The 144179-nt window shown below is 45.5% G+C and overlaps 2 protein-coding genes across 4 annotated transcripts; both read left to right on the forward strand.

The window, feature by feature from the left end:
• Window positions 1-30174: 30174 nt before the first annotated feature.
• LOC137346182 (CD276 antigen homolog) lies at window positions 30175-74143 on the forward strand. Of its 3 annotated transcripts, none has more exons than XM_068009570.1 (11): window positions 30175-30241; window positions 31167-31437; window positions 39097-39402; window positions 41131-41394; window positions 41946-42056; window positions 42500-42601; window positions 49664-49789; window positions 53487-53582; window positions 55090-55179; window positions 61351-61430; window positions 68666-74143. In XM_068009570.1, exons 2-11 carry the CDS (start codon window positions 31371-31373, stop codon window positions 68783-68785), a joined length of 1362 nt encoding a protein of 453 aa, XP_067865671.1. In that variant the 5' UTR covers window positions 30175-30241; window positions 31167-31370; the 3' UTR covers window positions 68786-74143. The 3 variants fall into 3 exon arrangements, with proteins under 3 accessions (XP_067865671.1, XP_067865674.1, XP_067865673.1); XM_068009572.1 differs by lacking the exon at window positions 30175-30241 and adding an exon at window positions 30709-30821; XM_068009573.1 differs by lacking the exon at window positions 42500-42601.
• Window positions 74144-75152: 1009 nt separating this feature from the next.
• Window positions 75153-119879, forward strand: LOC137345973 (uncharacterized). Its single transcript, XM_068009236.1, has 12 exons — window positions 75153-75237; window positions 82094-82159; window positions 90687-90812; window positions 93277-93603; window positions 94782-95042; window positions 101695-101811; window positions 104739-104843; window positions 105907-106032; window positions 106122-106208; window positions 108151-108249; window positions 109720-109769; window positions 114912-119879. The coding sequence occupies exons 3-12, from the start codon at window positions 90755-90757 to the stop codon at window positions 114987-114989; spliced, it is 1308 nt and encodes a 435-aa protein (XP_067865337.1). The 5' UTR covers window positions 75153-75237; window positions 82094-82159; window positions 90687-90754; the 3' UTR covers window positions 114990-119879.
• Window positions 119880-144179: the final 24300 nt, after the last annotated feature.

Raw genomic sequence — 144179 nt, forward strand, 5'->3', positions numbered from 1 at the left:
CTGGAGGGAGTGAAGGGGAGGGTGAGTGTCCTGGAGGGTCTGAAGGGGAGGGTGAGTGTCCTGGAGGGGGTGAAGGGGAGGGTGACTGGTTTGTGTCCTGGAGGGGGTGAAGGGGAGGGTGACTGGTTTGTGTCCTGGAGGGGGTGAAGGGGAGGGTGACTGGTTTGTGTCCTGAAGGGAGTGAAGGGGAGGGTGACTGGTTTGTATTGGAGGGGGTGAAGGGGAGGGTGACTGGTTTGTGTCCTGGAGGGAGTGAAGGGGAGGGTAACTGGTTTGTGTCCTGGAGGGGGTGAAGGGGAGGGTGACTGGTTTGTGTCCTGGAAGGGGTGAAGGGGAGGGTGACTGGTTTGTGTCCTGGAGGGGGTGAAGGGGAGGGTGAATGGTTTGTGTCCTGGAGTGGGTGAAGGTGAGGGTGACTGGTTTGTGTCCTGGAGGGGGTGAAGGGGAGGGTGAATGGTTTGTGTCCTGGAGGGGGTGAAGGGGAGGGTGACTGGTTTGTGTCCTGGAGGGGGTGAAGGGGAGGGTGACTGGTTTGTGTCCTGGAAGGGGTGAAGGGGAGGGTGACTGGTTTGTGTCCTGGAGTGGGTGAAGGGGAGGGTGAATGGTTTGTGTCCTGGTGGGAGTGAAGGGGAGGGTGAGTGTCCTGGAGTGGGTGAAGGTGAGGGTGACTGGTTTGTGTCCTGGAGGGAGTGAAGGGGAGGGTGACTGGTTTGTGTCCTGGAGGGGGTGAAGGGGAGGGTGACTGGTTTGTGTCCTGGAGGGAGTGAAGGGGAGGGTGACTGGTTTGTGTCCTGGAGGGGGGTGAAGGGGAGGGTGACTGGTTTGTGTCCTGGTGGGAGTGAAGGGGAGGGTGACTGGTTTGTGTCCTGGAGGGGGTGAAGGGGAGGGTGACTGGTTTGTGTCCTGGAGGGAGTGAAGGGGAGGGTGACTGGTTTGTGTCCTGGAGGGGGTGAAGGGGAGGGTGACTGGTTTGTGTCCTGGAGGGGGGTGAAGGGGAGGGTGACTGGTTTGTGTCCTGGTGGGAGTGAAGGGGAGGGTGACTGGTTTGTGTCCTGGTGGGAGTGAAGGGGAGGGTGAGTGTCCTGGAGGGTGTGAAGGGGAGGGTGACTGGTTTGTGTCCTGGAGGGGGGTGAAGGGGAGGGTGACTGGTTTGTGTCCTGGAGGGGGGTGAAGGGGAGGGTGACTGGTTTGTGTCCTGGTGGGAGTGAAGGGGAGGGTGACTGGTTTGTATCCTGGAGGGGGTGAAGGGGAGGGTGACTGGTTTGTGTCCTGGAGGGGGTGAAGGGGAGGGTGACTGGTTTGTGTCCTGGAGGGAGTGAAGGGGAGGGTGACTGGTTTGTGTCCTGGAGGGGGGTGAAGGGGAGGGTGACTGGTTTGTATTGGAGGGGGTGAAGGGGAGGGTAACTGGTTTGTGTCCTGGAAGGAGTGAAGGGGAGGGTGACTGGTTTGTGTCCTGGAGGGGGGTGAAGGGGAGGGTGACTGGTTTGTATTGGAGGGGGTGAAGGGGAGGGTAACTGGTTTGTGTCCTGGAGGGAGTGAAGGGGAGGGTGACTGGTTTGTGTCCTGGAGGGGGGTGAAGGGGAGGGTGACTGGTTTGTATTGGAGGGGGTGAAGGGGAGGGTAACTGGTTTGTGTCCTGGAGGGAGTGAAGGGGAGGGTGACTGGTTTGTGTCCTGGTGGGAGTGAAGGGGAGGGTGACTGGTTTGTATTGGAGGGGGTGAAGGGGAGGGTAACTGGTTTGTGTCCTGGAAGGAGTGAAGGGGAGGGTGACTGGTTTGTATTGGAGGGGGTGAAGGGGAGGGTGACTGGTTTGTATTGGAGGGGGTGAAGGGGAGGGTAACTGGTTTGTGTCCTGGAAGGAGTGAAGGGGAGGGTGACTGGTTTGTGTCCTGGAGGGAGTGAAGGGGAGGGTGACTGGTTTGTGTCCTGGAGGGGGTGAAGGGGAGGGTGACTGGTTTGTGTCCTGGAGGGGGTGAAGGGGAGGGTGACTGGTTTGTGTCCTGGAGGGGGTGAAGGGGAGGGTGACTGGTTTGTGTCCTGGAGGGAGTGAAGGGGAGGGTGACTGGTTTGTGTCCTGGAGGGGGTGAAGGGGAGGGTGACTGGTTTGTGTCCTGGAGGGGGTGAAGGGGAGGGTGACTGGTTTGTGTCCTGGAGGGAGTGAAGGGGAGGGTAACTGGTTTGTGTCCTGGAGGGAGTGAAGGGGAGGGTGACTGGTTTGTATTGGAGGGGGTGAAGGGGAGGGTGACTGGTTTGTGTCCTGGAGGGAGTGAAGGGGAGGGTGACTGGTTTGTATTGGAGGGGGTGAAGGGGAGGGTGACTGGTTTGTGTCCTGGAGGGAGTGAAGGGGAGGGTGACTGGTTTGTGTCCTGGAGGGGGTGAAGGGGAGGGTAACTGGTTTGTGTCCTGGAAGGGGTGAAGGGGAGGGTGACTGGTTTGTGTCCTGGAAGGGGTGAAGGGGAGGGTGACTGGTTTGTGTCCTGGAAGGGGTGAAGGGGAGGGTGACTGGTTTGTGTCCTGGAAGGGGTGAAGGGGAGGGTGACTGGTTTGTGTCCTGGAAGGGGTGAAGGGGAGGGTGACTGGTTTGTGTCCTGGAGTGGGTGAAGGGGAGGGTAACTGGTTTGTGTCCTGGAAGGGGTGAAGGGGAGGGTGACTGGTTTGTGTCCTGGAAGGGGTGAAGGGGAGGGTGACTGGTTTGTGTCCTGGAAGGGGTGAAGGGGAGGGTGACTGGTTTGTGTCCTGGAGTGGGTGAAGGGGAGGGTAACTGGTTTGTGTCCTGGTGGGAGTGAAGGGGAGGGTGAGTGTCCTGGAGGGTGTGAAGGGGAGGGTAACTGGTTTGTGTCCTGGTGGGAGTGAAGGGGAGGGTGAGTGTCCTGGAGGGGGTGAAGGGGAGGGTGACTGGTTTGTGTCCTGGAGTGGGTGAAGGGGAGGGTAACTGGTTTGTGTCCTGGTGGGAGTGAAGGGGAGGGTGAGTGTCCTGGAGGGTGTGAAGGGGAGGGTGACTGGTTTGTGTCCTGGAGGGGGTGAAGGGGAGGGTGACTGGTTTGTGTCCTGGAGTGGGTGAAGGGGAGGGTAACTGGTTTGTGTCCTGGTGGGAGTGAAGGGGAGGGTGAGTGTCCTGGAGGGTGTGAAGGGGAGGGTGACTGGTTTGTGTCCTGGAGGGGGGTGAAGGGGAGGGTGACTGGTTTGTGTCCTGGAAGGGGTGAAGGGGAGGGTGACTGGTTTGTGTCCTGGAGTGGGTGAAGGGGAGGGTAACTGGTTTGTGTCCTGGTGGGAGTGAAGGGGAGGGTGAGTGTCCTGGAGGGTGTGAAGGGGAGGGTGACTGGTTTGTGTCCTGGAGGGGGGTGAAGGGGAGGGTGACTGGTTTGTATCCTGGAGGGGGTGAAGGGGAGGGTGACTGGTTTGTTGCCTGGAGGGAGTAAAGGGGAGGGTGACTGGTTTGTGGCCTGGAGGGGGTGAAGGGGAGGGTGACTGGTTTGTGTCCTGGAGGGGGTGAAGGGGAGGGTGACTGGTTTGTGTCCTGAAGGGAGTGAAGGGGAGGGTGACTGGTTTGTGTCCTGGAGGGGGTGAAGGGGAGGGTGACTGGTTTGTGTCCTGAAGGGAGTGAAGGGGAGGGTGACTGGTTTGTGTCCTGGAGGGAGTGAAGGGGAGGGTAACTGGTTTGTGTCCTGAAGGGAGTGAAGGGGAGGGTGACTGGTTTGTGTCCTGGAGGGGGTGAAGGGGAGGGTGACTGGTTTGTGTCCTGAAGGGAGTGAAGGGGAGGGTGACTGGTTTGTGTCCTGGAGGGAGTGAAGGGGAGGGTGTCTGGTTTGTGTCCTGGAGGGAGAGAAGGGGAGGGTGACTGGTTTGTGACCTGGAGGGAGTGAAGGGGAGGGTGAGTGTCCTGGAGGGTCTGAAGGGGAGGGTGAGTGTCCTGGAGGGGGTGAAGGGGAGGGTGACTGGTTTGTGTCCTGAAGGGAGTGAAGGGGAGGGTGTCTGGTTTGTGTCCTGGAGGGAGAGAAGGGGAGGGTGACTGGTTTGTGACCTGGAGGGAGTGAAGGGGAGGGTGAGTGTCCTGGAGGGTCTGAAGGGGAGGGTGAGTGTCCTGGAGGGGGTGAAGGGGAGGGTGACTGGTTTGTGTCCTGAAGGGAGTGAAGGGGAGGGTGACTGGTTTGTGTCCTGGAGGGAGTGAAAGGGAGGGTGAGTGTCCTGGAGGGTCTGAAGGGGAGGGTGAGTGTCCTGGAGGGGGTGAAGGGGAGGGTGACTGGTTTGTGTCCTGAAGGGAGTGAAGGGGAGGGTGACTGGTTTGTGACCTGGAGGGAGTGAAGGGGAGGGTGAGTGTCCTGGAGGGTCTGAAGGGGAGGGTGAGTGTCCTGGAGGGGGTGAAGGGGAGGGTGACTGGTTTGTGTCCTGGAAGGGAGTGAAGGGGAGGGTGAGTGTCCTGGAGGGTCTGAAGGGGAGGGTGAGTGTCCTGGAGGGGGTGAAGGGGAGGGTAACTGGTTTGTGACCTGGAGGGAGTGAAGGGGAGGGTGAGTGTCCTGGAGGGTCTGAAGGGGAGGGTGAGTGTCCTGGAGGGGGTGAAGGGGAGGGTAACTGGTTTGTGTCCTGGAGGGAGTGAAGGGGAGGGTGACTGGTTTGTGTCCTGGAGGGAGTGAAGGGGAGGGTGACTGGTTTGTGTCCTGGAGGGAGTGAAGGGGAGGGTAACTGGTTTGTGTCCTGGAGGGAGTGAAGGGGAGGGTGAGTGTCCTGGAGGGGGTGAAGGGGAGGGTGACTGGTTTGTGTCCTGGAAGGGGTGAAGGGGAGGGTGACTGGTTTGTGTCCTGGAGTGGATGAAGGGGAGGGTGACTGGTTTGTGTCCTGGAGGGGGTGAAGGGGAGGTTGACTGGTTTGTGTCCTGGAGGGGGTGAAGGGGAGGGTAATTGGTTTGTGTCCTGGAAGGGGTAAAGGGGAGGGTAACTGGTTTGTGTCCTGGAGGGAGTGAAGGGGAGGGTGAGTGTCCTGGAGGGGGTGAAGGGGAGGGTGACTGGTTTGTGTCCTGGAGGCAGTGAAGGGGAGGGTAACTGGTTTGTGTCCTGGAGGGTGTGAAGGGGAGGGTGAGTGTCCTGGAGGGTGTGAAGGGGAGTGTGAGTGTCCTGGAGGGGGTGAAGGGGAGGGTGAGTGTCCTGGAGGGAGTGAAGGGGAGGGTGACTGGTTTGTGTCCTGGAAGGGGTGAAGGGGAGGGTGAGTGTCTTGGAGGGTGTGAAGGGGAGGGTGAGTGTCCTGGAGGGGGTGAAGGGGAGGATCACTGGTTTGTGTCCTGGAAGGGGTGAAGGGGAGGGTGAGTGTCCTGGAGGGGGTGAGGGGGAGGGTGAGTGTCCTGGCGGGTGTGAAGGGGAGGGTGAGTGTCCTGGCGGGGGTGAAGGGGAGGGTGAGTGTCCTGGAGGGGGTGAAGGGGAGGGTGAGTGTCCTGGAGGGGGTGAAGGGGAAATGTTGGGTAATGAAATCAATGGGAATGTAAATTGTTCAGTCTCTCTAATGAATGATCAATCAGTACACGGGTTCAATGCCCTGATGCAGGCCCCACTGTTTCTGGAACAGCTTCTCTCTATTTACTCTGTCTGGACCCCTCATGATTGTGAACACCTCTATCAAATGTCCCCTTAATCGTCTCCTCCAAGGAGAACAGCCCCAGCTTCCCCAATCTATCCACCTAACTGAATCTTTTCTGCAAGCTATTGCTTTTCTATCTTTCCTGAAGTATGGTGCCCAGAACTACAGTTGAGGCTGAACCAGTGTTTTATACAGGGTTATCATAACTTCCTTGCTTTTGTCCCAATTTATCAAGTCCTGATCCCATATTTATTAACTGTTTTCTCAGTCTGCCCTGCCCCCTTCAATGATTTTTGCTCATATACCCCAGGTCCCTCTGTTCCTGTACCCTCTTTAGAATTATACCCATTATCTTCTGATGCAAGTTCATCGATTTGAAGCATTAGCTCTGTTCTCTCTCTGCAGATGCTGCCTGACCCCCTGAGTATTTCCAGCACTTTGTGTTTTAGTTTCAGATTTCCAGATTTTCTTTAATATTACACATTATTTTATCTTGCCTCTCCTTGTTCTTCCCACCAAAATGAATTACCTCACATTTCTCTGTATTAAATTTCATCTGCCACTTTTTCAGTCATTCCACCAGCCTGTTTATGTCCTCTTGAGGTTTATCACTATCCTCCTCACAGTTCACAATACTTCCAAGTTTTGTGTCATCCACAAATTTTGAAATTCTGCCCTGTTATACCCAAGCCAAGGTCATTAATATATATCAGGAAAAGCAGGGGTCCTAACATCAACTCCTGGGGAACCCCACTATATACCTTCCTCCAGTCTGAAAAAAAAGCATTCACCATCACTCTCACTTTCCTGTCACTCAGCCAATTTTGTAAGCATGTGGCCACTGTCCCTTTTATTCCATAGGCTCTAACCTTGCTGACAAGCCTTATCAAATACCTTTTGGAAGTCCATGTACACCACATCCACCACATTGTCATTATCAACCCTCTCTGTTACCTTAACAAAAAGCTCAATCAAGTTAGTTAAGCACAGTTTGCCCTTAACAAATCTGTGCTGGATTTCCTTAATTAATCCACATTTTTCCAAGTGACTGTTAACTTTGTCTGAAATTATCATCTCTAAAAGCTTTCCCACCACCAAGGTTAAACTGACCGACCTGTAATTGCTGGGCTTATCCTTACACCCTTTTTTGAACAAGGGTGAATTTTGCAATTCTCCAGTCATCTGGGATTACAGCATTACAACAGTGACTGCAGGTCAAAGGTACTTCGTGAACTGCTTAGTGATCTATGAGGTTGTGAAAGGCGCTATATAAATGCTAGTTTTTTTTTACTGAGTGACCTGCTCCACTCAAGCCTGACCTTGACATCCTGCAACATTGCAGATCCCACTAAAATAATTTACAGAGGAATGTTATAGCAAAGATGGAGCATTCGCCCACTTGTACTGACAACGTTCACTTTTAGGCTTGTAAAAAGCACATGAAAATCCTAAATTAAAAAAAATAACTTTGCACCAATACTCACACTCAGCATCTGTTAACCCACAAATCTGCAGAGACAAATATCTGGGATGATTGCTCCAATTCCAAGCATTCCCTGTTCAGGGTCGGCGACGTGTCCATACAGAGAGAGAGAGAGAGAGGCTGGCGGCCGAGGAGAGAGTAGGAAGTGGGCCAGCTCATAGCCAGAGGTGTGGGGCAGAGGGAGCACGCTCAGAGTCAGGCAGCCCTTTAAACAAGCACCAGCTCAGTGAGCAGAGGAGGAAGAAGATGGACTCAGAGAGGGGGGAGAGGGGGATGGACTCAGAGAGGGGGGATAGGGGGATGGACTCAGAGAGGGGGCAGAGGGGAATGGGCACAGAGAGGAGGGATAGGGCGATGGACACAGAGAGGAGGGATAGGGCGATGGACACAGAGAGGGGGGAGAGGGGCAGGGACACAGAAGGAAGAGGGGAATGGACATGGAGAGGCGGTGGGCACAGGGGGGTGGGGGATGGACACACAGAGAGGGGAAAGGGAGATGGACACAGATGGGAAGGGGGGATGGACAGAGTGAGGGGAGATAGGAGAGGGAGATGGATACATAGAGAGGAAAAGGGGAATGGACACAGGGGAGCAGAGGTTGGACAGAGAGAGGGGAGGGGGCAGGGACAGATTGGGGAAAGGTAGATGGACATATAAAGGGGAGGGGGGATGTACAGAGAGAGGGGAGAGGGTATGGACAGAGAGGGGAGAGGTAATGGACACATTGAGTGGAACAGGGGGATGGAAGCAGGGAAGAGGGGCTGGACACAGAGTGGAGAGAGGGATGGTCAGAGAGAGAGAGATCACGATCACCCCTGACAGATGGACATCTATCCTAATTCACGGCATCGCTACATCTAGCGTGCGGGCAGACATTGACTACTTGTGCAAGCAAAAACAATGCCAGGTACGTTACTAAATAGGGAGAAATGTGTTTTAAATTGGACTGTGTTTTGATTGCATTAGGTTGACGATACAGATTATATACAAATTAATTGCCCTCATGTCTGTGGCTGAGCCAATAATTTTGTCAAATACTGTGGTGCAACATGTTGGTGCCTATTCCCGTCCCTGTTCCGCACGTACATCAAAGGCACTGGTTGTTCCCCAGATCGGGAATGGGAATTTAACATAAAGGACTCTTCTGTGCAGAAGGTGATCACACAAGAAAGCTAATAATTAATTCAGAACAAGCTCAGTATCTCGACCTGCACACCCTGCACTCTGGACTGTCTATGGGGCAGCACAGTGGCGCAGTGGTTAGCACCGCAGCCTCACAGCTCCAGGGACCCGGGTTCGATGCCGGGTACTGCCTGTGTGGAGTTTGCAAGTTCTCCCTGTGTCTGCGTGGATTTTCTCCGGGTGCTCCGGTTTCCTCCCACAAGCCAAAAGATAGGTAAATTGGCCATTATAAATTGTCACTAGTATAGGTAGGTGGTAAGGAAATATAGGGACAGGTGGAGATGTTTGGTGGGAATGTGGGATTGCTGTAGGATTAGTATAAATGGGTGGTTGATGTTCGGCACATCCTTGGTGGGCCGAAGGGCCAGTTTCAGTGCTGTATCTCTAATCTAATAATCTAATCTAGATTAAGTTATAGTGTTCAAGTCAACTTGGTGTGATAAATGAGAGTTGGTTCTATCCAGTTCTCAGATTTGAGTCACTGGGTTCATTAAACATTCCTTTTGCTGTCAGTTTGAGATATAACTGCTGTCTCCTGATTGGCTTAAAATGTGTGGCGTTCAGTTGTTCGGTAGGTACCCCAGTGTTTTTGTTTCAAATTCCAGCCTCTATTCAATATCAGCCCTTCAAAGGAAGACCAACCCGAGCTGAATCATTTGTATTTAAAGATATCTCATTACATACCCTGCAGCAAAGGTTGGAAATTTTCCTTTGAAACTGGTTGTTGATGTGGCCATTAAATTGCTATGAAAAGTTTACACTCTGTAGTCGATATACAGTAAGTGATAATTGTCACCTGATATGATGATGTCCAAGTGGGTGATTGTGAAGCACTGCAGAGATATCACATTGATGCTCTGTGCTCTCCCATCACCCCTGCAACCCTTCCTCAAACCCCCAACCCTGCCTCAGCAAACACAAAGAAACTGGTGTGTTCACAGGAAATTGTTTGACATGTTTCTCTGTAATACCCTCAGTTATGCTGTAAAGTGAATGATTATTGAGAATGAGTTGTACTTAAAGCTGTTCCAGTGACTCACTTTGCCACAACATGGAAACCCCCCCAGGATAATTTCCCCGGGATGTGGTGCATGATAATTTTTTTCTTTTTCTCTTCAATAAGGAGTCAGCAAACGTGCTGGAACCAGTTTTTGTAAATCATAACTTAGTTTAATTGATGTTAATATTTTCAGACTTGTGCAAAGTCACACTTATAAGCCCAGAATAATCCAAATATAAAGGGTGAAGGGACAAAAAACAATTGGGGGCAGTTCCTGTAACTTATATGAATAGTGAAAGGGGGAGTTGGATTGGATGCAGTGTCTGTGTGAAAGGGGGAGTTGAATGGGGTGCTGTGTCTGTGTGAAAGGGGGAGTTGGATGGGGTGCAGTGCCTGTGTGAAAGGGGGAGTTGAATGGGGTGTAGTGTCTGTGTGAAAGGGGGAGTTGGATGGGGTGCAGTGCCTGTGTGAAAGGGGGAGTTGGATGGGGTGCAGTGTCTGTGTGAAAGGGGGAGTTGGATGGGGTGCAGTGTCTGTGTGAAAGGGGGAGTTGGATGGGGTGCAGTGTCTGTGTGAAAAGGGGAGTTGGATGGGGTGCAGTGCCTGTGTGAAAGGGGGAGTTGGATGGGGTGCAGTGTCTGTGTGAAAGGGGGAGTTGGATGGGGTGCAGTGTCTGTGTGAAAGGGGGAGTTGGATGGGGTGCAGTGTCTGTGTGAAAGGGGGAGTTGGATGGGGTGCAGTGTCTGTGTGAAAGGGGGTGTTCGATAGGGTGCAGTGTCTGTGTGAAGGGGGGAGTTGGATGGGGTGCAGTGTCTGTGTGAAAGGGGGAGTTGGATGGGGTGCAGTGTCTGTGTGAAAGGGAGAGTTGGATGGGGTGCAGTGTCTGTGTGAAAGGGGGAGTTGGATGGGGTGCAGTGTCTGTGTGAAGGGGGGAGTTAGATGGGGTGCAGTGTCTGTGTGAAAGGGGGAGTTGGATGGGGTGCAGTGTCTGTGTGAAGGGGGGAGTTAGATGGGGTGCAGTGTCTGTGTGAAAGGGGGAGTTGGATGGGGTGCAGTGTCTGTGTGAAAGGAGGTGTTCGATAGGGTGCAGTGTCTGTGTGAAGGGGGGAGTTAGATGGGGTGCAGTGTCTGTGTGAAAGGGGGAGTTGGATGGGGTGCAGTGTCTGTGTGAAAGGGGGAGTTAGATGGGGTGCAGTGTCTGTGTGAAAGGGAGAGTTGGATGGGGTGCAGTGTCTGTGTGAAAGGGTGAGTTAGATGGGGTGCAGTGTCTGTGTGAAAGGGGGAGTTGGATGGGGTGCAGTGTCTGTGTGAAAGGGGGAGTTGGATGGGGTGCAGTGTCTGTGTGAAAGGGGGAGTTGGATGGGGTGCAGTGTCTGTGTGAAAGGGGGAGTTAGATGGGGTGCAGTGTCTGTGTGAAAGGGGGAGTTGGATGGGGTGCAGTGTCTGTGTGAAAGGGGGAGTTGTCTGGGGTACAGTGTCTGTGTGAAAGGGGGAGTTGGATAGGGTGCAGTGTCTGTGTGAAAGGGGGAGTTGGACGGGGTGCAGGGTCTGTGTGAAAGGGGGAGTTGGATGGGGTGCAGTGTCTGTGTGAAAGGGGGAGTTGGACGGGGTGCAGTGTCTGTGTGAAAGGGGGAGTTGGATAGGGTGCAGTGTCTGTGTGAAAGGGGGAGTTGGACGGGGTGCAGGGTCTGTGTGAAAGGGGGAGTTGGATGGGGTGCAGTGTCTGTGTGAAAGGGGGAGTTGGATGGGGTGCAGTGTCTGTGTGAAAGGGGGAGTTGGATGGGGTGCAGTGTCTGTGTGAAAGGGGGAGTTGGATGGGGTGCAGTGTCTGTGTGAAAGGGGGAGTTGGATGGGGTGCAGTGCCTGTGTGAAAGGGGGAGTTGGATGGGGTGCAGTGTCTGTGTGAAAGGGGGAGTTGGATGGGGTGCAGTGTCTGTGTGAAAGGGGGAGTTGGATGGGGTGCAGTGTCTGTGTGAAAGGGGGAGTTGGATGGGGTGCAGTGTCTGTGTGAAAGGGGGTGTTCGATAGGGTGCAGTGTCTGTGTGAAGGGGGGAGTTGGATGGGGTGCAGTGTCTGTGTGAAAGGGGGAGTTGGATGGGGTGCAGTGTCTGTGTGAAAGGGAGAGTTGGATGGGGTGCAGTGTCTGTGTGAAAGGGGGAGTTGGATGGGGTGCAGTGTCTGTGTGAAGGGGGGAGTTAGATGGGGTGCAGTGTCTGTGTGAAAGGGGGAGTTGGATGGGGTGCAGTGTCTGTGTGAAGGGGGGAGTTAGATGGGGTGCAGTGTCTGTGTGAAAGGGGGAGTTGGATGGGGTGCAGTGTCTGTGTGAAAGGAGGTGTTCGATAGGGTGCAGTGTCTGTGTGAAGGGGGAGTTAGATGGGGTGCAGTGTCTGTGTGAAAGGGGGAGTTGGATGGGGTGCAGTGTCTGTGTGAAAGGGGGAGTTAGATGGGGTGCAGTGTCTGTGTGAAAGGGAGAGTTGGATGGGGTGCAGTGTCTGTGTGAAAGGGTGCGTTAGATGGGGTGCAGTGTCTGTGTGAAAGGGGGAGTTGGATGGGGTGCAGTGTCTGTGTGAAAGGGGGAGTTGGATGGGGTGCAGTGTCTGTGTGAAAGGGGGAGTTGGATGGGGTGCAGTGTCTGTGTGAAAGGGGGAGTTAGATGGGGTGCAGTGTCTGTGTGAAAGGGGGAGTTGGATGGGGTGCAGTGTCTGTGTGAAAGGGGGAGTTGTCTGGGGTACAGTGTCTGTGTGAAAGGGGGAGTTGGATAGGGTGCAGTGTCTGTGTGAAAGGGGGAGTTGGACGGGGTGCAGGGTCTGTGTGAAAGGGGGAGTTGGATGGGGTGCAGTGTCTGTGTGAAAGGGGGAGTTGGACGGGGTGCAGTGTCTGTGTGAAAGGGGGAGTTGGATAGGGTGCAGTGTCTGTGTGAAAGGGGGAGTTGGACGGGGTGCAGGGTCTGTGTGAAAGGGGGAGTTGGATGGGGTGCAGTGTCTGTGTGAAAGGGGGAGTTGGATGGGGTGCAGTGTCTGTGTGAAAGGGGGAGTTGGATGGGGTGCAGTGTCTGTGTGAAAGGGGGAGTTGGATGGGGTGCAGTGTCTGTGTGAAAGGGGGAGTTGGATGGGGTGCAGTGTCTGTGTGAAAGGGGGAGTTGGACGGGGTGCAGTGTCTGTGTGAAAGGGGGAGTTCTTTAGGGTGCAGTGTCTGTGTGAAAGGGAGAGTTGGATGGGGTGCAGTGTCTGTGTGAAAGGGGGAGTTGGATGGGGTGCAGTATCTGTGTGAAAGGGGGAGTTGGATGGGGTGCAGTGTCTGTGTGAAAGGGGGAGTTGGATGGGGTGCAGTGTCTGTGTGAAAGGGGGAGTTGGATGGGGTGCAGTGTCTGTGTGAAAGGGGGAGTTGGATGGGGTGCAGTGTCTGTGTGAAAGGGGGAGTTGGATGGGGTGCAGTGTCTGTGTGAAAGGGGGAGTTGGATGGGGTGCAGTGTCTGTGTGAAAGGGGGAGTTGGATGGGGTGCAGTATCTGTGTGAAAGGGGGAGTTGGATGGGGTGCAGTATCTGTGTGAAAGGGGGAGTTGGATGGGGTGCAGTGTCTGTGTGAAAGGGGGAGTTGGATGGGGTGCAGTGTCTGTGTGAAAGGGGGAGTTGGATGGGGTGCAGTGTCTGTGTGAAAGGGGGAGTTGGATGGGGTGCAGTGTCTGTGTGAAAGGGGGAGTTGGATGGGGTGCAGTATCTGTGTGAAAGGGGGAGTTGGATGGGGTGCAGTATCTGTGTGAAAGGGGGAGTTGGATGGGGTGCAGTGTCTGTGTGAAAGGGGGAGTTCGATAGGGTGCAATGCAGCAGTAAACTATATCTGTAGGTTTAAAATGCACTGAGGAAATGGTGGTTAGATGCACGGATTTGTCATGTGAGGCAACTTGTGCAGAAGTTATTTTTCCTGTTGGAAACGGTAATTCTTTTCCATTTTGTGAAATAGGATAGTCCTGAAATTTAAACAATTAAGCATCTTGTATGTAAAGATACAGGACTTTCCAGAAAGCATGTGCCTTTACCATTTAGATTTCTGCTTCGTGCTTTCATGTTGTTATGTTTTTCTTCCTTTGATATAAGTGAATGATGTTGTGCCGTCCCTGCAGCTTAAAGTCCAAAACCTGTTGAGCTACTGACTTTCATGCCTCTGCAGATTCTTGACGTTTCAGCTTTCCTGGCACTGTGTCAGCTTTATATTTTGATGTAGGTTTGCGACTGTTCTCGAATAGTTTGTGTGCGGATCTATCATTAGATCATGTGATCAGAGTTCCGTTAGGTACGATAGGTAATAATGCAACCAGACGAGTGCAGTCCCACCCAACTAGATGATGGTAGAGAGGCGTTGGAAGAGGAGGGTGTAGTCAACTATGTCAAAGGTTGCACACAGTTCGAGAAGGATAAGGAAGGATAATTTACTTTTGTCACAGCCACACTCACAGAGGGTGTCACTTGGGACTTTGATAAAAAGAAGTTTCAGTACTGTGGCAGGGCCCGATACCTGATTGGGGGATTCAAACATGGAGTTGCAGGAAAGATAGACATGGATTTGGGAGGTGACAACACTTTTAAAGACTTTGGAGAGGAAAAGGAAATTAGAGGTGGGGCAGTAGTTTGCAAGAATGGTGTGATTAAGAGTTGGTTTTTGAGCGGAGTGGTGATGGTGGCGGTTTTGAGGGAGAGAGGGACAAAATCTAAGAGAGAGAACCACTAATAATATCGGCTAACACGGGGACCAGGAAGGGAAGTTGGGTGGTCAGCAGTTTAGTGGTAATAGAGTCAATGGAGAAGGAAGTGGGTCTCATGGACAAGATGAGCTCAGATAAATACAGGAGGCTTTGCAAATGCACAAAATAGCACAAAGTCCAGCTCAACTGAATACTGCGAGACTGAGTGTTTAACCTAGGAATTTGGTGAGTGAGGGAATTCAGTGCTATTCTGGTCTTTTACAGAACAAGAAGTGATCCAAGAGAGGGAGCCGGAGACAGTGAGACCTGAGAGCTGAAGCCGACTGGCAGTAATTACGTGAGCAGTTAGGTGATTGGTTGGTGAGTTTTAAGGCTTTTATCTCTCTAAATTGGGGAAGAAGTTTAAACTGGTACTAGGGAGGTGTATGTATTGTAATAAATTTATAGCTTAACTGGTTAAACTACTTAATATAACTGCAAGTTATCACTGAGTGATATTTCTCAACTGGAAACCTAATTAATTAAATAAAACACAATAAAGAAGGCAGGGCAGGTGACGTGTTGCAGCTGTAGCATGTGGAAGCTGATGGACACCAGTGTGAGCTGCAGTGAGTGTCTGCGGCTCGAGGAACTTTAGCTCAGAGCTGATGAACTGGAGTCTGAGCTTTGGACACTGCGATGCATCAGGGAGGGCGAAAGTTACCTGGACATTTTGTTCCAGGAGGCAGTCACACCCCTTAGCCTAGGTGCTTCTGCTTTGGTTTGTGTGCAGGGACAGGGGTGACTTTGAGTGAGGCAGGTATGGAATCCAGAAGGTAGCAATGGAGGAACTTCAGCCCTTGTACTTGTACAACAGTTTTGAAGATCTTGCAGCTTATGTGGTTAAGAGCGTGGACTGCAGGGAGGTTGAGCAAACTGACCACAGTATTGTGGTGCAGGGGGCCATTCAAGTGGGGGCAGTAAAAAAGGAATGTAGTAGTAGGGGACAGTATAGTTAGGGGAATAGATACTGTTCTCTGTAGCCATGAGCATAAGTACCAAAGGCTGTGTTGTCTGCCCGATGCCAGGGTTAAGGACATCTCCTCAGGGATGGAGAGGGACTTGGAGTGGGTAGGGAAGGATCCAGTTGTCATGGTCCATATGGATACCAACATCATAGGTAGGACTAAGAAAGAGGTTCTGCTGAGGGCAAATGAGCAGCTAGGGGCGAAATTAAAAAGCAGAACAACAAAAGTAATCATCTCTGAATTACTACTGAACCATGAGAAAATTGGCATAGGATAAATAAGATCAGAGAGTTGAATGCATGGCTCAGAGATTGGTGTGGGAGAAATGGGTTTTAATTCTTGGGGCACTGGCACCAGTACTGGGGAAAGAAAGAGCTGTACTGTTGGGACAGCCTTCACCTGAACTGTGATGGGACCAGTGTCCTGGCAAATTGTATAACCGGGATTGTAGAGAGGGCTTTAAACTAAATAGTCTGGGGGAATGTTCAGGTGAGGGGAAATTTACAATGTTAACAATAAAGGACAAGGCAATTGTATAGGTTTGTGATATGTATAATATTACCAGAGTGTGACAGGAGGGGACAGAGTGTGCAAACATAAGAATACACCTGCAAATAAGGTCAGAGTAGGGAAAAATGCTAAAGAGACAGAATTAAAGACTCTTTATCTGAATGAACACAGCATTCGTAACAAGATGGATGAACTGATGGCACAAATAGAAATAAATGAGTATGATATGATAGCCATTACAGAGACATGGTTGCAAGGTGACCAAGGCTGGGAACTAAATATTCAAGGGTATCTGACAGTTCGGAATGATAGGGAGAAAGGAAAAGGAGGTGGGGTAGCATTGTTAATAAAGGATGAGATCAGTACAGTAGTGAGAAATGAGCTTGGCTCGGAAGATCGAGATGTAGAATCGATTTGGATAGAGATAAGAAATAGCAAAGGAAAGAAGTCACTGGTGGGAGTAGTTTATAGACCACCTAATAGTAGCTGCACTGTGGGACAGAGTATAAATCAAGGAATAATGGGGGCTTGTAGAAAAGGTACAACAATAATTGTTGACAATTTCAATTTTCATATAGTTTGGATGAATCAAATTGGCAAAGGTATCCTGGAGGATGAGTTCATAGTGTATTCCGGACAGTTTCTTAGAACAGTTTCTGGAACCAACTAGGAAGCAGGCTATTAGAGACCTGGTAATGTGTAGTGAGACAGGATGAATGAATAACATCATAGTAAAGGATCTTCCAGGCAAGAATGACTGAAATATGATGATAAAAACAAAATACTTTGGAAGCTAGAAATACTCAACAAGTCTGGCAGCATCTGTGAAGAGAGATCAACAAGTGCAAATTGACCACAGTGGTGCAGGAGGCCTGTTCTGATGACAGGTCACAGAACTGAAGCATTAACTCTGTTCCTGTCTCCACAGATGCTGCCAGACCTGCTGAGTATTTACAGCACATTCTGTGATCATAACATGATAGAATTTCACATTCAGTTTGAGGGGGATAAACCTGGGTCTCAAACGTAAATAAAGACAATAATAAGGATATGAAGACAGAGTTGGCTAAAGTGGACTGGAAAAATAAGATAAAGGCAAAATGGGAGAGAAGTAGTGGCAGATATTTAAGGAGATACTTCATAACTCTCAGCAAAGAAAGGGGAGAGTTTTATGCAGTCCGCTGCCGGGGATTTGGTGGTATGCGGGTGATATAATTAGGTGGGAGGTTTTCTTTCGGATTTTAAACGGCGAGATATTTTAGAGGAATTAAGTCGGCGGTGGGTTTGCAACATCTCGGGGTTCCCCCAGTGTGGTGACGGATTGCATCTTTGCATTAATTTAAATAACATGAATACTCATTACCCTGTGCACAGTTATGATTTAGTCCTACCTGCCAGATTAAGTGAATGGCGAGTAATATTCCCATGTCACCCAGTTCATGAAAGTTTCAACATGGTGTGCAGCAGTCAGATTTGTGCAGTTGAGTCTCAGTCTGTGCTCTTCCCTCTTTAACTCAGTTGCTAAACTAATTCCAGTATTGGAATGGATGTTTGCCTCCTGGCTCAGCACCAGGAAGGGTGAATCATTTCATGGGATAGTGGGGAAGGCATGGGCGGGAGGGGGGTCAGGGAGGGAAGGGTAGGGTTGATCGCGCACATGGAGGAGCAGGGGAGGGTGGAGTATTGTTGAATACTTAATGTTGATGGTGACGATACACGTTGTCGGCTGCGAGGGCGGTGGGTGGATTAGATCAGTACTGTGTGAAGATTTTTGGCAAGGCCCTAAGTGGAGGGATGAGTGCTGTCAATGTCGGGGAGCTGTGGGGTAAATTGAGGGTTCTGGCTAGCAGAGGGAACAGTCACAGTCAATGAGGGCAAATAGATTATGCGAGGGGGGAGGTCAAGACTGTGTATTTGACAGCTTCATATGGAGAGGAACGGGACTCAGCAACAATGGTCATTTCGATGTGAGGAGCATCAAGGGTAAGAGTCGGCATGCTTATAGGAACGGGAGTAGGAACAGTGGGGAGGGATGGCATGACTACATTGATGAATACACTGTGCACGGTAATGGGGGGAGGCTCAATGGTAACAGAAGGAAGGATAACAGTAACATTGGGTGGGTCAGAAGTAATGGGTTGAAGCTGGAAGCTTGCAGGAGTAGGTTGGAAGGTGGGGAGACTTGCCCTGAATTCCATGTGCACCATTTTCTCCAACGATAATGGAAATTACGTGGACACACAAGGAGAGCAAGGAGAGTGGGAGGAGGTAAACGACAGTGGATGTGTCTTCTACCTGGCTGAAATTCGAAGGCAGATATAAGGGCGCTGTTCATTGCCTCAATGTTTCAGCTCAGTGTCAACAGAAGGCTTAATTGCCATGCTTTGCTTATTTATTGTTCGAAAAGCCAGAGTGACATGGGTCTCATACACCCAATTTGTCTAGAACCACGGGAAGGAGAGCAAAGGGAGAGACTAAGGAGGGCTCTTTCCCTCAACCCTGCACACCAGCAACAGGCAGAACAAGAAGGTGAGGATCCTCCAAATGATAACATCCAGGAACGACCTTATCGAAGCTGGGCACTGGCACCTCATCACATCCTCAGGACAAGGACAAATTACCTTCAAATGTCAGAGGTACAATGCCAGAGATGCTGAAGGATGTCATGTAAAATGGTTACAGAAATTTGTAGTATCCTGTCGCATGACCTGTAGCTGTTTGGCTTCGATGTAAATCCCATGCCAGTTGCCCTCAAGGTGACTTCTGCACTCAATTTTTTTTTCAGTGGCTGCTTCCAAGGATATTAGGGTGACTTACATCTGCCTACAAGCATCAAAGAGGTGACCAATGCCCTTTCTCGACTTGCCAATGATCTCATCTACTTACCTGTAATCGAGGACAACCAGCCTTTGGCGCCATCGCTGGCTTCCCTGGAGTACAAGGGCTGATCAACTGTAGTTATGTGGCTATCAGAGCTCCCTGGGACCAGCCTGCCGTATTTGTTAATCACAAAGGCTTCCACTCTTTAAATGTGCAGCTGGTTTGCGACCACAGGAGAAGAATTACGCATGTTTGCACAGATTTCCCAGAGAGCTGTCATGACTCCCACATTTTGAGGAACTCCTAGTTGCCAGCAGTTTTTTGAGGAACCAGCCAAAGTGGGCAGATGAATACTGGGTGACAAGGGTCACCCACTTTGTACATGGTTGATGACACCAGCACATCATCCCCAAAGTGCTACTGAAAGGAGGTACAATGCTGCACACACATCCACCAGAGCTATGATTGAACACGCCACTAGCATGCTGAAAATGCGATTCTGTTGCCTCGACCAGTCTGGAGGGGCTCTTCAATACAGGCCACAGAGGGTGTCATAAATAATTGTTGTCTGCTGTAATGAAAAACAGAAAGTGCTGGAAATACTTAGCAGTATCTGGCGGTATCTGTGGAGAAAGAAGCAGAGTTAACGTTTCAGGTCAATGACCCTTCATCAGAACGGTCACAGAACTGTCTTATTCTTCACTGCAATCTTGATGAAGCATTGCTGCACTTTCATGTGATTTCACACATGACCTCAGGCATCTCTGACATATTTTCCGCATGGCTTTTCTGCACATCTAGCAGACAACAGAGGATCATCATGAGCTTTGGGTTGAGCAGGGGCCTGGTTCCCAGCAATCCTCCAATTGTCAGGGACCCAGCTGTCACATTCTCGCTCAGCTGCTGGGATGCATCTGTGTCATGCACACCAGCCAGTGACCCAGATTCTAATCTTAAAATGCCCTGCCCATGGACCGCGTGGATGTGAGTGGGCAAAGACCTATTATCTAAATGGTGAGAGATTGCTGAGCTCTGAGATACAGAGGGATCTGGGTGTCCTTGTGCATGAATCGCAAAAGGTTAGTATGCAGGTACGGCATGTAATTAGAATAGCTAATAGAATGTTATTGTCTATCATGAGGGGAATTGAATACAAAAGTAGGGAGGTTATGCTTCAGCTATACAGGGCATCGGTGAGAACACATCTGGAGTACTGTGTACTGTACTGGTGTCCTTATTTAAGGAAGAATGTAAATATGTTGGAGGCAGTACAGAGAAGGTTTACTAGACTAATAGCCTGAAATGGACATGCTGTGTTACAAGGAAAGATTGGCTAGGCTTGTATCCGCTGGAACTTAGAAGAGTAAAAGGCGACTTGATTGAAACATATAAGATCCTGAGGGTCTTGACAGGGTGGATGTGGAAAGGATGTTTCCTCTTGTGGGAGAATCTAGAAATAGGGGTCACTGTTTAAAAATAAGAGATCGCCCATTTAAGACAGATGAGGAGAAATTTTTTCTGTGAGAGTCGTGAGTCTTTGGAACTCTCTTCCTCAAAAGGTGGCGGAAGTAGAGTCTGAATATTTTTAAGGCAGCGGTAGATAGATTCTTGATAAGCAAGGGGGTGGAAGGTTATCGGGGGGAGGTGGAAATGTGGAGTAATCAGTTCAGCCATGAACTTCTTGAATGGTGGAGCAGGCTCAAAGGACCGAGCAGCCTACTCCTGCTCCTAATTCATATGTATCTGCGCCAGTGGAGGTGGAAGAAGAGGCAGGTGACGGTGTACCCTCTGGGACATTGACTTATTCCTGGGCCACGCGGCATTCTGCTACACGAGTGCGGGCACCTGGAATGGAGACACAAACAGAGGCACTTTAACTATCTGATGCACGTGAGTTCACACAATTTCCTTCAGTTTCCACACATGGCTCCACGAGCAGAAGATGCCACATCATCCTTACACATTGTGGCTCCTGCCTCGCCTTCTCCACTTGCCCTGCCTCCCTCTTCTCTTGTGGTCCTTGACGCCTGCTCCTCAGCTGTGGTCAGCAGCCTTATGTCAGGGACCCTTCCTCCCGTTCTATCACATTCATGCTGGTTGTGTCTTCGTCTACCCTGGAGCAGACATTGCAGATTTAATGACATGTAAATGATGCAGGATAACCATTGCATACTTTCATCAACATCACTTATCTGCATTTGTTTTCACATGGCATATCCAGTCACATAAACAATGCCAGCCTTCATCTTGGCGCAACATCATTTAGTGAATGGTACCAAGGCTGTTCACACATTCCATTGCATTCTTTGTGTACCCTCTGCCTTAAAGAAACGGAGCCATGGAAGAAAACAATGGAGCAGCTTCGCCAGAACCACTTACCCTCGCCGATCTGAACAAGTCATTGATTCGCTTACAACACTGCACCCATGTTCTATGAGTGACCCCCACGGTACGAGATCTCCACTGCTAAATCCACCCAGGCCGCCTTGGTGAGGCAGGAGGGTCTTCGCACTCCACCTGCAGGGAGAAGGCAGGGGAATGGAACTGAGGGAATTGCTCTTTCAGAGACCCAGTGCAGACACAATGGGCCGCATTCTGTGACCTCCCACCTTTCCCTGAGGACCTGGAGGAGAACCTGCAGTGAGGAATCACTGAACCATGCTGGGGGACACTGCCTGCTGGCTGCCTTGTGATACACTGTGGCTGTAGGTAAAATAAATGAGCTGAAGTTGGTGGTAACTTTCACAAGATAGGGGAGGCAAAAACATTTTGATTTAAGTAAGAGCTTCAATTTAAGTTAGTCTGAAGATACTTACATGAAAGGAAGGCTGTTGATCCTCAATGGGTGCAAGGACAGAATGTTTTATATCTGGGGCGGTGGTGCTTGGGACAGAGATGACTGCCAGGGTGAGAGAGTAATGGTTTTAGTGGGGATTGTGAAAGGTGTTGGTGAGGGTGCAGTGAAGCAAATCAGTAGCTGTAAAAATATAATGGTGAACGGAGGGCCAAAGCCTCGACAGTTGGGATTTTGAAAGTTAAATTGTGTGAATTGGGGGATAGTTTTTTTTTCTAGGGGAGGATACAGAAGGAAATAGGGTTGGGACGTGGAAGGGGGCAAGGGTGGAGAGTGAAACAAGAAAGTGATCAGAGACGGCCTTATCTGTGATTGATACAATGGGAATAACAAGAGCACATGAGATAGGAAGGTTAGTGGAGTGACTGTGAATATGGGTTGAGGAGTTTATATAAAGGGAGAGATTACAGGAGGATCGGAGTGCAGCGAACTCAGAGGAGAGAGAGCATACTGAATTGAGATGGAGGTTGAAAGCGCTGGGGATGAGAAGTCACTCGGTGCAGAGGCTGAGGGAGGAAAGCTGTGAAGATATCTCAGTGAGAACATTTTTATCATGCTTAGGTGGGCAGTAGACGATGAGGATTTCGAATGAGGTGCAAGGGGTAGAACAAGGTGAGATTCTCAAAGGAGGAGAAAGTACCAGAGGAGTAAAGGGTCAGGCCAAAGTGTGATTTGGTGATAAGAGCCACACAGCCACTGTGACGGCCTTGGCAGGGCAATTGGTGAAAGGTGTAGCCAAGCGTGGAGGCTGCATTAAGGGGGAAGGTATCATCACCACTCAGACAGGAGAGCGGGATGGGGCAGTTGGGGTTGCTTCTGATAATGAGCCAGTGCCGAATGCCTCAGTCGATCCTTCGGAGGATGCCAAGAGAGGCACGCAGTGAAGTTGTAGGCTTTTCTAAAAAGGAGTCAAAATTGGGATGGCGGCAGGAGAGTAAGAAAGTCGATGAGTATTGAAGGGTTAAGGTAGGGATTTGGGAGAGCAGAGTACCTGAGAGAAATGACTTGAAAAAAGAAGGACTTGCATTTTTCTATGGCTTTTCAAGACCACCAGATATCTCAAAGCACTTTAACAGCAAATGGAGTAGTTTTGAAGTTTAGTCACTGTTGTGACAAATAAAACACAGCGGCAATTTGCATACAGTAAATTCCCATAAACAGCAACATGATAATGACCAGATAATCTGTCTTTGCCATGTTGATTCAGGGATAACTGTTGACCATGAAACCAGGGATAACTGCCCTGCTCTTTGGGATCTTTTACATCCACAAAAAGAGGCAATTTGGGCCTTGGTTTAACATCACATCTGAGACTGTAACATTCCCAGTACTGCACTGTTAAACTTGATTAATGTCCTCACATGGGACTTGAACCTGAATGTTGTGACTCAGACTGCTACTAATTGAGCCACAGCTAACATTCAAGGGCAATGAAAAAGGGCATGACAACAGGAGAGAGGTGTCTAGGAGGGGTCAAGAGGTTAGGGTATCAAAGGATGTGGAGCAAAGGTGATAAATCAAGTTGAGGTACAAATCAGCCAGGAGCATTAAAAAATAAATTATTGGAACTTGTTACAAAGGCAATGTAATCATTGTGGGGGACTTTAATCCTCATATAGACTGGACCAATCAAATTGACAAGGGTAGTCTAGAAGATGAGTTTGTGGAATGTTTTCCTGACAGTTTCCTGGAGCAATGCATTGTGGAACCTAAAAGGGATAAAGCAATTTTGGATATAGTATTGTGTAATGAGGTAGGGTTAATTATTAATCTCGTAGTAAAAGATCTCATCTCACACTGAAGAATGCCTGCAGAGTCTCATCGACAGGTTTGCGTCTGCCTGCAATGAATTTGGCCTAACCATCAGCCTCAAGAAAACGAACATCATGGGGCAGGATGTCAGAAATGCTCCATCCATCAATATTGGCGACCACGCTCTGGAAGTGGTTCAAGAGTTCACCTACCTAGGCTCAACTATCACCAGTAACCTGTCTCTAGATGCAGAAATCAACAAGCGCATGGGTAAGGCTTCCACTGCTATGTTCAGACTGGCCAAGAGAGTGTGGGAAAATGGCGCACTGACACGGAACACAAAAGTCCGAGTGTATCAGGCCTGTGTCCTCAGTACCTTGCTCTACGGCAGCGAGGCCTGGACAACGTATGCCAGCCAAGAGCGACGTCTCAATTCATTCCATCTTCGCTGCCTTCGGAGAATACTTGGCATCAGGTGGCAGGACTATATCTCCAACACAGAAGTCCTTGAAGCGGCCAACATCCCCAGCTTATACACACTACTGAGTCAGCGGCGCTTGAGATGGCTTGGCCATGTGAGCCGCATGGAAGATGGCAGGATCCCCAAAGACACATTGTACAGCGAGCTCGCCACTGGTATCAGACCCACCGGCCGTCCATGTCTCCGTTATAAAGACGTCTGCAAACGCGACATGAAATCGTGTGACATTGATCACAAGTCGTGGGAGTCAGTTGCCAGCATTCGCCAGAGCTGGCGGGCAGCCATAAAGACAGGGCTAAATTGTGGCGAGTCGAAGAGACTTAGTAGTTGGCAGGAAAAAAGACAGAGGCGCAAGGGGAGAGCCAACTGTGCAACAGCCCCAACAAACAAATTTCTCTGCAGCACCTGTGGAAGAGCCTGTCACTCCAGAATTGGCCTTTATAGCCACTCCAGGCGCTGCTTCACAAACCACTGACCACCTCCAGGCGCGTATCCATTGTCTCTCGAGATAAGGAGGCCCAAAAGAAAGAAAAGATCCACTGGGAAATAGTGATCATAATACAATTAAATTCGATGCTAAGTTTGAAAGTAACTTCACAAACAAGAGTTTTAAACATAGACAAAGCCAATTACATAAGTATGAGGAGAGAGCTGGCTGAAGTTCTATGATCCTAGGGATCTAAAGGAGACAGCTGCAGAGATAGTGAATGCACTGGATATGATTTTCCAAAATTACCTGGATTCTGGAAAAGCCCCGGCAGATTGGAACGTAGGAGCAGGAATAGGCCATTCAGCTCTTCGAGCCTGTCAGCCATTCTAGATCATGGCTGATCATCTACTTCAATGCCGTATTCCCGCACTATCCCCATATCCCTTAATGTCATTCGCAACTGGATATCTATCGCTCTCTGGCTTGAACTTACTCAGTGATTGAGCTTCCACCACCTTCTGGGGCAGAAAATTCCAAAGATTTACCACCCTCTGAGTGAAAGTGCTAAATGCATTTAGTGGCCCTGAGTGTTAGAGAAGAGTTGTTATTAAGTGTTCTCTCTTGTCAGAGATGGTCATTGCCTGGCACTGGTTTGAATTTTACTTGCCACTTATCAGCCCAAGATAGGAGACAATAGGAAGGAGTCCAGAGTTAAAGTCAGAGGTCCCATGGTGGGATATTGTTGACGTAGGTAGGGTGGAGTCAGCAGGAAACATCGACGAAGTGGTGTCCAGGTTTGGAGATAGATGTGGGGAGTGAAGTCCAGAAGCTAATGTGAGGGCTGCTTGAGCTGTCTTACATTGGAGACTTTCTCAGGATCAACATCCCACTCAGGATGTCATAATCAGGGCTCTCCAAACAGCACCCGAAGATCATGTGCTGCTCCCGAGCACTTTAAATGTGGCCCTCATAGCCCAGGTAAGTCCGTCCATTTTCATTTCTACCTCTTATTCCCTGCTTTGCCCTGTTTGCACTTAGTGGCCCTGAGTGTTAGAGAAGAGTTGTTATTAAGTGTTATTGCCCTATTCAAAAGATCACATCTCTGCATGTCTGACAGCGTTAACCCTGCACCAGAGTGTCGAGTAAGCTACGGAAGGGGGAAGGTGCCAACCATCAAAGTCAGACACAGACCCATCCTGACTTGCAGAAGGTGCAACTTTCAAAAGATTGCAATGCAGCCGTTAAACACTTGTCTTTAAAAGATTAATGGGTGATTTGATCGAGGTGTTTAGGATGGTTGAAGAATTCGATAGTGTATGTTCGGAGAAATTACCAGTGCTGCGCTGGAGTGTTAACCATGATATAGAGAAGCTTTCCAGTCTCCTCCTAACTGCAGCCTGTTTGTGCATCCCATTGAGATGTCTATAGGAGCCTCTCTCTCTGCATAAAACAGCCCGGGTAAGAACTCAACAAGTCTGAACCTGCAAAGATCTTTGTTTTTCTCTCTCTCTGCTTCTGGAAGACTATCAGTGCCTGGGGCCAACATCAACATTCTTCACAGCTGGCACCAAGTCACCAGAACAACTTCAGCCCATGTGATCATATATGTGTTTAAGGGGAAGCCATATAAGGAAAAGAAGGATAATATAAAAGCAAAATACTGCAGGTGCTTGAAATCTGAAATAAAAACAAGAAATGCTGGAAATACTCAGCAGGCCTGGCAGCATCTGTGGAGAGAGAAGCAGAGTTAACGTTTCAGATCTGTGACCTTTCATCAGAACTGGCAAAGGTTAGAAATGTAAACGGTTTTAAGCAAATAAAGTAGGGGTGGGGCAAGAGATAATAAAAGGGAAGGTGTTGATAGGACAGAGGGTCACAGAGAATAACTGACCAGAAGGTCATGGAGCAAAGGCCAATGGTATGTTAATGGTGTGGTGAAAGACAAAGCGTTAGTGCAGAGAGGGTGTTAATGGACAGAAAAATGAACAGCCCTGGCCCAAAGCACAAACATGAAAAAAAGCAATGGGCAGGCACATGGTTAAAAAAAAATGATAAAACAAACTAAAACAAAGTAAAAAGAAAAAAGAAAAAATAACTACACATAAAAAGGGGAGCCTGTCATGCTCTGATATTATTGAAATCAATGTTCAGTCTAGCAGGCTGTAGTATGCCTAATTGGTAAATGAGACGCTGTTCCTCGAGCTTGCGTTGATGTTCACTGGAAACCGCAGCAATCCCAGGACAGAGATATGAGCATGAGAGCAGGGGGAGTGTTGAAATGGCAAGCAACCGGAAGCTCAGGGAATTACTTGCGGACTGAGCGGAGGTGTTCCGCAAAACGATCACCCAGTCAGCGTTTGGTCTCCCCAGTGTAGAGGAGACCACATTGAGAGCAGCAAATACAGTATACTACATTGTAAGAAGTACAAGTAAATCGCTGCTTCACCTGAAAGGAGTGTTTGAGGCCTGGGATAGTGAGGAGAGAGGAGGTAAAAGGGCAGGTATTACACCTCCTGCGATTGCATGGGAAGGTGCCGTGGGAAGGGGACGAGGTTTTGGGGGTAATGGGGATGTCACAGAGGGAACGATCCCTTTGGAATGCTGGGAGAGAAGGAAGGGGAAGATGCGTTTGGTAGTGGCATCGCGCTGGAGGCGGCGGAAATGGCGGAGGATGATCCTTTGGATGTGGAGGCTGGTGGGGTGGAAAGTGAGAACAAGGGGAACCCGGTCGCAGTTCTGGGAGGGAGGGTAAGGGTTCAGGGTAGAGGTGCGGGAAATGGGCCGGACACGGTTGAGGGTCTGTCACCCACAGTGGGGGGGAATCCTCGGTTGAGGAAAAAAGAAGAGGTACCAGAAGCGCTGTCGTGGAAGGTTGCATCATCAGAGCAGATGCGTCGGAGACGGAGAAACTGGGGAAAATGGAATGGAGTCCTTACAGGAGGCAGGGTGTGAAGTAGTGTAGTCGAGGTAGCTGTGAGAGTCGGTGGGCTTATAATGGATATTAGTCGGCAGCCTATCCCCAGAGATGGAGAGAGAGAAGTTGAGGAAGGGAAGGGAAGTGTCGGAGATGGACCATGTAAAGGTGAGAGAAGGGTGGAAATTAGAAGCAAAGTTAATAAAGTTTTCCAGTTCCGGATGGGAGCAGGAAACGGCACTGATACAGTCATCAATGTACCGGAAGAAGAGTTTGGGGAGGGGGCCTAACTAGGACTGGAACAAGGAATGTTCGACATATCCCACAAAAAGATAGTCATAACTAGGACCCATGCGGGTACCCATAACAACACCTTTCCCTTGAAGGATGTGAGTGGAGTTGAAGGAGAAGTTGTTCAATGTGAGAACAAGTTCAGCCAGGCGGAGGAGGGTGGTGGTGGATGGGGACTGGTTGGGCCTCTGTTCAAGGAAGAAGCGGAGAGCCCTCAAACCATCCTGGTGGGGGATGGAGGTGTAGAGCGATTGGATGTCCATAGTGAAGAGGAGGCGGTTGGGACCAGGAAACTGGAAATTGTCAAAATGACGTTGGGCGTCAAAAGAGTCACGGATGTAGATGGGAAGAGACTGGACCAGCGGATGAAAGGTAGTCCAGATAGGAAGAAATAAGTTCAGTGGGACAGGAGCAGTCTGACACAATGGGTCTGCTGGGACAGTTCTGTTTGTGGATTTTGGGAAGGAGGTAGAAGCGGGCTGTCTGGGGTTGCAGCACTATGAGGTTGGAAGCTGTAGAGGGAAGATCTCCAGAGGAGATGAGGTCAGTGACAGTCCTGTGGACAGTAGCTTGATTTTTGGTGGTGGGCTCATGGTCCAGGGGGGAGTAGGAAGAAGTGTCTGAGAGTCGGTGCTGAACCTTTACAAGGTAGAGGTCGGTACGCCAGACAACAACAGCACCACCTTGTCTGCAGGTTTGATCACAACGTTGGATTAGACCTGAAAGAACAAAGTGCGGCAAGTTCAGAGGGAGACAGGTTAGAGTGAGTGAGGGGGGCAGAGAAATTAAGACGGCTGATGTCTTATAGTCATAGAGTCATACTGAGGGATAGGATCTATTCCCATTTGGAAGAAAATGGGCTTATCAGTGATAGTCAACATGGTTTTGTGCAGGGAAGGTCATATCTTACCAACTTAATAGAATTCTTTGAGGAAGTGACAAAGTTGATTGATGAGGGAAGGGCTGTAGATGTCATATACATGGACTTCAGTCAGGCGTTTGATAAGGTTCCCCATGGTAGGCTGATGGAGAAAGTGAAGTCGCATGGGGTCCAGGGTGTACTAGCTAGATGGATAAAGAACTGGCTGGGCAACAGGAGACAGAGAGTAGCAGTGGAAGGGAGTTTCTCAAAATGGAGACGTGTGACCAGTGGTGTTCCACAGGGATCCGTGCTGGGACCACTGTTGTTTGTGATATACATAAATGATTTGGAGGAAAGTATAGGAGGTCTGATTAGCAAGTTTGCAGACGACACTAAGATTGGTGGAGTAGCAGATAGTGAAGGGGACTGTCAGAGAATACAGCAGAATATAGATAGATTGGAGAGTTGGGCAGAGAAATGGCAGATGGAGTTCAATCAGGGCAAATGCGAGGTGATGCATTTTGGAAGATCCAATTCAAGAGTGAATTATACAGTAAATGGAAAAGTCCTGGGGAAAATTGATGTACAGAGAGATTTGGGTGTTCAGGTCCATTGTTCCCTGTAGGTGGCAACACAGGTCAATAGAGTGGTCAAGAAGGCATACGGCATGCTTTCCTTCATCGGACGGGGTATTGAGTACAAGAGTTGGCAGGTCATATTACAGTTGCATAAGACTTTGGTTCGGCCACATTTGGAATACTGCGTGCAGTTCTGGTCACCACATTACCAAAAGGATGTAGATGCTTTGGAGAGGGTGCAGAGGAGGTTCACCAGGATGTTGCCTGGTATGGAGGGCGCTAGCTATGAAGAGAGGTTGAGCAGATTAGGATTATTTTCATGAGAAAGACGGAGGTTGAGGGGGGACCTGATTGAGTTGTACAAAATCATGAGAGGTATAGACAGGGTGGATAGCAAGAAGCTTTTTCCCAGAGTGGGGGATTCAATTACTAGGGGTCACGAGTTCAAAGTGAGAGGGGTAAAGTTTAGGGGGGATATGCGTGGAAAGTTCTTTAGGCAGAGGGTGGTGGGTGCCTGGAACGCGTTGCCAGCGGAGGTGGTAGACGCGGGCATGATAGTGTCTTTTAAGATGTATCTAGACAGATACATGAATGGGCAGGAAGCAAAGAGATACAGACCCTTAGAAAATAGGCGACATGTTTAGATAGAGGATCTGGATCGGCGCAGGCTTGGAGGGCCGAAGGGCCTGTTCCTGTGCTGTAATTTTCTTTGTTCTTTGTTCTTTGAGTTATACAGTACAGAAACAGGCCCTTCGGCCCATCGTGTCTTGCCAGCCATCCAGCACCTAACTATTCTGATCCCATTTTCCTGCACTTGGTCCATAGCCTTGTTTGCTAAGGGGTTTCAAGTGCTCATCAAAATACTTGTTAAATGCTGTGAGGGTTCCTGCCTCTACCATCCCTTCAGGCAGTGCGTTCCAGATTCCAACCACCCGCTGGGTGAAATTTTTTTCCCTCAAATCCCCTCTAAACCTCCTGCCCCTTACCCTAAATCTATGTCGCCTGGTTCTTGACAGTTTTCAATGAAAAGATCAAGGAAAAGAAGGATATACTGATGGGGGTTAGGTGAAGAAGGGCAAGAGGAAGCCCCTATCGAGCATGAACCTGTTGGGCCGAATGGCCTGTTCCTGTGCTGTAAATACTTTGTGATTAGTTTAACCCTCAAAGTGCCAGTGATACAGTCACAATTCACCAGGCACTGACACGGAAGACTAAGGACAGCAGCTCACATAACCCCTGCTGCTTCACGGAAACAGTCACCTGGCTTCAATCACAGCCCAGTCACTCAGTAAGGGTCACTGTCACTACATACCGTGTGCAGACATGTACATCTCACTATGTACACTGCAAACCATATATTGGAAAGTGTATCAGTGAAATATGAAGGATCAGTAATTGTAATAAGGCAATAAATGAAGGTGTTGAGATTGAACGGAAGGAAGACAGACCATTACATTTATTTAGAACTGAATGGGTCCTGGGGCTGTTGGATGGAACTGAATCTACCAAACAGATTAAACAGTGACATTTCCAAGTCTGAGACTGATGGATTTTTTTTACTGAGGTTAGGGTATCAAAGGATGTGGAGCAAAGGTGGTAAATATCGCGGTCCAGATCAGCCAGGATCTAATTGAATGAAGCAACGGGCTCCTGTTACAATGTACTTTGTGCGGCTGGACATGTGCAACCTCACTGGTTCGTTAGTTTCAACTGCAGGCGGAGCTAAATGTTGTCACTGGCTACACACACGTGACAGCTCAGCTCAGCGCTGCACCAGTCGGTCCCAGCTTCACAAACTCCAGGTTTACTCCGGGTGAGTAAAGAGTCCTTTTAAATAGTGAACATTGACGACAGATCTGAGAGCTGGTGTCTCTGTCACAGACTGGCTCAGCATTCAACTCCGTGCAGCCGGTTCGAGCGGCGGGGTTTAATGATATTTATACTGTTGTGCAACCGAGTGAAGGAATCTGTTTGAGGAGGCACTCGCTTCACTTAGTTGAAAATCATTAAATAAACGTGTGCATTTATGTATGAATTGTATTTCACTGCGTTGTTTACAGGGTACGGAAAACTGAGACAAATCTCTGGAAATTAATTGTCGGATCATTTAAAACAAAAGGCAAATCAAATAATTTACACCGTAACTGGTGACACCGATTGAAAATCTTATTTGACATCAACAGAACGGTGTCAGGAAATCGGCCCCCTCATGTTGTGATGTCATTAGGTGCAGTCCTCCCTAGTAGGGACTGAGAGCCGGGAAGTTCAAGCACAAGCAAACTTTCAGCTGACTTTATTCAAGGGTTCGGTTTCCGTTCTGTGCAGACTTTGCAAGTTCTCCCTGTTTTCGCCAGGTGCTCCGGTTTCCACAGCCAAGACGTGCAGGTTGATAGGTAAATGACCGTTGTAAATTGCCCCTAGTGTTGGTAGGAATGTGGGATTTGTATAAATGGATGGTCGTTGATCGGCACAGACTACAGTGGGGCCAAAGGGCCTGTTTCAGTGCTGTATGGGTCTATGACTCGATAAAAACAGGAAGTTTAAAAGCCAGCTGCTGCTTCCGTTGCCTTGGCTGAAATTCTTTATTCATCTTTCTGCACTGGCCCTGGGCTATTGGGAACTCTTCAGTCCATCGGAAAATTACAGAAGGTGCTGCCAAAAAAAAATTGCATGAGTTTTCTGAATTTATTGTGGAGATGTGACCAGTAAGAGTGTGTGTGTGTGTGTGTGTGTTACAGCGAACCCACCCTCTGATGATTGAGCAACTCTGGACAAAAGAACATTTCGCCCGACTGGAGATTTCCATACTTTTATCAAGTGGATGTAAAGAGGCAGTTTGACACTCGCTCTGCACAATGTGCTTGGATTTGAGAATTTGAAGCACCTGCCGCCGTGTCCCGGTTAACTTTTGTTTCCAGTTCTGGCGGATTTTGTTTGGCTGGATGGTGTATCACTTCACCCTTACGACGGTGCTGCTGCTCCTGCGTCTCTGGCTGATCGATGCAGAAGGTGAGGATCTTCCTGGGGAAATGGGGTTCAAATGTGCAGCGGAAATACCCTGGGAAAGGGGGTCAGGAATGTGGCCAGGGTCCCGCTCACATCCCCCCCGAGGAACATCAGAGCAGCTCAGCACCGCAATCTCTGCTGTGATATTCCGGACTCTCAGCTACTGCTGTTGGATTTACAGTAAGGGGTTGCTGGCAAGAGTTCTTTGCACAAATGTTGCTGCTGCATTTATCTTGGGTTCCAGCCTTTGCTCCTGGCTTATCTGAAAACCGTGTTAGTTTTTGCATCGCCCTCACCATCGCCTCCCCTGACCCCCTCCACTGTGTTTAAATGATCAGACTGCTAATCCAACATGAGCAGAAATTTCCTCCAGTTAAATATTGGGGAGACTGATGTCATTGGGCTGAATTTTACAACCCCGCCGTCAGTTCCTGAGTCAAATTGGTGCGGGTGGGCGGCATTCCCACGCCTTTGGATCCCGATCCGAGGCGGAACACTGGTGGGGAGAGGGGGAACAGGTGAATATTTTTTTCAGTTGGGGGGGGGGGGGGTGATGGAGTGTGGCATCAGTCATTTCATTGGTCTAGGGGATGGTGGGAAAGGTGAAGAGTAAAGGTTATGAACTTTGCCAGGTTGGGGGGGGCAGGGCAGGTGCACAAGGTAAGTATTTTTTTTGGGGGGGGGGGAGGGTAAGACATTAATCTATGCTTGCTGGAGGGGTGAGAGAAGGGAAAGATCAATTAATTTAATATTTAAAAACAATTCTCTAAATATTTAAATGGCACGATTAGGTGCGAAACCCTTTAACAATGGCGTCAGTGCCTGCACGAAGGCAGCTAATCGCCATTTCCGGGGATGGATCGCCCGTCCCCTCCATATCATTGGGAGGGGGAGGGGGAAGAGGAGGGGACGGTCTGCCCTGGCCAATTAAATGAGTCTCCGCGTTTAATATCACAGCGACTGTGCGAAGCCTGGTCCGTGCCTGCAGGCTGCCGTTGTTTACGTCAAATTTCAGCCCATTGTCTTTGGACCTCACGACAAACCCGCAAGTTTACTGACTCTATCCCATTCCCTGGCAACTATCTGAGGCTGACCCAGACTGGACACAACCTTGGTGTCATATCCGATCTCAATGAGCTCCCGACCGCATACCAGTACCATCGCTAAGACTGCCTATTTCCACCTCCACCCGACTAAACCCCTGCTTCAGCTCATCTGCTGCTGAAACCCTTATTCTTGCCTTTGTTATCTCTAGACTTGGACTATTCCAATGCACTTTTGCCCAGCCTCCCAGATTCCAACCTCTGCAAAAATAAGATCATCCAGACTCTGCTGTGTCCTCAGGTGCGGCAAGTTTTGTTCACTTATCCTCCGTTATCGCTGACCTGCTTTGACTCCCAACCAAGCAAAGCCTCGATTTTTAAAATGCTCATCCTTGTCCCTCCATGACCTCGCCCCTCCCTATCTCTGTATGCTCCTCCGGCCCTACAACCCTCCGAGATATCTGCCTCCTCTAATTCTGTCCTCTTGTGCATCCCTGATTTTAATCACTCCACCATCAGTGGTCATGCCTTCAGTTGCCAATTAATTTAATATTTAAAAACAATTCTCCTTTTAAATATTTAAATGGCACAATCGGGCTCAAAGCCCTTTAAAAATGGCTCTGGGATTCTGTCCCTGAACCCCTCTGCCTCTCTATCTTGCTTTCCTCCTTTAAAACACTCCTTAAAACCTACATCTTTAACCAGGTTTTTGTTCATGTGCCCTAATATCTCTTTATGTAGTTTGGTATGAACTTATGATTTATAACTGTACTGTGAAGGACCTTAGAACATTTTAGTGCATTAAAGGTGCTATATCAGTTGATAAGTTGTCAACCACTCCCTTTCAAGGAGGCTTCCCCTGAACAGGCAAGAAAGGGAAACTGTTGGCGAGGAAGCTGATGGAGGAGGGGGTAGCTAGAGGGTTGGCCAGAGGTGAATTGTTGGTGATGGTGGGAGGATGAATGATGGTTGATGGTGTGACTGGAGATGGGTTGTTTTGGTGGCAGTTGAGGGGTTGACCAGAGTTTGGGGGAATTTCTTTAGGGTTGAGGAAGGGGGTTGACCAAAGGTCTGAGTAAAGTTAAGGGAAGGGTTTGACTGGAGATTGGGATTTTTTTTTGGGTGGGGGGGTGAAGGGTGTTAACCGGAGATTTTTTTAGAGATTGTTGTGAAGATAAGTCTAACTGTGTGTGTGGGTTTCACTTCTGTCATCTGGATCCTCCCTCAACAACTACTTGCATTAGTGTAGCGCCTTAACATGGCAAAACTTCACAAGCTGCTTCATGTGATCGTTGTCCAACAAAATTTAACACAGTCACTAAAGGAGTTATTAAAACAGGCTCAGCGATAGAGGCAGGTTTTAGGCGTTCTCTTAAAGCAAGTAGAGAGGTTTATGGAGGGAATTTTAGAGCTTGGGGCCTAGTCAGCTGTAATCACAGCTGCCAATGATGGGCGATGGAAAATCAAGTAGTCACAAGAGTCCGGAGCTGGAGTGGGGGCGGGGTCAGCGTTCCGGAGCTGGAGGGGGGTGGGGCAGCGTTCTGGAGCTGGAAGGGGGGGGGGTGGGGGGGGTTCAGCGTTCCGGAGCTGGAGGGGGGGCAGCATTCTCCATGTTGTATGGTTGGTGGAGGTTAGAGATGGGGAGGGTGGGGCCAAGGAAGGATTTGAACACAAAGTACATTGTAACAGGAGTAGGCCATTCAGCCCCTTGAGCCTGTTCACACGATTCAGTTAGATTATGATGATTTGTACCTTAACTCCATCTACCTGCCTTGGTTTCCTAACCCTTAATACCCTTGCCTAACGAAACATTATCAATCACAGTTTTGAAATTTTCAGTTGACCCTGAGCTTTAACATCATTTTTTTTTTGGGAGGAGATACTTCCAGATTTGTAGGAAGAAGTTCTTCCTGACATCATTCCTTAGCAGCCTGGCTCCAATTTAAGGGTATGTCTCCTTGTTCTGAATTCCCCTACTACAGGAAACATTTTCTCTCCATCTACCCTATCAATTCCTTTCATCATCATAAAACAAGCCAATTAGATCAACCCTCAGGTTTCTATACTCAAGGGAATACAGGCCTAGTCCATGTAACCCATTACTTGTCCTCATAACTTAGCCCAGGTATCATTCTGGTGAATTTGCACTTCACCCAAGGCTAATACATCTTTCCTGAAGTGCAGAACTGAACACAGATGGGGTTTAACCAGAGGTGTATACATCTGTAACATACCTGCCACCCTTTGTATTCCAATCCTCTCGAGATAAAGGGCAAAATTCCATTAGACTTTTCTTACCTGTCCACTAGTTTTTAGCAATTTCTAAATTTCTCTGCTCATTCACAGTTCCTAGCTTCTCGCCATTTTGAAAATACGCTGTACTCCGATCTTTCTTCGGTCTATTGTGGATGATCTCACACTTCCCAACACTGAACTTCATCTGTCACAGTTTTCCCCACTCGCTTAATTTATCAATATCAAGCTGCAGCTTCCTGCTTCCATCTACACTACTTAATGTGCCGCCTAAATTAGTTTTGTCAGTAAACTTGGGATAACACAGGATTACGTGCACACTAAATAGTGGAAGCAGCATGTGATAGAGTAAAATGATCCCACAGCCAATGGATCAGGTCAAAGCTATGCAGTGTTGCCACATCCAGTTGTGAGTGGTGGTGGATAATTAACAAGTAAACCGAGGAGGAGGATCCATAAACAACTCCATCCTCAATGATGGGGGAACCCAGCATGTCCATGCATAAAACCAGGCTGAAGCATTTGCAACAGTCTTCAGCCAGAAGTGCCGAGTGGATGATCCTTCTCAGCCTCCTCCTCATGTCTCTACCATCACAGATGCCAGTCTTCAGCCAACTTGATTTATCCACAGAATGTCAAGAAATGGCTGAAGGCACTGGGTACAGCAAAGGCTATGGGCCCTGGCAACATCCTGACTGTAGAACAGAAGGCTTGTGCTCCAGAACTAGCCATCCCCCTAGCCAATCTGTTCTACTACAAGATTGGCATCTACCCGGCAATGTGGAAAATTGCCCAGGTATGTCCTGATCACAAAACAGCAGAGCAAGTCCAATCTGGGAAATGATTGCCCCATCAGTCTACTCTTGATCATCAGCAAATTGATGGAAGGTGTCATTGACAGTGCTATCAAGTGGCACTCACTTAGGTGTTCAGTTTGCGTTCTGCCAGGACCACTCAGCTCCAGACCTCCTCAATTCCTTGTTCCAAACATTGACAAAAGAGCTGAATCCGGAGGTGAGTGTGACTGTCACAGAATCAGAATCACAGAATAATACAGTGCAGAAGAGGCCCTTCGGCCCATCGAGTCTGCACCGCTGCATTAAAGACACCTGACCTGTCTACCTAATCCCATTTGCCAGCACTTGGCCCATAGCCTTGAATGTTATGACGTACCAAGTGCTCATCCAGGTACTTTTTAAAGGATGTGAGGCAACCCGCCTCTACCACCCTCCCAGGCAGGGCATTCCAGACCGTCACCACCCTCTGGGTAAAAACGTTCTTCCTCAAATTCCCCTTAAACCTCCTGCCTCTCACCTTAAACTTGTGATCCCTCGAAACTGACCCTTCAACTAAGGGGAACAGCTGCTCCCTATCCACCCTGTCCATGCCCCTCATAATCTTGTACACCTCGATCAGGTCACCTCTCAGTCTTTTCTGCTCCAGCGAAAACAACCCAAGCCTATCCAACCTCTCTTCACAGCTTAAATGTTCCATCCCAGGCAACATCCTGGTGAATCGCCTCTGTACCCCCTCCACTGCAATCACATCCTTTCTATAATGTTGTGACCAGAATTGCACACAGTACTCCAGCTGCGGCCTTACCAAAGTTCTGTACAACTCCAACATGACCTCCCTGCTTTTGTAATCTCTGCCTCGATTGATAAAGGCAAGTGCCCCATATGCCTTTTTCACCACCCTATTAACCTGCCCTTCTGCCTTCAGAGATCTATGGACAAACACGCCAAGGTCCCTTTGTTCCTCGGAACTTCCCAGTGTCAGGCCATTCATTGAATATTTCCGTGTCACATTACTCCTTCCAAAGTGTATCACCTCACACTTTTCAGGGTTAAATTCCATCTGCCACTTTTCTGCCCATTTGACCATCCCGTCTATATCTTCCTGTAACCCAAGACACTCAACCTCACTGTTAACTACTTGGCCAATCTTTGTGTCATCTGCAAACGTACTGATCCTACCCCCGACATAGTCATCTATGTTGTTTATATAAATGACAAACAATAGGGGACCCAGCACAGATCCCTGTGGTACGCCACTGGACACTGGCTTCCAGTCACTAAAACAGCCGTCTGTCATCACTCTCTGTCTCCTACAGCTAAGCCAATTTTGAATCCACCTTATCAATTTACTCTGTATCCCATGTGCATTTGCTTTCTTGATAAGTCTCCCATGTGGGACCTTGTCAAAGGCTTTGGGCGGCACAGTGGTGCAGTGGTTAGCACCGCAGCCTCACAGCTCCAGCGACCCGGGTTCAATTCTGGGTGCTGCCTGTGTGGAGTTTGCAAGTTCTCCCTGTGTCTGCGTGGGTTTTCTCCAGCTGCTCCAGTTTCCTCCCACAAGCCAAAAGACTTGCAGGTTGATAGGTAAATTGGCCATTATAAATTGCCCCGAGTATAGGTAGGTGGTAGGGAAAATATAGGGACAGGTGGGGATGTGGTAGGAATATGGGATTAATGTGGGATTAGTATAAAATAGGTGGTTGATGATCGGCGCAGAGTCGGTGGGCTGAAGGGCCTGTTTCAGTGCTGTATCTCTAAACTAAACTAAACTACATCAACTGCACTACCCTCATCTACACACCTGGTCACATGCTCAAAAAATTCAATCAAATTTGTTTGGCATGACCTCCCTCTGACAAAGCCATGCTGACTATTCCTAATCAAATTTTGCCTCTCCAAGTGGAGGTAGATTCTCTCCTTCAGAATTTTGACATCAAGGCAGCGTTTGACTGAGGGTGGCATCAAGGAGCCTGAGCAAACCTGAAGTCAGTAGGAATTGAGGATGGGGAGGGGGAACTCTCCATTGGTTGGAGTCATGCCTAGTACAAAGAAAGATGGTTGTGGTTATTGGAGGTCAATCATCTCAGGTCCAGGACATCACTGCAGGAGTTCCTCAGGGTAGTGTCCTAGGCCCAACCATCTTCAGCTGCTTCATCAATGACCTCGCCTCCATGATAAGGTCATAAGTGGGAATGTTCGCTGATTGCACAATGTTCAGCACCATTCAAGACTTCTCAGGTACTGAAGCAGTCCATGCCCACATGCAGCAAGACCTGGAGAACATTCAGGCTTGGGCTGAAAAGTGGAAAGTAACATTTGTGCCACACAGGTACCAGGCAATGATCATCTCCAACAAGAGAGAATCTAACTGTCTCCTCTTGACATTTAACAGCATTGATATGGCTGAATCCCCCACTATCAGCATCCCAGGGGTTACCATTGACCATAAACTTAACTGGAGCAGCCATATAAATATTGTCTCTTCAAGAGCAGGTCAGAGACTGGGAATTCTATGGTGAGTAACACACTCCTGACTCCCTGAAGCATGCAAGGCACAAGTCAGGAGTGTAATGGGTTACTCTCCTCTTGCCTGGATGGGTGCAGTTCCAACAACAGAGAAGCTCAATACCATCCAACAAAGCAGCCCACTTAATCGGCACCCCATCCACCAACTTAAACATTCACTCCCTCCACCACCGACGTACAGTGGCAGCAGTGTGTACCATCTACAAGGTGGACTGCAGCAATGCACCAAGCCTCCCTCGACAGCATTTTCCAAGCCCACAACCTCAACCACCTAGCAGGACAAGGGCAGCAAATGCATGGGAACACCACCACCTGCAATTTACCCTCCAAGCCACACACCATCCTGACTTGGGACTATATCGTCGTTCCTTCACTGTCACTGGATCAAATCCTGTGACTCCTTCCTTAACACCACTGTGGGTGTACCCGCATCATTGGACTGCAGCGGTTCAAGAAGGTGGCTCCCCAGCATCTTCTCCAGGGCAACTAGGGATGGGCAATAAATGCTGGCCTAGCCAGACATGATCACATCCCAGGGACAAACCTAAAAAATAATCTGCTCTATTCCTCCTTCCAAATTATTCACAATCCTGGGAAGTGCTGGCACTTGCTGCCAATTTGAGTAGATGCCCGTTGTCCCTACTCTCTGCCTCCATCTCCTACCCAATTCCCTATCTAAAATAATAGGTTTCCCACCTTTCCCTGGAATTGGGCTTTCCCTTGGAAGGGGTAGTTTTCCAATGCTGACATCCATCAGAGTAGCAGTGGGGAGCTTTCTTCCTTTGGGTGAGTTGAGGGGCTCTGTCCCTGTGCTCCCTTCCTTCCCTGGTTGGGGGATCAGCCCCTTTCCTTACCCTTCCCACTGCCTCATTGCACGAGGAAGAGGGATGCGCCATCCCTCTACCCCTTCCCTCATGTGAAGAGTGGGAGTATGGGATCTCTGTCTCATTTGCTGTAGCTTGTCTTTGGAATTTTTGAAATTGCAGTTCACTGTTTCACTACCACAGTTGAAATGATTAAGTTTGCTTTTCTATGTCCATCAGCTGGAACGAAAGAAGTGTTTGGTGTCGTTGGTTCATCAGTTTTACTGGATCCTGAATATGGAGCTGATCTCAGTAACAGTGACGTTATATGGATGTTCACTGGCAGCAGTGGAAAGCCTGTTACTATTTTGGATTATGTACCAAATCACCCAAAAGCGGAACCGAGTGAACAGTTCAAATCTCGATTATATTTTAATGTATCCAGTGGGTCTCTGATGTTAAACAGTTTAAAAGCCAGTGACCAAGGGGTTTATACCATCACTGTCCATGGACAACAGACAAGGAACAGAGATTTGAAACTCATTGGTAAGTGGTTTTAGATTGGGGATGGAAGCAGGCCATTCATCCCCTCAGGTCTATTCTGCCATTCCATTAAATTATGGTTGATCTGTACCTCACCTCTGTTTACCTGCCTTTGTTCCTTATTCCCCCAATTCCATTACCCCACAGAAAAGTCTATTGATCTCGGTCTAAAAAATTTCAATTGACCCAGTAACCACTGCCTCCGACAGTGGATTTCCACCACTCTGCGTGTGGGGATAAAGTGTTTCATTGATTCCAGTGCAGAATGACCAAGTTCTAGTTTTAAGATTATGCTCATTTGTTCTGGAGTCTCCCAACAGACACATTTTTTTATTTTATTTTTAGAGATGTAGCACTGAAACAGACTCTTTGGCCCACTGAGTCTGTGCTGACCATCAACCACCCATTTATACTAATCCTACATTAATCCCATATTCCTACCACATCCCCACTACCACCTACCTATACTAGGGGACAATTTACAATGGCCAATTTACCTATCAACCTACAAGTCTTTAGCTGTGGGAGGAAATTAGAGCACCCGGCGAAAACCCACACGGTCACAGGGAGAACTTGCAAACTCCGCACAGGCAGTACCCAGAACTGAACCCGGGTCGCTGGAGTTGTGAGGCTACTGTGTTGCCCTAATTTGTGGTCGTTTGTCTTCATTCAAGATTAAACTCAACCATTGATGCAGAAGGATAGAAACTGAATTCATTCAGCTTCTGTTGCTGAGCTCTGTCTGTCATCCTGCAGAGAAATCCCTCAGGAATTGTGATCCATCATCCATTGCTATATTGGTGAATTCTTTCCCAAATCGGACCACTGGAAGTTTTTAACAGGGAAAGCGCAGCGGAGGGGAGGGGGATGGATAGTATCAGGATTGAAGTTGAATGTTGAGTTTTGGAACTTCAGTGAGGGATCTTAGTGCAGTATATCTTAAAAATGCTACTGCTGAGCTCAATACAGAGGACAGTGGGACGGAGATGTCGACTGAGCTTCAGACCGAGTCTCTGGGTAAGCTGCAAACAGTGAAAGATTCCGGTGCTGGTTCACACTTAGTTGCTGCTCTGACAATGATTTTCATTGGAATTCAGTAGAAATCTGTCGAATTATTTCATTCTTGTCTGTGGCTAAAACTACATGTAAGAGAAATCTGTGATTTAGAGCCATAGTCATTTACAGCACAGAAGGAGGCCAATCGGCCCATCAAGTCCGTGCCATCTCTCCACAGAGCTACTCAGTCAGTCCCCCTCCCCTGCTCAGTCCCCGTAGCCCTGAAAGGCTATTTTCTTCCTGCCAAATTAGGCTGATGGATCTGTCCCAGGGTGGGGCTGGGAGTTACGTCAACTAGTCAGTGTTAGTAAAACATCAGCTCAGGGTTGACGTATTCTGAGGCACTTGTGAAGGACAGAGCTCTTGTTAGTTGACTACACTTCCTTCTTCTCCTTCATTGAGAGACAATGGGTAAGCGCCTGGAGGTGGTCAGTGGTTTGTGGAGCAGTGCCTGGAGTGGCTATAAATGCCAATTCTAGAGTGACAGACTCTTTCACAGGTGCTGCAGATAAAATTGGTTGTCGGGGCTGTTACACAGTTGGCTCTCTCCTCGCGCTTCTGTCTTTTTTCCTGCCAACTGCTAAGTCTCTTCGACTCAACTACACTAACATAATGTGAAGCAGTGATGTCCCCCTGCTCAGATCTGGTTATCTGTTCACTCATTATCTCCCACAGAACCACTGTCAGAGCCTTTGATCAATGTTGCCTATGTGGATACCACCATTGAACTGACCTGTCGAGTGTCTGCAGGGAAAGTGAATTCCATTCTGTGGAGGAAAGGTGACGAAGTGATAACAAATGGCCAACATTGTCAGTTAGTACAAAAGAGCAACAAGTTGATAATTTCTAAAGCCAACAAATCAGACTGTGGGATTTACACTTGTACCGTGGAGAATCCTGTTAGCAAGAAGAACAATTCATATTCTCTTTCTATTTACGGTGAGTTAATCCAGTCAGTCAATTCCATTTATTAGATAAAAATGATATTCCACTGAAGGGCCTTGCACTCAGCCTCATTAAATATGTTAACGTGGGAATAACATTGTGTATTTTCATGGCAGAGGAAAGGAGTAGGATGGAAAATCACAGACTGGTAGTGTGCAATTTCTTAATATACATTCCTGGCTTTTACCGGGAATGCCAAAGTGAAAAATCACACATTAAGTTCACAGTCTTGTTCAGAGTGCAGACGGGTTGCCCAATGTGGGAAATGGAACACTGGTGCAGTATGATACACTTTTCTAATCATAGAGTCGAGGTATATTGTTGGGGCAGAATGGAGAGTACTTCCCACTGTGGCTCAGTGGATGGTGTCTCACCTTGAAGTGGTGGGGGTTCTTGAAAGCAGCATCGGGTGTCTGGTGGGAAATGTTCTATTTCCAATAAACAAGACCTTTGATAATCACACTTTTAAGGGAAAGAAGACCCTGTTTGCAATTTACAATCTGGTTTGAAAAGAGCATAAATATAAAATAAGTTTTCTATTTTAGGTCTTCCATATCTGCATCGTTACACAATGGGATTATCCATTGCTGCACTGATTCTTGCTGCTGCTGCCTTGATCTGTAGAATAATTTCATTCTTGCCTGAGGCTAAAACAAGTAAGAGAAATTTATTATTTAGAGTCATAGTCATAGTCATTTACAGCACAAAGAGGCCATTTGGCCCAACAAGTCCATGCCAGCTCTCCACGTCGGTTCCACTCCCCCGCTCGGTCCCCGTAGGCCTGAAAGGCTATTTCGTTCAAGTGGCCATCCAATTTTCCCTTGAAGTCATTGATTGTCACCGATTCCACCATCCTTGTGGGTAGTGAGTTCCAGGTCATTACCACCTGCTCCGTTTATTTTTTTTTTAAAAACTCACATTCTCCCTACATCTCTTGCCCAGAACCTTCAGTCTGTGTCCTCCAGTCTCTGCACAATTTAGTGCTGAAAGTTTAAAAATGTCACAGTTTAATAAGAGACCTTGAAATATTTAAATTCTGGTTCTTTGGAGTGATGATTTGCTCCAGTCATGTCGATACAAAATTTGCTTTTTGTTCCAGGTTGTCACTCTCTTGAAAATTTACTACAAGTCTTGCAGTTTGCTCCGATGCTTTCACTTATCCTTCTCATTGCTGCATTTGTGTTTTGGATACAGGTTGAAGGTAGTGTATGTGCTCCTGTTACTTTGCTCCCAGTTGGTGTTTGTACGTCTGACGTACTGAATTCCAGTTTAATATATTACTAGGCTAAGAACTCAGGTGAGACCTAACCTCTTTGTCAAACTGAATTTGAAGTCAACAAATTTGCCAATTTGTAGGCTAGCGTCAAAGAATTTACAATTTATTGTATTAACCCAACTAGCTCACTAAGATTGGTAATTTTCTCAGAGCTGCTCCCATCGACACTCATAACACCATTATACTTCCGAAGAAGTTGGAATCAACTGTAAAGAATTTTTGTCTATCCTCAGCCTTCTGGCACCAGCTATCCCAGTAAAACATACATGTGTTTGACTGCTACACCCACATCAGGGCTCTCTGGCCAATTTTTTTCCCCCACTTCTGATGTTCAGCAGCTAAGCTCCTATTTCTGTATGCTCTGGCTGTGTGCTTCGTTAAATCCTGTCGGCAGCGTCTTGTAATCCCTCTACAATTCATGTTCCAACTCATTTCCCTTCAGGGTGCACACACGCCGAGCAACTTGAGTCTCTAGGATATTGCACCTGCTAAACGTGGCAACACCATGGTAGCCACATGTCGTCAGACCTTAGTGACCTCCAGAGTTTGCAAACTCAGTCCATGTGTGGTAGCTGTCCATCAACGTTGTTCACCTGTCTGTATCTCTCTGCAATCATTGCTACTGGTCCCATGCTCTTTCAACCGTGCTCCTGATTCCACCTGTGAGACAGCTTAGTCAGATCCCACAGAGAATCAGTACAAACTTCATCATTCAAGGTTCCTTTGAACCGACCAGTTAAATCACAACTGTGTTGACAATGACTTTCCTTTATCGAGGCCTACAGTCGACTTTCTTTCCTGTGATCTGAGGGAGTAGTCAGTGAGGACGAGTCCCATTCGTTGTAATCCCCGAGAAGAAGAGAATGGAAGCATAATGGTTGTTACTGGATGAGTAAACCACAGACCTGGAGTTAAGTTCCAATCCCATCATGACACCTCGGAATTTAAACTCAATTAAATAAATCAGAAATAAAAAGCTAGTATCAGTAGTGGGGACGATGTAACTACTGGATTGTTGTAAAAACCCATCTGGTTCAGTAACGTCCTTTTAAGGGAGGAAATCTGCTGTCCTTACCTGGTCTGGCCTACATGTGACTGCAGACCCACAGCAATGTGGTTGGCACTTAACTGCCCTCTGAAATGGCCAAACAAGCCATTTGTGAAGAAAGCAGCTCCCCATCGCCTTCTCAAGGGAAATTAATGCTGGCCTTGCCCAACATTGCCCTGCATCCTGTGAATGAATTAAAAACGAGTGTTGCTGGTCCTTGAAAGGCTGCAATCCTTGTGGTGATGGTGCCCTCACAGTGGTGTTTGGTTTGAAATTGTATGATTCTAACTGTGGAAGGTGCACGGTGGGTAACATTACCTGGCAGTTATGTGGCATGAATGTTGCCCATCCCTTGTCGACTGAAGAATAGTTGTTCTGCAGGTCCATCAACAGCCTGTATTTCTAGAAGGCCTTCACCATAGTAAAATATCCCTGGACATGTCACAGGAGCATTAGCAAATAAAATTTGACACATAGCTACCTGAGGAAATTTTATGACGGGTGACCAAAAACTTGGTCAGAGTTGGGTTTAAAGGAGCATCTTAAAGGAGGTAGAGAAGTGGAGAGATTTAGGGAGAAATTCCAGAGCTTAGGGCCTAGGCATTCGAAGGCACAGCTGCCAGTTGCAGAGTGATTAAACCAGGGATGCTCAGAAGAGCAGATGTGGGGGAGCGCAGAGAACTTGGAGCATTGTAGGGCCGGGGTAGGTTAAAGAGGTAGGGTGCAGCGGGACGACAATATCATTACTGTCCCCATGGCTTATAGAAAGTGCATTCTTGCAATTGTGATTTGTCCAAGTGCCAGTCAGTGTCATGCCATTATTAATAACATTAAATATCATTATATAAATACTGTTGATGGCTGTACACATCCTAGAATAAGTTTCTGATGAAAGGTCATTGACCTAAAATATTAACCCTAATACACCCAGCAGGTCAGGTAGTGCCTGTGAAGACAGAAGCAAACATTTTCTGTCTTTTATAAGTCTAGGCTAACCCTTATTAACATAAACATTTTTGCTTTTAAACTTTTACCACTCTATGGATGAGCAGAAATAGGAAATAGCATTAACTTAGACCTGTTCTGGACAGTAATTTATCAATCAAGTGTTTTAAAAGATAAAATTTTAAGGAAAATAACCAGTTGGTCAACCCTTAAGTGCAGTAGTTTTAATGCAAGCTTTTGTAGAGTCTGAGATTGCTCAGTGCTGTTTTGTACCACAGTAAATCGGTCACTTTTTTAATGCCTTGAGCTTTGAGATTATGTTAGCCAGTCATATGTTTAAAATTATATGGAGCATAATTTCAATGGGCAAACATATATTCTTTTCAAAACAAAAAACTTTACTTTATTAAAGGCTGTAAAAGGTAGTGCTGCCATCTGTTGGTCCCATGTTTTGTCTGACACTATCAGCTGTGAAGACTCCTGGGTTGCAAAGGTGAAAGGTCATTGTTCTGTCCACCATGGAACAAATTTCAGTTCTGCCTTAGATATTCTGTCAATGCAGGAGTGTTCCAATACTGAGAACTGGGGCAAAGTTAACAGCTCAGTATAACCTCACTCAACACCCTCCTCCATAAAGAAGAGAAATAAGAACCGAAGCTGTCCAGTCAACAGATATGTGCTTTGTCACTGTTAGTGTGTTAGCATTTGCAGAATTATAGAACCTCAACTGTTCATACTGTAAATGTCCATCTTTGTTGTTGGCTCTGCTCTGAAGTCGGGAATTCTGGCATGATGTGCAGTACACTTCATGACATTATCTGTACACCTGATTGCAAATAACACAACATTGCCCATTGAATGCTCAGCAAATAATTTACTCAGTGATTAACGTAGAAGTTGCAGCACAGAAACAGGCCATTGGGCCCAGCTGGTTCATGCCAGTATTTATGCTCCACATGAGCTCCTTCCCCACCCTCTTCATCTCACCCTATCAACATATCCTTCTATTCCTTTCTCCCTCATGTGGTTTCTCAATTTTCTTTTTTCATTCATGGGATGTGGGTGTCACTGGCTATGCCAGCATTTATTGCCCATCCCTAGTTGCCCTTGAGAAGGTGGTGGTGAGCTGCTGCCTTGAACTGCTGCAGTCCATGTGGGGTAGGTACACCCACAGTGCTGTTAGGAAGGGAGTTCCAGGATTTTGACCCAGCGACAGTGCAGGAACAGCGATATAGTTCTGAGTCAGGATGGTGTGTGGCTTGGAGGGGAACTTGCAGGTGGTGGTGTTCCCATGCATTTGCTGCCCTTATCCTTCTAGTTAGTAGAGGTCATGGGTTTGGAAGGTGCTGTCTAAGGAGCCTTGGTGCGTTGCTGCAGTGCATCTTGTAGATGGTACACACTGCTTCTACTGTGCGTCAGTGGTGAAGGGAGTGAATGTTTGTGAATGGGGTGCCAATCAAGTGGGCTGCTTTTTCCTGGATGGTGTCGAGCTTCTTGAGTGTTGTTGGAGCTGCACCCATCCAGGCAAGTGGAGAGTATTCCATCACACTCCTGACTTGTGCCTTGTAGATGGTGGACAGGCTTTGGGGAGTCAGGAGGGGAGTTACTTGCCTCAGGAATCCTAGCCTTTGACTTGCTCTTGTCGCCACGGTATTTATATGGCTGCTCTAGTTCAGTTTCTAGATAATGGTGACCCCTAGGATGTTGATAGTAGGGGATTCAGCGATCGTAATGCCATTGAATGTCAAAGGGTGATGGTTAGATTCTCTCTTGTTGGCGATTGTCCTTGCCTGGCACTTGCATGACGCGAATGTTACTTGTTACTTATCAGCCCAAGCCTGGATATTGTCCAAGTTTTGCTGCATTTCTACATGGACTGCTTCAGTATTTGAGGAGTCATGAATGCTGCTGAACATTGTGCAATCATCAGTGAACATCCCCACTTCTGACTGTATGATTGAAGGAAGGTCATTGATGAAGCAGCTGAAGAGGGTTGGGCCTAGGACACTACCCTGAGGAACTCTTGCAGTGATGTCCTTGAGCTGAGATGATTGACCTCCAAAATCCGCAACCATCTTCCTTTGCGTTCGGTATGACTCCAACCAGTGGAGAGTTTTTTCCCCCCTGATTCCCATTGACTCCAGTTTTGCCAGGGCTTCTTGATGCTATACTCTATCAAATGCTGCCTTGATGTTTCGGGCAGTCACTCGCACCTCACCTCCTTGAGTTCAGCTCTTTTGTCCATGTTTGAACCAAGGCTATAATGAGGTCAGGAGCTGAGTGGCCCTGGCAGAACCCACACTCAGCGTCACTGAGCAGGTTGTTGCTAAGCAAGTGTCGCTTGATAGCACTGTTGACCCCTTCTATCACTTTACTGATTGAGAGTAGGCTGACGGGGCGGTAATTGGCCGGGTTGTACTTGTCCTGCTTTTTGTGTGCAGGACATACCTGGGCAATTTTCCACATTGCCAGGTACTTGCCAGTGTTGTAGCTGTACTGGAACAGCTTGGCTAGCTGCGTGGTAAGTTCTGGAGCACAGCTCTATTCCCCTCAACCACTCCATGGGTAGTGAGTCCACATTCTAACCACTACTTTATGGTCAAGATGTTTCACCTGAATTCCTATTGGATTTATTCATGATTACCTTGTATTTACTATCCCGAGTTTTCTCTCCCCACGAGTGGAAACATCGTCATTGAATCTACCCAATCAAAGAGGTACAGCTTTCCTGATAGTTAACCTCTCAGTTCTGGTATGATTCTTGGGAATCTCTTCTGCACCTTCACCAGTGCCTCTATCGTTCTAACAATATGGAGAGATGAACAGCCATCCAAGTGTGGTCTAACCAAGGTTCGATGCACGTTTAACATAACTTCACAGCTTTTCAATTCTGTTCCTCTGGCGATGATCCCAGTGTGCTTTTTTAATGGCCTTATTAACCTGCATCATGACCTTTGTGATTTGTGTATCTGTACTTCACGATCACTTTGCTCCTCTACCCCATTTAGACTGTTAATTTTCCAAGCAATGGATAGAGTCATAGATTTTCCTCTTTCTTTGCTGTAACTGTTTAACCCACAGTGTCCATGCAGGCTTTCTACAAGAGCAGCTCAGCTAGTTACGCTCCCCTGCCTTTTCCCTCTGGCTCTGCAAATGTTTTCTCTGAAGGCAATTATCCAATTCCCTTTAGAAAACCGTGGCCATGATTGAATCTGCCTCCACTCCACATTCGGGCAGTGCAATCCAGATAACCACTCGCTGTGTTAAAGCTTTTCCTGATGTCACCTTTTGGTTTGTTTGCCATTCACCTGAAGTCGGTGTCCTTTGGTTCTTGACCCTTTCTGCCAGTGGGAACAGTTTCTCCCTGTCTACTCTATCCAAACCCCTCATGATTTTGAAAACCTCTATTAAATCTTTCCAAGGTGAACAGCCCCAATCTATCCACATAACTGAATCCCTCATCCCTTGAACCACCTTGTAAATCTTTTCTGCACCCTCTCTAAGGTCTTTACATCCTTCCTAAAGTGTGGTGCCCAGACCTGGACACAATACTGCAGTTGAGACCAAACCAGTGTTTTATAAAGGTTCACCATAGCTTCCTTGCTTTTGTACTCTATGCCCCTATTTATAAAGCCTAGTATTCCATATGTGTTATGATCAGCATTCTCAACCTGCCCTGCCACCTTCAACGATTTGTGCACATATACCCCAGGTACCTCTGTTTCTGCATCCCCTTTAGAATTCGATCCTTTATTTTATTTTCCTCTCCCCGTTCTTTCTACTAAAATGTATCACTTCACATTTCTCTGCATTAAGTTTCATCTGAAGGTTACGGCAGCATAGTGATAATATTACTGTCCTGGTGAACCAGAGACTTGGACTAATACTCCAGAGGTATGAGTGGGAATCTGCTATGTGTCTGCCCATTCCACCAGCCTATCCGTATTCTCTTGCAGTCTATCATTATCCTCCTCACTGTTCGCAATACTTCCAAGTTCTGTTGTCACCTGTAAACTTTTAAATTGTGTGCTGCACACCCAAATCTAGGTCACTAATATAGATTAAGAAAGCAGTGGTCCTATTACCAACCCCTGGAGAACTCCGCTATATCCCTGCCTCCAGTCTGAAAAACAACCATTCACCACCTCTCGGCTTCCTGTCGCTCAGCCAATTTCATATCCATGCTGCCACTGTCCATTTTATTCCATGGGTTTCAACTTTGCTGGCAAGCCTGTTGTGTGGCACTTTATCAAATGCATTCTGCAAGGCCATGTGCACCTCATCAACTGCGTTACCCTCATCAAACAGCTCTGTTATCTCCTTAACAAACCTCAATCAAATTAGTTATCTTCCTAGTCTTGCTAACAATTTAAAAAAAAAATTTTCATGGGGTGTGGGCAGCACTGGCAAGGCCAGCATTTGTTGTCCAACCCTAATCACCCTTGACAACTGAGTGACTTGCTCGGCCATTTCAGAGGGCAGTTAAGAGTCATCAGGCCAGACCAGGTAAGGACAGCAGATTTCCTTCCCCGAAGGGCATCAGTGAACCAGATGGGATTTTATGACAGTTGATGATCATTTCATGGCACCATTATTAAGATAAACTTTCAATTCCGGATTTCTATTAACGAATTGAATTTAAATTACACCAGCTACCATGGTGGGAGTCGAACCCGTCTCCCCAGGGCATTAGCTTAGGCCTCTGGATTACTAGTTCAGTGACATTACCGCTATCTCCCCCAAACAGTGTCTTATCCACTCTGCTGCTACTTCCCTGACTCCATGCTCTGACCTGAATCATGAACCTTATCAAAGGTCCTTTGAAAATCCAAATGTTCTAACTACTGCATTATCATTCATGGGGCATATCAGCCGCCACAAATGTGTTTTTGTGGTCTTACTTTGAGAGGCAAGACGAAAAATTCAAGAGCGATGGCGTTTATTCTTCATTGTACGAATGTGTGTAAATTGTATTCACTTTGTTCTTTTATTAGGAGCTGCTGGAATCACAGTGTTCATGTTGGTGTTTCTGTGCGCCCTGCTAATATTATCCATATTATCGACTCTTTGTATGATGGCCTGTGTTAGAAAGAGGTTAAACAAGATCTTGAAGAGCAAATGTAAGTGCGGACATAAGTTATATATTTATATCACACTTTCAAAACCCTCATGTTCAGTGTTGAGGCGGGTCTTGGTGAGATTAGGATTTTATCAGGGGAAGGGAGTTAACAGGATGATGAAGCAGACTGCTCAATGTAGTGGTTCAAATTTGGACCTGCTGGGTTCCAGTAAATCATGGTAGGTGGATGGAGGAAAATGTAGGAGGGCCCCGAATGTAGTTTGGCCGTGCCGAGCAGGCGCAGAGGCACACAATCCCAACAGTTTCCCCAGCAGCTCCTTTATTTAAAAAAAACACTGGACACAGGTTGCACATCACATGCTCCACCTCTCGGTTTTTGCATTTTTCACAGGAAGATCCTGAAACAGGTGCTGGAACTTTTCTTTATATATTTAAATTGATCCAACGCTGATTTCAGGTAATTTGCCAATGAAACCTAAAAGCGGAGAGGACCAATACAATGACAACCATGTCACCAGAAGCAGATCGGATGCAGCACCGGATGCCCAGAAATTGGTATATAGTGCACCCATTTTATGCCCAAGAAACAGAAACTCATACCAATTTCTACCCCAGTGTTTCCAAATAAATTCTGCTGAATGTGACACATGCCATGTGCTAGAATGTCAGGTCAGACTCACTATAGAAAATGGACTTGATAATCCTGCTTTGAGTCATTGGTCGGGTCAGACTGAAGTTCTCTGTCTGTAGCATCAGGCTGCTGCTCTCGAATTTCACTGCTGGGTGCACATCACCACTGCCTGTCCTCTATATGGTAATGACCCCCTCCCCAGCCGAGGATTGGAGACAGGGTTCAGGAAGAGGCCAAAGCGCCGGATAGAGTTTATTTGTTGAAACCTCCAGATGATGAGGCCATCACTGGCAGAGCATGATGGGCCAACTAACCTCCATCTATGCTATGATTTAATGTGGAATAGACAATGACTGAGGTAAATAGAGTGACTGAGAGTGAAGTAAGATTCACCCTCTGAAAAAAGGTTTAGAGAGTTTGATTTGTAATCCCAGAGGAAGAGTCTAAAACAGTAACACTGAGACCAGCAGCAAGAACTGACAGAAGTAACAAAAACTTTTTCAAGTTAATTCCTATTTTTGTAATTTGTGAATTTTTATAATATTCCTGAGCACAATTTGTGGACGGTATGGGGTGTATTAGTGATTGCCTTCTATACCTGTAGAATTAGACTGAGAGTGCTGAGTACTGCAAATTGTACAAACTAACTTGCATTTTTATAGCATCTTTCACAACCTATGGCAGTTCAGACCCAATGAAGTACTTTTTGAAATCTAGTCCCTGTTGTAATGTAGGAAGCACAGCCAGGTCCCAGAAACATCAATGAGATAAATGACCAGGTAACTTTGTTTGATGTTTGAAGGATGTGTTGACCAGGACCCCAGGAAAACTCCCCTGCTCTTCCTTTAAAATAACACCATAGAATCTTTTTACATCTACCTGAAGGGGAGTAAGGGACCTCAGTTTAACATTTCTTCCAAAACACGGCACCTCCAACAGTGCCACACTCCCTCAGTACTGCACTGAAATGCCAGCCCAGATGATGTGCTGTAGTCTCTGGAGCAGGGTTGATCTGCAACCTTCTGACTCTTTGACAAGACTGGCATTAACTGAGCCACAGCTGACACCTATGCACTCATAGGATCACAAATATCATACCAGAAATGTTGGAGAACACAGGGCTTAGTGAGGGAGAGGAACTGAAAGAAATCAGTATTAGTAGAGAAATGGTGTTGGAGAAATTGATGGGATTGAAGGCCGATAAATCTCCAGGGCCTGATGGTACCTGAGAGTACTTAAGGAAGTGGCCCTAGAAATAGTGGATGCATTGGTGGTCATCTTCCAAGATTCTATAGACTCTGGAACAGTTCCTACAGATTGGAGGGTAGCTAATGTAACCCCACTATTTAAAAAGTGAGGTCGAGAAAAAGCAGGGAATTATAGACCAGTCAGCCTGATGTCGGTAGTGGGGAAAATTCTAGAGTCCATTATCAAAGATTTTATAGCAGAGCACTTAGAGAGCAGTGGTAGATTTGGGCAGAGTCAGCATGGATTTACGAAAGGGAAATCATGCTTGACAAATCGACTAGAATTCTTCGAGGATGTGACCAGTAGAGTTGATGAGGGGGAGCCAGTGAAGTGATCTTTTTGGACTTTCAGAAGGCTTTTGATAAAGTCCCACAAGAGACTAGCATGTAAAATTAAAGCGCGTGGGATTGGGGGTAGTGTATTGCAATGGATAGAAAATTGGTTGGCAGACAGGAAACAGAGTAAGGATAAATGGGTCTTTTTCCGAATGGCAGGCAGTGACTAGTGGGGTACTGCAGGGATCGGTGGTGCTAGGACCCCAGCTATTCACAATATACATTCATGATTTAGATGAAGGAACTAAATGTAATATCTCCAGATTTGCAGATGACACAAAACTGGGTGGGAGGGTGAGTTGTGAGGAGGATGCAGAGAGGCTCAGGGTGATTTGGACAAGTTGAGTGAATGGGCAAATGCATGGCAGATGCAGTAAATTGTGGATAAATGTGAGGTTATCCACTTTGGTAGCAAAAACCAAAGTGAGCGGTTTGGGAGAGAGGGGAATATGCAGCGAGACCTAGGTGTTCTCGTACACCAGTCGCTGAAGGTAAACATGCGGGTGCAACAGGCGGTAAAAAAGGCAAATGGTATGTTGGCCTTCATCGTGAGAGGATTTGAGTACAGGAGCAGGGATATCTTGCTGCAATTATACAGGGCCTTGGTGAGGCCACACCTGGAATATTGTGTGCAATTTTGGTCTCCTTATCTGAGGAAGGATATTCTTGCTATCGAGGGAGTGGAGCGAAGGTTTACCAGACTGATTCCTGGGATGGCAGAACTGACATATGAGGAGAGATTGAGTGGGTCAGGATTATATTTGCTGGAGTTCGGAAGAGTGAGGGGGGGATTTCTTGGAAACCTTTAAAATTCTAACAGGACTTGACAGGGTAGATGCAGGAAGGATGTTCCCGATGGTGGGGGAGTACAGAACCAGGGGTCATAGTCTAAGGATACGGGGTAAACCTTTCAGGACTGAGATGAGGAGAAATGTCTTCACCCAGAGAGTGGTGAGCCTGTGGAATTCGCTACCACAGAAAGCAGTTGAGGCTCAATGTTTTCAAGAAGGAGTTCAATATAGCTCTTTGGACTAAAGTGATCAACGGGTATGGGGTGAAAGCCAGAACAGGCTACTGAGTTGGATGATCAGCCATGATCATAATGAATGGCGGAGCAGGCTCGAAGGGCCAAATGGCCTACTCCTGCTCCTATTTTCTATGTTTCTACAGCCTTAGGAGAGGAAAATAATGGAGAAAATGTTCCTGCTGCTGGGACTATTGGATCACCTGGGCATTGTGAATAGATGGGCAAACAGGTACCATATATCCACTTCATTTTCTACCTGATTTTAAATGGATAGAATATCTCAGACTGTTCGGGGCATGGGCTCTTCCCTGTCTGATTTTTCCTGTATTTGCTGCACAGAAGTGATTCATTAATCCCGAATGCAGGAACAGGACAATCTTCCCGTACTACTTCTGACCAGCTGCATTCCCCAGAGACCCAGCTACAGTCAGACAGATCAGGATTTGTGTGTGTGGGACCTGTGTGCACTCTGTGATTCTGTTTTATTTGGTTGCAGTTTGCCCTCTATTGCTGGGTGCAGTAATTACATCAGGTGTCATCACTGTGATATGGGTGTCAGCTGTTCTCATTGAGGAAACAGTGAAACAAATGGGTGAGTATTTCATGATGAACAAATTAATTCTGATGTCAGATCCTGTGAGGGAGAGCATGATTCAGACCTAATTGCTCAGTTATTGTTACTACAGTTTTTATTGGAAACTATCGAATTATTGGGGTTTAAAGTGAAGGAGGAGGCCATTTGGCCCATTGTGTCTGTGCCACCTCTTTGCTAGACCAATCCACATATAATCTCGGAGCCCTGTATCACCTTCTGCTTTGAATATTTTATCCAGTTTTCCCTTGAAAGATGAGATGGGAACCGTTGCAATCACTCCTTGTGGTGAAACATTCGTTACTGTAAAAATTCAGTGGAAAGAGATTCCTCCAAACTTTTTTTTTTCCTTTTGACAGTTTTGAAGTGATATAATACATACAACACAGAAACAGGCCATTCGGCCCAACCAGTCCATGCCGGCATTAATGCTCCACTCAGACCTCCATCTCCAACCCCAAACCATCCTCCTTCATTAAACTCGTACAGCATATTCACATTTCCGTTTTATGCTTAACTAGTTTCCGTTTAACTGCATCTATATTATTTGCCTCAACTACTCCATGTGGTAGTGAATTCTACATTTGCTGCACTCTTTGGGTAAAGAAGTTTCTTTGTATTTCCCTATTTATTTGTGACCGTTATAGTGATGGCATCTAGTTTCACTCCTTCCCACAAGTGGAAACACCGTGTGTGTCCACTCTATCAAAACCTGTCATAATTTTGAACATTTCTGTTAGGTCACCCCTCAGCACTCACAATACATCCGATGATGTGCTGTTTTACGAGAATGACATGTATTGTTCTGCTGCTGAGATGAAGTATTTAGACGACAAAATCTTAATAACTAAGTAAATGCTGGTGAGTTCATTGTCATTGTGAAGAAATTGCAGACAGTCTGACTCTAGTAGTTTCACTCCCTGCAGTGTTTCTCCGTACACTCCGAATGACGACTGTCTTTATTTTTGATGCATTTTTCTTTAAGTGCAACAGAACCATTTAAAGTATGCTGAATAAGAAATACCTACTGATGGCTGGGGTTTTCAGTTTCAGTGCTCCGTGTCACCCTGGAAGCAAATTTTGGAAATTCTGCACCAGGTGCTCATAATTTTCAGATAATTAAAATCAACGATTGTGCATTTCATGTCCCTCATTTCCGGTTTTGTGATGTATGCTCCCAGCTGTGTCCAGAGTGTGAAAACACAATGCCCTGGCCAGTCATTTTATTATAATAAAGGAGATGTACATCATACCAAATGTACTGGAGATAATAGAAGCTGCAAAGGGTGGAAGCCGAGGATTTCTAGTGAAGATGATATAACTGAGAGGCCTATAATGAGGGTACAGTTAATTTTTCTAATGACCTGTGACTTGTATACAAGTCAAAGAATATATGTTACATCATATATTTATTGCACTTGCTTTTGTATATATTATAATGAGTCTTTCAATTAATATGCTGATTAGAATTGCAGTTTATGGATTTATCTGGTGATATCTATTGCAGATAAAGGATGTGAGCCAGCAGCCAATCTACAATCAAATATAATTCCTGCTGTGGTGGTGCCGTTAGTTTTCTGTTCACTTTACATCGTATGTAAGTATTGATGATGCAGTTACAGGTTGTTTCACAACCGTTGTAATGGATACAAAGTGCTGTGGGCAGGAGCTGTGACTGACTGAGATTTTCCACTTCACTCGCTCCTGGTGACCACTGGGAGTGTAGATTGGGAAATTCTGTACCTCCAGCCCATGACTATCCAATCACTAATTTTTACTGGGTAAAATACATTAAAAGCTGGGAATGTGGAATATTCTGATATTATTGTCTGCTTTGTCCCAGGAGTGTTGAAGTGGGAAATCCTGTCCAAAATTCTTCATTCTAGCATTTGTCATTGGGATTTTGTGAAATGTGTGAAAGGACTTTATTTTCAGGAGTGGCAGTTTAACACGTTGGAGCTCTGATATACTTTGGTACTTTTTGACATACATGGTTCAGCTGAGTGAGTGTCAGTTTAAGGTCTGCACGAGATATTCTCTTTGGTACAGTGCCACCAGGCTCCTGTCTAAGTAGACCCCACGTTCATTATGATCAGGAGTTCACCTTTACTGCACAATATCTAGTTATGATAGTGTGACCAGGAAGTAGTAACAATGAAATCCAGTCATTGTGTGAACTGAATAGTTAATTTCACACATGTTACCACGCCTGTTTCTCCAAACTTCTGAAAGGCCGAGTGATAACTTGTGTGATGAAGCTAATTATAGACTAATCGGCTGGTTTTATTTTGCAAAGCATATGTAGATGGGAGAATTGTAAGCTATTTCATAATGCTCCTCATAACATAGAAAATAAAGCATGTACACTCTCCCTGCTAGCAGGCTAAATTTCTGGGAAGCGAGTCAGCTAAACTTCCCTGACTTTCCTTCTTGGCTGAACAGGAGGCCAAAAGCTTGCTCTCCAATCCTCGCCCAGCTCTTGTATCTGGATTGGTTAGTTCAGCTGCCAGTCAAGACCACTGATTGGATAAATCAAGTACAAAAGCAAGGAAGTTGTCATAAACCTGTATAAAATACTGGTTTGGCCTCAACTGGAGTTTTGCATCCAGTTCCAGGTGCCACACTTTAGAAAAGATGTGAAGGCATTAGAGAGAGTGCAGAAAAGATTCATGAGAATGGTTCCAGGGACAAGGAACTTCAGTTATGTATATTGATTGAAGAAGTTGGGATTGTTTTCCTTGGAGTTGAGAGGAGATTTGATAGAGGTATTCAAAATCATGAGGGGTCTGGACAGAGATCAGGAAAAACTGTTCCCATTGGTGGAAGGATCAAGAACGGGAGGTCACAGATTGAAGGTAATTGACAAAAGAAACAATTGCGACATGAGGAAAAACTTTTTCACACAGCGAGTGGTCATAATCTGGAATGCACTACCTGAGAGTGTTGTGGAGGCAAGTTCAATTGAGGCATTGGATGTTGGAGATGTTTATTTCTGGAATTACTCCAAGCCTATTAATACACTAATGACATTCTGGCATTTTATTAATGGGGCATAGAGCACAAAAGGTGATATATTTCTACAAGACAATGGCTAGGCCACACTTAGAGCAGTGCATACAGTTTTTTGGGCACTGTTGTAGAAAGGACATGGAAGCCGTGGTAAACGGGCAATGTCGATTCATTAGGAAGATGCCAGGAATGAAAAAGAATGGTTAAAAGGAGAGATTTGAGATATTGGCATCATTTCCACTGGATAAATGAAGGCTAAGAGGACATTTTAAAGGCTTTTAAAATTGGTTTCACACAGGATTACATAGGATACACAGCATAGAAACAGGCCATTCGGTCAACCAGTCCATGCTGGCATTTATGCTCCACTTAAGCCTCCTCCCATCTTTCATCCTCTAAATCTATCATCGTAACCCTCTATTCCCTTCTCCCTCATACGCTTGTCTAGTTTCACCTTAGATGCATTTATACTATTCGCTTCAATCACTTTCTGTGGTAGCAAGTTCCACATTCTCACCACTCTGAGTAAAGAGGTTTCCTCTGCCCGGCCTGGAGATCCAGACTCGATTTTATGGTCCCCAGGCCCTTAATCGGTCTGAGGCGGACTTCCACTTTATTGAGGCAGGAGGTCCTGCCTAATGGAGCTGCTGGCCAATCAACGGGCCTGCTGCTCTTAGTCCCAGCAGTGCCACCAGCAACAATGGCCAGCTTCAAGAAGAAGAGGACGGACAGTCCCAAGAAAAGGTAAGTTTTTGGGGCCTTGCTGGGGACGATCAGTCGGGCATGTTGTGCTTGGTGGGGGGGGGGGGGGGGGGGGAAGGGGGTGTGGTTTGGGCATCGGGGGCGGACCTCCATTGGGCACAGGGTGCCTGATCAGGTGGGACACCCCCCACAGGCCATCAGAAAGCTGCCTACTTTTAACAGGTGGCTTTTCTTGGGCATGGGCCGTCTGCTTGCGAATAGTAAAATCCCCATGGTGGTGAGCGGAGGACCTGAAGTGACCGTTAATTGGAAATGGTCCACCTGCCCCAGGCCAATCTATTAACCTGGCTTTCGTCATACTTATGTCCTTCTTTATGATCATCTTAAAGTGTATTCATATTATGATCATTATTGCTTAGATGTTCCCCTACTTTTTTACTACTTTGCTCTGGTTCATTCCCCATTACTAGCTCTAATAGCGAATCTTCCCTTGTTGGACTTTTTACATATTGGGTTAGAAAGGCATTCTGTACATATTGTAGGATCTTCATTCCCTTATCCCCTTTAACAACCTCTTCTGTCTAATTAATATTGGAGTAATTGAAAGCACCCCCCCCCCCACCCCCACCATGGTTATTCTGTTATTTTCTCCATTTCCTGATTTGTCCCTTCCACTGAGGTGGTCTGTATGTAAAACCAAACCTATTATTGTAATTGACCCTTTATTATCCTTTATCTCTTTCTAAATGGATTCTATTTTTGTCTTGCAAGTAGCTGCGGCCCTTTTCTCTACTGCCGTTATGTTGTCCCTAATAAGTACAGCTACTCCACCTTCCCCTTTTTCTCTCTCTCTCTCTCTCTTTTCTAAATCTGTCATACCCTGCAATGTTTATTTCCCAGTCCTGATTTTTCTGTAGCCATGTCTCAATAACCCCTATTATGTCTGGTTGCTGGTTGATTTGCCTCCAGCTCTCCTGTTTTATGATGTACACTGTATGCATTGCTCTATAGACTCATTTGTAATAGATTTCCTCTCATTTATGCTTAACCATCTGTTTAGACTCCTCCTGTTCTGTAACTCTATTCACTATCTTGAAATCAATGTCCTCCCGACTTATACTTTCCATGCTCTCCCTACTCTCGTTTTGTTTTATTTACATTTAGACTACTTACCTTTCTTGTAGATCCCTCCCCCACCCCACCCCAACCATTTTACTAGTTTAAAGCCTTTGCCACCTCCCTATTTACCCTTTCCATTCAGATACTGGTTCAGGTGGAGCCCATCCCATTGGTACAGCTCCTTTCTGTCCCAGAATTGTTGCCAATGCCCTGTGAAAAGGAACTCCTCTTTCCCACACCAGACCTTTAGCCATGTGTTAATCCTCCTGATCTGTCTGCTCCAATGCCAATTTGCATGTGGCTTGAGGTCCTGCTATTAATTTAGAGCCTGACTCCTGATACTCTTTCAGCAGGACCTCCTCCCTGTTCCTAACTGTCGTTTGCTTCAACACAGACCACGACAACTATATTTACCCCTCCTTTTCCAAATTTCCTCTCGAGCTGCCATGAGATATCCCTTACCCTGGCACCGGGTAGGCAACGCACCCTTTCAAATTCTTGTTCTTGGCTGCAGAGGTTGCTATCTATCCCCCTAATTATAGTGTCTCATTACCATATTTCTATTCTGCTCTTCCCACACTGGACAGCCTTCTGAGCCACACTACCTCTGTCTGCATTAAGGCTGTCCTCCCTGCAGTATTTCTCCTGCTGTCTACCTGTGAGAACTACATTGTATCTGTTGGACAGGAACAGTGTCTGCGGGTCCTCCTTCTCAATCTGCTAAATCCCCGCTGCCCAGCTCCCGGTCAGTCACACCTTCCCCGAACTTGTTTTCCTCGGGGTGTGACTGTATTCTGGATAAAACTGTCCAGAAATTCCTCCCCCTCCTTTCTGTGTCAGAGTCTCTGCAACTCGCACTCCAGCTCAATGAGTGAGTCGGAGAGTTTCGAGATGGAAACATCTCCAAACGTGTTTGCTCAGGACAGTCTCACCATGCAGAAATTCCCACATTCTGCAGTCCAGGCACACAACCTGCTCTGCCATGTCTTCGACCAACTCCTCAACATTCCTTAATCACTATGAAAACAGGGTGCTTACTTAACTCGGGGTATATTGGGGAGTCGGTGATGACCATCAATTTAAAAGTGAGAGGAGAGATTTTTTTTTTTAACAGAAGGTTATTGAAGCATGGGAGGAGTGTATGAGGCAGGGACCATTGCATCTTTTAAGGGCAGAATAGATGAACATTTGAAGCAGAGGAAGATACAGACCTAAGAGGAGAGCAGGGCAATGGTAATGGATCTGAATTGCTGGAGTCAAACACTGAATGGCCTCCTCCTGTGATTTATTATAAACTAATGGTCCTATGAAAGAATGGTCAACCACCATTATTTGGATCAAAGGGACTGCGGTCAGTGGTGATGTCAATTACCTGATGTATTGTAAGCGACTAATGTTCCTTATCATGGAGAAATAAATGGATAAACCTTCAACTGCAAGAGGAATCTAAATGGTTATTCACAAACATGTATATTTTCTCAAATTTGTCTAGACTCCGTTGAGCAACATTCCAGAATTAGTTGGGATGCAGGGATGTGGTGAATGGTCCATTATACTCCCTAAGATGGGAATTGTTTCACTTGTCGTCACTTGGGAAGCAACTGTAATCGATACTTACAGGGTTTCTCTGTGAAGCTTTCGGTAATTGTAAAGATTGGTTTTGTTCTCAGGACATTGATGTTGTTGACATGGCTGCATTTATTAACCATCCCTATTTGCTCTGTGAAGCTGAAGGGCTCCTTCCTTCACCCACTGCCCTTGTGGTGATAGTGTTAGGTGTGGAATTCCAGGACCTAAAGCTGCAATGATGAATGAATCTCCAGGTTAGAGTGGTGTATGACTTGGGGAAGTCGGAGGTGATTGTCCTCCCACTACATTACAGCTCTTGTTCTTTTCAGTGATGGCCCTTGCAGGATATGGAGTTTCTGCAGTGTATTGGAGACCATACATACTGCAACCACAGTGCACTGGTGATGGAGGGGTTGGAGATCAAGTCCCATGACAGGCGCAGATCTAAGGAACTTCTCTGTTTGTGGATGGTGTTGAACTTCTTCATTATTGTGGCTGCACCCATTCAGGTGACTGGTGAGGATTCCATCAGACTCTTGATGTGAGTCTTGTAGGCGGTGGAGAGGCTTTGAGGGGCCAGAATGTGAGCCACTTGTCACAGAGCACCCATCCTCTGTCCTGCTGTAGTAACCATGATGTTGATATGGTTGGTCCAGTTGAGTAATGGTGACCCCCAAGATGTTGATGCGAGGGGACTGAGCAATGGTGGCGGTGTTGGAAGGTCCTGGAGAAATTTCTAGGATTCATGTTTGAGATGCTCATTATTTATCATTTCTGTGGAGGAAAGGTTAACCTGTCACTTATCAGCCCAGCCTGGAAATTGTCCAGGCCCCTCTATAAGCTGGTATGGGCTGATTAATTATTGTTCTGAATGGAGCCGAATATCATGAATTTAGCTGATCCAATAGGAACCTTCATTTTCTTTAGCTGTCCCTGAGACCTACCTTTTACTTTGCTGATTATTGCATGAATTAATTTGTAACATTTTTGTTTACGTCTTGTTTTTTTGTGAATGTGATTATTCGGCACTTTGGCTTTTTCTTATCACACCCTCCTTTTGACTGGCTCGTTTCCTGTTTGCCAATTACAAAATGGCGAGTTAACCTGAGACTGCAGGACAATGTTTTCACCTATTTCTTTGAAATACCCTTGCTGCCACTTTAGCAGAGGTGTTAAAATAAGTAGGTTAATATCATGGACCAGGGAATTTCATGAGCTGTTAAACCGTGGTACACTGTGCGGTTAAAATTTGAAGGGGAAAATGTTTTGGGAAGGAACTTACAGACTGATATTCTAATCATCCATTGAATGAAAACTTTTACTCTGTTTATTTTTGCATTGATATAATTCACTATGTTTACATCAACAGATAAAAAACACAAACAACGGACAACTAGAACTCTGTCTGCATGTCCCAGTGTAAAAGAACCTGATGAACTTCAACATACTGTAAGTATTGGGTTCAGATACTAGTGACAACCTTTCTGTAAATGAACATTGCTGCAGCTCTCTCAGATGACTGTAGTCTGAAATGGAAGATACTGTTTCATTTTGTTGCTTGAGTAATTTTTGTGGAGAATGCAAAGTGCTCCAGCATATACTGAGCAAAATGCATGAATGCCACTGAGCTGACTGCAAGTGGAAGTGTTTGATCCCACTGATGTCCAGATAAAGGGGATTATTTCTCCTGTTATTATCAGGTGAGGAAGGGTCACAAGGCTCCCTCTTGTCCTTCCTCTTACTTGACTGTAACAGGGTTTATTCCTTTTTAAACAGTGGATGTGCTTCCCACTTCAGTGAGTGTTTTACCTTTGTTATGATCATCAAAGAACCAATTGGACAGGTTTAAACAAGAAAGGGGTGAGTTTATTATATTTAACAATCTAAACCTGATCTTAAAAAAAAAAACCTAAATTACATTACACATTCATGAATATTCACATGAGAATCACATACACACATAGATTAGAGTAATGAGGGATAGATTTGTGGTTGGATTAGAGTCCAGAACAAATAAAAATTAATACATAGTCTGTAGGGTTGGATGATTCCATTGTCTTCTGGCTGAAGTTGTGTTTTTGAAGTCTCTGGCTGGTAAATGTGCAGTTTGTGGCTGGCCCACCTGGTTCAGACTTTTCTTGTAGGCAGAATTGTCGGTGGCTTTCTTCCCCCTAGTGTCTTTGTCTTGGATCCAGCAACCAGCAGCTAGACTTTGCACGCCCCCACCAGACTTTCTGGAGGAAAAGAGAGCGAGAGAGAGAGAGCCCTACTGGCTTCTGCCCAGAATGAGTCACTGGCTTGCCTGCTTTGTCCAAGGCAAACTCCCAGCTTTCACAGGGATGGACAGGTGGTCCTTGGTGTATTTGTTTGGAACCTTCTAATGAGATTCAAGTTTAGGAATTTCAGTCTCTCAGACCTCAGGATGCTAACGTTTACACCTGGAAGGGTTGACCCTTTCGAGGTTAATGTTCCAGGATAGCTTTGAATTAGCCCTGCTAATGAAAGCAGTCTCCTTTGGTTCATTCAATAGAGCAAACCATTGTTTTGGGTACTGGCTCATCAAACATGTGTCTCCTCTTTAATGCCTTGGTAGGTGCAAAGTGCTGTTGGGGAGGGTTTAAATTAAATTGGCAGGAGGTTGGGAATCTAAGAGGGAGTTCAGATTGGAGGGAAGCAAAATTCGCTAACAGAAAGTAGAGAAGTAGGAAGTGAAATTGGAAGGCAGACGAGACGAAGGCAAACATCAAATAGGATCGGAATGCAGAATGTTTAGACAAAGTTAAGGGTACTCTATCTGAATGCACACAGCATTTGCAACAAGGTAGATGATTTGAAGGCACAAAAGGAGGTAAATGGGTTTGACTTAATTGCCATTATGGAAATGTGGTTATGGGGTGATCAGGACTGGGAACTGGATATTCATTTAGGAGGGATAGGCAGAGGGGGAAAGGAGGTGGAGTAGAACTGTTAATAAAGGGCGGGATCATTACATTAGTAAGAGAATCTTGGATTGAAGGAGCAAGATGTAAAATCAGTTTAGGTGGAGCTAAGGAACAGCAAACATTGATGGGAATTGTTTTATAGGCCACTAAAATGTAGTGGTAATGCTGGGCATGGTAGAATTCAAGAAAGTAGAGCTGCATGTATCATGGGCAATACAGTAATAATGGGTGACTTCAGTTTACATATAGATTGGGAAAACCTAATTAGCATTCGTGCTAATAATTCCTGGAATGTGTACAAGATGGGTTTCTGGAGAAGTACGTTGAAGAACCAAGTAGGGATTGAGCTATTTTAGGTTGGGTATTGTGCAGTGAGACCTGGCTAATTAACAGCTTTGCTGTAAAGGAGCCATTAGGAAATGGTGACCACAATATGATAGAATTCTGCATTAAGTTTGAAAGGGATATCGTTCATTCTGAAACTACAGTCTTAAAAACAAAGGAAACTATGAAGGGCAAGTTGGATGTGGTGGATTGGGAAAATACATGAAAAAATGTAACAGTAAACAGGCAATGGTTACTTTTTTAAAGAAGTATTAATGGTTTATAACAAGTATACATTTCTCTAAGACACAAAAACCCAACAGGAAAGATGAAATAAAGAGGCAGTACTCAAAAAAAACTAATTGGATTGCAAGTTGATAAATCCCCTGGACCAGATGAGCTACATTCTAGAGTATTAAAGAGGTGTCTATAGAGATAGTAGATGGTAAGTGGCTATCTTTCAAAATTCGATAGATTCTGGAAGGGTTCCTGCAGACTGGAATGCAGCAAATGTAACCCTGCTATTTAAGAAGGGAGCAAGAGAGAAAACAGAACTACAGACCTGTTAGTTCGATGTCAGTAGTAGGGAAAATATTGGAATCTATTATAAAGTATGAAATAACTAGACACTTGGAAAATACTGATATGATTGGGCAGAGTCAACATGGATTTGTGAAAGGGAAATCATGTTTGACAAACTGTTGGAGTTTGTTGAGGATGTTACTTGCAGCATAGCTAAAAGAGAACTAGTGGATGTGGTGTATTTGGATTTTCAGAAGGCTTTTGATAAGGTCCCACACAGGAGGTTAGTAAACAAAATTAGAGCACATGGGATTGGCGGTAATATACTGCAATGAATTGAAAATTGGTTAACAGACAGATAGCAGAGAGTAAGAATAAATGGGTCATTCTCAAGTTGGCAGGCTGTTACTAGTGGTGTATTGCAAGGATCAGTGCTTGGGCCACAGCTGTTCACAATCTATATAAATGACTTGGATATGGGGACCAAATGTAATATTTCCAAATTTGCGAAGACACAAAACTAGGAGGCAGTGTAAGTTGTGAGGAGGATGCAAGGAGGCTTCAAGGGTTTTGGACAGGCTAGGTGAATGGGCAAGGAAATGGCAGATGGAATATAATTTGAAAAAGTGTGAAGTGATCCACTTTGGTAGCAAAAACAGAAAGACTGAGTATTTCTTAAATGATAAGAGGTTGGGAAGTGTTGATGTCCAAAGAGACCTGGGTATCCTTGTTCATAAGTCCCTCGGCACCAGAAACGACAATGGCAAACCCTGCCCTGTCGACCCTGCAAAGTCCTCCTTACTAACATCTGGGGGCTTGTACCAAAGTTGGGAGAGCTGCCCCAAAGACTAGTCAAGCACCAGCCTGACATAGTCGTACTCACAGAATTATACCTGACCGACAATGTCCCAGACACTACCATCACAATCCCCGGGTATGTCCTGTCCCACCAAGAGGACAGACCCAGCAGAGGTGGCGGCACAGTGGAGAGGGAGTTGCCCTGGGCGTCCTCAACATCGACTCTGGACCCCATGAAGTCTCATGGCATCAGGTCAAACATGGACAGGGAGACCTCTTACTGAATTCCACCTACCACCCTCCCTCAACTGATGAGTCTGTACTCCTCCATGTTGAACAGCACTTGGAGGAAGCACTGAGAGTGGCAAGGGCACAGAATGTACTCTGGGTGGGAGACTTCAATGTCCATCACCAAGAGTGGCTCGGTAGCACCACTACTGACCGAGCTGGCCAAGTCCTAAAAGACATAGCTGCCAGACTGGGTATGCGGCAGGTGGTGAGGAAACCAACAAGAGGGGAAAACATACTTGACCTCCTCCTCACTAATCTACCTGCCACCGATGCATCTGTCCATGACAGTATTGGTAGGAGTGACCACCGCACAGTCCTTGTGGAGACAAAGTCCCGCCTTCAGTTTGAGGATACCCTCCTTCGTGTTGTGTGGCATTACCATCGAGCTAAATGGATAGATTTTGAACATATCTCGCAATGCAAAACTGGGCATCCATGAGGTACCGTGGGCCATCAGCAGCAGCAGAATTGTACTCCACCACAATCTGTAACCTCATGCCCAGCATATCCCCTACTCTACCATTACCATCAAGCCAGGAGACCAAACCTAGTTCAGTGAAGAGTGCAGGAGGGCATGCCAGGAGCAGCAGCTAGCATGCCTCAAAGTGAGGTGTCAACCTGGTGAAGCTACAACACAGGACTGTCTGCGTGCCAAACTGCGTAAGCAGTATGCGATAGACAGAGCGAAGCGATCCCATAACCAATGGATCAGATCTAAGCTCTGCAGTCCTGCCACATCCAGTCATGAATGGTGGTGGACAATTAAACAACTAACCGGAGGAGGTGGCTCCCCAAATATCCCCATCCTCAATGATTGGGGAGCCCAGTACATCAGTGCGAAAGATGTGGTTGAAGCATTTGCAACAATCTTCAGCCAGAAGTTCTGAGTTGGTGATCCATCTTGGCCTCCTCCAGAAGTCCCCAGCATCACAGATGCCAGACTTCAGCCAATTCGATTCACTCTGCGTGATAACAAGAAATGACTGAAGGCACTGGATACTAGAAAGGTTATGGGCCTTGACAATATTCCGGCAATAGTACTGAAGACCTGTGCTCCAGAACTTGCCGTGCCCCTAGCCAAGCTGTTCCAGTACAGCTACAACACTGGCACCTACCCTGCAATGTGGAAAATTGCCCAAGTATGTCCTGTACACAAAAAGCAGGAAAAATCCAACCCGGCCAATTACTGCCCCATCAGTCTACTCTCAGTCATCAATAAAGTGATGGAAAGTGTCATCAACAGTGCCATCAAGCGGCACTTGCTGAGCAATAACCTGTTCAGTGATGCTCAGTTTGGGTTCCGCCAGGGCCACTCAGCTCCTGACCTCATTACAGCCTTGGTTCAAACATGGACAAAAGAGCTGAACTCAAAAGGTGAGGTGAGAGTGACTGCCCTTGACATCAAGGCAGCATTTGACCAAGTATGGCATCAAGGAGCCCTGGCAAAATTTGAGGTCAATGGGAATCAGGAAAATCCTCCGCTGGCTGGAATAATATCTAGCTCAAAGGAAGATGGTTGTGGTTGTTGGAGGTCAATCATCTGAGCTCCAGGACATCACTGCAGGCATTCCTCAGGGTAGTGTCCTAGGCCTAACCATCTTCAGATGCTTCATCAAGGACCTTCCTTAAATCATAAGGTCAGAAGTGGGGATGTTCGCTGATGATTGCACAATGTTCAGCACCATTCGTGACTCCTCAGATACTGAAGCAGTCTGTGTAGAAATGCAGCCAGACTTGGACAATATCCAGGCTTGGGCTGATAAGTGGCAAGTATCATTTGTGCCACACAAGTGCCAGGCAATGACCATCTCCAACAAGAGAGAATCTACCCATCTCCCTTTGACATTCAATGGCTGGCATTACCATCGCTGAATCCCCCACTATCAACATCCTTGGGGCTACCATTGACCAGAAACTGAACTGGAGTAGCCATATAAATACCGTGGCTACAAGAGCAGGTCAAAGGGTAGGAATCCTGTGGCGAGTAACTCACCTCCTGACTCCCCAAAGCTTGTCCACCATCTACAAGGCACAAGTCAGGAGTGTGATGGAATACTCTCCACTTGCCTGGATGGGTGCAGCTCCAACAACACTCAAGAAGCTCGACACCATCCAGGACAAAGCAGCCAGCTTGATTGGCACCCCATCCACAAACATTCACTCCCTTCACCACCGACGCACAGTGGCAGCAGTGTGTACCATCTACAAGATGCACTGCAGCAACACACCAAGGCTCCTTAGACAGCACCTTTCAAACCGGTGACCTCTACCAACTAGAAGGACAAGGGCAGCAAGTGCGTGGGAATATACCACCTGCAAGTTCCCCTCTAAGTCACACACCACCCTGACTTGGAACTATATCGCCGTTCCTTCACTGTCACTGGGTCAAAATCCTGGAACTCCCTTTCTAACAGCACTGTGGGTGTACCTACCCCACATGGACTGCAGCGGTTCAAGAAGGCAGCTCACCACCACCTTGTCAAAGGCAATTCGGGATGGGCAATAAATGCTGGCCTGGCCAGCGACGCCCACATCCCATGAATAAATTTTTAAAAAGCTAGTATGCAGGTGCAACAAGCAATTAAAAAGGCAAATGGTATGTTGGGCTTCATTGCAAGGGGATTTGAGTACCAGAGTAAAGATGTATTCCTTCAATTGTATAAAGCCTTGGTGAGACTGCGCCTGGAGTATTGTGGACGGTTTTGGTCTCCTTATCTAAAGAAGGATGTACTTGCCATAGAGGGAGTGCAACGGAGGTTCACCAGACTAATCAAGTTTCATTTCCCTTTTAGATGTTAAACAGAACACAGCTTATGAGTGTCAAAAAAACCTGCTAAGCTAAAGGAGTATTTTTAAAATCATCAATTAAAGTTTTAATAAAACTAAAGAGCTGGAATTCTACTGTTAACTTCCAAAAAGGCTGGCAGCCAAGATGGCGACAGCAATTTGCATTTGGGAATCACAGGAAATAGGAGCAGGAGTAGGCTATTCAGCCTATCAGGCCTGCTCTGCCATTCAAACAGATCATGACTGATTGTCTTATGAGGAGAGATTGCAGAAACTGGGCCTGTATTCTCTAGAGTTTTGAAGAATGAGGGGTGAAATCATTGATACTTTAAAAATTCTTACAGGGTAGATTTGGATAGGATGTTTCCTCTGGCTGGTGATTCTAGAACGAGGAGACACCGTCTCAGAATAAGGGTCAGGCCATTTAAGACCGAGATGAGGAAGAATATTTCTTTACTCAGAGGGTGATGAATCTGTGGGATTCTCTACCCCAGAGAGCTGTGGAAGCTCAATCATTGAACATGTTCAAGACCAAAATCGATAGATTTCTGAATACTAATGACATCGAGGGATGTGGGGATAAATGGCGTAGAAGTAGATGATCAATCATGATCTGTTTGAATAGTAGAGCAGACTTGATGGGCTGAATAGCCTACTCCTGCTCCTATTTCCTGTGATTCCCAAATGCAAATTGCTGTCGCCATCTTGGCTGCCAGCCTTTTTGGAAGTTAACAGTAGAATTCCAGCTGTTTAGTTTCGTTAAAACTTTAATTGATGAATTAAAAAATACTCCTTTGGCTTAGGAGGTTTTCTTGACACTTGTAAGCTGTGTTCTGTTTAACATCTAAAAGGGAAATCAAACTTGATTAATAACATAATTTAAAGGGACAAATTGAATACATATTGCCAAGTGTTACCAGTTCCTGTTTTTCCTTTTTTGTACATTTTGATGAAAAATTAACCTTTCCTTTAGCTGTTTGCAGACATTTAAATTCGGTTTTTCCCTTTTTTTTTCTGTAGGACGTGAAGGGGCCATTCTTAGATGCAGCAGCACCGATCCCGGTGACGAACTGCCACAGATGCAGCAGCACCGATCCCGGTGACGAACTGCCACAGATGCATCAGCACCGATCCCGGTGACGAACTGCCACAGATGCATCAGCACCGATCCCGGTGACGAACTGCCACAGATGCAGCAGCACCGATCCCGGTGACGAACTGCCACAGATGCAGCAGCACCGATCCCGGTGACGAACTGCCACAGATGCAGCAGCACCGATCCCGGTGACGAACTGCCACCATTTGAGGAACTGTCTTAAATTCTGAGTATGAATACCTGTGAATGAGTGGCCAGCTCATTACTATTTTGAAGGGTGGAGAATAACATTGTATGTCTCAACAAGTGAAGAAGCACAAAATTATCCCTATTTCGAATACCATTATGCTTAATATATAGTTTCAGTCTTACAACTACTGCCTTTTGAAATAGGAAAGAGTGTGTGAGCATCCCATGTGCTCTCCATAGAATAAACAGTAGTTAAGAGACAAATGTTACAGCGAAACAGCACTTCCATTCATGAGGCAGAATTTTCTGAGACCTTGAGCCATCTGCGGGGCCTCACGCAGAGTGGGTGGGTGGCTTATCCGAAAATTGCAGCTCCATTGCCTACAGTTTTACATCCATTAAATGTCACTTTTACCTACCCATGGGCAGTCATCACAGGATGCTGGTTGTCCTGAGGGAGAGATCTGCAGTTTGTGCCAAAGCCTTCCACTGTAAGGCAGCCAGAGGTCTGGCACCCGGGGTAGGACAATCACTTGCTTCATCAGTGCCGACCTGGGTCTAATGCTGGACATGATGAGGGTGAGGAGGGAGGTCATCTACCCTGAGGGTGGCAGGATGAGACCACCTATTGTGCAGCAGAGGCACCTCTGCTCTGTCATCTCCCTCCACCTCCTCTTGCTCCTCCTTTCTTATATCCTGCTCCTACTCCTCCCCCAATGAGTTGTCTCCATCCAGGGCCTCACTGTCCTCAAGGTCTACAACTCTCTGGAGGGCCATGTTATGGAGGACGCAGCAGACTACCACAATGAATGAGATTCTATCAGAAGGGCATTGGAGGACATCACCCGAATGGCATCTTCAGAAGCTGCATGCCCTTCTCTATGGTTGTCCTAGTGAGCAGGTGGCTTTGGTTGTATTGCCTCTGCGTCTAAGTCTGGGTCTCCTGCAGAGGGGTGAGTAGCCATCTCTTCAAGGAATATTCCTTGTCCCCTATGATCCATCCACACACTTTGGGGGTTAGAGTGAAGGTCTGAGACTGCCTGGACTGGTGGATGATGGAATCATGTCAGCTGCCAGGAAAACAAGCACACACATGGACACAGTGTTGGATGTAAAGGGAGTGGAAGGCCCTGCTGTTGATGAATCTCACTGGACTGTTGCTCGGTGCCTTGATGGCCACATGGCTGCAATCAATGCCCTGCAACTGGGGGAATCGAGCAATCAAGGCAAAACCCAATGCCCTCTGTCCATGCGAGGCCATGTCTGAATTAAATTAATCTGCTATCCTGCTCTGGCAAAGAGGGCATCAGTGACCATTGAGGTGCAGTAGTGTGCAGCCACTGAGGTCTGCAGCAGATCCTTGAAAGGAGCCAAAAGTGAAGAAGTTCAATGTCAGAGTGACTTTCACAGCCACTGGCAGGACATGATGACCAATGCTGTGAGGTGTACGACCTTCAGCGACAAGGGCACAGATCTCTGTGGCCATCTGCCTGGGAGTCAGTCTCCTGCGGCTCTGGTTCTCGGTCATCGCCAGGTAGCTCCCTCTTTGACGGTAGGTCTTGTTGAGGGTTTGGCCTGTGTTGCCTTCCTGCTCCTCTTTCCTCTCCCATGCCCTCCTGGTATCCAGGGTTGTGCCCTTCCTGCAGAGGGTGTTGCCCTTCGTCGCCATTGGCCCAAAATCTGACAGTTGTGCTTCCATTGCCAACTGGCACATTCCTTCTCGGGAAGTGGCCACTGAATTGTCCTTGGCAGCCTTGCCCCTGCTCTTCTGCCCCCCAATGCCAAGGGGTGCCAACCCTGTTCAAAGCCTGGGCCCTGACTGCCCACTTTCCCTTCCACTTTTGCAGCACCAAGGGTACCCCTTTACCAAATGCCCAATTCCTCCTTTGCCCCACTGACCCTATGGGTCTGGGATCATGCCCTGGGGAAGCCATGACTGTCTTCCCACGCTTTCCCTGCCTCCCTTCATTTGGTCAGTTTCTGAAGGTGCGGGTAACCTGCCCACTGCCGTTTAATAAAAAAAAATGAATGGTCCAACCTTGACAAGCTCTTAACAAGCTTTTAAACAATTTTAATCAGCCTTAATTGGGAGGAGAGTGGAATTCCTGTCCTGCCCTGCCCCCGCTCTGGTGATTATTGCTGGTGCCGGGATTGGTGTCTTAAAATTGACATGCCACCCAGCGCCAGTATTTTGGGGCCTCCCCTGCCTCCGTTCCCAACTTTTGGCGGGGGGGGGGGGCCCTGAAAATTCAGCTGTCTTGCTTCAACAGAAACCATGTAACAATGGTTGACAACAACTTGCCCTTTCCTGAACTTTCTCTGCCTGGCTCTACTTTCTACCAGCTGACCAACTGCTGCAGTAGTGGCATGGCTCTTAACATCAAATCAGACCAATCTCCTCCTCTTCAAATGGCTCACCCTGTTCTGTTCCCTTTCAAATTCTTAATTTGTTTACCATCCCTAAGCCCTACTCCCAAGTCTTCCTGTACATTAATTCGCTAAGCCTCTGCACTGAGAAGCTCCTCATCCCCAGTTGCCCTTTCTCTTTCTCCCTTCTAAATTCATTGCTCTCCTGTTCTAAACCTGTCCATGTAAAAATTCTCCACCCCATTTTCATAGTCCTCCCCTTAACCTCAATTCTTGTTGAATCTCTGCTTCTGTCTTCTTAATCATTGAACAGAACGTTTCTGATCCCTTTCCTCGATCACCCTCCTACCCTCTTTTCAACAGATTTCACAACTGTCCAACCTCCATTGGCTAAAACATCTCCAGTTGTTGATTTGCTCACCCCCTGCTCTCACTTCCCCCTTCAAACCTCTTGTCCCTCGGAAAACGTGCACTGTTTCCTATCGCTGTTGTTTTCCTGGTATGACCCACATCTTTACAACCTGAAGTCCAAGTCATTCTAAACTTCCACATACCAGATGTGCAGCTGCCTTAGCCATTCAGTGACAGATCACTGGAATTGACTGCCTGAAATGGTGATGGAAGCAGATTCAATAGTAACTTTCAAAAGGGAATTTGATAAATACTTGAAAAGGAAAAATTGCAGTGTTGTGCACCAAGAGCAGGGGAGTGGGACTAATTGGATGTTTCTACCAAAGAGCCGACACAGACACAATGGGCCAAATGGCCTCCTTTTCTGTGCCATATGATTCTATCCGACTGGCTCATATTGAGCTGTACTGACTCTCATTTTCCTCTGCCAAAACTGTCCATTATTTAAGGTTCATCCTGGTGGGTAAAGGTTGCTCCAGATTTCATTATTCTACCAATGCTTAAATGTTTTTCCCCTCCAACACCCTCCCCACTGCCACACCCTCATTTCTAACAGGAAGTGCAGCATTTCTTTGCTGCCAAGTTCGAATCCATCTGTTCAGCTGCTTCGTTTGCTTCCCCCTCTCAGTCAACAACTCTCTCGACCCTTCTAAACCTTCATATTCCCATTTTCTGCATGCCCTCTCCAAGCTCATCTCGTCCGAGAGGCTTAAATCTTGCTTCCTCAACCGAATTTCAATTAAACTTCTGACCATTCAACTTCCTTTCCTTGCCCCTATTCAAAGCACACATTACTGCACCTCCCCTGGATAAACTATTGCCGATAGCACTAGATCGGAGAGAACTCTGCTGTAAAGGGTTCCAGCTCGTACCATCTGCTTCATGAATACTGCTGTTTGTTTTGCTGGGGAAACCTTACTAAATATGATATATTATTCAAGTGAAGTATTTAAATTTCTATTATAACTTATTTCATTTTTCAACATTTATTTTCATGAATTGTATTTTATATAAGCTATGAGAATGGTTTCTGTATTTATGTGATTAATGCTAGCAAGGCAGAATTTATTGTCCATCCCTGGTTACGCTGAGATCACGAAGGGTCATTTATTATTTATTCTCAGAATATGGATGTTGCTGGTGAAGCCAGTATTTATTGACAACCCCTAGTTGCCCTTGAGAGAGTGGTGGTAAGCTGCACTTTTGAATTGCTGCAATTTGTCTGGTGAAGTTACTCCCACGATGATGTGAAAGTGTTAATCATGTGATAAGTGTAGAAAATTGGTTAGATCTGCAAAAGAAAACATCCTTTTTAATTGTCTCAAATGAAACAAACAAAGATAGACTTTGTAATTAAAGGTTTCACTTGGTACAGCAGCAATTATATCTGACAAGAATGATGCTGTTAAGATAACGTAAGGGAGTTAAAACCAATTTTGTTAGCCCAACAGAAAAGGAGCTCATTAATTAAGTAAAGAAAACTAATGTTGATAAGGGGCAAGTTAATTCAATTCTCCTGTGGAGCTTTATTTAACTTTTTAATTGAACTCTCAAAAGTTAAATTTAAAATAAGTTAAATTTTAATGTACTTTGCATATGTTATATGTGGATTATAACATAAAGGGGGAGTGAGAGAAATGTCCAGAGGCAGTTTCTAATCAGTATTTGGATTCATAAAACCTAATATCAGGATTGTCCAACCTTGCAATTTTTGTCTTTCATAGGGGCTGGTGAGACAATTTTGGAAAGTTTAAAGGCATTTAAAATTAGTCTTTTAATCAAAACAACAAATGTGCATTTTTATGAAGAAGCTTCAAATGAGAAGATTAATTTATTGACTTACTTTCTTATCACTATGTTGGACATTGATTTAGTGAGATACCTGGCATTGTTTTGCTTGCACAAGTAGTCAATGTTTGCCTGCACACTCGTTGTAGCAGCGATGTGGAGTATTCCAAGTCGATGTCCATCTGTCGAGTGATCTTGATCACTCTCTCTCCCCTGTCTGTGTCGCTCTTGTTCTCTCGCTGCTGGGTGCTTATATTGGGAACAGCAGTTTCTGCACTTCAGGGATTTCAGGTGACCTTTTTTTTTTTAAAAAAGAAAAAGTTTGAAAACTCCAAATCTGTCCAAAGTTGGGAAATCGCTGTTACCGCTCTCCTGCAGCACGCCAGCTGTGAAACTGAGTTTTTTTTAAAAATTTGTGATATCTGGAAGAAGAAGCCAATGGGAAATTTCTCATTTGAGATACATCCACGGGGTCGGATGGAAACTATTGCGGGCCAGGTACTGTAACACATTTGAATCCCCAAGCTGCTAATCAGGTGCAGGTTTAAGTACCACTGTATGTACTGTATGCTCAATAAACCTATGACACCTGATTTCCATGTTCAAAAGCCTAATAGTGCAAGGTTTTCAAACATGCCGAAAACTAATTATTGTCCTGGTCTTATTGCATGTGAGTATTATGAATGGAGCTGAACACTGCAATCGTCAGCAAACACGCACTCTGACATTATGATGGAGGGATGGTCATTGATAAAGTAGCTGAAGTTAGTTGGGCCCAGAGTACTGCCCTCAGGATGCCCTGGAGCTGAGATGCTTGGCCTCTAAAAGTCATTACTGTGAAGCTAGACCCAAGTGTAGGCCAGGGAAGTGTTGGCAACCTCCCTTCCCTGAAATGTATTAGTAAAGCAGTTGGATTTTTATCACCATATTTACATCAGCTTCACATGAATTCATTTGGATTCCTGCTTCAGTCCATAAATTACCTGATTTTTTTTTTTACTTGCCATGATGGTAGTTAAAGCCAAAACCTCTGGGTTGTTGTCCCAGAACCAAAAGCACTTGGTTACTGTACCCTGTATATATTTTGAACTATGTAACTGGGCGGCACAGTGGCGCAGTGGTTAGCACCGCAGCCTCACAGCTCCAGCGACCCGGGTTCAATTCTGGGTACTGCCTGTGCGGAGTTTGCAAGTTCTCCCTGTGTCTGCGTGGGTTTTCTCCGGGTGCTCCGGTTTCCTCCCACAAGCCAAAAGACTTGCATGTTGGTAGGTAAATTGGCCATTGTAAATTGCCCCGAGTATAGATAGGGAAATATAGGGACAGGTGGGGATGTGGTAGGAATATGGGATTAGTGTAGGATTAGTATAAATGGGTGGTTGATGGTCGGCACAGACTCGGTGGGCCGAAGGGCCTGTTTCAGTGCTGTATAACTGAACTCAGAAAAATTGAAATATTACAATGCATTTATAATTGACCCACAACCAGCTGTTAGACTGTGATCTACATTAATCTGATACAACCGCACAGATAACAGAAAAGGAAGTTGAAATTTGCTGTTAGCTACTGGAAGGAGCCGGAGCTGTAAGTGTCAGTTACTGTTGATTCTGAATTGGGTAGAAAATTTGCCATGTGATTTATATTTCATTTAGTAAGAAGCTCCCAGTTTGTGCAGAGAATCTCCACTTGTTCCCGCTGATTGATGCTGACTTTCTTCTCCAGTAACCAACTCCCTTTTTAACAGGTGAGTTTTATCCGCTCCCTGCGGGGATTCTTAGAAATATATAGATATGTGTATTTGTATTTTTATCAGCGCGGCCGAGCCCGTCGCTGGGACAGGAGCAGCCGTTCTTCAGCTGCCCCCGGGATCACTGCAGTTGATGGGAGCAGCTCTGCATTCTGCACCAGTTCTCAAACTGTGCCCGGGAAGCCCCCAGGGGAAAGTCTGGTACCCCTGCCCCGCTGGCAACCCGCCACGGTACCAGCCTGGGACCCCCATCACTTCGATACTAAAGATTATAGGGAGATGTGACCAGCGTTGGCCCTCAGCACACAGACACGGGACCAGCTCCGGTATCTGTTGTGTCTCCTCCCCTCAGTAACCACCGGGATCGGAGAGACCTCTGGAATAAAAGAATAACAGATAGTGAAACACTGCAGGCGCCGTGTTAGAGCTCAGGAGATTTCAGGAAGTTTGTAATCTGATTACAGTTTGTTTGTGGACTGAACAAGTTGTCTTAAAATCAAACCCCTTCTTTGACTCGGTGTCAGATTTCACTCTGGTGACATTTTATTCGGTTAAAGGAGCTACATAAATTCAAGTTGTTGTTGATTCTCACTGGGAATTACCGATATTAAAGATAGCAGGTGACAGAGTTTCATCCAGATTATATATTTGGATCTTAAAACAGGGCAAGTGTTTTAAAACAAGCAGTGACAGTCGTTTCCGCAGTGTTTTTTACTGTTAATATTTACAGACTGTTTGGTGAAAAGATTGAGTAATCTCGGTTTTGTAATGACTCATTATACCCCATAACACAATACTGATTAGAATTATAATACTCAAAGGAAACATAGCAAAGGAATTGTCAAAGTTCTGGAAATACTCAGCAGGTCTGGCATCATCTGTGGAGAGAGAAGGACAAGAGTTAACGTTTCAGCTCTGTGACTTTCATCAAAGGGGAAAAGTTAGAAATGCGTAAGAATTTTGTGTGTTTGGGGGGATGTTGACTAGTCTTTGACCCATAAGGTCCCAATTTTGGATCCAATTTGCCAAATTGCCCTGGATCCCATGAGTTCTTACCTTCTTAACCAATCTCCCATGCAGGACTTTATCAAAAGCCTTATTGAAATCCACGTAGACTACATCAACTGCTTTACCCTCATCGACACATCTAGTCACCTCCTCACAAAATTCAATCAAGTTAGTTAAACACGATCTCCCCCTGACAAAGCCATACTGACTGTCCCTTATTAATCCCTGCATCTCCAACTGGAGATTAATCCTGTCCCTCAGAATTTTTTCCAGTATTTTTCCGACCACTGGTTAGACTCACTGGCCTATAATTACTTTGTTTATCCATACTACCCTTCTTGAATAATGGTACCACATTCACTGTCGTCCAATCCTCTGGGACCTCTTCTGTGGCCAGAGAGGGTTTGAAAATTTGTGTCAAAGCCCCTGCAATCTCCTCCCTTGCCTCACATAACAGCCTGGGATACATCTCATCTGGGCCTAAGGATTTATCCACTTTTAAGCCCGCTAAAACAGCTAATATTTCCTCCCTTTCAATACTAATATGTTCAAGTATATCACAATCCCCCTCCCTGATCTCTACACCTACATGGTCCTTCTCCATAGTGAACACAGATGAAAAGTAATCATTTAAAACCTCACCTTTGCCCTCCGGCTCCACACACAGATTGCCACATTGGTCCCTAATGGGCCCTACTCTTTCCCTGGTTATCCTCTTGCCCTTAATATACTAATAAGACGCCTTGAGACTTTCCTTTGTCTTGCCCGCCAGTGTTTTCTCATGTCCCCTCTTCGCTCTCCTAATTACTTTTTTAAGTGCCCCCCCCCTACACTGTCTATACTCCTCTAGGGCCTCCGTTGTTTTCAGCGCTTGGGATCTGCCGTAAGCATCCTTATTTTTCCCTGATCCAATCCTCTCGACACACAAGGTGAATTGGATATGAGCTCCCGTGACGGTTTCAATTTGAGCTTCTTTTTCACAACCAATCCAGTTGCTCACAAACCATCCAAAACTTTTTAATTTTTTCATGGGATGTGGGCAGCACTGGCGAGGCCAGCATTTGTTGCCCATCTCTAATTGCCCTTGAACTGAGTGGCTTGCTGGGGCATTTCAGAGGGCAGTTAAGAGTCAACCACATTGCTGTGAGTCTGGAGTCACATGTAGGCCAGACCAGGTAAGGACAGCAGATTTCCTTCCCTAAAGGACATTAGTGAACCAGATGGGTTTTTATGACAATCAATAATAGTTTCATGGCACCATTACTAATTCCTGATTTTTATTAATTAACTGAATTTAAATTCAAGCAGCTGCCATGGTGGGATTTGAACTCGTGTCCCCAGGGTGAGCTATCTTAATAACTTTGTAACGTCTAGACGGAAAAGAAATGAGTGGCATGGACAGAGTGGATAGTCAGAAGCTTTTTCCCAGGGTGTAAGAGTCAGTTACTAGGGGACATAGGTTTAAGGTGCGAGGGGCAAAGTTTAGAGGGGATGTGCGAGGCAAGTTCTTTACACAGACGGCAGTGAGTGCCTGGAACTTGCTGCCGGGGGAAGTGGTGGAAGCAGGTACGATAATGACGTTTAAGAGGCATCTTGACAAATACATGAATAGGATGAGATTAGAGGGATACGGACCCCGGAACTGCAGAAGGTTTTAGTTTAGGCAGGCATCAAGATCGGCACAGGTTTGGAGGGCCGAATGGCCTGTTCCTGTGCTGTACTGTTCTTTGTTCTTTGTTCTCCCTCATGCACAGTCTACTTTCAAGTTCTGAAGTTCTCAATTCACACTGAATCCTCATTTTAATAGTGCTAACTCGTGGATGCAGACTTGCAAATCATTGATGCTCAGGAGCTGGAATCAGGAATTAGTTCCTGTCTGCTGTCCCACTTGATTTAAAATATGGGTCTCTGGCACAGCTTTAACTGGAAGATCGGGGTGGGGGGGTGTGTTGGACGGGAGGTCCCGGACCCTGTGGGTCTTCACCTGAGTGGTACTTGGAGGCTTTCTTATCTAAGGAACCCCAATCTACTTCTAAGGAATCAGTGTCTCTGGATCACCCAGGGTGACAGTAGACACAAGAGCTCACTGTTTCCCTAATTTACTCTCTAACTCCAGGCACTGTCAGTAGCCTGTCTCCCAGTGGAGCTGCTGAAGGGCTTCCCTCAGAGCACCGTGTGAGTCTTCTAACTGCCGGCTATGTTTTTATTTTCCTGACTCATAATATGTAAGTCTCGCTTAGCATTTTTTGAGAGTCTGCATAGCACTCCCTGCCTGTCCAGTAATGCACTGCTGCTGAATTACTGCTGATGTGCTAGGCAGCTGCTGCTGTAACACATCAATCTGATACTTCTGATCCTGTACTAATTTGTCCTTTTCCTGGACTAACTGGTTATTCTTCGGTGTGCAATATGATGCCGCAAACCAGATGAGCTTGAAGGAGTCTACAAAGGGATGTAGATAGGTTAAGTGAGTGGGCAAAGACCTGGCAAATGGAGTATAATGTGGGAAAGTGTGAAATTGTCTACTTTGGCTGGAAGAATAAAAAAGAAGCATATTATCTAAACGGTGAGAGATTGCGGAGCTCTGAGATCTAAAGGGATCTGGGTGTCCTAGTGCATGAATCACAAAAGATTAGTATGCAGGCACAGCACGTAATTAGGAAAGCCAATAGAATGTTTTTGTTTATCGCGAGAGGAATTGAATACAAAAGTAGGGAGGTTATGCTTCAGCTGTACAGGGCGTTGGTAAAGACCACATCTGGAGTACTGTGTACAGTACTGGTCTCCTTATTTAAGGAAGGATGTAAATGCGTTGGAGGTAGTACAGAGAAGGTTTACTAGACGAATACCTGGAATGGACTGATACCTGTCTTACGAGGAAAGATTGGACAGGCTAGGCTTGTATCTGCTGGAGTTTAGAAGGGTAAGAGGCGACTTGATTGAAACATATAAGATCCTGAGGGGTCTTTACAGGGTGGATGTGGAAAGGATGTTTCCCCTTGTGGGAGAATCTAGAACTAGGGGTCACTGTTTAAAAATAAGGGGTCACCCATTTAAGACAGAGATGCGGAGAAACTTTTTCTCTCAGAGGGTCATGAATCTTTGGAATTCTCTTCCTCGAAAGGCAGTGGAAGCAGAGTCTTTGAATATTTTTAATGCAGAGTTCGATAGATTCTCGATAAGAAATGGGGTGAAAGGTTATCGGGGGTAGGTGGAAATGTGGAGTAACCAGTTCAGCCATGAACATATTGAATGGAGGAGCAGGCTCAAAAGGCCGAGTGGCCTACTCCTGCTCCTAATTCGTATGCTCCTATATTCGTATGTTCTATCTACCTTCAACTTCTTTTCATCAACCCATTCTTGAATAAACTTAACTACATCCTCAAATGGAATACGATCCTTAGTTTTATTTAAACATTCTGCGAGCAGAACCTGAACGTCCTTCATTTTAACTTTATTATCTAGATTGACTTGAAGAGCCTTAAATACGGTATTGTCTGTCATGATTATGTGTTTGAGAGAAAACAACTACTAGTAATCAATAAAATATACTGGCACACCCCTGTCAGGGGCTCCCCCTCCTAAATCAAATGCTGACCAGGCAAATGACTAACAGACTCTCATCTCTACAAAGTCTTGGAGACTGTTTTTCACTGGTCATCATGTCTCATCCCTGGGGTGCCAATTGTAAGATTTTTGTGTGTTTGGGCAGAACGTTGAGTAGCCATTGATGCTCAAAGTACAGACTCTGGTATTCCTAAATCAAGATAAAGAGTTTATCAAGCACAGCAAGAACTTACAACCAATACTTAACCGACATCAGTAACTATACAGCAGAGTGCAGGATGTCCTCAGTTGTTGCTTCCTGAGCTGCTGTGGAACAGTCTTCTCTCTTGAGGTGTTCTGTTGACTGTCGGGTGGCCTCATCCTTGAATCAGTGCACCCTGATGTGTCTCAGCACCTTTTATTTATCTCCCCCGCCCCCCCCCCCCCCACTTCGAGGTTCCTTCATTCCATATTAGGTTACATTCCACCGTACAAAAGTGTCATATTCATTCCAACATGGTGCACTGACAAGATGCAGGGGAGATATTACTCATGTCGTGTTTTTGTATAATGCTATTTCACCATAAGTACAGCTTAAATTGAATGATAAATAATTACAGGAGTTTTACATCTGTGTAACAATGAGCTTTTACTAAAAGCAGAACAGAATTGAACAGCAGAGGGAGTAGAAAGCGGATTGACCTGACACTGAGGGTACAGACTGCCCTGGCAGGACAGTGCTCTGACACAGGGAAACCTATCACCGTGCCGGGGAGAGGGTGGAGTGCACAGGCCCAGGAAACAGGACTGACCCAGTTGAGGGGGCTCTGTCTATCACAGTGAGCAGAATCCTCAGCTGAGGAAAAAAGGTGGTGGGAGAAGAACTGAGATTCATGTCGGGATCAGAGTTCATTGAAGTGAGACCTTAGAGGGAAGGAAAGAAAAGAGAATTTATATAGTGCCTTTCACCACCTCTGGTAAAGTGATGTTCTGTACTTGGATTTTCAGAAGGCATTTGACAAGGTGCCACATAAAAGGTTATTGTGCAAAGTAGGCCTCATGCTGTAGGGGGTAATATATTAGCATGGATTGAAGATTGGTTGGCTGGCAGAAACCAGGGAGCATGCATAAATGGATCCTTTTCCGATTGGCAGGATGTACCGAGTGGAGTCCCGCAGGGGTCTGTGCTGGGGCCTCAACTTTTTACAATTTATATCAATGATTTAGATGAGGAGAGCGATGGCATGGTTTGCAGATGACACCAAGATAGGTCTGAAAATATGTTATGAAGAGGACATAAGGAGGTTGCAGACCGATATAGATAGGTTGAGTGAGTGCGCAAACATCTGGCAGATGGATTATAATGTGGGGAAACGTGAAGTTGTTCAGTTTGGCAGGAAGAATAAAAAAGCAGAGTATTTTTTAAATGGGGAATGACTGCAGAATTCCGAGGTGCAGAGGGATCTAGTTGTTGTAGTGCATGAGTCACAAAAGGTTAGTGTGCGGGTACAGCAAGTAATAAAGAAGACTAATGGAATGTTATCCTTTAGTACGAGAGGAATTGAAAATAAATGTAAGGATGTTATGCTTCAGTTATGCAGGGCATTGGTGAGACCACATCTTGAATACCGTGTGCAGTTTTGGTCTCATTTAAGGAAGGATGTGAATGCGTTGGAAGCAGTTCAGATGAGGTTTACTAGATTGATATCTGGAATAAATGGGTTGTCTTATGGGGAAAGGTTGGACACTCGGGTCTTGCTTTCACTGGAGTTTGGAAGAGTGAGGGGAGACTTGATTGAAGTTTGTAAGATCCTGAACAGTCTTGAACAGGTGGATGTGGAAAGGATGTTTCCTCTTGTGGGTGAGTCCAGAACTAGGGGGCAATGCTTTAAAATTAGGGGGTCACCCTTTTAGGACAGAGATGAGGAGAAATTTTTTCTCAGAGGGTTGTGTGACTTTGGCACTCAGAAGGTGGTGGCAGGGTCATTGAATATTTTTAAGGTGGAGGTAGATAGATTCTTGATAGGCAAGGGAATCCGAGATTATCAGGGGTGGATGGGAGGGTGTAATTCGAAAAAAAAAAACCACAAACACAAATTACTCAGCAGGTCTGGCAGCATTTGCAGAAAGAGAAACCGTAAATGTTTCAGGTCAATGACCTTGCCGGAAATGAAGTGTGTGAGGAGTGACTTACCCTCCGATTGGTAGTTTAGTTTCGGAAGAGTTGAGTAAAACGTGTACTGTGTATATAAATATTGTTTCAGCGGGACTATTTTAACCCGGCTCTCTCTGTCTGTAGCGGCAGCTCATTGCAGTGCTGATCGGTTCAAGCTTCACAAACTCCAGGTTTGCTCCGGCTGTTGAGGTGAGTAACTTTACTTTTAAATAGTGAATATTGACGCCAGATCTGAGAGCTGGAGTCTCTGTCACAGACTGGCTCAGCATTTAACCCCGTGCAGCCGGTTCGAGCCGCGGTAACCGGCGGGACTTGGGGATTTAATAATATTAAAGTTAAAATGTTTGAATGAAATGTGTGTCACCGAGTGATGGGTCAGAGATTCATCCCAGTCAGAGCGTGGTCCGATTGTACAGAACTCTCTTCACTTCCTTTAAAATCATTGAATAAATGTGTCACATCACCGAATTAATTTACTGTACTTTTTAACCAATGGATTAGAAACAAACTCCTGGATGATCATTGTACAATTATTAAAATTGGTAAAGGAATGGAGTTCTGTGTAAAGGATTCTCTGACCCGCTCTGTAATAGAGGGAATGGAGTGACTTACTGGGATCCTGAATGTGGTTATGGAGACTGAATCTTCTGATTGGAAAAGTAACCAAACTCACAGGAGGATTGGTCAGAGTGATCCAAACAAACTGGGAAAGATTCTAAGGACAGGGTTTAATCATTAGAAATAAATACGGGAATTTGAGGACAAAGTGTCACTAAACACATTGTTGAATCATGGGATGCAGCGCAAAATCAGACCATTTGGCCCATTGTATCAGGGCTGGTTCTTTGGCCGAGCTGTCAAATTAGTCTCACTCTCCTGTTCTTTGAACTAATTGGGACAATTTCAAAGGGGTGCAGGAACAGAGAGATTTGGGGATGTATCTAATTGATTCTTTGAAAGTAGCAGGACAAGCTGAGAAGGCTATTAAAGAAAGTGCATTGTATCCTGTGGTATACTGTGGTGAGAGAGTGGCCAACGGGTAATTTCACTGAGGTAGTGATCCAGAGGCCCAGGCCAGTGTTCTGGGGATAAAAACATGAAATGCTGGAACCACTCCGCAGGTCTGGCAGCATCTGTGGAAAGAGAAGCAGAGTTAACGTTTCGGGTCAGTGGCCCTTCTTCGGAGCTGACAAATATTAAAAATGTCACAGGTTATCAGCAAGTGAGGTGGGGGTGGGGCAAGAGATGACAAAGGAGGAGTAGACTGGACAAGGCCACATTGCTGACCAAAAGGTCATGGAGCAAAGGCAAACAATATGTTAATGGTGTGTTGAAAGACGAAGCATTAGTACAGAAAAGGTGTTAACGGACTGAATATTGAACAGCAGCAAGTGCAAACATGAAAAAAAAACAGTGGGTAAGCAAATTGAACAAACTAAGATGAAATGAAATAAATGCAGAAAAAGGTTGTAAAAAATGTTTAAAAAAAAAGAAAAAAGAAAAACAACTAAAAATGAAAGTAAAATGGGGGGCTGTCATGCTCTGAAATTATTGAACTCGATTTTCAGTCCGGCAGGCTGTAGTGTGCCTAATCGGTAGATGAGATGCTGTTCCTCGAACTTGCGTTGATGTTCACTGGAACACTGCAGTAATCCCAGGACAGAGATGTGAGCATGAGAACAGGGGGGTGTGTTGAAATGGCAAGCAACCGGAAGCTCAGGGTCCTGCTTGCGGACTGAGCGGAGGTGTTCCGCAAAGCGGTCACCCAGTCTGCGCTTGGTCTCCCCAATGCAGAGGAGACCACATTGTGAGCAGTGAATACAGTATACTACATTGAAAGAAGTACAAGTAAATCGCTGCTTCACCTGAAAGCAGTGTTTGGGGCCTGGGATAGTGTTCTGGGGACATGGGTTCAAATCCCACCACTGTAGCTGGTGGAATTTAAATTGAATTAATCCAGAAAATCTGGGATGAAAGCTAGTGTCAGTTTCTTGGTACTATTACTATCATCAATTATCATTGAAAAAAAATCTGGTGCACTAATCTTTCGGGAAGGAAATCTGCTGTCCTTGCATCTGGCCTACATGTGACTCCAGACCCACAGTAATGTGGTTGTCTCATAACTGCCCTCTAAAATCATAGAATCGTTGCAGCACAGAAGGCCATTTGACCCATTATGTCCATGCTGGCCCTCCTAAGCAGAAATTCACATAATGTCACCCCCCACTGCCCTCTTTCCACATCCTTGCAAATTCCTCCTTTTCAGAAATTTAGAATATTGAGAACATGTAGACAATTTTACAGCCCATTGTGTCTGCACATACTGAAAAATGAACCACCCAGCTTCATCCAATTTTCCAGCACTATGTCTGTATTCCTGGAGGCTTCAGGACTTGAGCTGCATATTCAAACAACTTTTAAATGAGTTGAGGGTTTCTGTCTCTATTACCCTTTCAGACAATGAGTTCCTGACCCCTATCACCCTCCAGTAAAATGGCCTAGCAAACCACTCAGTTGTCAAGGGCAATTAGGGATGGGCAACAAATGCTGGCTTTGCCAGCAACACACACATCCCATGAAAGAATTAAAAAAAAACTTTGGCTTTATGAGTAGAGGAATACAGGACAAAAACAAAGAAATAATGCTAAACCTTTAGAAACTAGTTAGACCTCTCTTTCTCACTCTCTCTAACGTTTGCTGCATTCAGTCATTCACTCAGAGTGAATCAAATTGGCTGAAGACTGACATCTGTGATGCTGGGGACTTCAGGAGGAAGCCAAGATGGATCATCCACTTGGCACTTCTGGCTGAAGATGGTTGCAAATGCTTCAGGCTTTTCTCTTGCACTGATGTGCTGGGCTCCCCATCATTAAGGATGGAGATGTTTATAGGGACTGCTCCATTTAGTTGTTTGATTGTAAATCTGAGTTCTTTTTGCCTTCAGTCTGGTTCAGTAAATATACCGAGTCGGATGTGTAGGTAAAATCAATTACTTTATTTGCGCATTTAGCCGGCTGACTTACTCTAATACAACGACACTGACTCCACCCAGAGTCTATCCGGTCCACCAGAGTAAGTGAAGTTTGTGATACAGGTACTACTGTTTATACATTAAGATTCATGCTACACCTCCTTGTTTAACCAATCAGTGCGATACAATTCGACTTCACCCACATGGTGACATGCAGTACATCTGTTACTGAGGTTAACAATACACTCCATTCTCCTTACATACTTGTTACTAATAAAATATTGTTTTGTACCAGCAAGATAAATGAAAGCGGACAAGCAAGCTAATTAGCAAGAGCATAGGAATCATCAATAACCATGCTGGTCTCACTCCCTACATTGATCATGAGTTCTGTCTCTACCTTGTGACAAGTAATTTCGGCGCATCCTGCTATCTCTATTAGGTGTACATTCCTGAGTGTTTGTTTCGTACAGTCTGCAGCTACATCAAGTAGTGGCAGCTCACGAAGATAAGAGGGGCCTAGCACTCCTTATCACTCACACAGGGATGGACATCATTTGATTCACAGGAGTCCATTTGTTCCAAACCACAGGGTTCACACAATCAGGCCATAAAGAACAGATGTCTGCAATTACCGGTGTCGGCTAGTCTTTGCAATCTCACACTTTCAGACTTTACTTTTAACTATCTCATTGTGGTTTCTGCCACTTAAAATCAAAGCTCAGCAAAGCTACTATTCCTAACTTGGCTATATTTCCCATTAAGCATAGGGCCATGCCTTTCTGCTCACTTCCACATGATTGCCCACCGCCATTCACAACTGGACGTGACAGGACTGCAGAGCTTAGATCAGATTTGTTGCTTATGGGATCGCTTAGCTCTGTCTATCACATGCTGTTTCCACTGTTTAGCACGCACATAGTCCTGTGTTGCTGCTTCACCAGGTAGACAACTCATTTTGAGTATGTCTGGTGCTGCTCCTGGCATGCTCTCTTACACTCCTCATTGAACCAAGGTTGATGCCTGTCTTGATGGTAATGGTAGAGTGACAGATATGCCAGAAGGTTAGATTGTGGTTGAGTACAATTTTGCTGCTGCTGATGGCCCACAGTGCCTCATTTGATGCCCAGTTTTGAGCTGCTAGATCTGTTCTGAATCTATCGCATTTAGCACGGTGGAGGGTTTCCTTACTGTGAGGATGGACTGTCCCCTTTACAAGGACTGTGCAGTGGTCACTCTTACCAATACTGTCATGGACAGATGTATCAGCAACAGGTAAATTGGTGAGGTCAAGGTCACATACATTTTTCCCTCTTGTTGGTTCTCTCACCACCTGCCACAGGCCCAGTCTGGCAGCTATGTCCTTCAGACTTGGCTAACCCAGTAGTGGTGCTATCGAGCCACTCTTGGTAATGAACATTGAAGTCTCCCACCCAGAGTACATTCTGTGCCCTTGCCACCCTCGGTGCTTCCTCCAAGTGGTGTTCAACATGGAGGAGTACTGACTCATCAGTTGAGGGAGGGTGGTAGGTGATACTGAGCAGGAGGGTTTCTTGCCCATTTTTGACTGATGCCATAAAACGTCATGGGGTCCGGAGTCAACGTCAAGGACTGGCTGTAAGGTATGATTCGGTTAATCTAACTGTCAGGGTGCTGCTTGTCTCATCTATGGCACAGCTCTCCCAATTTTGACAAATGTCCCCAGATGTTAGGCCAGACCAGGTATGGACAACAGATTTTCCTCCCTAAACCACCTTTGTGAACCAGATGGGTTTTATGACCCTCCAGTAGTTTCATGATCACCATTACTGAGACTAGCTTTTTACTCCAGACTTATTAATTAATTAATTAAATTGCACCTGCTCCCACAGGGGGATTTGAAGTCATGTTTCAGAGTATTAGGCCCAGTCTCTGGGTTATTAGTCTAGTAACTTTACCACTGTACTACTATTCCCTATATTCTTCTGGCCTAGCTCCATCAATGCAGCAGGTGAATTATAGAAAAGCCACATTAGACCTTCATGTGAAAATGACCTTGTTTATTACGCTGAATTTTGGAACTTTGATTAAATGTTCAGATACCAAGTGACGTTGGGAAAACTTGCTCTACATCAAAATGTGTTTGTTTTGAATCTTGTGTGCGTATGGTTTGTACAACAAGAAATGGATATCTGTCTATGGTCACTTAGAATCCATACTGAATGACTGGAATCTTGAGCACACAATCTAGACTGGTGCATCAGAGCAGTACTGAGGGAGCACTGCACTGTTGGAGGTGCCATTTTTCAGACATTACATCAAGGCCCCGTTTTTCCTCTCAGCTGGACGTTAAGGGTCTCACAAAACTACTTTGGAAAAAAAAACAGGCTGTTCTGGGGGCCTGGCCAATATTTATCCTTCAACCAACATCACTTAAAAAAAAAACCATTATCTGGTCCTTGTCACACATCTGTTGTGGGATCTTGCTGTATGCCAATTAACTGCAGTATTCTGATATTACAACAGTGACTACTCTTCAAATGTACTTTTTTTTAAATTCATTCATGGGATGTGGGTGGCGCTGGCCAGGCCAGCATTTATTACTCATCCCTAATTGCCCTTGAGAAGCTGCCTTCTTGAACTGCTGCAGTCCATGTGGGGTAGGTACACCCACAGTGCTGTTAGGAAGGGAGTTCCAGGATTTTGACCCAGTGACAGTGATGGAACGGCGATATAGTTCCAAGTCAGGATGGTGTGTGACTTGGAGGGGAACTTGCAGGTGTTGGTGTTCCCTAGCATCTGCTGCCCTTGTCCTTCTAGTTGGTAGAGGTCGCGGGTTTGGAAGGTGCTGTCAAAGGAGCCTTGGTGCATTGCTGCAGTGCATCTTGTAGATGGTACACACTGTTACCACTGTGCGTCGGTATGGAGGGAGTGAATGTTTGTGGATGGGGTGCCAATCAAGCGGGCTGCTTTGTCCTGGATGGTGTCGAGCTTCTTGAGTGTTGTTGGAGCTGCACCCATCCAGGCAAGTGGAGAGTATTCCATCACACTCCTGACTTGTGCCTTGTCGATGGCGGACAGGCTTTGGGGAGTCAGGAGGTGAGTTACTCGCCTCAGAATTCCTAGCCTCTGACCTGCTCCTGTAGCCACGGTATTTATATGGCTACTCCCGTTCAGTTTCTGGTCAATGGTAGCCCCTAGGATGTTGATAGTGGGGGATTCAGTGATGGTAATGCCGTTGACTGTCAATGGGAGATGGTTAGATTCTCTCTTGTTGGAGATGCTCATTGCCTGGCACTTGTGTGGCATGAATGTTACTTGCCACTTATCAGCCCAAGCCTCGATATTGTCCAGTCTTGCTGCATTTCTACACAGACTGCTTCAGTATCTGAGGAATCACGAATGGTGCTGAACATTGTGCAATCATCAGCGAACATCCCCACTTCTGACCTTATGATTGAAGGAAGGTCATTGATGAAGCAGCTGAAGATGGTTGGGCCTCGGACACTACCCTGAGGAACTCCTGCAGTGATGTCCTGGAGCTCAGATGATTGACCTTTAACAACCACAAACATCTTCCTTTTGTGCGAGGTGTGACTCCAGCCAGCAGATTCCCATTGACCTCAGTTTTGCTAGGGCTCCTTGATGCCATACTCGGTCAAATGCTGCCTTAATGTCAAGGGCAGTCACTCTCACCTCACCTCTGGAGTTCAGCTCTTTTGTCCATGTTTGAACCAAGACTGTAATGAGGTCAGGAGCTGAGTGGCCCTGGTGGAACCCAAACTCAGCGTCACTGAGCAGGTTATTGCTAAGCAAGTGCCGCTTGATGGCACTGTTGATGACACCTTCCATCACTTTATTGATGATTGAGAGTAGGCTGATGGGGCGGTAGTTGGCCGGGTTGGACTTGTCCTGCTTTTTGTGTGCAGGACATACCTGGGCAATTTTCCACATTGCAGGGTAGATGCCAGTGTTGTAGCTGTACTGGAACAGCTTGGCTAGGGGCGCGGCAAGTTCTGGAGCACAGGTCTTCAGTACTATTGCTGGAATATTGTCAGGGCCCATAGCTTTTGCAGTATCCAGTGCCTTCAGTCATTTCTTGATATCACGTGGAGTGAATTGAATTGGCTGAAGTCTGGCATCTGTGATGCTGGGGACTTCAGGAGGAGGCCGAGATGGATCATCAACTTGGCTGAAGATTGTTGCAAATGCTTCAGCCTTATCTTTCGCGCTGATGTGCTGGGCTCCCCCATCATTGAGTATGGGGATATTTGTGGAGCCACTTCCTCCAGTTAGTTGTTTAATTGTCCACCACCGTTAACGGCTGGATGTGGCAGGATTGCAGAGCTTAGATCTGTTCTGTTGGTTATGGGATCGCTTAGCTCTGTCTATTGCATGATGCTTACGCAGTTTGGCATGCAAGTAGTCCTGGGTTGTAGCTTCACCAGGTTGACACCTCATTTTGAGGTATGCCTGGTGCTGCTCCTGGCAGGAGTGCCCTCCTGCACTCTTCATTGAATCAGGGCTGGTCTCCTGGCTTGATGGTAATGGTAGAGTGGGGGATATGCTGGGCCATGAGGTTACAGATTGTGGTTGAGTTCAATTCTGCTGCTGCTGATGGCCCACAGCGCCTCATGGATGCCCAGTTTTTCTTTGCTAGATCTGTTCAAAATCTATCCCATTTAGCACAGTGATAGTGCCACACAACACGATGGACGGTATCCTCAATGTGAAGGCGGGACTTCGTCTCTACAAGGACTGTGCGGTGGTCACTCCTACCAATACTCTCATGGACAGATGCGTCTGCAGCAGGCAGATTGAGGAAGAGGTCAAGTATGTTTCTCCCTCGTGTTGGTTCCCGCACCACCTGCCACAGACCCAGTCTAGCAGCTATGTCCTTTAGGGCTCAGTCAGTAGTGGTGCTCCCGAGCCACTCTTGGTGATGGTCCCCCATCCAGAGTCCATTTTGTGCCCTTGCCACCCTCAGTGCTTCCTCCAAGTGGTGTTCAAAATGGAGGAGTACTGAGTCATCAGCTGAGGGAAGGCGGTAGGTGGTAATCAGTAGGAGATTACCTTGCCCATGTTTGAACTGATGCCATGAGGTTCATGGGTTCCGGAGTCGATGTTGAGGACTCCCAGGGCAATTCCCTCCCTCCTGTATACCACTGTCCCGCCACCTCTGCTGCGTCTGTCCTGCCAGTGGGACAGGACGTACCCGGGGATGGTGATGGCAGTTTCTGGGACATTGTCTGTTAGGTATGATTCCGTGAGTATGACTATGTCAGGCTGTTGCTTGACTAGTCTGTGGGACAGCTCTCTCAACTTTGGCACAAGCCCCCAGATGTTGGTAAGGAGGACTTTGCAGGGTCGACAGGGCGGGGTTTGCCGTTGTCATTTCCGGTGCCGAGGTCGATGCCAGGTGGTCCATCCGGTTTCATTCCTTTTTACTGACTTTGTAGCGTTTAGGTACAACTGAGTGGTTTGCCAGGCCATTTCAGAGGGCATATAACAGTTAACCACATTGCTGTGGGTCTGGAGTCAAATGTAGGCCAGACCAGGTAAGAACAGCAGATTTCCTTCCCTAAAGGACATTAGTGAACCAGATGGGTTTTTACCACAATCGACAATGGTTTCATGGCCATCATTAGACTTTGTTGGCTGTAAAATGCTTTGGGACATCCCGAGGTTGTGAAAGTCATTAAATGCAAGCCTTTTATTAACTCTTCTTAGTCTCTAATACTCTTTAACTTCTAATTTTACACACAGCGACTGAATCTGCCAGCTATTGATTCACGAGGATTCTTCTCTCTCGACTGATATTTCCCCCAGACAGAATGTGCTGTTTGCTTCAACTGTCCCTTGCACTGAGTTACTTCATGCAATGTACCACAGGTAAGTAGTGGTTCCTGGCGTAAAAGAAAATGTTTTTAGCTTCAGGAGTTATTTAGATATCCACAGTTTCATTCTCCCAAATATTTCTCCTTGTACTGAGGAGGTGCTTAGAGAAATACTGAATTAAAACACATTTTACAAATGAATTCATGGGATGTGTGTGTCACTGGAAAAGCCAGCATTTATTGCCCGTCACTTGTTGCCCTTGAAGGTGGTGGTGAGCTGCCTTCTTGAACCACTGCAGTCCATGTGGGGTAGTTACACCCACAGTACTGTTAGAAAGGGAGTTTCAGGATTTTGATAGTGATAGTGAAAGAACACCAATATAGTTTTAAGTCAGGATGGTGTGTGACTTTCAGATGGTTGTGTTCCCCTGCATCTGCTGCCCTTGTCCTTCTAAGTGGCGAACATCAAGAGTTGGGAGGTTTTCTCAAAGAAATCTTGGCGATTGGCATCTTGAATCCACCCATCTTACCAGCCCATCTATATTGTCCTGTAACCTAAGGCTTTCCTCCTCACTATTTATGACACCACCAATTTTCGTGTCAACTGCGAACTTACTTATCGTACCTCCTGTATTCACATCTAAATCATTAATGTACACTACAAACAGCAAGGGTCCCAACACTGATCCCTGTGGAACACCACTGGTCACAGGCTTCCACTCGCAAAAACAACCCTCGACCATCACCCTCTGCCTCCTGCCATTAAGCCAATTTTGGATCCAATTTTCCAAATTGCCCTGGATCCCATGGGCTGTTACTTTCTTGACCAATCTCCCATGTGGGACCTTATCAAAAGCCTTACTGAAGTCCATGTAGATAGACTACATCAATTGCTTTACCCTCATTTACACATCTGGTCACCAGCTCAAAATTCAATCAAGTTAGTTAGACATGATCTCCCCCTGACAAAGCCTAATTAATCCCTGCCTCTCCAATGGAGATCAATCTTGTCCCTCAGAATTTTTTCCAATCGTTTTCCAACCACTGATGTTAGACTCACTGGCCTGTAATCAATCTCCCATGTGGAACCTTATCAAAAGTCTTACTGAAGTCCATGTAGACTACATAAACTGCTTTACCCTCATCTACACATCTAGTCACCGCCTCGAAAAATTCAATCAAGTTAGACATGATCTCCCCCTGACAAATCCATGCTGACTATCCCTAATTAATGCCTGCCTCTCCAAGTGGAGATTAATCCCATCCCTCAGAATTTTTTCCAATAGTTTCCCAACCACTGATGTTAGACTCACTGGCCTGTAATTATCTGGTTTATCCCTGCTACCCTTCTTGAATAATGGTACCACACTCGCTGTCCTCCAGTCCTCTGGTACCTCTCCTGTGGCCAGAGAGGATTTGAAAATTTGTGTCAGAGCCCCTGCTGTCACCTCCCTTGCCTCGCATAAAGCCTGGGATACATCTCATCTGGGCCTGGGGATTTATCCACTTTTATGCCCACTAAAACAGCTACTACCTCCTCCCTTTCAATGCTAATATGTTCAAGTATATCACAATCCCTGTCCTGAGAGAAAGAGAGAAAGTCATATTTGATCAGCTTCCCAGGTACAGTTTCATAAAGAAAGGCAATGTGCAAATGCAAGTTTTTTTTGTTTCTTACACAACCTTGTCTTTCAGATGAGATGTTAAACCGAGGCCCTGTCTGTCCTCTCGGGTGGACATAAAAGATCTCATGACCGCAATTTCCCAAAGAGCGGGGGAAATTTCTCTGAAGTCCTGGCTAATATTTATCCCTCAACCAACATCACTTTTTTGTGGGAGCTTGCTATGTGCAAATCGGCTGCTGTATTTCCTACATAATAATAGTGCCTACACTTCAAAAATACTTCATTGGCTGTGAAGCACTTTGGGAAGTCCTGAGGTCATAAAAGATGCTATATAAATGCAAATCATTCCTTTTTCTTTTCTTCAAAGCTGAGGTCACTTGTTCCTATGTTAAACTTAGTGTAAATAAACTCTGAGAAAGAATCAAACTTTAACATGAAATAAAGTTTTGTGGTTGAATTTTCCCAGGTCCTGCTCTATTACTTGGGTCTCCCATGCTGCAAGCAGCTTATCAGAAAACCACAAGTAGACTGCCTGTGATTTTCTGTCCACTGGCAGTAATTGATGGGAAGTCATGGGCTCTGCTCCTGGGATAATCCCATCACCTCCCCCTGCTTGTGAGGCCCCACCCAGTGATTCAGCACCCGGGAAGATGCACCCTGGGCAACTGAGGCAATTTCACAGTGGAAATGTGTGTGCACTGGTGGACATTACACTCCTGTCAATGCCATAACACATGCCCTTAGGGTTTGTCTCTGTACATTCATCAGCCGTATATTTGGCAGCAAATTGATGATTCATATCAGCAAGATCCACTCTCAGCACATGGATCAACACTGAACACTCACTCTACACTGCACAGAGGCTGTGATAATCTTTGTTTCTATTTTTTGTAGGTCGTGTAGAAACACCAGTTTACCGTACTCCAGGGAGCTCTGTGTTCTTTCCTGGAGTGGATGAAGATCAGAAGGACCAGGTCGAAGTTTTCCGATGGAAAGTGTCCAATGGAAATATAGAGAATGGAACCAGAATGGCAGTGCTGCAGTTTCATGCAGGGGCTCCAAAACCTTCATTAATAAAAAAGTACATTGGGCGCCTTGACTTCGACCCAGCTAATGGATCATTTGTCCTTCATCATTTAACTTCTGAAGACACGGGTCTTTATATACTTTTCATGAATCTACAAGATAAACCTGTTCGAACTGTTCAGCTACGGATAATGGGTATGTTTGCCTCACTGGTTTAAGTAGCAATGATTTGTATTATGGTAAAATACATGACCCCCATCCTGCTGGGTTTTAGTGGTTGAAAAACCATGGGTAGCAGCTGTGGAATTTCCCAAATGACTGTCCCAGCCTGTACCTGGAAAACTGAAGAGGAAAATCTGGCAGCAGAGTGTCCAGAGTGTCTAGTTCCAAACTAAACTAACTCCAAACAAAGTGGAGAGAGACTTCCTCCTTTACTCCAGTGTCAGGTTCGACTCTGATTCCAGATTTGAACTGTATAACTTCAGTATCCAGGCCAAGCAAGTCCACTTCACCCTTGTAGTTACATTGCACTGTAAATGCACTCCTCCTGTCTTGGTTAGAAAATAACAATCCCAGATTTAAAATGAACAATTAATGTAGCATCAACCACCATTTGTGTAAGCGAGTTTCAGATTCCTACCATCCTTTGTGTGTCGAAGTGTTCCTAACTTCACTCTTGAAAGATCTGGCTATAATCCTTTGGTTATGTCCTGAAGTCCTGGACTCCCCAACCCATGGAAATAATTTCTCCCTAACAATCATATTAATATGTCAGTCTGATATCACTGACAATACATTGATTTTGTACTGACCTATTTATCTGTTATTTTAATGAACAGCTTAACCCATTGAAATAGAAAGGGTTAACTTAGTTGTTAAATGAGTGAGTGAAAGAATTTCACGCAAACAGATAAACCCAAAGACCTGAACACCTCATGTAATAACATTGCAGCACATTAATGAAGGAGTGCTGTCTGGTCAAAGGTGTCACTTTTCTTGGATGACTGTTTAAAGTAAGGCCTCAGTTGCCCACTCCAGTGGTTCAAGTGGAGACTGAAGATCCCTTTACACTTTTCAAAGAGCAGAAAACTCTACTTTTATCCTGTTCCACATCCAACTCCCTTAAAACCACATTAACTGGCCATTCATTACATTCCTATTAGTGATGAAACTGTGGACAATTTCACTGCCATGTTCATCACATAACAACTACATTTTCAAAATGGCTGTGAAACACTTTGTGATGTGCCGAGGATGTGTAAGGTGCTACATAAATGCAGATCTTTTCTTTTGCACACATTTGCCCAGTGAGATTTCATGGCAAGTGAAGATTTTCATATCACCGATCTTTAATCAATATTTTTCCCCTTCAGATAAGCTGTCAAAACCTTCGATATTAAGCAACTCCAGCTCCCTCTATTCCACTGTCCAGCTGACCTGTGATGTTTTTGGAAACCCTCATGAGTATCAGTGGCAGAAAGATGGAGGCGAAATCTCCCAGCATCACCAGCTAATAAATGGCAACAGAAGCCTCATTATCCCAAGTGCTACGAAAGGCGACTGTGGGACGTATACCTGCATCGCAACAAATCCCATCGGCTCTACACAGGCAGATTACACATTAATTATTTATGGTAAGCTTATTTATGGATGACAATTTAAAGGTAAAGTTTGCGAATATCCTTCTGTTATTGGTGGACTTACTAAAGCAGCCTGGGCAAATCAGCACTGCAGCCGAGATGGCTAAGATCAGAATTAATACAAACATTAAAATAAATTATAAAGAGATTTGATAGAGTGGAGAAGTGAAGACAATTTCCTCTGGCTGGGGAGTCAGTGAGAAGGGATTGTCAATTTTAAATAATCACTAAGTTGTTACGACTAGGTGAGATAATAGTCTCGAGGTTCCCTCTCAGCCTTTGCCTAGTTTAACTGTAACAGGTTTAATTTTAAAAACTCCGTGTTTTTAACTTCCCCTCAGTGAGTCCTTGTTCACTACTTTCCAATTGTAAGGCAACAAAATCAATCAGACAGGTTTTCTTCGATTTAAACAAGAAAGGGCGGCACAGTGGCGCAGTGGTTAGCACCGCAGCCTCACAGCTCCAGCGACCCGGGTTCAATTCTGGGGACTGCCTGTTTGGAGTTTGCAAGTTCTCCCTGTGTCTGTGTGGGCTTCCTCCGGATGCTCCGGTTTCCTCCCACATGCCAAGGACTTGCAGGTGATAGGTTAATTGGCTGTTATAAATTGCCCCTGGTATAGGTAGGTGGTAGAGAAATATAGGGACAGGTGGGAATGTGGTAGGAATATGGAATTAGTGTAGGATTAGTATAAGTGGGTGGTTGATGGTCGGCACAGACTTGGTGGGCCGAAGGGCCTGTTTCAGTGCTGTATCTCTAAACTAAACATTAATCTTAAAATCTAATCCGGTTAACAACTATGAATATGCGACACAACCACACTAGTATGTATACGTGATAAACACACATAAATAGAGATAGAAAAAGTAGAAAGAATAAAGGGGAAAAGTTTGAGGCAATAGCTGGATTTCTATTCACGGTCCTTTGAGGTCGATGTAGAGTCTTTGGTTGCTGGTAAGTCTTGCCATTTCATTGGGGCCGTGCACACTTTAAAGCCTGTTTCAATGTAGGAGTCTTTTCTCTCTTGAGGTTTAAATGACTTCAGTGGATCTGGAAGTTGGTGGGAGAGAGAGAGCCAAACAGGAGAGAGGCTGTTGTTCCGAGTTCAGTTGGAATCTGCAGTCTCTGTCTTCAAATTGTCCTGTGAGCACAATTCAAAACTCCAAGATGGCCAGCAGGTTAGTCATGTGACTAACTCCTTATTTGGGAACAACCACTCCTGCAGTTTGTGGATTTCAAAGCTCTCGTTGGGGGGAGTGGGGGGTGGAGTGTAGTTCTGTCTCTGACACTGACAAGATGTGGATGACCATTGCCCAGACCAATCTCTGTTAATTGAATCAGTGAGCAGTTCCCATTGTCTCTCCAAGCACTGTCTCTTAGTATGCAAATACTTTCCATCCACTGCTGATCTCTTTAAACAAGTCATCTCTTCACTCCAGCAACAGTTGAAAATTAATGTTCATGTGACGAAATTAATGCCTCATTTTTGGCAGGTCTTCATGACACAATGAAGATTTAGATTGGGAGAAATTCCTTTACTCAAAAAGTTGTTGAAATGCTTTGTCACAAGGTGTAGTTGAGGCAGAGATCACTGTATCTTCTAAGGGAGAGACGATTGATTTTACAAGGTAATAATGTCTAAATCATTAGGCAGTGCAGTCTAATGAATGTTGTCATGTTCAGAGATGCTCTCACCTACTGATCCTCATTTCCTATTTCAAGTGGCCCCTCCTCTCCTGAGAATACTGACTCATGATGAGGTACAGTTCCCTGGGCCTTCAGTTACCTGGTCCATGTGGCTTCTAAATAAAGGAGCCTCAACAGTGAGTGTTAGTAGGATATTTGGAGATGGATGGCATTGTAATCACTGCAACCTGACATCAATACACAGGCAGTGGAGCTCCCTCAACAATGATTGGGAATGGGAAACTTGTATTACAACCTCAGTGGAGAGACCGCTAACTTTAAAACAAGAGATATGAACTTCCCAGTGACCAATTAAAGAATCGCACAACAAGATTTCATATTTTAAAGACTTTTACTGGAACAACTAATTTAAAAACCAACATTAACTAAACAATACTTAATAGGTAGCTAATATGTTAAATTACAGAGAATGGTATTGCCCATTAACTTAGTAACACGAGAACCTCACACCACATTGATATGTTACTCAGTATTCTCAGTGAAAAGGGATCCTTGCAGTTACAAGTCCTAAACTTGTCCCAGCTGCAATGGGTTGGATCTCCCAGTCCTTCTCAAAGCCAATTCCCTCTTTGCTCACTTTTTCCAAGGACATTCAACTGGACCTCTGTTAATAAAGCAATCTCATGTGACCCTGTTGGTCTTTTCTCCTCCGCAAACCTTAAGCCTTTGAACTGGGTGCAAATCTAAGCAGCCTTTTAGTGTATCGGTGATCTGAGAGCAGCTGTTCCCTCAGAAATGGCCTTCTGGCCTGTGTGTGTGTGTCTGTGTCTCTGTCTGTCTCTCTCTGTCTGGCTGTGCAGTTCTGTTGGTCTTTATTTCTTCCTTTCAGCCTCCAGACCCAGGAAAGCCTTTCAAATTTTTCCAGATTAAAAACTCAATAATGGTTCGCCTTTGACAATTCTGAGACCATAGGGCTGACCCTAGGAAAATCACCTGGGCCTTCCTTTGTTTCAGGTGTTAAAAATTGCAATTCAAATCTGCATTTTAGAGCCCCTGGCTCCCTGTTTACAATCCGAGAGTCTGGGAGAGCGAAACCCATTCTCCTTTTGGTGTTACCAACCTGCATCTTGCTTTCCAAAGAGTCGCTAATCTGGGTTCCTTGTTCTCAGGGTAACCAAAACCCCTGGCTTGTCTCTGGGTCGATTTTATGTGAGATCACATGTTTCCTCCAAATGTCCATTTTTTAAAAAATTCATTCATTTGGATGTGGGCATCGCTGGCCAGGCCAGCATTTATTGCCCATCCCTAATTGCCTTTGAGAAGGTGGTGGTGAGCTGCCTTCTTGAACTGCTGCAGTCCATGTGGGGTAGGTACACCAACAGTGCTGTTAGGAAGGGAGTTCCAGGATTTGGACCCAGTGACAGTGAAGGAACTGCAATATAGTTCCAAATCAGGGTGGTGTGCGTCTTGGAGGGGAACTTGCAGGTGGTGGTGTTCCCATGCATCTGCTGCCCTTGTCCTTCTAGGTGGTAGAGGTCGCGGATTTGGTAGGTGCTCTCTAAGGAGCCTTGTAGATGATACACACAGCTGCCACTGTGCGTTGGTGGAGGGAGTGAATGTTTGTGAATGGGGTGCTTTGTTCTGAATGGTGTCAAGCTTCTTGAGTGTTGTTGGAGCTGCACCCATCCAGGCAAGTGGAGAGTATTCCATCACACTCCTGACTTGTGCCTTGTAGATGGTGGACAGGCTTTGGGGAATCAGGAGGTGAGTTACTTGCTACCGCATGCCTAGCCTCTGATCTGCTCTTGTAGCCACAGTATTTATATGGCTACTCCAGTTTAGTTTCTGGTCAATGATAACCCCCCCCAGGATGTTGATAGTGAGGAAAGTCAGCGATTCTAATGCCATTGAATGTCAAGGGGAGATGGTTAGACTCTCTCTTGTTGGAGATGGCCATTGCCTGGCACTTGTGTGGCGCAAATGTTCCTTGCCACTTAGCAGACTAGGCCTGGATATTTTCTGGGACGTGCTGCATTTCTACACGGACTGCTTCAGTATCTGAGGAGTCACGAATGGTGCTGAACATTGTGCAATCATCAGCGAACATCCCCACTCCTGATCTTTATAATTGAAGGAAAGTCAGACTGCATTAAAACTCACAATTTTTAAAACATAGCCATACTACAAATTTCAGCGTTCATAACACCTGATTGCCTCGAGGTAATGGAGAGAAAGGTCAATGAGGCCAAGGATCGCACCTTGACCCCTGCTGTGGCTGAGACTGGTTAACGAGAGAACAGACATTGGTCAAATAGCCTACCAGTATCTACCACCCAGGATCACGCATGATGAACAGCAACTCGGGCAGTAGCCTGTCTCCTCAGAACTGATCCCAACAAGGACTCAATCTCTAGAGGGGAGAGAATGGGCAGGAAGAATAGATATCAGTACTTGGAGGAATGGTGGTGGCAGGATGGGTGTGAATGCTTAATGATGTTCTCATCGCAGAGTAATTCTCTCCACGATGGAACATGAGTTAAATTAAAACATTAAAGAAATGTCAGGGGAGATTTGCCCAATCCAAGGAGCACATATTGGATTAAAATTAATGGTGAAATTGCTGTTGGGATGTATCGTGAATCAGGCGATAATGAATTAGCCTCCTGTTTTACAACTTGCTCGATGGTAATTCCCATCCACTTAAATGGAAAAGAATTTGGGGTGTAGTGTAAAACATGTGGACAATTAGCCCTGGCCCATTTCATGCTCCTTCTTGAGACCGATTTTTACCTCCCTACTCCCCTGTAACGACAAGGCTAGGCTTGTGCAATTTCCCGACGTTCTCTCCTTTTATTTAAAGGTGTAGAGTCAGGCGGGCTCTGTTAGAGACGTGTGTTCCTCTACCCTCCCTGCCTGATTTTCCTGTACGCACTGCACACAAACGATTAAATATTCCCAGGTAGCGGTGCAGGGGGATCTACTCCCATGCTCAGGTTCAGCTTTGAACAAAGAACCACCTTTGCTCAGTCAACTAATAGACACTTTTTCCTTTGGACAATAATGTCTGATGTCATCTTTAAAACCACGAGAGGCAGTTTTTATTAGTTTTCACCTTTTCCATTCCACCTTTATAGTATCACCCCCTTGTAAGTAGACAGGGCTAATTTTAATCAGGGTGTGCTCCAGTCTGGCCCTTGGAAAACCCAGTCTGGGAAATGAGCCTTTCTTTCCGCAGTTTCCCATCATGGACAAATCCATCTTGATCGGCTGCCCACTCTGCCGCCACCCCACAGGAGTCCTTATTTATGAATATGTTTCTGTTATGTGTTTTAATTGGTGTGTACTTTGGAAACGTTACAAGGATGTCCTTAACGCCTCCGTGAGAAAATGTGACCTCTCCACTGATTCCTGGGAATCTCTCTCCCAACACCACCCAAAATGGAGAACTTGTTTCCGCGAAGGTGCCAGCCAGTTCGAACAATGTCCACATGCCCAGGCAGCGACCAAGTACAAACGGTGGAAGGAGCATTCGGAAATTCGAGCATCCCATTCACTCACCTCACCAAACACCACCTGCTCCACCAGTGGTAGCATTCTCCTCTCTGAGTCAGAAGGTTGTGCGTCCAAGTTACACTCCAGTGACTTCAGCCCATAATCCAGACAGGTAGTCCAATGCAGTACTGAGGGAATGCTGCACTGTTGGAGGTGCCATCTTTCCGATGAGATATTAAACGGTGGCCCAACCTGTCCTCTCGAGGTGGGTGTGACACTACTTCAAAGAAAAACAGAGGAATTCTCCCCTGTATCCTTGCCGTTACCTATCACTCAACCCACATCACGAAAGACAGATTATCTGTTTATTGTCACATTGCTGGTTGTGTGGCCTGGTGGTGTGAACATTGGCTGCTGTATTTCCTACATTACAGCAGTGACTACACTTCAGAAATACTTCATTGACTGTAAAGCACTTTGAGATATCCTGTGGTTGTGAAAGGCGCAATAAAAGTTCTTGGTTTTTTTCAGATAAATTCACTGAGTCCTTCTCATGCTCACGTGAATTGATTAAATTTTTTAATTTGTGCAGGTGACAGAGTATTTCTTAAATGCTGAGAGGATAGGAAGTGTTCAACTTCAAAGGGACTTGGGTGTCTTGTTCATAAATCATTGAAAGCTAATGTGCAGGTACAGCAAGAAATTAGGAAGGCAAATGGTATGCAAGAGGATTCAAGTACAGGAGTAAAGAAGTCTTGCTGTAATTCTATAGAGCCTTGGTGAGGCCACACCTGGAGTATTGTGTGCAGTTTTAATCTCCTTATCTAAGGAATGATATACTTGCCATAGAGGGAGTGCAACAAAGGTTCAGCAGACTAATTCCTGGGATGGAGAGATTGTCCTATGAGGAAAAATAAAATAGACAGGGGCCTTTATTCTCTGGACTTTAGAAGAATGAGAGGTGATCTCATTCAAACATACAACATTTTTACAGGATTCGACAGGGTAGATGCAGGAAGGATGTTTCCTCTGGCTGGGGAGTCTAGAACCAGGGGACACAGTCTCAGAATAAGGGGCAGGTCACTTAGGACTGAGATGAGGAGCAATTTCTTCACTCAGAGGGTGGTGAATCTTTGGAATTCTCTGTCTCGGAGGGGTGTGGAGGCTCAGTCATTGAGTCTGGTCAAGACTGAGATTGATAGATTTCTACATAATAAAAACATCAAGGGTTACGAGGATAGTGCAGGAAACTGGTGTGGAAGTAGAAGATCATCCATGATCTCATTAAATGGAAGGCAGGCTCGAAGGGCTGAATGGCCTACTCCTGCTCTTATTTCTTATATTCTTATGTGTGGATAGATTTGAAGCTTCATGTAGGGGTGGCAGATTCCCTTCCCTGATGGACGATAGTGGAACAACTGGGTTGTTGTGACAATTGACAGTTTTCATATCATTTTCTCTGGTGCCCTGTTAAATATTCTGTTGATTGAACTTTTTTTTAATTTGCAGGCCTTCCATCGAAGCAGATTGTAATTGTTGTTGCATCTATCGCAGGGCTGATGCTTTCTTCAGTATCTCTAATTGTATTATTGCTTCTGTGCTGCTTGAAGAGAGAATCGAGCCAAGGTATCTGTCAATATGTCAAATTTACACTTAAGTATAAAGTTTTCGTAACCTCTTTAGGTTAATCTTGACTAATTTTGAATTTTTAACATAAGCATGTGCTTTGTGTAAAGAGATGGGGAGAAAAGGGGGCCGAACCAGCATCACCTTTGTGCTGTAGGGTACGGTATAGTTTACTCACTCTCTTAAATCAACTGAATCTATCCAGTGGGAAAGAAACCATTGCCATTGGGGTATTTGGAAGAAATGGTTGTCACCAATTCAGTTCTATATATGTAGATTAATGGAGGTTAACCATCAGCATCTGCCCCTTCACACATCATGCCTGATCTTGGGCTTCAATTCCACTTTCCTGCCCGCTCCCCATATCCCTGGTGGCTGTTTTTGTATCTTCTGACCAGCGCAGACACGATTGGCCAAGTGGCCTCTTTCTGTGCCATAAACTTTCTGTGATTATGCGACATTTTTGTATTGTTGTGAGGTGATTTCCACTTTGTAGTGACACAAAAGAGCTGGTACGATTCTGGAGTCACCCCTGAGACACTCCAAATGGATCGTGTGGTGGAAACACCCTTGAGAGTGGGAAGTCTCAATTCACTGTGCGACACTGCAAGCAGTACAACTCCTGTGTACCACCAATTGAGTTTACAAAGAGACTGGACATTGATGACAGGTCTGCCTTGATCTAGGTGGCTCTGATGGTGGCAGGAGTCCACTGTGGGCCCCGGTTAGGGAGGTGTTTCCCTTGGACCTGATGATAAGGGTTCCCATGCGGCAGGTATGGGGTTTCCCTTGGATCGGGTGGTAAGAGGTTCCTTGAACCTGGTTCATGGGTTAGCATCGAATCTATAATAAAAACAGAAAATACTGGAAATACTCAGCAGGTCTGGCAGCATCTGTGGAGAGAGACCCATTTCTGGATCCTGACCCTTCACGGGTCTGCAATGTGCGTTCTGGCACGATCTTCCGGAAGCGGCCTCCTAGTTGGCCCACCCTCTCTTCGATTTAAGACCGGGTTCCTGATGCTTTGAGCCCAATCAGAGGGCCTGCAGCTGTGGCCATTCCCACCAGGAGATCTGGGCACTACTGAGGCAGTTAGGAGACTGCAGGGGTGCCTCAGGATGGAGGTGCCCTCGGAAGCATGAATGAAATGCTGAAAATAAAGAGGCCCAAGGCCTGTAGGGACATCGGAATGGAGGGGAAATCCCTCCGGAGGATTGGTGTTGGCCATGGGTACAATCATTCATCCCCGCAGCTCTGTCATTGAAGAATGAAGCTTCCACCTCCAATGGCCCCTCTGCCTGCTCTCAGGAGACTACCTTCACAGAGCTGCCGGGCTCCGCACTCAGTGAGGGTCCACTCCGAGGCCAGGAAGATTCTGACCACTCCCCCCATTGGGCATTTAGTTGGACTAATTGGCTACCTGCTGCCTCTGGGTGGGTACCTGGTGCCTCATTGACCCCGCCTCCATCAGGATCACCCAGAGGCAGGAACACCTCAAGGTGCTGACCCAACACCCTCATCTCTGATTTCACATCTGGTCTCACCTTCAAACCTGCCTCTGCAGAGCTGGGAAGGCAAAAGGTTTCATGGTGTAAAGACAAAGGGAGTGGTAATGGGACAAATAAAGAAACAAAATATCTGTCTGATGGAGGTGTGAATGGCAGAATCATGAACAACTTTTGTCTGAAAGCACAAAGAAGGAACAACAATCAGAGAAAAAAACAAAACCAGCGAAGAAAAAACAAACAAAATGGGGGCAGAGGTTATGATCTGAAATTGTTGAACTGACTGAGTCCAGAAGGCTGTAAAGTACCAATTTGAAAGATGAGCTGCTGTTCCTCGAGCTTACATTGAGCTTCATTGGAAAACTGCAGGAGGCCGAGGACAGAAAGGTCAGTGTGAGAGCAAGGTGGAGAATTAAAATGATATGTGACCGGAAACTCAGGGTCACATTTGCGGACTAAACGGAGGTGTTTCACAAAGTGGTCGCCCAATCTGTGTTTGCTTTCTCCAGTGTAGAGGTCACTGACCTAAAGCATTAACTCAGTTTCTCTCTCCACAGATGCTGACAGACCTGCTGAGTATTTCCAGCATGTTCTGTTTTTATTTCAGATTTCCAGCATCTGCAGTATTTTGCTTTTATCTTAGCATTGGAATTCCTGGACATGCTCTACCCTTATCCAAAGTGTATGTTTTACTTAGTGAGCATTTGGACAATCCAGCCTGCACCCTCAAGAGTAATTAAAAGCTTCCATCCAGGAGCACACCTACGCTCAAAGCCTCTGACACAGAGTTCTGTCCTAGTCCTGGCTGCCAGAACAGGCTTCGCTGTCAAACAGTATAACTTGGATACTGTAGCTGAGCATCAGTTCTGTAGCCACTGGGCTCAGATTGTTCACAACAAGATACGTTTTATGTCTCAGGATCATTCGAGTGACATAGCAGGGCTGACATTACAGTGGACACTGCCAAAGGGGAGTTCCACCCACTGGTCATGTATATGGGGAAGTGTTGTCAGGGTACCCGCCATTTACTGATATGTAAGGCCTGAGGGAGAAGGGCCCTGTTGGTGGTGTACACTATAAAATCAGCTCTGGAATGTAATTTGCTTTTGAGAAATTCCGACTACACAGTATATTGTTTTGAACTGTCCTTGGTGCCTCCACTTACTCCTGGTGTGAGTGAGCTCACAGACCTCCTTCACTCTACTGCTCTAACGTGTGGTCTGTTGATGAGTGTTTGGTCTGTCCCATGACTGCGGTGCCCAGTATCGCTTGCAGCCTGTCCAACCCAGAGACCATCGCTGTTACCCGTTACACTCTGTCCATTGCTGTATGTGTAATTCATTTTCTCATATGGAGATCTGTTGTAAAGTAGGTTCCAGTGGATTGCAAACAGCGTTAATATTCTTGTTCATTTCTCTGTAGCGTCTCTGAGGCATGACAAACTTTTGTTTCTGAGTCTGTTCAGCAGTAACACTCTGTCTTTTGTTGCCATCTTCATTGCCCTTGCTTCCTGGATTGCGATTAAAGGTACATGTACATAAAATATTCTTTATTTGTATGAAAATTATCCATTAAGATGAGGCGAGCCAGAACTCTGCAGGGTAATTGGAACAGAATGAGCAGCTCAGTCAATAACAGTAAGCTGCTTTATAGAGACCACCAGCACCTGTGGTCCTGGGCTATACAACCCTCAGCCAGGTGCAGATAAATCTGTGGTTTTGTTGGTCTTAGTGTCTGCCACTGCTCCATCCACGACCGATAAAAGCACGGCTTCAGCAGCAGAGCGATTCTTGTGGCTTTTAAATTCCCGTCAGGTAGTTTAGATCACAATGTCAGCATGTACATACCCAGTAACAGTGACATCATAATGTCAGCACATACACGCCATGTAATGGTGACATCACAATGCAGCACGTACACACCTAGTAATGGTGACATCACAATGTCAGCATGTACACGCCTAGTAATAGTGACATCACAATGTCAGCATGTACTCGCCTAGTAATGGTGACATCATAATGTCAGCACGTACACGCCTAGTAACGGTGACATCACAATGTCAGCTTGTACTCGCCTAGTAATGGTGACATCATAATGTCAGCACGTACACGCCTAGTAACGGTGACATCATAATGTCAGCATGGAAACACCTATTAATGGTGACATCACAATGTCAGCACATACATTCCTTTTACTGCTGACATCACAATGTCAGCACGCACACGCCTAATAATAGTGACATCACAATGTCAGCACGTACACGCCTAGTAATGATGACATCACAACGTCAGCATGTACATCTCGAGGCAGCTTAATGTTGCTGAGTTAGTATCCTGGAATTCCCCATCCAATGCCACAATGAGAGCTGCATTAGAACAAGGACAGCAGTGGTTCATATAGAAGGCCCATCAGCACCTTCTCAAGATAATTAGGAATGGGTAATAAATGCAGCCTCGCTAATGCAACCCAAGAACAAATATATAAAATATGTAAGCCAGTGTTGGGCAACAATATTAGTGCACCATCTTAGTTTAATCTCCCATTAAATACAGTGTAGATTAACAACCACTATGTTTGATCATTGGTGCAGGTGCTGGCCCTCTGTCTGTGGTTACTTTATGTCTTGTGGCCATCCTGCTGGCTTTGGCTGTGACTGCAGCCATCGCTGTTTGGAACTCGGGCTGTCTGTGTATTGAGCGACTCCGAGGAAACACGGGTAAAAAGTAATTTCCTTATCATAAAAAGTTTCCATTCCTAAAAATGAAACTGCAATTTCTAAATCATTGCATCATCTGCACTTGACAGGTTTTCGAGCTTCACTGAGCTTAATATGTTCCTTTATTGTGATGGTCATCTCAATCGTCATCCTAGCGGAAGAGATTCAGCAAAGCAGTGAGTTTATTGACAGATCTTCATTACAATTCATAACATTTCAACCAATTGAATTCACTTCTGAGTAATCTGAATGTTGTCAGTACCTTTCTTCCATGAATAGCTGAACCATATAGAACAGGAAGGCTCCAGGAATTAGACCCTGATTCGGGTGAATGAATAAATCTCCAAGGGGGCAGTAGCAGGGAGGCTACAATTGACTTCAGTTTCTCCCCCCTCCCCTCCCAAACCAGATCAGGGAGGGTGAGGTTGGCTAGATTCTCACTCACTCTGACCATTCCATGATACCCTGAACGGACAATTTTAATCCAACCCTCATTAAAATCACTGAACAGCAAAATTGGGCGGGTTGTGAATCTGGCATTCCACCTGATCCCATGGGTTTCCCATCAGGAGTTAAACTAAAATCACCCCCTTTTTATGAGGACTTGAGTGAGAATGGGTTAATCTGGGACAGAACTTCAACCTATGTCAGGCTAACAGATGAAGGGGCTTGGTTAAAACTAGCGACAGGAAGGTTTTATATAGATATCAGGAAGCATTCTTCACGTGAACAGTAATTGGTTCCTGGAATGGTCTTTAAAAGACAGAACAGTGGAAAAAGGCATCTCACACTCAGCCAGGAGTCAGTTAGATAGACTGATGTGGGAATGTGGGTCTATTGTCTGGATGAATGAGCAAAAATAGGACAAATTCCCGACTTGTTACTATTTATTTTCTGATCACAGAATCTCCCCGCACAGAATCTGGTCATTTGGCCCCATCAAGTTTGCATCAGTAGTTTGGTCCACCTAGTTTGATCTCATTCTCCTGCTTGATCCCTATACTCTTTCATATTCATTTTTTGGGATCTTTCATGCCAACCTGAGAGGACAGAGAGGGAGTTGGTTTACACCTCCTTCTAAAGACTCAGCAATCCCTCAGTGCTGCCCCAGAGCATCAGACTAGATTTTGAACTCACATCCCTGGAGTGGGGCTTAAACCCACAACCTTCTGACTCAGAGACTGACAGTTATTGAGATCAAAAGGATTGGTAAAAGAACTATCTCTGATCAAAGATAAAGAGGCAGATTTTCCTCTTCAGTGTTGGAGTAAGAGCTTGGCCAGAGTCAATTATCGTGAACTGAAGAACAAGCTGATTGTGGTTTTGTCCAGCTTAAATTGAGCAGCTAGTGGTGATCAGGTCTACCAGACCCAGCTGAAGAGGAGAATCTCTCCTAAGGTCTTTATATACATGTTATATGTACAATTCTGGCTTCTGACACTTCACCACTGGCTGCCATACCTTCAGCTTTCCAGACCCTAAGCTCTGGACTTCTCCCTTTAAACCTGTTTGTGTCTCTATCTCTAGATGTCTCTCCTTCCACCCCCCCACTCCTCCTATTTAAGGTGCTCCTTAAAGTCATCCTCTTTGACCAAGCTTTTTGTCACCTGTCCTAATATTTCCTTATGTAGCTAAATGTCAAATTTTATTTGCTATCACTCCTGTTTTATTTTATCTATTTAGGGATACAGCACTGAAACAGGCCCTTCATCCCACCGAGTTTCTGCCGACCAACAACCGCCCATTTATATTAATCCTACATTAACCCCATATTCCCTACCACATCCCCACCATTCTCCTACCACCAACATACACTAGGGACAATTTACAATGGCCAATTTACCTATCAACTGCAAGTCTTTGGCTGTGGGAGGAAACTGGAGCACCCGGTGGAAACCCACGCAGTCACAGAGAATTTGAAAACTCTGCACAGGCAGTACCCAGAACTGAACCCGGGTTTCTAGAGCTGTGAGGCTGCGGTGCTAACCACTGTGCCGCCCTAGAGAATTTGTGCCTTGGGCCGTTTTTATTATGTTAAAGCTGCTGCATAAATACAAGTTGTATATGGAGATACTCAATGTGAATTAACTCAGTGAGTTCACTGTTATACATTTTCAGATCAAGGTTGTGATGTCACCATTTTAACCTGGAGCATACTGATCCCATTATTGGTCGTCTGCATTACAGTCTTTTCCATCTTCTTTGTGATATGGTGCTGTAAGTATCAAATCCATCCAAACATTTAACAATCTGGTTACTTTCTAAGGAATTCAGTTATCGTGAAAACTTTAACCAGTGAGTCTCACAAACACTTTAACCTTTAAAGTGGAGCAGTTACAAAGAAATCTCATGGGTATACTACCTGTTCTGTCCCTTCACATACACACAATTTCATTGTATGTAAGATAGGGGCCAAAAGTTTGGACTGGCTTGGGGCTGGTTTGAGTGCAGCAATTTCAGTGAGCGGAACCTGAAGAAGAAATGTCACAGAGGGGACCTGATGGAAGTGAATGAGATATTTAACTGGTTCCCAAAGCCTTTCCCACTGGGACTTTCCTCCTGTCATCTCTGCATCTGTTGTAGACTAATTGGTAGAGAGTGAATGTTGTGATTATTTAACAACTCCATTATCATCGTATCATGGGATGACCAGCCTGGCAGAAAGTGAATTAGAGGGACTTTGGTCTTTTTCATTGACAAAATCCTATGTTCCCACAGACAGTGATCCTGTAACAATCCTTGAAGATGTAGGGAATGGGTTGTGAAGGGACAATTTAGAAGAGATATCAGGAAGTATTTCATCCATAGGTTTGATCAAGAGCTGGAACCATTACCAGGAAGGGATGGATGGACCAGGACAAGACCCTGGATTCATGTAAGAAACAGCTGGATGCTGCAATGGGAAGGTGGTCGGGATGTAGGATTCAGAGAGGATGAGATTAAAAGAAGCTGAAGCACATTTTCCATTTGTAGCCCCTCTTGTGACAACAAACACACACACAAAGTGAAAGTTTCCATGGTCTCTCTGAGGCAGGGTGGTCGGGAGGAAGGGGAGCCTCACCCACTGGGGACAGATATCAGAAGTTGGGAAATGAAATCCTGTTCGATTGCCCACCCATTCATTTTAAATGTTTGTAAAACCGTGTATAGCACATGCTGGAAAGTGAAATATGAGTCTCTGGTAAGGCAACAGATTTAGAACATAACTCCCATGAATCAAAATGACAGAACAGATTTTCTCCCAGAGAGCCTCGTACTGTGGGAGCAGCTATGTAAAGAGAGGGCAGATTTTAAGTTCTCACTCCCAATGCATGTTGGGTGTCTGTATCCAGACTCTGTGTTCTCCGAGGCCAGGAATTACTATCCAGCAAAAATCACAACTTCCTGACGTGCACCGGATGAAAATTCTCCCAGAGGTGATTTGTCAGATTACACGAGTAAGCAACTTTCCCCATTGATGGTCCAGTCCTTTCCCACCTTCTCCAATTCAGTTAACCAGAGATACCATCAGCATTCACTGTTCAAACACAACTGTGGGGAAACCAGACAGAAATGAAGCAAAAATAATCAAGCAAATCAGAGGCCATTGTAACTGATAAAGGAACTGGTAGCGAGACAGATTCAACCTCAAATAATAAGTGATATCAAGTGTCTGGAATTTATAACAAATCTTTTCAATCATTATAGGGAGAAATGACGAAAGAAACAGTGATGCCAGAAATCAACAAGCACAACAGGTATTGTATTAATAATGGACATTTTTACAGTGCTTTGAACATTGTACTGTGATTGGTTTAATATGGTATGTTAAGTCAATGACAAACATAATAGAGGGAATCTTCCCACTGTGTTTATAATGTACCTGATACACATAAAAGAGGGAATCTTCCCACTGTGTTTATAATGTTACTGACACACAGACCAGAGGGAATCTTCCCACTGTGTTTATAATGTTACTGACACACAGACCAGAGGGTATCTTCCCACTGTGTTTATAATGTTACTGACACACACACAGACACACAGACCAGAGGGAATCTTCCCACGATGTTTATTATGTCACTGACAGACACAGAATAGAGGGAATCTTCCCCCTGTGTTTCTAATGTTACTGACACACAGAATAGAGGGAATCTTCCCACTGTGTTTCTAATGTTACTGACACACACACACACACAGACCATAGGGAATCTTCGCCCTGTGTTCATAATGTCACTGACACACACAGAATAGAGGGAATCTTCCCACTGTGTTTATAATGTTACCGACACACAGAATAGAGGGAATCTTCCCCCTGTGTTTCTAATGTTACTGACACACAGAATAGAGGGAATCTTCGCCCTGTGTTTATAATGTTACTGACACACACACACACACACAGAATAGAGGGAATCTTCCCAATGTGTTTATAATGTCACTGACACACACAGAATAGAGGGAATCTTCCCACTGTGTTTGTAATGTTACTGACACACTTTCTTTTGGGCCTCCTTATCTCGAGAGACAATGGATACGCGCCTGGAGGTGGTCAGTGGTTTGTGAAGCAGCGCCTGGAGTGGCTATGAAGGCCAATTCTGGAGTGACAGGCTCTTCCACAGGTGCTGCAGAGAAATTTGTTTGTTGGGGCTGTTGCACAGTTGGCTCTCCCCTTGCGCCTCTGTCTTTTTTCCTGCCAACTACTAAGTCTCTTCGACTCGCCACAATTTAGCCCTGTCTTTATGGCTGCCCGCCAGCTCTGGCGAATGCTGGCAACTGACTCCCACGACTTGTGATCAATGTCACACGATTTCATGTCGCGTTTGCAGACGTCTTTATAACGGAGACATGGACGGCCGGTGGGTCTGATACCAGTGGCGAGCTCGCTGTACAATGTGTCTTTGGGGATCCTGCCATCTTCCATGCGGCTCACATGGCCAAGCCATCTCAAGCGCCGCTGACTCAGTAGTGTGTATAAGCTGGGGGTGTTGGCCGCTTCAAGGACTTCTGTGTTGGAGATATAGTCCTGCCACCTGATGCCAAGTATTCTCCGAAGGCAGCGAAGATGGAATGAATTGAGACGTCGCTCTTGGCTGGCATACGTTGTCCAGGCCTCGCTGCCGTAGAGCAAGGTACTGAGGACACAGGCCTGATACACTCGGACTTTTGTGTTCCGTGTCAGTGCGCCATTTTCCCACACTCTCTTGGCCAGTCTGGACATAGCAGTGGAAGCCTTACCCATGCGCTTGTTGATTTCTGCATCTAGAGACAGGTTACTGGTGATAGTTGAGCCTAGGTAGGTGAACTCTTGAACCACTTCCAGAGCGTGGTCGCCAATATTGATGGATGGAGCATTTCTGACATCCTGCCCCATGATGTTCGTTTTCTTGAGGCTGATGGTTAGGCCAAATTCATTGCAGGCAGACGCAAACCTGTCGATGAGACTCTGCAGGCATTCTTCAGTGTGAGATGTTAAAGCAGCATCGTCAGCAAAGAGGAGTTCTCTGATGAGGACTTTCCGTACTTTGGACTTCGCTCTTAGACGGGCAAGGTTGAACAACCTGCCCCCTGATCTTGTGTGGAGGAAAATTCCTTCTTCAGAGGATTTGAACGCATGTGAAAGCAGCAGGGAGAAGAAAATCCCAAAAAGTGTGGGTGCGAGAACACAGCCCTGTTTCACACCACTCAGGATAGGAAAGGGCTCTGATGAGGAGCCACCATGTTGAATTGTGCCTTTCATATTGTCATGGAATGAGGTGATGATACTTAGTAGCTTTGGTGGACATCCGATCTTTTCTAGTAGTCTGAAGAGACCACGTCTGCTGACGAGGTCAAAGGCTTTGGTGAGATCAATGAAAGCAATGTAGAGGGGCATCTGCTGTTCACGGCATTTCTCCTGTATCTGACGAAGGGAGAACAGCATGTCAATAGTCGATCTCTCTGCACGAAAGCCACACTGTGCCTCAGGGTAGACGCGCTCGGCCAGCTTCTGGAGCCTGTTCAGAGCGACTCGAGCAAAGACTTTCCCCACTATGCTGAGCAGGGAGATTCCACGGTAGTTGTTGCAGTCACCGCGGTCACCTTTGTTTTTATAGAGGGTGATGATGTTGGCATCGCGCATGTCCTGGGGTACTGCTCCCTCGTCCCAGCACAGGCATAGCAGTTCATGTAGTGCTGAGAGTATAGCAGGCTTGGCACTCTTGATTATTTCAGGGGTAATGCTGTCCTTCCCAGGGGCTTTTCCGCTGGCTAGGGAATCAATGGCATCACTGAGTTCCGATTTGGTTGGCTGTATGTCCAGCTCATCCATGACTGGCAGAGACTGGGCTGCATTGAGGGCAGTCTCAGTGACAGCATTCTCCCTGGAGTACAGTTCTAGGTAGTGCTCAACCCAGCGGTCCATCTGTTTGCGTTGGTCAGTGATTATGTCCCCCGATTTAGATTTGAGGGGGGTGATCTTCTTGATGGTTGACCCAAGAGCTCTCTTCATGCCACTGACACACACACACACAGAATAGAGGGAATCTTCCCAATGTGTTTATAATGTTACTGACACACAGAATAGAGGGAATCTTCCCAATGTGTTTATAATGTTATTCAGACACACACAGACACACACAGACCAGAGGGAATCTTCCCACTATGTTTATTATGTCACTGACAGACACAGAATAGAGGGAATCTTCCCCCTGTGTTTCTAATGTTACTGACACACATAATAGAGGGAATCTTCACACTGTGTTTATAATGTTACTGGCTCACAGAATAGAGGGAATCTTCCCCCTGTGTTTCTAATGTTACTGACACACAGAATAGAGGGAATCTTCCCACTGTGTTTATAATGTTACTGACACACAGAATAGAGGGAATCTTCCCACTGTGTTTCTTATGTTACTGACACACAGAATAGAGGGAATCTTCCCACTGTGTTTATAATGTCACTGACACACGCAGAATAGAGGGAATCTTCCCCCTGTGTTTCTAATGTTACTGACACACAGAATAGAGGGAATCTTCCCACTGTGTTTATAATGTTACTGGCTCACAGAATAGAGGGAATCTTCCCCCTGTGTTTCTAATGTTACTGACACACAGAATAGAGGGAATCTTCCCACTGTGTTTATAATGTTACTGACACACAGAATAGAGGGAATCTTCCCACTGTGTTTCTTATGTTACTGACACACAGAATAGAGGGAATCTTCGCCCTGTGTTTATAATGTCACTGACACACGCAGAATAGAGGGAATCTTCCCAATGTGTTTCTAATGTTACTGACACACAGAATAGAGGGAATCTTCCCACTGTGTTTATAATGTTACTGACACACAGTATAGAGGGAATCTTCGCCCTGTGTTTATAATGTCACTGACACACAGAATAGAGGGAATCTTCCCCCTGTGTTTCTAATGTTACTGACACACAGAATAGAGGGAATCTTCCCCCGTGTTTCTAATGTTACTGACACACAGAATAGAGGGAATCTTCGCCCTGTGTTTATCATGTTACTGACACACACACACACACACACACACACACACACACACACACACACACACACACACACACACACACACACACACACACACACACACACACACACACACACACACACACACACACACACACACACACACACACAATAGAGGGAATCTTCCCAATGTGTTTATAATGTTACTGACACACAGAATAGAGGGAATCTTCCCACTGTGTTTCTAATGTTACTGACACACAGAATAGAGGGAATCTTCCCCCTGTGTTTATAATGTCACTGACACACACAGACCATAGGGAATCTTTGCCCTGTGTTTATAATGTCACTGACACACACAGAACAGAGGGAATCTTTGCCCTGTGTTTCTAATGTTACTGACACACAGAATAGAGGGAATCTTCCCACTGTGTTTATAATGTTACCGACACACACAGACCAGAGGGAATCTTCCCACTGTGTTTATAATGTTACTGACACACACACACAGACCAGAGGGAATCTTCCCACTGTGTGTATAATGTTACTGGCACACAGAATAGAGGGAATCTTCCCACTGTGTTTATAATGTTACTGACACACATCCACGCAGACCAGAGAGAATCTTCCCACTGTGTTTATAATGTTACTGACACACACACACGCAGACCAGAGGGAATCTTCCCACTGTGTGTATAATGTTACTGGCACACAGAATAGAGGGAATCTTCCCACTGTGTTTATAATGTTACTGACACACATCCACGCAGACCAGAGGGAATCTTCCCACTGTGTGTATAATGTTACTGACACACACACACGCAGACCAGAGGGAATCTTCCCACTGTGTTTATAATGTTACTGACACACACACACGCAGACCAGAGGGAATCTTCCCACTGTGTGTATGATGTTACTGGCACACAGAATAGAGGGAATCTTCCCACTGTGTTTATAATGTTACCGGCACACAGAATAGAGGGAATCTTCCCACTCTGTTTATAATGTTACTGGCACACTGTATAGAGGGAATATATCCGTCTGTGTTTATAATGTCATTGGCACACACACACACAGCTACTAAAAGTAACCTTGACCTCTGCGGTAATTTTTGTTAGCCTGCATGATATTTGATGGATTTCATTTGCTGTCCAGTTCCTATTATTGCTTCATCACTCAACTGTCTTGACATATCAGCCATTTCATTTATGAACTTTTTATATAATTAGGACAATTTCTCCCAGTTTGTACCTGATTTGGCACATTATTTTCTGGTTTGATTTTCTCTATTTGCATTTGTTTTGTCCATTTCATGACTCCGTGTCTCTTTCTCTCTGCGTCTCTCTGTCTCTCTATCCTATCTCTATGTTTCCAGTGTTTGTGTGTCAATGTTTGGACATTGCATAGAACCAACACATTTCATATATTTTAGGTTAATGGCGAACGGCTGGAACTGAATGGTATCAGACCAGATCAGGAGCCTGAACCTGAATCTTCTCCGCCCACTTAGAATGGGCACAACAGGGGTCATTTTCTGACTTGTCACTACCAGCAAGAAGCTTTGTCCTCCAAAAAGGTATTTTGGAATTGACTTCACTATTTCTCAGCTATAGACTGACTGGATTCTGTCATTTGAAAGACTTCATTATTACAGGCTTTCTGCCTGATTTCAGACCATATTCACTGTCGAAACACCAAGTTTGATATCACAAACCCCTGGTATTAGCTACAGCCTCATCAGACTGTGAGCTCTGCCAGGTAACTCCTCCTTGAAGTGGGATTGCTGCATTCCCTTAACATTGGGCGGCACAGTGGCGCAGTGGTTAGCACTGCAGCCTCACAGCTCCAGGGACCCGGGTTCAATTCTGGGCACTGCCTGTGTGGAGTTTGCAAGTTCTCCCTGTGTCTGCGTGGGTTTTCTCCGGGTGCTCCGGTTTCCTCCCACAAGCCAAAAGACTTGCAGGTTGGTAGGTAAATTGGCCATTATAAATTGTCACTAGTATAGGTAGGTAGTAGGGAAATATAGGGACAGATGGGGATGTTTGGTAGTAATATGGGATTAGTGTAGGATTAGTATAAATGGGTGGTTGCTGGTCGGCACAGACTCGGTGGGCCGAAGGGCCTGTTTCAGTGCTGTATCTCTAATCTAATTGGGCTGGATTTTGCTGAGAGTGGCAAATGAATGGAGCCGGTTGTTTGTTAGACCTGTACTTTCCCATTGACATTCGACGGGGTTTTGTGCGATGGACTGCTGTCAATGGGACATCCAAACGATGCATCACCCTCCAGAGAGCATGAATGATCTGTGAGAACAGACTGACCCAATCAGATTGAAGAATCGTCTGTCTGAACCAGGAGACGTAAGTTGGAATAGTGGATTCAGTGTCAATTCCTGTACAGAAAACCAAACCAGGAGAGGGCAAGAATAATTGGATTAAAAGGGTGAGTGATAAAAGAGGCAGAAAGAAAAAAGAAAAATATTTACCGTTTTTAAAATCTCCAACAATAATTAAACCTGAAGGAATGGATTCAGACTTGTAAAAGTTAATTTTCCATGCTGGAGAGGTTGTTTATCCATAATTAAGACTTACCACATCATTAAAAGGATACTTAAACTGGAATGACTTGACTTAACATTTGGTGGAGCGTTTAGTCCGTATCTACAACATCAGTACAGGAACTTCACGTTGTTCAATACATTGGAATGGGGAGCCAGACAATGAGATCAAACTGCATCATGCTTTGAGTCTAAACATCTTAATGATAAGGCAGAGAAGGAAAGAAAAGGAAGCAAATCCTACACTCCAGATCCCACTACCTTGTGGGACATCCTGCCCCATGTGTCCAAAGATGTGCGGGTAGAGAATCAGCCTGTTCAGTCACCTGGAGACCGATGGCAGAAACTAACGACCTTGCGTAGACGTCATCCTCAAATCGACTCTCAGCCAATGACGACGACAATGAAGCAGTGATGCATCTTGGACATCAACGTCCACATTTCCACATTGATCGTGCATCTGTATTCACTGGAAGCTGCCGTCAGATTGGGTGTTAGACTCACCGTTACTTTCACAGTAAAATCAGACCCAATATGTTAACATCTTTACTAGAAACACCAGACTTCATCCCACAAATTCCACAACGAGATGCTTGACCACTGGATGTGTTATTCGTGGTGTTGGTTGAGGGAGGGATGTTATCCAGGATACTGAGAGAATTCCCTGCCCTTTTAGTTGTGCCACATGATCCCAGTGTGTCTTGTTTGAATGTATCATCTAACAGCCAATCGACAACAGCTTCATGACATTAACAGGAATTTCAATTCTCTTATTTTTAATCACTCTCAATTTTCAAATGGGAATTGGTTAAATACTTGAATGGTAAAAATTTAAGGTGCTGTGGGCAAAGAGCAGGCGAGTGGGACTAATTGGGTGGTTCTAAGAAAGATCCAGCATGGGCAGAATGGGCTGAATGGCCTCCTTCTCTGTGCTGTATAATTTTATCTGGCTGCTCCACATCGAGCCCTACCATACCTCACTCTCCTGATTACACTGCCCATTATTTGAGGATCATCCTGGTGGGTATATGTAACCCCAGGTTCCAATTTTCTTCCCGCACCAGTCTGCTTAAATGCTTTTCCCCCTCCATACCTTTCCCCCTCCACCCCATACGCTCATTTCCAACGGCAGATTCAAGCAGCTCATGGATTCCTTTGCTACCAAGTTTGACTCCATCTGTTCAGCTGCTTCTTTTGCTTCCCTCGCTTAAGCCAACAACTCCCCAAGTTGTCCGAACCTGGCACTTTGACATCTTCCGCCACACCCTCTCCAAGCTCATCTTATCCATGAGATTTGCTTCCTGCACCTCATTTCAGTTAAGCTACTGACCATCCGACATCCTTTCCTGGCCCCCAGGTGACATTATAAATGGTTCTCACTGCTCTGGCTCTGTCGTTTCCAAGCCACAAGCATCACCTCACCCCTCTCCCCATTTCCCCGCAACTCTGCAAAAAACATGTCCTCAAATCCGAAATTCCCCAGTCTCAAATATTAAATTCCTTGTGGTAGAAATTTGTCTCGGGTGATGCCTTCAGATCAGCTGCCTGTTATACACAGAACCTAATAGTCAGAGTACTTAAGGAAGTGGCCCGAGAAATAGTGTATGCATTGGTGGTCATCTTCCAAGATTCTATAGACTCTAACAGTTCCGACAGATTGGAGGGTAGCTAATGTAACCCCACTATTTAAAAAGGGAGGTAGGGAGAAAGCAGGGAATTATAGACCAGTCAGCCTGATGTCGGTAGTGGGGAAAATCAATGATTTTATAGCAGAGCACTTAGAGAACAGTGGTAGAATCGGACAGAGTCAGCATGGATTTACAAAAGGGAAATCATGCTTGACAAATCTACTAGAATTCTTCGAGGATGTAACTAGTAGAGTTGATGAGGGGGAGCCAGTGGATGTGGTTTATTTGAACTTTCGAAGGCTTTCAACAAAGTCGCACATAAGAGATTAGTGTGTCAAATTAAAGCACATGGGATTGGGGGTAGTGTATTGCGATGGATAAAAAATTGGTTGGCAGACAGGAAACAAAGAGGAGGGATAAATGGGTCTTTTTCCAAATGGCAGGCAGTGACTAGTGGGGTACCGCAGGGGTCGGTGCTCGGACCCCAGCTGTTCACAATATATATTAATGATTTAGATGAGGGAGCTAAATGTAATATCTCCAAATTTGCAGATGACACAAAACTGAGTGGGAGGGTGAGTTGTGAGGAGGATGCAGAGAGGCTTCAGGGTGATTTGGACAAGTTGAGTGAGTGGGCTAATGCAGGGCAGATGCAGTATAATGTGGATAAATGTGAAGTTATCCACTTTGGTAGCAAAAACAGGAAGGCAGATTATTATCTGAATGGCTATAAATTGAGAGAGGGGAATATGCAGCGAGACCTGAGTGTTCTCATACACTAGTCGCTGAAGGTAAACATGCAGGTGCAACAGGCAGTAAAGAAGGCAAATGGTATGTTGGCCTTCATCGTGAGAGGATTTGAGTACAGGAGCAGGGATGTCTTGCTGCAATTATACAGGGCCTTGGTGAGGCCACACCTGGAATATTGTGTGCAGTTTTGGTCTCCCTATCTGAGGAAGGATGTTCTTGCTATAGAGGGAGTGCAGCGAAGGTTTACCAGACTGATTCCTGGGATGGCGGGACTGATGTATGAGGAGAGATTGAGTGGATTAGGATTATATTCACTGGAGTTCAGAAGAGTGAGGGGGGGTGGTGGTCTCATAGAAACCTTTAAAATTCTACCAGGACTTGACAGGGTAGATGCAGGAAGGATGTTCCCGATGGTGGGGGAGTCCAGAACCAGAGGTCATAGTCTAAGGATACAGGGTAAACCTTTCAGGACTGAGATCAGGAGAAATTTCTTCACCCAGAGAGTGGTGAGCCTGTGGAATTCGCTTCCACAGAAAGCAGCTGAGGCCAAAGCACTGTATGTTTTCAAGAAGGAGTTAGATATAGCTCTTGGGTCTAAAGGGATCAAAGGGTACGGGGCGAAAGTGGGAACAGGCTACTGAGTTGGATGATCAGCCATGATCATAATGAATGGCGGAGCAGGGTCGAAGGGCCGAATGGCCTACTCCTGCTCCTATTTTCTATGTCCGTTCCAATGCAATCAATAGGATTAAATATCAGGCGCTGAGTAGAATTGGAAGCTGATCCGATTACTGCCAATTTTACGGCACAGGCTGAGACAATTTTCTACCTCCTTGTGTCTAAATCCCACGAGGGCCCTCTTCTATCTCTGTCTAACCTTCAACACTATAGGTGCCTGCCATTCCTCCAGACTCTCAGGGCTGGACTTTCCAGCACCCCCGCCGTCAGGGTCGTGGCGGGCCAGAAAATGCCTGTGGGAGAGGCCCACCACGCATCCTCATGCCTGGAAGGCTCGGCCCCCATATTGCTGGAGGTTGCAAGAGCTCGTGGTGGCTCAGTGTTGGGAGCCAAATTTACTTATTTAAAAAAAAAAATGCAAATTAAGGAATTATTGACTTACCTGCTTCCGTAGTCTATTCCACTCCAATATTGTTGCTGGTGGCCGGAGGCGTAACACTGGTGGGAAGGACTGAACAGGTAAGTATTTCAGTGCTGGAGTGGGGGAGTGGGGTCAAACTCTTCCACTTGATGTGGGGGATGGTTGGAATGGGTAAATTGCATTGCGTATGAATTTTGGGTGGCGGGCAAGTTCACGTGCACAAGGTAAGTATTTCGGGGTTGGGGGGAGAGGACAAGGAATGAATTATATGGTTATTGGGGGGTGGAAGAGGGGCTGAAAACATTTATTTGATTTTGCCAAATTTATTTTGACTCCCTATCCCTTTCAAAGATTTAAATGGCACGGTAAGACTCAAAGCCCTTTAAAAACGGTGTTGGCATACGTGCAGTGGTGTCTGATGCTGTTGCTGGGGACGGACTATCGTGGGGGAAGGGGGGGGGGGGTGGTGGGCAGTCCACCTCGGCCATTTAAATAAGCCACCACGCTCAATGTCGCGACGGCTCCGCAACACGTGGTCCGCGCGGGCGAACCATAATTTTTGAAGCGGGCTTATAAATTCCAGCCCTCCACTTCTCTGATTCTGGCCTGGTGCATTAGTCTCCCCTTCCCTGCAAACCTTCCCCACCCCCATCCCCAAATCCCTGACCGTTTCACTATTGGCGGGAATAACTTCAGCGGCTCTGGCCCAATGCTCTGAAATTTTCTAAAATCCCTGCACTGCTCCTTTAAGACCTTCCTTCCAGTGCACATCTGACCAGGCTTTTGGTCACTCCTCCTGTGCTACCCTCTGTGGTTTGTTTTATGTTCTTTGTATCTCAGAGATACATATAAGCTGTTAACTTTTCAATAAACCACCCACTAACGATCGCACTAGGTCTCAGAAAACTCTGCCATAAAGGCTTTTGATTTGTACTAAACTTGTTCTGCTTAATGAAGCCTGCCTTTTTTAAAACTAGTGAAATCTTACTGAATGTAAGGAAGTATTATTCCAGTGAAAGGCTTGACTTTATATTGCAACTTTAAAAAAAAAATTTTCAACATTTTATTGTTGAAGTTTGTTTTCTTTATTAGCTTTAAAATGTTTTTATTTTTTGTGAACAATGCTAATTTGGCAGCATTATTTGTTCTCTCAAGTGGAAATGGCAAAGCCAGTATTTATTGACTGTCCTTAAATGCCCTTGAAAAGGTGATGGTGAATCAAGTTCTTTTTTTTAGTTTAGTGATACAGCACTGAAACAGGCCCTTCGGCCCACCGAGTCTGTGTCGACCATCAACCACCCATTTAGACTAATCCTACACTAATCCCATATTCCTACCACATCCCCACCTGTCCCTATATTTCCCTACCACCTACCTATACTAGGGGCAATTTATAATGGCCAATTTACCTATCAACCTGCAAGTCTTTGGCATGTGGGAGGAAACCGGAGCACCCGGAGGAAACCCACGCAGACACAGGGAGAAACTTGCAAACTCCACGACCCAGAATTGAACCCAGGTCGCTGGAGCTGTGAGGCTGCAGTGCTAACCACTACACCACTGTGCTGCCCTGTGCCGCACTGCTGCAAAGACCGATTTAAGCTCTATTTGGTAGAGTAGCAATTATGTGTAGCAAAATTGACACTGTTGATAAGATAATTTATGGAAGTTATACCAGTCTTGTTAGTCCAGCAGAAAAGGAGCTAAGTAAGAAACACTAACATTTTTGGTAAGGGGCAAGTCAATTAAATTCTCCTGTGGCATTGTATTTTATCTTTTGTATAACTTTTTTCTTTAGTCGTTTTAGGAATGTGGGCACTGCTGGCTAGGCCAGCATTTACTGGCCATCCTTAATTGCTCTGAATGGCTTGCTAGGCCATTGCGGAGGGCATTTTTAAGAGTCGACCACATTGCTGTGGGTCTGCAGTCACATGTAGAGCAGATCAGGTAAGCACAGCAGATTTCCTTCATTTAAGGCCATTCATGAACAAGATGTTTTTTTTACAACAAGCGACATGGTTTCATGGTCACCATTAGACTAGCTTTTATTCAAAAAAAAATTCCAGATTTACCAATTGAATTCAAATTTCACCATCTGCCCTGGTGGGATTTGAACCATATCCCCAGAGCACAAGCCTGGGCCTCTGGATCACTAATCCAGTGACATTACCACTAAGCCACCACCACCTATATATGTGGATTATCATGTAAAAGGGGTGAGAAAAATCTATAAAAAGAGGCAGTTTATAATGAATATTTGGGGATTCAAATGTCTTTATGAATCCAATCAAATCATCAAGTGCAGTTGTAAATGCAGCCTTTAAAGATTATCTTTAAGTAATACTGTCTGTACTGTATGCTCAATAAACTTCTGACACCTGACTTCAATATTCAAAATCCTGTTTGAAAATTTTATGCTAACAAGCCCAAAACTGGATGTTGTCCTGGTCTTGCTGCCTGCAGACATTGGAGTGTTCAGCTCCATTCGCAATCAGCAAACATCCACTTCTGGCTTTACGATGAAGGGATGAGCATTGCTGACATAGCTGATGATCATTGGACCTGGGACACAGCCCTCAGGAACTCCTGCAATGATGCACTGGGGCAGAGATGATTCGCCAGAGTGGGGAGGGATGGGCAGAAGTGAAGCGCTTGGCTTTTTATGACCACCTTTACACAAGCTTCATATGAATTCATTTTGATTCCTGCTTCAGTCTGTAAATTACCAGATTTTATTACTTGTCACACTGGTATTTGAAACAAAGGTTTCTGGGTTGTTGGCCCAGCACCATAACCATTAGGTTACAGTACCCTGTATATATTGGGTATGAAGTTGGCTGGATGACAGGAAATAGTAGTTTGAACAGTTGTTATTCAGACTGGAGAAAGGTAACTAGTGTGGTTCCCCAGGGGTTGGTACTGAGACTGCTGTTTTCCTTGATCTATAAAATGACCCAGACTATTGTATGCATGGCACAATTTCAAAACTTGTAGATGACTCAAAACTTGAAGGTATTGTGAACATTGAGGAGGATAGAGATAGACTTCAAGAGGGCATAGATAGGCTGGTGGAATGCATGTTATCCTGTAGTTTCTTTTTTGGGAAGAGTGCAGTGTGCCTTTAAGGCTGGAAAGGGAGCAGTACTGCTTTAAGGCAGCAAGCTGTAAAAACTGAGTCAAAGAGTGCGTTCTCGTTGCCTGGGATACAGCCATTCGGGACCAGAGATCGAGAGACACATTGTTACAATTTAATTTTGAACCGGCTTATAGTGGAAACAGACTGTTCAATTCAGAAAAAAAAACAAACAGCTAGACCAGCATACACTGAAGGAAATGAGAGCTTTCCCTCAGTTTATTTGAACTTTATTTATTAAACTCTCAGAATTCTGATGTCAAGCCAGATTAATTTCTTTGAAAGAAAATAACCAATTTCTTTAACTACTGAACCGTAATTGTTGACTTCATCGCTGGAAGAAGAGAATAATTTCAACTGCTGAACTAGACCACTGACGATCCTACTGTTGAAGAATCTTTTCCCATGGGATGGCTATAAGGACTTCAAGCAAACGTGGACTGTTCTACATTCGGCAGGAGCATAAGTATGCAAGGACACTAATGTTTTTATTTTAAATGTTGTAATCTTAAATCTTAGTAATGTTTAAGAAATGAGTTTTTCTAAATAAACAGTTCATTTGTTGATCTAAGGACACCTGGTTTGGTTAGCCTCGTTCAGGGAGTGGTGGGGGAGGGATGGTGGTAGTGGGTGCGTGTTAATAGATGGTACAATTTGGCTGGGTCTTTCTTTAAGTTGGAAAGTTCAAAATGATATGTTGGACGATCTGTGGAGGGACGGGATTGAATCAACGGTGCATTTCTCCCACCACAATCTGAAGCCTATATTTTGACTGGGGGCTTTGACTGGAGCCGTCGATCGTAACACGCGTGGCTGATGAAATTTAATGCAGAGATGTTTGAAGGCATTCATTTTGGTAGGATGACGAAAGGCAATACCAAATAAAGGATCCAATTCTAAAGGGTGCAGGAGCAGAGGGACTAGTGGGTGTATGTGCACAACTCATTGAAGGTGGCAGGTTGAGAGAGTGCTTAATAAAGCAAATGGGATCCTGGGCTTTCTAAAAGAGGAGTAGAGAACAAAAGCATGGAAGGGATGTTGAACCCATAAACACTGGCACAGCTTCAACTGGAGTATTGTGTCCCAATTCTTGGCATCATAATTTAGGAAGGCTATGAAAGCATTGGAGAGAGTGCAGAAAAGGTTTACGAGAATGGTTCTGGGGCTGAGCAACTTGAGGTATGTGGATAGATTGGTGAAGCTGAGGCTGTTCTCCTTTGAGAAGAGAAGATTGAGAGGAGATTTGATAGAGGTGTTCAAAATCATGAAGGGTCTGGACAGAGTAGATAGAGAGAAATTTTCAATTGATGGAAGGGTCAAGAACCAGAAGACACTGATTTAAAGTGATTGGCAAAGGAATCAGAGGCGACATGAGGAAAATTTTTTTTTTTATGCAGCAAGTGGTTTGGATCTGGAATACACTGCTGGGAGTGGGGTGGAGGCAAATTGAATCATAGCTTTAAAAAGGGAATTGGATAATTATCTGAACAGAAAAGTTTTGCAGGGCTACGGGAAAAAAGAGGAATGGGACCAGCTGTGTTTCTGTCACAGAGAACCAGCGCGGACATGACGGGCCGAATGGCCTCCTGTGCTGTAACCAGACTATGATTCTATGATATTTTCATGTCTGTGATACAAAATAAAATTAAAAACTGACAAATTAAAAATCTGAGGCTGTAACATTACATCTCAGCTGCAAAATTTTAGACGATAAAAATTCTGCTTTTGCACACATGGGAGAGCAGATCATGAAACTGAAGAAACACAGGCCATAATTTTCCACCCATTATTGAAGTGGGATTTTTTTTTTTTTTTAACGTGTCCATTGTTTCAAAGACTAAAAGTTTATTTAAAGTAATCACTTTGTTTTGTTGTTTCGATTTCCTGAAGAGGAGGATGTCATTAGTTGTACAATCCCCCAATCGATAGAGAAAGGGAGTGGGGGAGGGGTAGGGAGGATCCATTTTCTGCTGTGGACTGCCAGCGTGGGAGGGTTAGAGAAATGGGGAGAGACTAAAGATTACTTGACATCACACTGAGTTATATTCTCCAGTCATGACCTTCTGGTAGGTGCAAGTCTCATTTCCTGTGGTTTTCTTGGGAAAGTCCCAATTACATTTTTACATTTGGGAACTCACCTTCACTGTTTCTCTGAATACTGTGTTTAACTGTATTGGGAGTTTCTGGTGTTATATTTATTGGCTCTTTGATTTGCTTTGGTGGCAGTTAGTTTAGTGCATTTTTTTTGTTGCCTCTAATAACTTCATTTTTCAACTTTTGTCTTTTTTTCAATTGCCGCCATTGAAAGGATTTTACTGTTAGTTTAAACACCCCACAGTGAGAAGGTGGGGATTCCGATTGGAATTCCTCTTGGCCTTGGGTTTCCTGAGTATGAGAGGGAGCTGTGAAGTAATAATCAGAGGGAGACAGGCCTGCCTGCACCTGAAGTGGGCTGTACAGACCTGCCAGTAAGTAGTATCACATACCCAGCAAATATCATAGGGGATGATGAGGTATCAAGCTGGTGAATCTACAACCCAGGACTACTTGCACGCCGAACAGCATAGGCAGATGTGATAGACAGAGCTAAGTGATCCCACAACCAACGGATCTGATCTAAGCTCTGCAGTCCTGCCACATCCAGTCATGAATGGTGGTGAACAATTACACAACTAACTGGACGAGATGACCCCACAAATATCCCCATCCTCAATGTTATGACATGACCACTCCAGTAAAAGACCCCAATCAAAATATATGATTCTGATTATGGTGGGAGCAATGCCCTGTCAATTCAGTCCTGTCACTCCACTGATTGCCTAACATATCACTTTAAACTTTCCAAATTAAAGAATGTCACAGCCCAATTGAACCACCTACAAACCCACAAATGAGGCGAACCAAACTAGGTATCTTTAGATCAACAAATTAACTGTTTGTTAGAAAAAAACTAAATTCTTAAAACATCATTAAGATTAAAAACATTTAAAAAATAGAAAAATATAGAGTCCTTGCAGAGCTACACTTCCCGATGATCAGTCCTCTGATTCAAAGTCCACTCACAATCTTCCAGGATCTGATGAGGAAAGAACAGTCCAACATCTGCAATAACCCGCTCAGTGATGCTCCGTTTGGGTTCCGTCAGGGCCAGTCAGCTCCTGACCTCATTACAGCCTTGGTTCATACATGGACAAAAGAGTTGAATTCAAGAGGTGGGAAGGGAGAGACTGCCCCTGAAATCAAGGCAGCGTTTGACCGAATGTGGCATCAAAGAGCCCTGGCAAAACTGAAATCAATGGAACTCAGGAGGAAAACTCTCCGCTGGTTAGAGATGGTTGTGGTTGTTGGAAATCAATCATCTGAGCTCCAGGACATCCCTGCAGGAGTTCCTCAGGGTAGTGTCCAAGACCCAACCATCTTCAACTGCTTCAACAATGATCTTCCTCCAATCATAAAGCCAGAAATAGGGATGTTCGCTTATGGTTGCGCAATGTTCAGCACCATTCACAACTCCTCAGATACTGAAGCAGTCTATGTAGAAATACAGCAAGACCTGGACAATATCCTGATAAGTGGCAAGTAACATTCGCCTCACACAAGTGCCAGGCAATGACCATCTCCAAAAAGTGAGTATCTAACCATCACCCCTTGACATTCAATGGCATTATGATCGTTGAATCCCCCACTATCGACATCCTTGGGGGTTACCATTGACCAGAAACTGAACTGGAGTAGCCATATAAATACCATGGTTACAAGAGCTGGTCAGAGGCTAGGAATCCTGCGGCAAGTAACTCACCTTTTGTTTTTTGAATTCGTTCATTCGTGAGATGTAGGCATCGCTGGCTAGGTCAGCATTTATTGCACATCCCTAATTGCCCTTGAGAAGGTGGTGGTGAGCTGCCTTCTTGAACCGCTGCAGTACATGTGGGGTAGGAACACCAACAGTGCTGTTAGGAAGGGAGTTCCAGGATTTTGACCTAGTGACAGTGAAGGGACGGCGATATAGTTCCAAGTCAGGATGGTGTGTGACTTGGACGGGAGCTTGCAGGTGGTGGTGTTCCCATGCATCTGCTGCTCTTGTCCTTCGAGGTGGTGGCTAAGGATCCTTGGTGCATTGCTGCAGTGCATCTTGTAGATGGTACACACTGCTGCTACTGTGCGTCGGTGGTGGAGGGAGTGAATGTTTGTGCATGGTGTGCCAATCAAGTGGGCTGCTTTGTTCTGGATGGTGCCGAGCTTCTTGAGTGCTGTTGGAGCTGCATCCATGCAGGCAAGTGGAGAGTATTCCATCACACTCCTGACTTGCGTCTTGTTGATGGTGGACAGGCTTTGGGGAATCAGGAGGTGAGTTACTTGCCACCGAATAGTGGGAGATTCAGTGATGGTAATGCCATTGAATGTCAAGGGGTGATGGTTAGATTCCGTCTTTTTGGAGATGGTCATTGCCTGGCACTTGTATGGCGCAAATGTTACTTGCCACATATCAGCCCAAGCCTGGATATTGTCCAGGTCTTGCTGCATTTCTACACAGACTGCTTCAGTATTTGAGGCGTCGCGAATGGTGCTGAACATTATGCAATCATCAGCGAACATCCCCACTTCTGACCTTTATGATTGAAGGAAGGTCATTGATGAAGCAGCTGAAGATGGTTGGGCCTAGGACACTACCCTGAGGAACTGCTGCAGTGATGTCCTGGAGCTCAGATGATTGACCTCCAACAACCACAACCATCTTCCTTTGGCTAGGTATGACTCCAACCAGCAGAGAGTTTTCCCCCTTGATGCCATACTCAGTCAAATGCTGCCTTGATGTCAAGGGCAGTCACTCTCACGTCACCTCTGGAGTTCAGCTCTTTTGTCCATGTTTGAACTAAGGCTGTAATGAGGTCAGGAGCTGAGTGGCCCTGGTGGAACCCAAACTGAGCGTCACTGAGCAGGTCATTGCTCAGCAAGTGCTGCTTGAAGGCACTGTTGATGACTCCTTCCATCACTTTACTGATGATTGAGAGTAGACTGATGAGGCAGTAATTGGCCGGGTTGGACTGGTCCTGCTTTTTGTGTACAGGACATACCTGAGCAATTTTTCACATTGCAGGGTAGATGCCAGTGTTTTAGCTATACTGGAACAGCTTGGCGAGGGGAATGGCAAGTTCTGGAGCACAGGTCTTCAGTACTATTGCCGGAACAATGTCAGGGCCCATAGCATTTGCAGTATTCAGTGCCTTCAGTCGTTTCTTGATATTACGTGGAGCGAATCGAATTGGCTGAATTCTGGTATCTGTGATGCTGGGGACTTCAGGAGGAGGCCGAGATGGATCATCAACTCGGCACTTCTGGCTGAAGATTGTTGCAGATGCTTCTGCCTTATCTTTCGCCCTGATGTGCTGGGCTCCCCCATCATTGAGGATGGGGATTTTTGTGGAGCCACCTCCTCCAGTTAGTTATAAAAACAAGAAATGCTGGAACCACTCAGCAGGTCTGACAGCATCTGTGGAAAGAGAAGCAGAGTTAACGTTTCAGGTCAGTGACCCTTCTTCGGAACTGACAAATGTTAGAAAAGTCACAGGTTATAAGCAAGTGAGGTGGGGGTGGGGCAAGAGATAACAAAGGAGGTCTAGATTGGACCAGGCCACATAGCTGACCAAAAGGTCACGGAGCAAAGGCAAACAATATGTTAATGGTGTGTTGAAAGACAAAGCATTAGTACAGATTAGGTGTAAATACACTGAATATTGAACATGCCTGGTGCTGCTCTCCAGGCATGATGGTAATGGTAGAGTGGGGGAATAGGCCGGGCCATAAGGTTACAGATTGTGGTTGAGTACAATTCTGCTGCTGCTTATGGCCCACAGCGCCTCATGGATACCCAGTTTTGCATTGCTAGATCTGTTCAAAATCTATTCCATTTAGCACGGTGATAGTGCCACACGACACAATGGACGGTATCCTCAATGTGAAGGCAGGACTTCGTCTCCACAAGGGCTGTGCGGTGGTCAGACCTACAGTCGTGGACAGAAGCATCTGTGGCAGGCAGATTGGTGAGGACAAGGTCAAGTATGTTTTTCCTCGTGTTGGTTCCCCCACCACCTGCCGCAGACCCAGTCTAGCAGCTATGTCCAGCTCGGTTGATGTCCTCCACCCAAAGTACGTATTGTGCCCTTGCCATCCTCAGTGCTTCCTCCAAGTGTTATTCAACATGGAAGGAGTACTGACTCATCAGCTGAGGGAGGGTGCCAGGTGGTAATCCGTAGGAGGTTACCTTGCCCATGTTTGACCTGATGCCATGAGACTTCATGGGGTCCGGAGTCAATGTTGAGGACTCCCAGGGCAACTCCCTCCCTACTGTTGTTCACTATTCCGCCACCTCTGGTGGGCCTGTCCTGCCGGTGGGACAGGACATACCCAGGGATAGTGATTGCAGTATCTGGGACGTTGTTTGGATTGTACGATTCCGTGAGTATGACTATGTTGGGCTGTTGCTTGACTAGTCTGTGGGACAGCTCTCCCAACTTTGGCACACCCCCCAGATGTTAATAAGGAGGACTTTGCAGAGTCGACAGGGCTGGGTTTGCCATTGTCGTTTCCGGTGCTGAGGTCGATACCGGGTGGTCTGTCCGGTTTCATTCCTTTTTATTGACTTGGTAGCGGTTAGGTACAACTGAGTGGCTTGCTCGGCCATTTCAGAGGGCATGTAAGAGTTAACCACATTGCTGTGGGTTTGGAATCACATGTAGGCCAGACCAGGTAAGGACAGCAGATTTCCTTCCCTAAAGGACATTAGTGAACCAGATGGGTTTTTACAACAATTAACAATGGTTTTAATTCCAGATTTGTTAATTAAATTCAAATTCCACCTTGTGGTGGGATTCAAACCCATATCTCCAGATCAATACCCTGGGTCTATGGGTTACTAGTTCAGTGATAATACCACCATGCCACTGCCTCCCCAAAGAAAGACAGATTATCTGTTTATTATCACATTGCTGGTCGTGTGGCCTGGTGGTGTGCACATTGGCTTCTGCATTTCCTACATTACAGCAGTGACTACACTTCAAAAGTACTTGATTGACTATAAAGCACTTTCGGATATCCTGTGGTTGTGAAAGGTGCTATAAAAGTTCTTTGCTGTTTTCTTCGATAAATTCACTGAGTCCTTCTCATGCTCAAGTGAATTGATTGAATCTTTTAATTTGTGCTGGTGATATTAAAAATTTTATATGTGTCACCCATTCTTAGTTGCCATGACAACCCAGGGCCTTGTTTTTTTTTTATTCTTTCATGGGATGTGGGCGTCGCAGGCCAGGCCAACATTTATTGCCCATCCCTAATTGTCCTCGAACTGAGTGGCTTGCTAGGCCATTTCAAGGGCATGTAAGAGTCAACCACATTGCTGTGGATCTGGAGTCACATGTAGGCCAGACCAAGTAAGGACAGCAGATTTCCTTCCCTAAAGGACATTAGTTAACCAGATGGGTTTTTACAACAATCGACAATGGTTTCATGGCCATCATTAGACTAGCTTTAAATTCCAGATTTATTAATTGAATTCAAATTCCACCTTCTGCTGTCGTGGGATTCGAACCCATGTCCCCAGAGCAATACCCTGGGTCTCTGGGTTACTAGTCCAGTGATAATACCACTAGGCCACCGCCTTCCCATTGTTAGACCACTTCAAGGACTATGAAGAGTCAATGATTTTGTGCGGATGGATTTGAAGCCTCATATAGGCCAGACCCAAGTAGGGGCAGCGATTCCCTTCCCTAAGGGACGATAGTGAAACAATTGGATTGTTGTGACAATTGACCGTTTTCATATCATTTTCTCTGGTGCCCTGTTAAATATTCTGTTAATTGAACTTTTTTGAACTTAATTGAACCTTCCACCAAAGCAGATTGTAATTGTTGCATCGATTGCAAGGCTGATGCTTTCTTCAGTATCTCTTCTTGGATTATTGCTTCTGTGCTGCTTGAAGAGAGAATCGAGCCAAGGTATCTGTCAATATGTCAAATTTACACTTAAGTATAAAGTTTTAGGCACCTCTTTGAGTTAACCTTGACTAATTTTGAGTTTTTAACAAAACTATATGCTTTATGTCGAGATATGGGGAGAAAAGGGGCCGAACCAGCATCACCTTTGTGCTGTAGGGTGCAATTATACTACATTTTTGCATTGTTGTGAGGTGATTTCCACTTCATCGTGACACAGAGGAGCTGGTACAATTCTGGAGTCACCCCTGAGACACTCTAAAGAGATCGTGTGGTAGAAATGCCCTTGAGTGCGGGCAGTCTCAATTCACTGTGTGCGACACGGCCAGCAGTCATAAGAACGTAAGAACTAAGAGCAGGAGTAGGCAATTCAGCCCCTCGAGCCTGCTCTGCCATTCAATAAGAACATGGCTGATCTCATCTCAGCCTCAACTCCACTTTCCTGCCCGTTCTCCATAACCCTTCAACTCATTACTAATTAAAAATCTGTCTATCTCCTCCTTAAATTTACTCAATGTCCCGGCATCCATCACACTCTGGGGTAGTGAATTCCACAGATTCACAACCCTTTGAGAGAAGTAATTTCTCCTCATCTCTTTTTTAAAACTACTATCCCTTATCCTAAAACTATGACCTCTCGTTCTAGATTGCCCCACCAGAGGAAACATCCTCTCTACGTCTATTTTGTCAATCCCCTTAATCATCTTATATACCTCAATTAGATCTCCTCTCATTCTTCTAAACTCTGGCGAATAAAGGCCTAAACCGCTCAATCTCTCTTCATAAGACAAACTCCTCATCTCTGTAATCAATCTAGTGAACCTCCTCTGAACAGCCTCCAATGCAGCTACATCCCTCCTCATGTAGGGGGACCAAAACTATACACAATTCTCCAGGTGTGGTGTCACTAATGCCTTGTCAGTTGCAGCAACACTTCCCTACTTTTATACTCTATTCCTTTAGCAATAAATGCCAAAATTCCATTTGCCTTCCTTATTACCTGCTGCATCTGCAAGCTAGTTTTCTGTGATTCATGTACGAGGACATCCAGCTCTCACTGCACTGAAGCACTCTGAAGTTTCTCTCCATTTAGTTAATAATTTGCCTTTCTATTCTTCTGACCAAACTGACCTCACACTAATCTACGTTAAACTCCATCTGCCATATTTTGGCCCATTCACCTAACCTATCCATATCCATTTGTAAATTTCTTATTTCTTTATTGCAACTTTCTATCCCACCTATTTTAGTGTCATCTGCAAATTTGGCTAAAGTACCTTCTATCTCTGCATCCAAGTCATTAATATAGATTGTAAATAGTTGGGGCCCGAGGACCAAATCCTGTGGCACCCCACTAGTTACATCTTGCCAACCAGAAAAAGATCCATTTATCTCGACTCTGTTTTCTGTTGGTTAGCCAATCCTCTATCCTAGATAATAAATTGCCCCTAACCCCATGTGAACTTACCTTGTGTATTAACCTTATCAAATGCCTTCTGGAAGTCCAGATATACGACATCTACAGGATCCCCCATTATCCACTTTACTTGTTACATCTTTGAAGAACTCGAGCAAATTAATCAAACATGATTTACCCTTCATAAAACCATGCTGACTTTGATGGATTGCGTTCTGACTTTCTAAATGCCCTGGTATTACTTCCGTAATAATGGAATGACAGATGTTAAACTAACTGGTCTATAGTTTCCTACTTTCTGCCTCCCTACCTTTTTGAACAAGGGCATTATATTAGCAAATTTCCAATCCACTGGAACCTTTCCCGCATCCAGGGAATTTTGGAATATTGTAACCAATGGATCCACTATCTCTGCTGCCACTTCCTTTAAGACCCTAGGATGTGGGCCTTCAGTCCCTGGGGACTTATCTGCCTTCAGTGGAGACTTGTCTGCCTTCAATCTTCAGTCTGACTCCTGTGTACTACCAAGTGAGTTTACAAAGAGACTGGACATTGGTGTCAGATCTCCCTTGATCAAGGTGGCTCTGGTGGTGGCAGGAGTCCACTGTGGGCCCCAGTTTGGGAGGTGTTTCCCTTGCACCTGTTGGTAAGGGTCTCCCATGCAGCAGGTATGGGGTTTCCCTTGGATCGGGTGGTAAGAGGTTCCTTGAACCCGGTTCATGGGTTAGCATCGAATCTATAATAAAAACAGAAAATACTGGAAATACTCAGCAGGTCTGGCAGCATCTGTGGAGAGAGACCCATTTCTGGATCCTGACCCTTCATGGGTTTGCAATGTGCGTTCTGGCGCGATCTTCCGGGAAGCGGCCTCCTAGTTGGCCACCTCCATGTCCACTGTCTGATTTAGGACCTAGTTCCTGATGCTTTGAGCCCAATCAGAGGGCCTGCAGCTGTGGCCATTCCCAACAGGATATCTGGGCACTGCTGAGGCAGTGAGGAGACTGCAGGGGTGCCTCAGGATGGAGGTGCCCTCGGAAGCGTGGATGAAAATCCGAAAATAAAGAGGCCCAAGGCCTGTCGGGACATCAGAGTGGAGGGGAAATCCCTCCGGAGGATTGGTGTTGGCCATGGGTACAACCATTCATCCCCACAGCTCTGTCATTGAGGCAGGAAGCCTCCACTTCCAATGGCCCCCCTGCCTGCTCTCGGGAGACTACCTTCACAGAGCTGCCGGGCTACACGTTCACTGAGGGTCCACTCCGAGGCCGGGAAGATCCTGACCACTCCCCCCATTGGGCATTTAGTTGGACTAATTGGCTACCTGCTGCTGCTGGGTGGGTACCTGGTGCCTCATTGACCCCGCCTCCGTCAGGATAACCCAGAGGCAGGAACACCTCGAGCCGCTGACCCAACACCCTCATCTCTGATTTCACATCTGGTCTCACCTTCAAACCTGCCTCCCCAGAGCTGGGAAGGCAAAAGGTTTCATGGTGTAAAGCCAAAGGGAGTGGTAATGGGACAAATAAAGGAACAAAATATGTGTCTGATGGAGGTGTGAATGGAAGAATCATGAACAAAAGCTGTCCAAAAGCACAAAGAAGGAAAAGAAAAATGAGAGAAAAAAACAAAACCTGCAAACAAAATGCAGGCAGAGGTTATAATCTGAAATTGTTGAACTGACTGAGTGCAGAAGGCTGTAAAGTGCCTCATCGAAAGATGAGCTGTTCTTCCTCGAGCTTACATTGAGCTTCATTGGAAAACTGCAGGAGACCGAGGACAGAAAGGTCAGTGTGAGAGCAAGGTGGAGAATTAAAATGATATGACCGGAAACTCAGGGTCACAGTTGCGGAGTAAACGGAGTTGTTCCTCAAAGTGGTCGCCCAATCTGTGTTTGCTCTCTCCAGTGTCGAGGTCACTGACCTGAAGCATTAACTCAGTTTCTCTCTCCACAGATGCTGACAGACCTGCTGAGTATTTCCAGCATGTTCTGTTTTTATTTCAGATTTCCAACATCTGCAGTATTTTGCTTTTATCTTAGCATTGGAATTCCTGGACGTGCTCTACCCTTATCCAAAGTGTATGTTTTACTTAGTGAGCATTTGGAGAGTCCAGCCTGCACCCTCGAGTAATTAAAATCTTCCATCCAGGAGCACACCTACGCTCAAAGCCTCTGACACAGAGTTCTGTCCTGGTCCTGGCTGTCGGAACAGGCTTCGCTGCCAAACAGTATAACTTGGATACTGTAGCTGAGCATCAGTTCTGTAGCCACTGGGCTCAGATTGTTCACAACAAGATACATTTTATGCCTCGATCATTGGAGTAACATAGCAGGGCTGACTTTACAGTGGACACTGCCAAAGGGGAGTTCCACCCATGGTCATGTACATGGGGAAGTGTTGTCAGGGTACCTGCCATTTCCTGATATGTAAGGCCTGAGGAAAAAGGGCCCTGTTGGTGGTGTACACTATAAAATCAGCTCTGAAATGTAATTTGCTTCGAGAAATTCCGACCCACACAGTATATTGTTTTGAGCTCTCCTTGGTATCTCCACTTACTCCTGATGTGAGAGAGCAGTAGAGTGAAGGTCTGTGAGCTCAAACGTGTGGTCTATTGATGAGTGTTTGGTTTGTCCCATGACTGCGGTGTCCAGTATCGCTTGCAGCCTGTCCAACCCAGAGACCATCGCTGTTACCCGTTACACTCTGTCCATTGCTGTATGTGTAATTCACTGTCTCATATGTAGATCTGTTGTAAAGTAGGTTCCAGTGGATTTCAAACAGCGTTAATATTCTTGTTCATTTCTCTGTAGCGTCTCTGAGGCACGACAAACTTTTGTTTCTGAGCCTGTTCAGTAGTAACACTCTGTCTCTTGTTGCCATCTTCATTGCCCTTGCTTCCTGAATTGCGATTAAAGGTACATGTACATAAAATATTCTTTATTTGTATGAAAATTATCCATTAAGATGAGGCGAGCCAGAACTCTGCAGGGTAATTGGAAAAGAATGAGCAGCTCAGTCAATAACAGTAAGCTGCTTTATGGAGACCACCAGCACCTGTGGTCCTGGACTATACAACCCTCAGCCAGGTTCAGATAAATCTATGGTTTTGTTTTTCTGGTGGCCAGGAAGACCTTGGTCTTAGTGTCTGCCACTGCTCCACCCACGACCGATAAAAGCACGGCTTCAGCAGCAGAGCGATTCTTGTGGCTTTTAAATTCCCATCAGGTAGTTTAGATCACAATGTCAGCATGTACATGCCTAGTAACAGTGACATCATAATGTCAGCACATACACGCCATGTAATGGTGACCTCACAATGTCAGCACATATATGCCTAGTAATGGTGACATCAGCACGTACACGCCAAGTAATGGTGACATCATAATGTCAGCACATACACGCCAAGTAATGGTGACCTCACAATACAGCACGTACACGCCTAGTAATGGTGACATCAGCATGTACATGCCTAGTAATGGTGACATCATAATGTCAGCACGTACACGCCTAGTAATGGTGACATCACAATGTCAGCACGTACACGCCTAGTAATGGTGACATCACAATGTCAGCACGTACACGCCTAGTAATGGTGACATCACAATGTTAGCATGTACACACCTAGTAATAGTGACATCACAATGTCAGCACATACACACCTAATAACGATGAGATCATAATGTCAGCATGTAAGCACCTAGTAATGGTGACATCATAATGTCAGCATGTAAACACCTAGTAATGGTGACATCACAATGTCAGCACGTACACGCTAGTAATGGTGACATCACAATGCAGCATCTACAAGCTGGTAATGGTGACATCAGAATGTAGCATGTACATGCCTAGTAAGGGTGACCTCACAATGTCAGCACGTACACTCCTAGTAAGGGTGACATCACAATGCAGCATGTACATCTTGAGGCAACTGCTGAGTTAGTATCCTGGAATTCCCTATCCAATGCCACAATGAGAGCTGCATCAGAACAAGGACAGCAGTGGTTCATATAGAAGGCCCATCAGCACCTTCTCAGGGTAATTAGGAATGGGTAATAAATGCAGCCTCGCTAATGCAACCCAAGAACAAATATATAAAATATGTAAGCCAGTGTTGGGCAACAATATTAGTGCACCATATTAGTTTAATCTCCCATTAAAAAGAGTGTAGATTAACAACCATTATGTTTGATCATTAGCCCTGTGTCTGTGGTTGCTTTATGTCTTGTGGCCATCCTGCTGGCTTTTGCTGTGACTGTAACCATTGCTGTTTGGAACTTGGGCTGTCTGTGTATTAAGGGACTCCTAGGAACCACGGGTAAAGAGAAATTTCCTTATCATAAAAAATTTCCATTCCTAAAAATGAAACTGCACTTTCGAAATCATTGCATCATCTGCACTTGACAGGTTTTCAAGCTTCACTTGACGGAAGTGGCCTCATATGTTCCTTTATTGTGATCGCCATCTCAATCATCATCCTAGTGGAAGAGATTCAGCAAAGCAGTGAGTTTACTGACAGCCCTTCATTACAATTCATAACATTTCAACCAATTGAATTCACTTCTGAGTAATGTGAATGTTGTCAGTACCTTTCACCCATGAATAGCTGAACCATATAGAACCGGAAAGCCCCAGGAATTAGACCCTGATTCGGGTGAATGAATAAATCTCCAAGGGGAGCAGTAACAGGGAGGCTACAATTGACTTCAATTTCCCCCTCTCCCCCCACCCCCACTCCAACCCCATCCCCCAAACCAGATCAGGGAGGGTGAGGTTGACTAGATTCTCACTCACTCTGACCATTCCATGACACCCTGAACGGACAATTTTAATCCAACCCACATTAAAATCACTGAACAGCAAAATTGGATGGGTTGTGAATCTGGCATTCCACCTGATCCCATGGGTTTCCCATCAGGAGTTAAACTAAAATTACCCCCTTTTTGTGAGGACTTGAGTGAGAATGGGTTAATCTGGGGCAGAACTTCAACCTATGTCAGGCTAACAGATGAAGGGGCTTGGTTAAAACTAGCGACAGGAAGGTTTTATATAGATATCGGGAAGCATTCTTCACGTGAACAGTAATTGGTTCCTGGAATGGTCTTTAAAAGACAGAACAGTGGTAAAAGGCATCTCACACTCAGCCAGGAGTCAGTTAGATAAACTGATGTGGGAATGTGGGTCTATTGTCTGGATGAATGAGCAAAAATAGGACAAATTCCTGACTTGTTACTATTTACTTTCTGATCACAGAATCTCCCTGCACAGAATCTGGTCATTTGGCCCCATCAAGTTTGCATCAGTAGTTTGGTCCACCTAGTTTGATCTCATTCTCCTGCTTGATCCCTATACTCTTTCATATTCTTTTTTTGGGATCTTTCATGCCAACCTGAGAGGGCAGACAGGGAGTTGGTTTACACCTCCTTCTAAAGACTCCGCATTCCCCTGAGTGCTGCCCCGGAGCATCAGGCTAGATTTTGTGCTCACATCCCTGGAATGGGGCATGAAAACCCACAACCTTCTGACTCGGAGACTGACAGTTATTGAGATCAAAAGAATTGGTAAAAGAACTATCTCTGATCAAAGAGAAAGAGGCAGATTTTCCTCTTCAGTGTTGGAGTAAGAGCTTGGCCAGAGTCAATTATCGTGAACTGAAGAACAAACTGTGGGTTTCCTCCGGGTGCTCTGGTTTTCTCCCACATGCCAAAGACTTGCAGGTTGATCGGTAAATTGGCCATTAGCAATTGCCCCTAGTATAGGTAGGTGGTAGGGAAATATAGGGACATGTGGGGATGTGGTAGGAATATGGAATTAGTGTAGGATTAGTATAAATGGGTGGTTGATGGTCAGCACAGACTCGGTGGGCCGAAGGGCCTGTTTCAGTGCTGTATCTCTAAACTAAACTAAACTGATCGTGGTTTTGTTCAGTTTAAATTAATAGACAGTAGATCGTGAGCAGCCGGTGATCATGTCTACTACACCCAGCTCTTACATCCACATTCACTGTCCTCCAGTTCTCTGGCACTACTCCTATGGCCAGAGAGGATTTGAAAATTTGTGGCCGAGCCCCTGCTATCTTCCCTCTTGCCTCACATAACAGCCTGGGATACATGTCATCTGGGCCTGGGGATTTATCCACTTTTAAACCCACTAAAATTGCTAATACCTCCTCCCTTTCAAAGCTAATGTGTTCAAGTATATCGCAATCCCTCTCCCTGATCTCTACACCTACATCGTCCTTCTCCATAGTGAAAACAGATGAAAAGTAATCATTTAAAACCTCATCTATGTCCTCTAGCTCCATACACAGATTGCCACTTTGGTCCCTAATGGGCCTACTCTTTCCCTGGTTATCCTCTTGCCCTTAATATACTTATAAAACGGCTTAGGATTTTCCTTTATCTTGCCCGCCAGTGTTTTTTCATGTCCCCTCTTCACTCTACTAATTACTTTATAAGTACCCACCCCCCCCCCCCCCCACTACACTTTCTATACTCCTCTAGGGCCTCTGCTGTTTTCAGCCCTCCGAATCTGCCATGAGCCTCCTTTTTTCCTGATCCAATCTTCTATATCCCTTGACATCCAGAGTTCCCTGGAATTGTTGGTCCGACCCTTCACCTTTATGGGAACATGTTGGCCCTGAACACTCTCTATTTCCTTTTTGAATGACTCTCACTGGTCTGATGTAGACTTTCCTGCAAGGAGCTGCTCCCAGTCCACTTTGGCCAGATCCGGTTTTATCATATTGAAATCGGTCTCACCCCAATTCAGTAGCTTTATTTCCAGTCCATCTTTGTCCTTTTCCATAACTACCTTAAATCTTACAGAGTTATGGTTACTATCCCCGACATGCTCCCCCACTGACACTTCTACCACTTGTCTGGCTTCATTCCCTGGGATTAGGTCCAGTACTGCCCCTTCCCTTGTAGGACTTTCTACGTACTGGCTCAAAAAGCTCTCCTGGATGCACTTTAAGAATTATGCCCCCTTTAAACCTTTTGCACTAAGACTATCGCAGTTAATATTGGGGAAGTTGAAATCCCCTACTATTATTACCCTATTATTTTTACACTTCTCTAAGATTTGCTTACATATCTGCTCCTATATCTCTCCCTGACTGTTTGGAGGCCTGTAGTACACTCCCAGCCAAGTGATTGACCCTGTTTTGTTTTTAAGTTCTACCCATATGGCTTCATTTGAGGAACCTTCTAAGATATTATCCCTCCTTACTGCAGTAATTGATTCCTTGATCAACAGTGCAATGCCACCTCCTCTTTTAGACCATCCTCTGTCTTGCCTGAAGATTCTATACCCTGGAATATTGAGCTGCCAGTCCTGCCCTTCCCTCAATCATGCCTCTGTGATAGCAATAATATCATATTCCCATGTGTTAATCAACGGCCTTAATTCATCTGCCTTACTCGTAACACTCCTTGTGTTAAAATCGATGCAATCCAGCCTTGCATTATTCACTTGTGCCTTAACAGGTCTATATTTACTCTGCCTTCCAGATTGACTTAGTTTCTCTTCAATATTTGGCTGTGCATCCCCCGCTACTGTACCTCCATTCTGTATGGAGTTTGCAAGTTCTCCCTGTGTCTGCGTGGGTTTTCTCCAGGTGCTCCGGTTTCCTCCCACAAGCCAAAAGACTTGCAGGTTGGTAGGTAAATTGGCCATTATAAAATTGCCCCTAGTATAGGTAGGTGGTAGGGAAATATAAGGACAGGTGGGGATGTGGTAGGAATATGGAATTAGTGTAGGATTAGTATAAATGGGTGGTTGATGGCCGGCACAGACTCGGTGGGCCGAAGGGCCTGTTTCAGTGCTGTATCTCTAAACTAAACTAAACTAAACATCAGGAGGATGTGATTGCATTGGAGGGGGTGCAGAGGCGATTCACCAGGATGTTGCCTGGGATGGAACATTTAAGCTATGAAGAGAGGTTGGATAGGCTTGGGTTGTTTTCGCTGGAGCAGAGAAGACTGAGGGGTGACCTGATTGAGGTGTACAAGATTATGTGGGGCATGGACAGGGTGGATAGGGAGCAGCTGTTCCCCTTAGTTGAAGGGTCAGTTACGAGGGGTCACAAGTTTAAGGTGAGGGGCGAGAGGTTTAAGGGGATTTGAGGAAGAACTTTTTTGCCTAGAGGTGACAGTCTGGAATGCCCTGCCTGGGAGGGTGGTAGAGGCGGGTTGCCTCACATCCTTTAAAAAGTACCTGGATGAGCACTTGGCATGTCATAACATTCAAGGCTATGGGCCAAGTGCTGGCAAATGGGATTAGGTAGACTGGTCAGGTGTCTTTAATGCATCGGTGCAGACTCGATGGGCCGAAGGGCCTCTTCTGCACTGTATTATTCTGTGATTCTGTGAACTCAAGAAAATTACAACCACCAGGGAAGTGGGACTGAACAAATTGTTGGAGCTGCAGACTGACAAGTCCCCGAGTCCTGATGGACTTCATCCTAGGGTGTTAAAAGAAGTGGCTGGTGAGATAGTTGATGTGTTAGTTTTAATTTTCCAAAATTCCCTAGATTAGGGGTAGGTTCCATTAGATTGGAAAATAGTGAATGTCACTCCTTTCTTCAAAAAGGGATTGAGACAGATAGCAGCAAACTACATGCCTGTTAGCTTAACATCTGTCCTCGGGAAAATGTTATTATTAAAGACGTTACAGCAGGGCATTTAGAAAACTTCAGGCAGAGTCAACACAGTTTTGTGAAAGGGACATCATGTTTAACCAATTTTTTGGTGTTGTTTGAGCGAGTTACATGTGCTGCAGATAAAGGGGAACCGGTGGGTGTATTGTACTTCGATTTCCAGATATCATTTGATAAGGTTCCACATCAAAGGTTATTACAAAAAAAAAGCTCATTGTGTAGGAGGTAACATATTGATATGGATAGACGATTAGTTAACTGGAAATAGAGAGTAGGCATAAATGGGTCATTTTCTGCTTGGCAAGATGTAACGAGTGATGTGCCACAGGGATCTGTGCTGGCGCCTCAACCTTTTACAATTTATATAAAAGACGTAGATTAAGGGACCAAAGGTATGGTTGCGAAATTCCTGATGACACAAAGATAGGTAGGAAAGTAACTTGTGAAGAGGACATAAGGAGGCTACAAAGGGATATAGAAAGCTTAAGTGAGTGGGCAAAGACCTGACAAATGGGGTATAATGTGGGAAAGTATGAAATTGTCCACTTTGTTGGGAAGAATAAAAAAGAAGCATATTATCTAAACGGTGAGAGATTGGAGAGCTCTGAGATGCAGAGGGATCTGGGTGTCCTAGTGCATGAATTGCGAAAGGTTAGTATGCAGGTACAGCAAGTAATTAGGAAAGCTAATAGAATGTTATCGTTTATCTTGATGGAAATTGAATACAAAAGTAGGGAGGTTATGCTTCAGCTATACAGGGCATTGGTGAGACCACATCTGGAGTACTGTGTACAGTATTGGTCTCGTTAAGGAAGGATGTAAATGTATTGGATACATCCAGAGAATGTTTACTGGACTAATACCTGGAAGGGGTGGGCTGTCTTACGAGGCAAAATTGGACAGGCTAGGCTTGTATCTGCTGGAGTTTAGAAGAGTAAGAAGTGACTTGTTTGAAACACATAAGATCCTGAGGGGTCTTGACAGGGTGGGTGTGGAAATGATGTTTCCCCTTGTGACAGAATCTAGAACTAGGGGTCACTGTTTAAAAATAAGGGTTCGCCCATTTAAGACAGAGATGAGGAGAAATGTTTTCTCTCAGAGGGTTGTGAGTCCTAAAAGGTGGTGGAAGCAGAGTCTTTGAATATTTTGAAGGCAGAGGTAGATAGATTCTTGATAAGCAAGGGGGTGGAAGGTTATCAGGGGTAGGTGGAAATGTGGAGTAATCAGTTCAGCCATGAAATTATTGAATGGAGGAGCAGGCTCGAAGGGCCGAGTGGCCTTCTCCTGCTCCTAATTTGTATATTCATATGTAAGTATTTCAATTCACAAAGGTTGATCAAGAGCTGGAACCATTATCAGGAAGGGATGGATGGACCAGGCCAGGATACAGGATTCATGTGAGAAACAGCTGGATGCTGCAATGGGAAGGTGGTCGGGATGTAGGATTCAGAGAGGATGAGATTAAAATAAGCTGAAAGACATTTTCCATCTGGAGCCCCTCTTGTGACAACAAACACACACACAAAGTGTAAGTTTCCATGGTCTCTCTGAGGCAGGGTGGTGGGGAGGAAGGGGAGCCTCACCCACTGGGAACAGATATCAGAAGTTGGGAAATGAGCCCCTGCTTGATTGCTCACACATTCATTTTAAATGTTTGGAAAACCATGTACAGCACGTGCCGGAATGTAGAATGTGAGTCTCTGATAAAGAGAACCGATTTAGAACATAACTCCCATGAATCAAAATGACAGGACAGATTTTCTCCCAGAGAACCTCATACTGTGGGAGCAGCTATATAAAGAGAGGGCAGATTTTAAGTTCTAACTCCCAATGCACATTGGGAGTCTGTATCCAGACTCTGTTCTCCTATCCAGCGAAAATCACAATTTCCTGATGTGCACCCAATGAAAATTCGCTCAGAGGTGATTTGTAGGACTCCATGAGTAAGTAACTTTCTCCATTGATGATTCAGCCCTTTCCCATCTTCTCCAATTCAGTTAACCAGAGATACCATCATCATTAAAATAAAAGCAAAATATTGCAGATTCTGGAAATCTGACATAAAAACAAGAAATGCTGGAAATACTCAGCAGGTCTGGCAGCATTTGTGGAGAGAGAAGCAGAGTTAATGTTTCAAGTCAGTGACCCTTCATCATCATCATTTCTTGTTTTTATTACCATCATCATTCACTGTTCAAACACAACTGTGGGAAAACCATACAGAAATGAAGCAAAAATAATCAAGCAAATCAGAGGCCATTGTAACTGGTAGTTGAGACGGATTCAGCCTCAAATAATATTTTGTATCAAGTGTCTGGACATTATAAAGGATCTTTTCAATCATTATAGGGAGAAAAGAAGATAGAAACAGTGACAACAGAAATCAACAAGCACAGCAGGTATTTTAATTAATATTAATGCACATTTTTACTGTATTTTGAACAGTGTACTATGACTGGATTAATATGGTATCTAATGTCACTGACACATAATAGAGGGAATCTTCCCCCTGTGTTTATAATGTCACCCACACACACACACACACACACACACACACAGACCAGAGGGAATCTTCCCCCTGTGTTTATAATGTCACCGACACACACACACATACACACACACACACACAGACCAGAGGGAATCTTCCCGTTGTGTTTATAATGTCACCGACACACACACACACATACACACACACAGACCAGAGGGAATCTTCCCCCTGTGTTTATAATGTCACTGACACACACACACAGGTACTAAAAGTAACCTTGACCTCTGGGATAAATTTTGTGAGCCTGCATGATATTTGTTGGATTTCAATTCGTGTCCGATACCTATTATTGTTTCATCGCTCCTGTGTCGAGACGTGTCAGCCATTTTATTTATGAACATTTGCTATAATTGGGACAATTTCTCCCAGTTTGTACCTGGGTTTGCAGATTGTTTTCTGCTTTGATCTTCTCCATTTGCATCATTTGTTTTGTCCATTTCATGTCTCTGTGTCTCTTTCTCTCTGCATCCATCTGTCTCTCTCTATCCTGTCTCTATGTCTCCAGTGTGTTTGTGTGAATGTTTGGCCATTGCATATAACAAATACACTTCATATATTTTAGGCTAATGGGGAACTGCAACAACTGAATGGTATCAGACCAGATCAGGAAACTGAATCTTCTCAGCCCTCTCAGTATGGGCACAACAGGGTCATTTTCTGACTTGTCACTGCCAGTGAAAAGCTTTGTCCTCCAAAAGGGTAAAGTGGAATTGACTTCACTATTTCTCAGCTATAGACTGACTGGATTCTATCATTTCAAAAACTTCATTGTTACAGGCTTTCTGCCTGATTTCAGACCATATTCACTGTTGTCAAGATCCTGTCTTTTTTTCTTTAACCGCAAAATCTGCGGTGTGCCTTTAAGGATAGAAAAGAGTCATACTGCTTTAATGCAGCAAGCTATAAAGCCTGAGTCAAAGAGTGC

Source organism: Heterodontus francisci, chromosome 29, assembly GCF_036365525.1.
Source record: "Heterodontus francisci isolate sHetFra1 chromosome 29, sHetFra1.hap1, whole genome shotgun sequence".
In the NCBI taxonomy this organism is placed as follows: domain Eukaryota; kingdom Metazoa; phylum Chordata; class Chondrichthyes; order Heterodontiformes; family Heterodontidae; genus Heterodontus; species Heterodontus francisci.

Excerpts from the sequence above, each read along its gene's own strand:
- LOC137346182 (XM_068009570.1), top strand. The coding sequence starts at position 31,371 with ATGGTGTATCACTTCACCCTTACGACGGTGCTGCTGCTCCTGCGTCTC. Across the intron at positions 31,438-39,096 it reads CTGGCTGATCGATGCAGAAG|CTGGAACGAAAGAAGTGTTT; the intron begins GTGAGGATCTTC and ends TATGTCCATCAG. Across the intron at positions 55,180-61,350 it reads CTGTTCACTTTACATCGTAT|ATAAAAAACACAAACAACGG; the intron begins GTAAGTATTGAT and ends TTACATCAACAG.
- LOC137345973 (XM_068009236.1), top strand. The coding sequence starts at position 90,755 with ATGTGCTGTTTGCTTCAACTGTCCCTTGCACTGAGTTACTTCATGCAA. Across the intron at positions 93,604-94,781 it reads TGTTCAGCTACGGATAATGG|ATAAGCTGTCAAAACCTTCG; the intron begins GTATGTTTGCCT and ends TTTCCCCTTCAG. Across the intron at positions 106,033-106,121 it reads GCGACTCCGAGGAAACACGG|GTTTTCGAGCTTCACTGAGC; the intron begins GTAAAAAGTAAT and ends TGCACTTGACAG.